We start from the raw sequence: 123,656 nt of genomic DNA on the forward strand, positions 1-123,656 counted from the left end.
TGTGTCGATAGGAAATGAGCTATGGCTGCGGGGGGGGGCCAAGCGTGCTCGCAGCCAGGTGCCAACAAAACTGGCTCAAGCCCTGAGCCAGAGCCACTGGTTTAAATTAGAACTGTTTTGGCAGCCTCCCTCGTCCGAGATTTTTAAGCTCCTTGTTGGTAAAAACATCATTGTGGTGGAGGTTTGGAGATGGGGAAACTGAGGCACAGGGCACAAGCAGAGCTGGCCGGTGAAGGGATCTCTGCGGCTGCGGTGGGAGCGGATTGCCGGGCTGTGTTTGTTAAAAATCAGGGCATGTGCTAATATATACATTGCCTAATGTACACATAGCCTGGCTCAGGGCTAGCTTTCTCCCGGGGGTGATGTTGATACGGGATCCCAGTCTGGAGGACTGCCTATTTGATTTTATGAATTATATGTGTCTGTGTATATACATACACATATATGTGTGTGTATATACTGTGATCTGATGTGCGCTCTTCAGAGTTTAATGCTTTATTTAGATGGAATTAACTTGCTTCACAGGGCTTTGTTTATCCATTTTAATAAATCAGCTCTTTCAGCTAAATCTTGCTGTAAGAGTTGATCATATCCAGAGCCTCTAAGAGAGCAGCAGATATAAATATTTGCTTTTACAACGGGAAAACTCTCCTGAGAATGCTTTCGCAAATGACTGGGTTTGCCGAAAACAGGGAAGCTGGTAATTTGCGAAGTTATTAATAAGAAGTGAAGAAGCAGAAAGGTGGAGCAGTAGATAAGGGGTCTTTGGTCGTGGAGCTAAGGGACAGTGTGCCATCGGGTGGGTTACGCCTGCGAGCCGGCTTCCTCCGCTCCGCCCAGGTGAGGATGAGGTCTGGAGACAGATGAAGCTGATGCGTTACATGGAGGGAGGCACATAGCACAACGCTGGAGTCCGGTGTCAATGGACAGAGGCAGCAGAATCAAATAATTTAAACTTTCTCATTTTTTTTTCCTACTCAGAGGTCCAGACAGGCATTCTTGGCACTGGAAGTGACTATAACAGTGTCTTGCTGTCTAACAAATGAAATGTCAGCATCTAGCAGTACCTGCCTGGTAATAAAAGCTTTTTATTTATTTATTTTCTTTCTTTCAATATTGTAAAATATTGAAATAGCTGTGGAAAATGGGAAGGTCTTTCGTAAATGAGACTCAGGCAGGTGCCAGTGGGGCTCTCCAAAGCAAAACCGCCTGTATGGAGAGCCGGAGGCTGCAGAGCTGACACCCTTCAGCTCGTCGGTGTTTGTCTGCAGCCGATTTAAAAAGGAATGGGAAGGTGCGATCTCACACTCAGAAAAGCAAAGGGAGCTGATCAAACCACGCTATCCAACTCAGAAAACGGATACGGCAAGTGTCTGGGTTGGTGAACTCATGTGTGGCGATGACAGGGTGGGAAACAGGGTCGGCTCTCGGCTGCGGTTGCTCTGGGTCTCCTGGCAGGGCGGTGGGCTTGGCAGCACCTCATCGGGGATGGAGAGGTGAAACCTGGCTAACAAGACTCCCGCTCCAGAGGATGAATTAAGGTCCAGTCCTTACAAGAAAACAATGTTATTATTGGGTACACTTTGCAAATGCACTGATATGTCACGATTTGTGGATGCTTTTGGAAACAGGACCCAGCTCTCCAGTGACTTCTTCACGGCCCTTAGCATCCTTGGCCACCAACTCCCCTTTGTACTCAAACAGGAGCTGAATTCCTAAATAGTTTTAAGGATCTAGGTTGAAAATGTGTTGCATTTAAAAAAAAAAAAAATCTTTAAAACAAAATGTCCTCTGAAATTAGCTAATAGCTCCTGGCCGTGGAGGATGGTCATCAGGTGGCAGATAATCTCTGGGAGAATGAGGACAGCCTAGATTTCAAGAATAGCATAATTGTATGTAAATGCAAGGAACAGGGGTCTTTTTTTTCAGCCTGAAAGAGCAAAGTTCATCAGATAACATGGCAGCTCCCAGCCCAGGAGCCCAGATTAGCTGGAAGCTGAGGAGGGGGCCGGGGAGCGGGGACAGCAGCGGCAGAGCAGCGCCAGGTTTGGTGCTGCCAGCCCCGTGCTGCACGGGCAGCTCTTTTGGGGGTATTAAATTGTGACGCTAAATGCACGCCCGTTTCTGAGCGGCCCTCAGCCTTCCTCTAACTGCTCTCATTAATTAAACCGCCACCCAGCGCTGCTGTCTTTACGCTGCACGCAGGCACCTCTTCTTGAGCAGCCGGGTTTCCAAAGCCACCGAGCACTCTGGGCTCGCGCGCACGCCGGCAGCACGGGCTGCTCCCACCCTCGCTCGCTCCCGCGAGCTTGGCAGGGGTTGTGTAGCCAGAGCCGCTCGGGCCGGTTGCAAATACGGGATTATCTGCGTGTAACAATTTCCAGATCAGGGTGCTTCTGATTATTTCTAACCTCATACTTCCTATCTCTGCATCTTTCCGCAGAGGCTCCGCTCATCTGATTATAATTTTTCTACATGAGGTTCGAGGCTGTGTGGCTTTTGGCTTCCCAAAAAACCAAGCCTCAATGTGCTGGAAGCTTCCCTGCACAGCTCCAGTGGCTTTTGGGCCAACAGGCTGCCCACGCTGGGATGTTTTGGGTATCGCAGGGGCCTTACCAAGTCCCCGCAGCGTGCTGGGGAACGTGGACATGAAGGATGCCGCGCTCCTGCTGCGGCCAAACGCGCGATGCAGACGTTGGCTTTGCGATGGAGGTAACAGCTGCTGAAGGGTCGTGTGTCTGCGACTCAGGACCAGCTCGCTGGAGGCGATGCACGCTCCAAGCCCGATTGCTAAAGGCAGCCTAATCCCCCGCGCCTCGCAAAGCCACGGTCAGCATCGCGTGGCTACGCTGGGATGGCCAGGGTACCGCTGAAGCCAGCCCAGCCCCTGGGGTCACACTGGGTGCATCTTGCCAAGGACTTTTTGGGGAAAAAAGGGAAAAAAAATATTTTTTTAATGGAAGAAAACTGTGGCAGCAATAAACCTGATCAGATTTTTTTTTTTTTTTTTTTTTTTTTTGAAGCACCATTGACAGTGTGCCAGGCTGACGCTGGCAACACAGCTGTGCAGGGCACCAGCAAAAACTTCCCACTCCCGCTGCCAAACCCAGCAAGCCGAGCACTGCGCCCGGTTCCCCTCCCCATCCTGGGAAACTGGACCCGCTGACACTCATCCCGAGCTTCAGGTGGTGGCACCTTTACTCGGTTCTCGGGGATGCGAAAGAAAATGGCTATACATGCCCCCTGCTCCCACGGGGCGCTGGCACCCGCGCGCGCGGCATGCACAGAGAGGTAAAGCAGCGGGGCCAGATGGCGACGGAGCAAAATTTTACAGACTTATAGCTCCATCCCTCAAGCTCAGTGGGTTTGTCAGAAATGGTTAATCATACTCCAAACGGGCTAAGAAAAAGAAAAAAAGCGGTGATTTTTTTTTTTTTTTAACCATGTGTCTCAAAGTGTATGGGACTTCTGGAGCCCATATGAAAAATAAAAAAGGTTTGGAAGCTGCATTTGCACTCCTATTGCTGAAATTTGTACCAACTCAGTATTTGCCAGCAGCGTCTTTCTTACAAAATATGATCTGAGACCTTTCTGTCGTGCTGGTGAAGGGCCTGGCAGAGGGGAGCATTACCCGAGATAGCCTTATCACCTTAATTTGTTGCCCATTTGTTCTGATTCCAGCATTGCATTAAAGCTGGGCTGCACATCAGTGGTCTGCAGAAACGCTCTCCCGCAAGAACCGGATTTTGAAGAGCCGCTTCCAGCAGCGAGACTGTCCCACGCATGGGGGCACCGGGCCCTGCATTTTGGTACAAAATTGCACAGCAAAAGGTGCTGCAGTTCTGCTGCAAGGTGTCTTTAAAGCTTGTTACGTTACCCCCGGGGAGAGGCAGCGAGTAGTTAAAAGGGAAAGGCTGGGGATTAGTTTTTTGCCATTCGCCGAGTGATTCAGGCTCCCGCTGTACAAAGAGCTGCTCAGCTGTACCAGAGCTGATGGACAACATTCATTGTGCTTTTAATCACCGACAATGAATTAAATTGTACATATTAAACGCCAATTATATAATAACCTGTAGTTATAGTGTCATACTTGTCACTGGAAGCAATACCCCTACCTGACTTTTACCAGGTCTGTTTTGGAAAACATGGAAAGATCGGTGATCTTTCTAAGAAAAAGGCTGTTATTTATAAATTACAGGTTGAAGTCTCCCCCATCGTAAGCCGGAGGCCCACGAGGGATTTCGACAGAGCCGTGCTGACTTACACCAGGCGAAGACTTGGCTTTTTTAACACCAAAAAAATGGGTCTGGGTGACCAACCCTGGGGAAGACGCATGGTGTGCAGGAGATGCTCCTCCGTCGGTTTTCCCTGCCCACTGAGACCACATCAGGGATGGGGCTGAGCTGGTTCTTGTGCTTTTACTGCAAGACCAGCTAAATGAAAATCAAGTTTTCTACTCACGATTAACCAACACTCCTTAAGAGCAAAAAACATACACGAGACTCTTCCCTTTGGATGAATACTTCCATTTATTCCAACTGGAAAAAAACATTATTTTTTTTTAAATATACTTAAGTGTCATTTCTTTTTTTTTTTTTTTCTTTGTTTTTCTTTTTAGAGGAATAATAATTATCACATTGTCCTTTACAAACAACGAAAAAAATTCCTAGCAATAGCCTGTGGTATGGAGACATCCATCTTCAAGATTTTTCTGCATCTGCTGCTTCGAGTAGGCAACGGGGGGGTCCCCGCGGGCGCCCAGGGGTGCCGGCACCAGCCCCGCAGCGGGACCCTCCTTCCCGGGGCGCAGGGCAGGGGCCGGCTCGGCGGCAGCACCCCGAGATGCCGGCGGGGCGATGCCGTGAGAGGCCGAGGGCGACGCGGGCGGTTAAGCCTCGCGGCTCAACGCCCGGCTTTATCTTAACACCCTCAGGCGTCTTTGGGTGCCGGGAGCCCCTTTTGCCAACCCGCTCCTCCCCGGGAAGCAGCGGGACGACCGGCGTCGGCTTGCAATCCTCCGGGACGCGCCGCGACGGCAGCACCCCGGCGGTTTAAAGCATACAGAGAACAAACTCACATCCACCATAACACAATACAGCTGAGCCCTATTTATAGAACGCTCCGCCGCGGCGAGGCTGCTCCGCCGGCGGGGGCTGAGCCCACCCGGGGGACGAGCCCCCCGGCCGCGAGCGGGCTCGGAGGGGTGAGGGCGTCTCGCCAGGGCAGGATCAGGCCCGCGGGGAGCGGTTTGCGGTCGTTCTCTTACGTGTTAGGCAGTAGGCAATATTGAGACTTCCACTTGGTAATGAACAGCAGTTAACATAACCCAGGAGACTAGAGCACCATAAGACAAGTCTATATTCAAAACAACGTCATGCTGACATCACACAATTGCACCATTTACACTTTTATTTACTCCAAATAATAGTTCAACGTTTAGTAACTTCAGCGTTCTCTACAGAGGTGTAAAATTCCTTCTCCGGCTTTGGTCATTTACAACGTTGCAGACATTTGGTAGTTCTGTTCTTTCCTATTTAATGATAAAAAAGAAAAGTCCCTTTTGCAGCTGTCAGGATTCCTGTATCTGACTGATGGAGCGTACCTGCAAATCACAGGCGTGAGCAGACTTCAAAATGCCACCGAGGCCTCTTCGAGATTTAATGAATCAGAAAATGTTCTCTTTATTTACCAGGATCAAAACAAACAAACAGAAAAAAGGGTTAAAAAAACCCGAAACCGCAAAAACAACTGACAACTCAAACTCTCACTGGTATGCTTAAGAAATTTGATGATGAAACGGAAAGGGGGCGTCCAAAGTACTGTTTGGTTAGCTCTGGCTGAAAACAATTCTGAATGTGCATGCATTTTCCCAGTGACTCCTAAGATATAGAAATTCCTCTGATATTACAAAATACAAAAATATTTTCTCCAAACTCTCATTTACATTGCATTTACAACAATCATGGAAATAACTTAGGCTCCCACACTGTCCAAGAGACAAAATTACCTACCAACATGGCTAATGGAAAACAAAAACGTGGTGGCAAGCAAAAGCTACCGGCAAACTGATGCGCAGAGTCAACAGTGGTAACCAAAACGTACGGACAAACAGAACTCAAAAGGGTGGCAGTATTCGGGAGAAAGAGGAAAAACTACTGGGTAAATATTACAGGCTAAAGTGAACTTTTTTGTGTGGTTTTTTTTTCTCCAAAGTAAGATGTGCAAAATATATTCGCCGTGCCCAGGATTATGACTATTTATAGAAGCCAGTCTACAACCTCCTTACAAATCCCTACTCCTCAGGTCTTTTTCGTTACAATAAAAGCGCTTACATGATCTAAAACAGTGCAAGTTTGTGAGTTAATTTACATTCTCCCAAGGTGCCTGGCAAGGATGCCATTAGGATATGATACAGTTTTTGCTCTTCTGTCTTTTCCGGCTGTGCAACTGTCCCCTGCCACCCAGCGTGGAAGACTTGGGCATGCTGTACGAGCCGTACTTGTGCAGGAGCTCCTCGCTGGTCACGTACCGGAGGCGGGCGGGCTGGGGAATCGGCTCCCCGAGGAAATAGCCCTCGTTGTCGGACTCCGAAGAGGAGGAGCAGGTCGAGCACCAGTCGTACTCGGCGAAGTAGGGCCCCCACCTCTCGCCCAAGTGGTTCTGCAAGGCGAGATCCGACACCGTCCGGGGACAGTGGCCGTAGACGTCCCTGCGGGGACCCTGCTCCACCGCCTCTCTGCAGCTCCTCTGGTGCACGAACTGGTCGTAGTCTTCCCTGGCTCGGAGCGAGGGTCTCTCCTTCAGCCGGCAGCACTGCTCGCTGGCCAGGTGCAGGGCGTTATCCGACCGGGAACGTCGAGACCGCCGGGGCCGGTGCGGGCGGTAATGCCGGTCATCATCCCGGAGGTTAGTTCGCCGGCGCGTACGCTCGCTCATGGGGGCATGCCTCGAGCCCTCCTGTGCCCCCAGCTTGCCCCCGGGCACCCCGCTACCGTAGTCGAAGCTCTGGTGCATCCGCCCGTGCGACGGCCGCTCTCGGTACCCGAGGGGGCTGGCGAGGTTGTGCAGGTTCGGCTCCATGTCCTGGTACTGCTGCACCGACAGCAGGCTGCGGACGGACTCGGCGCTTCGGAATTGCATGGAGCTGTTCAGGGTCCCCATGTTGCTCATCTTCTCCGAGACGTTCATGCCCGAGTCTTTGCTCAGGTCAGGCATCGAGAACCTGGAGAGATGCTCCTGGCGCTTGGCTCCACCGTCTGCAGAGAGGCCTTTGCGGGGGATGGGGAAAGGAAGGAAAAAAAGAGAGTTAAGGAGGAGAATTCTCTATCAGCAGAGATGCAGGGAGAAGGCTGGGTTTGGCCCGAGACTTTTGCTTTAAAAAATAACACGGTGGTTTAGATGCTGTCCTGAAGAGCCCTTCAAGAGGATGATTTTTTTGGTTTTTTTTGTTTTTTTTTTTTTTTAAAAGAGCAGGCAGTTCCTCCTTTGGGGAAATCACACCAATTTAAGGTGTTTTGAGTTGGACTCCAAGTTGCTTTTCACGACTTCCTTCCCCATATGTCTACGCTGCCTGCGACTTGATAGGAATAACTAGTGATGCCAGTGAGAAATTATGCGTCAGAGGTAACCTGAGGCCTCCTGCACGTTGAGATAACTAGGGTGCCGTGATCTGGCACCCACACCTTGTGCAACGACGACACGTTTTGAAGGACCGCACAATGTCAGGGGCAGCTGAAAACGGGGCCACTGGCTAATTCAGGCCCGTCACCACGCCGCAGCGCGCAGGTCCCCGGAATGACACCCGCGGGGGGACCGAAGGGGCAGCCTTGGCCACGGGCGTGCAGTCAGGGTTTCCCAAGAGGCGAGGAAACACCCGAGCCCCAGAAGGTCTTCTGGAGCTCCCCGTAAGCAGCGGGACAGCAGGAGGGTCAGGCTGTCCCTGCAGCTATCCAGGGATATCTGCACACGGGCAGGAGCCAGGAACGTCAGGTCAAGCTTGATGGGCTGCTTGATGGGTCAAGCTCTCACGGGCCAGCCAGCCCTGAGCTCCTGCGAGGTGCTTTCCTCCAGCCCCGAAAGCCTTCACCTGGCAGCAGAGAAGTGGGGTGTCTGCCCAGCACCTGCCCATCAACGAGAAACTCAACGCACCCCACGTCACCCTAGTCCTTGGCCCGTTTTCTGGGCGTTTTCTGTCTATTTTCTGACTATCTCCACGTTGGCTTGACAACTGGCAGCAGTCAGCGCTTGCGTTGCAAGCTCAGGACAACATGTTTCGCAAGCTCTTTCAAAGGAAATCCATTTCATCCCAAATCAAACGCAGAGTGTTTGCTTTGGCGCTCTTCTCCCCGTCCCTCTCCGACAACCTCCCCGTGCAGACCAAATGGAGAGCTGTGCACCATCAGCAGGATTTTCATCATGACGCACAGCCCTTATGCAATCACCGAGAATTTACGACTTTGTAAATTAATTAAGAAAACCAACAACCCAGCCCACAATTCAAGAATAAACTTCTTTTTCCCTTAACAAAAGCTGCTTACATTTCATCGAGAGCTCAGCTCCTTCGGCATTAGCTGCTGCCTGCCAAACCTGAACAAGAACAAGGGCTGCTGTCACTAACCCCGCTCATGAGCTGCTTCAGGGTTTCTTTGCACTCAGCCTTAAAAAGATCAACAGCTCCTGCAAAGATGGGCAAGGTTTTCCAAATCCTCCCCTCGGTGGCACCAGGGAGAGCTTTAGCACTTGAGCACAAGCCGCCGCTGGGTCTCGCATGATTTGGCTTTGCTCCCCGAGTCCCAGCCGCCGCAGCCATTTGCTCCTTTGCTTTTCTGCTGTTAATGGGGATGTTTCTGGAGTTTATGATTACAGAGGACGGTAAAGCGAAGGCGATCCCTGAACGCCGCAGGAAAAGGGAGAGGCTGGGTTAAAAAAAAAAAAGGAAAAGACATGTTGCGTTTCAAAAAGGACACGCTTCTCGAGCCAGCTTCATGCCTTTTTTTTTTTTTCCTAAGCCACACTGATCTCCAGCGAGCTAACCCAACCCTGCCCACTGCCCTTTGGAAACAGCCCTGCGTGGGCTCCCCATCCCCTCCGAGGACCTGCCTGCCCGTGCTCCCTGCTCCCGTCACGGGACAGAGCGATTCCCAGCACGCACCAGCTCCTCGCTGGAGACGTGATCTTCTGCCTTTGCTCGCAGTGATGCCGTTTGTCACGTCAGGCACTGTTGCCCATGACCCTCCTGTGCCACCGTGGAGGAGCCCAGCAGCCGCCCGGGAGGGAAAAGCGACTCGGTAACATGCGCGCAGACCTCCCGAAAAGCCACAATAACAGTGGGATGGCCCGCGGAGCTGATCCGAATGTGAATCATGGCTGCTGACAGCCGAATGTGGCCTTAATCAGATCTGTCAGACAATAGCTGACGCCAAAGAAAATGAGCCCTCGGTGACATTTATGCAACCCTTCATTAAGAGAACCGGCGCAGCTCCGCAATAAGAACGAGCAACGGCAGTGCTGTGCAGGCAGCTCCAAACACCGCGGGATGCTTCTGCGGCATCAGCAGATTGATTTTGGCAGCATCGTTTGAAAGGGGCCGACCTCGTCCCGCCTCGCAGGGGCATGGGGGGAGCCGGTGCTTCGCCCCCAGCGCACAGCCCGCCGCATCGGGTGGTACCCACGGGTCTCGGCTCCCTCGCCGCAGCCATCTCTCTCCTCCGGTCCTGCATCCAGCAAGAATAAAAACAAGCATCTGGGGAGAGGCTCCGGAGACATGGAAAGAGCAAAACAGTATTTTCAAATTAAGCGAGACGTATCTGCGTCCTCCACATCACCGGCAGGAGCACTGCGTGCAGCCGTGGTGGCCGAGCGGTGAAACCTGTTTCTTTTTGCCGGGAGTAAAGCGAGCCGTGATAAGTGGGGGGCTCCAGCTCCGGGAAAGGCAGAGCCAGCACTTCACAGGTTTATTTTATGCAGAATGGGGGTCTCCAGCCCCTTGCACACACCTCCAGCAGGCACCATGAGTGCTTTTGTCTTTTCCCCTTCAAAGTGCTGGTCAGCACAGGGGGCAGCAATTTCAGACGAGGAGCCCGTGATACACGTACGGCTCATGCCTGGAGTGCAAGGTTTAATCAGAGATTATTAGGTCTAGGGGATGTTCCTGGCTGTTCATCCAGACGGCCTGATTATAATTAAGCACACACATTTTAAGATCTTGAATCACTGGGAAAATGTTGATTGTAAGAGGAATCCAGCACAGAGCACGTACACCACCGTCGCCAGTACATGGAGCTCAGGGCGCGACGGAGCCTGTGCTCGGGAGGCTGCAGCAAAGCCACCCCGAGACCCAACGGCTTCATTTCTCCATACGACGGAGTGGGAAATGCTCCTTTGCTGAGGGACAAATGCATCCTTCCAGGCAGATTTGGCAGGCTGCATGTGCACAAGGCTTTTTTTGGGGAGCCACACTAGCAAGTGACCCGGCAAGCAGCGCGGCCAGGGGTCAGGGAAACTTTGATTTATCTGCTCATGGTGGCAGCGAAGGATTTCTTCTGCTCACTCAGGAGCAAAGCTGTGCTTTTGCAGCATCACTGAAGGCACCGAGAGCTCTGCATGGCTCTTATGGTGCGCAGAGCAGGTACCAGGTCAAAGATGCAACTTCTAACCCACGTGAAACCCAAAGGTGGCTCCAGGCTTAACTTTACATCTACACCAAGGCAAGGTGTAAAGCATCGTGAGCAGGGGTTAGGCCCAGATTAGTCTTTCAAAGCTCCTTAAATGATCCTGTCCCTCTCTGTGGAGCCATAAAGCCTCAGCAAGGCATAGTGGGAGCAAGCCAGGGGAGCTCCAGTCTGACCGCAGCGAGTTCAGAGTACAGCAATAACCATTTGTCTGAAAAATTTCATCTAGAAAATATAACCTAGGAATAAAGTTTGAAAGAGCAGGGGTTGTTTAGTCTAGAGAAGAGAAGGCTGAAGGGGATATAATAACAGCCTTCAAACACAGAAAAAAATGCTTGCAAAGAGGAGGGGAATACATTATTCCCCAGTTCTGCTGAACTCCTGCAAGGAAAATTTCAGCTTGAAGAAGAAGAAAACTCTTCCCGTGCAATCACAGCAGAAGAGGGCCGGGGCAGGCTCCCACAGCGGAGGGTTTCCCAGGCACCCGAAGGCAGCGGATGCCCAGGCACACGCAGGGCGGCTCCGGGTCTCTGGTCCTGGACAGGGCGAAGGCGGCACCGACCCTCCTCTCCTGCGGTCATTTCAGAGCCACACCAGTGCACTGAGGCCCAATCTTCTTGAATTACCAGTATTTATTTACAGCCGCTGCAGCTCCTTCTTAATGAAGTGTTTCATCTGGGAACACAGCTAATAACCCGCGCGAGCCCTAATCTGGAAGACAGAGCACGCGAGGGGAGACCCCACCCCGCAGCGGTGATTTTTTTTCTAACAAGGAAACCCGAGAATCTGTTTCCCGAGGCCGTCCAGGGCAGCAGGAGCCCTGCTCCGGCCCGTGGCACGGGATGGTTGTTACCACATCACCGAGCCCTTTCCGAGGGTGCAAACCCAGGGGTGACGCACCGATGCCACCAGACTTTCCTTCTGCAAAATGACGCTCTGAGACGCTGAGCACAGCCGTCGGCGGCTGCCCCAGAGGCTCTTGCATTGGAAAAGGAGAGACGGCACCCGCTGCCGCCAGCGCGGTGCGTCGGCCGGTGGCCATCCCACGGCCAGATTGGAGCCAGCACCGCGGCGCACGTGGACGCAGCAGGTTATTTTGCTGCCGTTCTCCGCTGTGTGGGGCTGCCAGGCTCAATATTTCACCCCGGAGCCATGGAAACACACGCCTTTCGAATGAGCGCAAGTGAAAGCTGTAGCTCGGCTGCGGGCGTTCGATATAAAACTTGAGCTGGCTACAGTGCTGGGAATACAAAGCAGGTTTCTGGTTAACATTATGGTTTGCTAAGAACATGCTGTACCATCCCCTCTGAAGTCCTTCCCCACCCCTATTAAGAACCGTGTTTATCCCACAAAACATTGCCGAGGGAAATAACAACCGAGTAAGCAAAGCGACGGCACAAAGATATTCCTCGTGAGCATCACCTCTACAACCTTGCCACAACAAAGCACTCGGAGGCGCTTAAATCTCGCTGTGTGCTTTGCTGAACCGGGGCTGCGAGTTGCATTAATTATGAATTATTAAACCGCTCGGCAAATGACAGCAGAGGGGCCACAGACAGCATGTACGCTGGCTGTGAGGCTGGGAATGAAGCCTCCCGTGAGGGGAAGCAGCTCCCAGCCCCCATTAAATTAAATTCCCCACGAAGCTGGGCTAACACGGGGTGAGGCCTCGCCGCAGCCAGCATCCCACTGCAGAGATAGCATCGTCTGCTTCACCCCGGCGGGGAATGCAGAATGCCGTGACTTAGGATATTGCAAACAAACAGGGCCATGCTGACGTTTGCTTCTTGCCTTTACATTTATTATAGCGTTCACATATACCTGTGCATCGCGGTCCTCGCCACCTGATACCCACATAGGTGCCTGCCTGCACCAAAACCCTGCACCCCGGCCAGAGAGCCAGTGTTTAAGTGCAGCTATAGAGGCACAGGAGGGGACGGTACGGCATCTCTCATGTCCAGCCCCCCCGTGTCAGAGCCTTCTCTCTCCCATAGCACCAGGCAGGCACATCCTCACCATCCCTGAAACAGGGTTTATTTCAAGTTCAACCCCGAGAACCGAAAAAGAACTCAAGGAGAAACAGCCTGCCCAGGGCTTTGTTTATAGCTCAGCCTCATCTCACTTCTGAACGACCTCAGAGTGTGCAGAAATAAAGCAGAACCCTTATGTAAGTGGAAATCGTGGAAAGTAAACAATTCGGGGGAAAGCAGAGTGCTCGGCCAAGGGGGTCGCGGTGCCGACAGCCTCCCACGGTGTGCCACCGCGTGCCACCCCATGGGTGTCAGGGCATATTCCCCACCCGATCAGTCCCTCTGGCTCGCTGAAAGAAGTCCCTACACGGGTGCTGCCTGGGAAAAGGGCTGGATTTTAACCCAGAAGCGCCCGTGTAACCTCCCTTGTTGGCACCACCAGCTCCTACGCCCTCCCCAGACAAGGCAGGATGGCCGACAGGCTGGGATGAGGATGATGTGCTATTGCTTCCCCTGACTACATCTCCTTCCACAAGTCCATTTCGGCTCTCCCTCTGGTTTGGTCATTACCCCACGTGCTTCAGCACGTCCACGTGTGACACCGAAGGGGTGAAGGCATGCACGTGGCTGGCCCCGGCGTAAGCAAGCCCAGACTCCCACTGCTGAGCAGCAAAAAGCGAGCAAGGCAGGTAAAGAAACGTTCCTGGCAGTTTTATAATGTTTTGGCATTGGCCCTTTGGGATGGAAAACCTCTATCTTCACATTTGGTTTTGAAACGACCCAGCTTGGATTGGGGAATGTTATACCCGGGTCTCAAAATTGCAAGAAATTCCCCCAGGGATCCTGTTTTCTGACTCGGAAGCGGTTTTACGCTGCCCGTGTCTGGGGGAAAGGTGGTGGTAGGAGCGTGCTGGAGAGCCGGGAGCCTCCTTTTTCTTAGAAAAAGTCAGAAACAGCCAATGTATCATTTTCTGGCTTGCGTAACTCAGCTGAAGCGCCCGGGGCAGCCCCTCTCTCCAGCCCAGGGGGGAGAGGAGCACCTGCGGGATGCAGTGCCAGCGGGGACATGGGGATGGTCCCTGGACCCCTCGCCCCAAGCCCCTCACTGCCATCCCCGAAGGTGTTCAGGAGCTGCTCCCAAGCTGCCGGTGCAGGAGAGGCTGGGCTATTGAATGCTTCTCCAGAAAATATAACCCTGGCCCTGAGAAACGGGGCTTTTTCTTCCCCCACTCCTGCTTTTCGGCTCCTCCTCAGGCAGAGGAAGAAGAGGGCACTGGGGACAGACGATGCCGTCAGGTCACTCTGCAACTCAGACACATAGGGATCAGCGCGGACCCATGTGCATATTCATATGTTTTTTCTCTCCACTTTCTGGGTATATCATCACAGTTGTTGTTTAGTCCTGGAAAAACAAGCTATTTGGGGCCTTTGGACATCTCACAACACAGATGACAAGAGAAACGTGTGCCGTACATGTGAAATCACATTCCACCCTGTAACGGCACCAGTTTAACATCTTTTTTTCCTGGATTTATGCCTGTGACAGATGAGGCTGTTACCCTCACCCAAACTCATCTTCTCAAGGAATACTTAAAATCTGTTTCTCCTTTTGCATACGACACTGTCACCGTTCAACACGACTTCTACCTCCAAAGCACTCCTGCTCTCTGCAAGCTGCACACAAAGAGCCTGTTCCCAGAGAATAACATTTAGCCTGCAGGTACTTTCTTAAGTAAGTGGGCTATTTGACCAGCTGGCATTTTGTGGAAATGACTGCTTGGAATCAGCAGAGATCAGCTCTTGATTTCTAATTCAGCTGCTAGGCACATACAGCGCCTGCAAAACCTTTTTAGAGGGCAACACAAGCACAAGTAGAGCAGGGCAGAGCACAAGCACTGAGAGCAGGGCTGTGCTGGACCCAGTATCTTCTGGGAAGTGATTAACCTCTGGTAGGATCAGGCTCCTCCTCATGAGAAAAGCTCCCTGGACAAACTCCATCTTAGCATTGTCCTGATTGCTTAATGAGGGGAGTTGTAGGATAAACATTGCTACAGCATCCACTGTTTTGTATTGTCGCTAATGTCATTTAAAAAAAAAAAAAAAGGCAAAAGCAGCCAAAGGAAACAAAATACAAAAGATAACATAAAATCAGCAAAAATGAGCTCGCTCTTGGAAAATGTGCTGGGAAGTATTTTTTGCTCTTTGCCTCTCCATCTAACGGCCACGTTGGGCAGGAGGAGGACCCAGTCTCCAGGAAGCCGTAGCGGATCGGAGTCTGTCGTAGCCTTCAGTTGATGGCAGAAAAGGGATTTTCAAACAGAAACGTGGAAGGAAAGGAGAGATGCCCTCCACCAGCAGGAAGCTCTGCCCTTTGCCAGTGGACGCGTTTAAATCACATCAGCATTTGTGGCAATTACACAAGCACAAACCAGAGGACAGCAGAGACACTCCCATCTAATTCAAACTCTGAAACAGAGCACAAGGAGGGTCACAGCTACCTCTGCAACTCAACGGTCTGCTGGCGCGCTACTACCCACGGCGAGACAGCACAGCACAATCGAGCACTTTAAGAGCAAGTGCCCAGGATTAACAAAGCATCACACCTCTTTACTAACCCACGAGGAACTGGCTTTAAAGCGATTAAGTAGAGCCTGGTTGGTAAGGTGAAAACCTGGAGGCTTGGGGTCACATAGAACTCGGCCCACCCAATGGGTGACCCCCGGTCCGGCACTGAATGCGTTACAAATATTATATTTGTGGACGACATCTGTTCACAGGAGGCAGCCTTCTGACCAGAGGACAGGGACTACCGCTGCACACCCCGTGAGCTATCCGCTTTTACTGATGTCTCCAGCTAACTAGTAGTTAAGTCGTAATAGAAACATCACAGCAAAATCTGCTGCCAGGGAGGGACCAGCTTTTAACATGTGCTCTGCAGGTCAGGGACTGTTTGCCCTTCAGCTCCCTATAAAAAAAAAAGAATGTTTTCAGCGATGCCATAAAATGTTAGATGGATGCGGTGTTAATTATTTCACTTTATAAGGTGGAGCAACTGCGCAGCATTAGTAGCTCAAAGGGACCTCGTATGTGGATGCCCAGGAGTTTCTTGCAAAGCAGAGCTGGGGCACGCGGGGTGGAGGGGATGGGGTGAGCCGGACCCACGGGCTGCGCTGGGGGGAGCTCCGTGGCAGTGCTTGCTGGGCAGCTTGCTCCGCCGTGGTGGGGAGGGCAGGGATGGGAAAAGCCAGGCAGCGGGGCGCTGCGCCCTGACACCCCTCCCCTCCAAAAAAAACCTGTTCTCCCACAGCTCTCAGCCGGGTCACCGAACCTCCCTGTCCTCAAAACGCTGCCAATTAAATGGGATGATAATTGTGTCCTCCCTAATTGCACACATGGCCCTGGGGGAGCTGCCACAGTGTCCCCCAGCTCGAGCTGAGCCAGGTCCCAGCGCAAGGAAAATTATTAGAATCTTACACATTAATAAAAATGTTATCACCTTACTCTGCAGAGGAACTGCTTAAATGCACTGCAAGCCCCATCATGCTGAGCATCTGCTCCCAGAAAGCAGGAAAGAAGAGAGTCGTTAAGGCAGGAACTGCCAGTAAGGAAATTCATACTTTGGCTGCATATGGAGGATGGATGCCTTTGGAAGGTCTCCCTCCCAGCATTTTAAAAAAGGGTTTCTAAAATGAAAGACAGAATGATTTTTCACTCTAATACGAAGGCCTCGCCACGTTTCCTGTCTCTTGACCCGTATCCCCGATAACCTGTTACACTTCAACTCCAAAGCATGCAGCAACCACTCCAGTACTCGGGGATTGCTCATCCAAACTTGGTGTTGCTCAAGACTCTTTGTACTGACGGGGTTTACACAACACAAGTTTTTAGGAACATGAGTGGCTTTGGAAACATGGAGCTTTGCCTAGGGAAACCTTGTTTTGGAGAGCAATTCCCAACTCCCTCGCCGTTTCACATCTATTTTTCCTCTGTGTACATCTGAGGCTGTTTGAGCAAACCCCTCTCCAGCTCATTAGCTTCTCTTCTCCCCCCTGCTTTACCACTTGCCGCTTAGGGAGATCCTGGCTGAACACAGATCATCTCACATCTCAGCACGGGGCTGGCAACTTCCCTAAACAAACACACCGAAACCCAGGAGCGGGGCGAGGAGGCACAGGCGTAGCAAAACAAACCTGTCCGTCCAGGTGGGGCAGAGCAGAGAGCTCGGGTTCAGCGGTGCTCAGCTCTCCGGGGACCCGGCGATGCTCACTGGCACATCCCCACCAGCCGGTGCCAGCATCCCATGGGGGGTCCTTGGGATTGGGTACCGAACACCCTGCAGGCTGCTCACTGCCAGTGACAGCAAGACAGACGGACTCCCATTTTGCAGGGGGCAGGCACGGGACTTGCCTTGAATCCAAGCAATGCTTGGCTGGAACAGGGAAAAGCCAGGGGAGCGGCAAAGAAAAACCAAGGCAGTATCTCTGGCGAGCGAACCAGGCTCGGTATTTTCTTTTCCGAGAAGTCTTCTGCTGAGGGACTCGAAAGCAAGCGGTAGCTGTGCCAGACAAGCGCAGCCGTCCGATAACGCAAACTACGGCAGGCTGCAGAAGGACGGCGGGCAGGGGGGGCTGAGCCTCCCCAGCGCCGAGCTGCGGACCAGAGCCCCGCCGCAGACACGTCCGTGCACGCACACCCATCCCCGCAGCCGCAAAATGAAACCCAAACACGTCTGGGGTGAGAGGACTGAGAAATATTACCCTGGGATGTGCTCACGAGAAACGGGCTCAGCCTGATGGGACAAGCATCTCGCCCGGGTTTTCCCTGCAGTTTCTCCCAGGGGACTGGGGAAGAGGAGAAAAAGAGCCGTGCATAGAGGAGGAGGCATTTCTTTTAAGCAGTCACATGCTCGAGGACTGCGTAACATGCAAAAGGGGTTAACCGGGCCTATCGCAAAGCAATTAAAAATATTTTTAGCCCGCAAGGGCAGCTGACAGCTGTCCTTCAAGTGCTGAAGGCTGGAATCTGCCTCTGTGTTAGCAGCTGGACTCGATTTTTCCCCCCTCTTCGCAAAAGGGAGGGTTAAAGAGCTTGAAAACATTTCCTCTGAGCTACACGGAAAGGCCAGCCGTCTGCAAAGCCCCGCATTTTGGTAAACAAGCGAGCAGAGCGAGAGGGGGCTGCCAGGCACACCGGGGCCGGGCAGGCGAGCCGGTGGCACCGAGCGGCCGTCCCCAAGCTGCCGGTCACCCCTGTAACGGGGAGACAAGGGACCCCATCGCACGGAGGAGGTCCCGGGGTGGCCGCAGGGTGGGCGGCAGGAGCGGGGGTGACGTACCTGTCGCGTTGGAGAGCGCGAGGGACTCCATGGAGCCGCGGGGAGTCCGCTCGGTGGGCGTCAGGTCCTCCGTGAACTTGAGGGCGTTGATGGGGTGCCGGCTGCGGCACTGCGGCGTCGGCATCCCGCCTTCCTCCTCCTCTTCGTACTTGGGGACTTTGAGGCTTCCTCTGGTCTCGGGGAAGCTCTGGTTGGACATGTCGCTGTAGCTCTCCTGCGAGCGAAGCCGCCCCGAGTAGTAGTCCTCTCTGCAGTCCTGGATGAAGCTGCCGCCGTGGCTCTTCATCGCCAGCGAGGAGCTCCTCTTTGGGTTGCTGAAATGTTTCGCCCATAAATCCGGCTGCGAGCCTGGGACCTGGCTGGGGTTGTAGGAGGTCCTTATGTTGCACTGGCTGAGAAGCTGCAAAGGGCTTTGGGACTGACTTTGCTCCATTTTGCTCCCGTAGTGATAGAGCTCGTCCCGGCTCCTCCACAAGTGCTCCCTGTTGAGGCTTGGCGTCTGGCTGGCCAGGCTCAGCAAATCCATCTGCAGGGACAGCGGGTCCACGTCGGCGGAGAGGCGGTTGGAGGCGACCTGCAGCTGGCTGCAGGGGCTGCGCGCTCCCTCCTCGCCTTTCCCCTTGTTCTTGCCGATCTTGGCGCTGCGGCGGGACTCCTTGGCTCGCGCGCTCTGGAAAGCCGAGTCGGAGGAGTCGGAGCCGTTGGGGTCGTCGCCGACGCTGCAGGCCCTGGAGCAGAAGATCTGGCCCTGCTTGGGCAGGAAGGGCCGTCCCAGCAGGGACTTCTTGCACTGCGCGCAGCAGAAGCAGGTCTCGGTGGCGTGCCAGTGCTGGCCGTCGTACGTCATCTGGCCCTGGTCGATACCTTGAGGGGGAAGACGCGGAGCGTCAGGGTTAGCCCGCGTACGTCGCTTCGCCCCGCGCGCAGCGCGCGCGTCCCCCGCGAGAAACGCGCGCCCGGGCTCGCTCTGGAAAGCGCTTCAGCGGGGTTTCTCCGACATGTGAAGTTAAGCCCGTTTCTAATTCCTTGCAGGCTGCAGGCCTTTGCTTGGGAGTTACTCAACGTTGGGAAAGGCAGCAGAACTGAGCCTCAAGCTATTTCGTATTAAATGGGGATATTTCCGATCATAAAGCAAAGGAATGCAAGAAGTTCTCCATAAAGTCCTTGAAGTCAAAGCAATAATATGCTGCCTATTTAAAAAAAAACAAAAAGCCTCCGACTCAACCGTAATGAGGAATTTGTGCTGCCTTGGTTAAGTACGTAACGGAGCAGCTGACATCCCTGTCCCTTGCTGCTACCGCGGCCCCATCCTAACTGTAGTTTGGCTACTGGGGCCCCTTCTCCAAAAGGGAGAGGAAAGAGCCGGCCCCAGGGATCTGAGTGCACACCCTTGCCTCGCACCCAGCCCAATTTCCCGGGTTGCCCCCACCAGCCCCCCTTGGCTTAAGTAAAGGAGTTGATGGAGCGAGTCTGTCCCCTGCCAGCAAAACCCCGGGGAGCACGTGCCTGCTGCAGGCACGTCGCTCTTGGTCAGAGCCGTGAGAAGAGCTCCCGAGGTTTCAATTAGAACGTTTAATTCACTTGTTTAAACTGCCGTTCGTGGCGAAAGCCCCCGTTACCTGAGAAACCGCCGTGCACGGCGGGGTGCTGCACCGCACGTGTGCACAGCACGTTGCTTGCACACCCGCTGCAGCCGCGTCGCTGGGGGGGGGCCGAATCCTGCCAGGTAATTTACAAATGAGCGGTACGCAAACGGTCCATTTTATTCCGAGCTAAATTTGGGGTCGTGTAATTGTTTTTTTTTTTTTCTTCCCTTATAATGAACGAAATGCTTTTATATAGACTGGAGCGCTACACTTTTGTGGACAAAAGAGAGACAAGACGGTGGGTGGGATTTTATCAGCTCCTTTTCCAATGCCCTGAAGCCATCTCGCAGAGGAAGGAGCACAGTCTCCCTACTCTGTCCTCTACCCAACCCAAGCCTTACAAGTCTTAAGCACACACCTCCGATTTATGCGGCTCTTACTCACAACGCTCAGTGACTACTACGAGCAACTTGCAGCAAAATGGCTGCAGTCCCTCCTTGGCTAGAAATGTGCAGATATGCACCAGAACAGGCATTTTTCCCCCCAAAATCTGACAGTCAGCAGGCTCCGGATGGATGGACAGAGGGGAGGACGGCAGATGGGGGAAGCAGGAGAGAAGGGAGCGTGCAAGAAGCGTTAACAGCTGCTTCTTCACCGCTCCGCAGCTGAGCTTTCAGGAAGGATGTGCTGCAGGTCACAGCAAACACGTCCTCCAAGTGCTTCGCTGAAGCCCTGAGTCTTCCTCCCCGTGCCATCTGGCCGCTGTACAAGACCAAAATGGTTGGGATTTTTTTTCCTTTCCCTGCAGCCTACGAATTATGTGAACATGTGAGCTCACCTCCACGGACAAAGAAAGAGCTGCCCGCCCACCCGCGAGCAAATGCTCAGCCAAGTGGCAAACGGGATTGGGTAGAGCAGCGAGGTGGCTTCCCAGCCCCCCCGAGTGCTGGGGGGACAGCTAACCCTCAGAATAAAGTACATTTTCAATCACTGTTCTAGAAACGTAGATTGATTCCGATGTGTTATTTCTTTCTGTCTGAGAAGATCTATCTGCCGGCTGATTAAAAAAGGCGAACAGAAAAAATAATGATGCCTAATGAACAAGCATCTTTCCTGTCAGTAGCTCATTAACTCATGCGATCCTTTGGCAAGCTCAGCTGGGAAGAATCTGAGAGTCGAAGAGCCAGGCTGTTTACAGGAAAATGAGAATTAAAGGAAAAAAAAGCGTGCATTACATTAGGCCAGGAAAAGCTTTCACTAGTTCCGACAGCTCCTGAGGTTGCTTGCTGACAGACCGCCCCTCTCCGACCGCAAAAAGGGATAAGCAGTGCTTTAACCAAACAAATTACCGCGCTAGCTCCTTGGCGGGACGCGAGAGGGGCACGAGCCTCTTCGGACGCTGCAGGGCTGGGGCGGACCCCAGCCAAAGGCAGTCTTGCCCCCAGCCCCAAGTCGCTGTCAAAGACCTAACGCAACAGCTCTCTGTTGCCAGAAACAACCTTCGGAGCCGAGGTTTGCCCTGCTCCCCTCCCGCCCCGCGCTCGCCCCGGGGCCGAGGGCAGGGGCACGTACCGATGTGCTGGGCGCAGGTGTCGCAGTACTCGGCGTAGAGGGACTCGAAGCAGCTGCAGCAGTAGGGCCTGCCGTCCTTCATGATGTACCTCTGCCCCCCCAGCACCGTCTCGCATTCAAAGCAGCAGAAGTGCTTCATGTGCCAGTGCCGCCCTTCGGCCTCGGTGCATTCGTCGGCAAAAATGATCTGGGGGCAGGAAACACAAGCGCGGAGCGGAGTTGGTCAGGAAGGGGACCCTGAGGCACGGGCATCAACCTCTGTGCCTCCTGCCTCTGCGCGGAGGCTGTGCCCCTTTGCTCGCACAACATCCAAATTTTACAGCTAACCCCGCCGTCCTGCACGGGAAACTCCCGTGGTTTGGCTTGCGGCAGGGGCACCCATCACTTCTTAAGGAAATCCATTAAAACGCAAATACCTCAGGACCGTGGTAGTGCACGGACTACAGAGTGTTAAGGCAGAGCTCGCAGTAACGTGCTCCTAAGCACATCCATCAGCCGGAGGGGTCGATCAGGGTAATAAACATGCTTATATACAACCTATCGATCTGGTGGACTTTTGAAGAACAGAGCAGCCGCTTACTAAAACACATTGACCCATCTCTGAAACAGGGACACGCGTACAAAGGATGACTGAACACACAAGAGGTGGCAGCTCTCTGGAGGGGAGAGAAGACGGAGCTACCGGCCTCCTCACCATCGCCTCTACCCCAGCCCACGTGCTTATAAAGATGATAGCAGCCATTATACCAGTGGGGAAACTGAGGCACAGAGTGCTGTTAAGAGTGGGCTGGCGAAACAGCCACCTGAAACGGTTCCAGCGGATGTTTTCTTGCTGTCTCTACTTCCCAACCCCACGCCATCTCCACTCCCAAAGCCAAGCTGCGGGAGCAAGCAGTGGCCCAGCTCTGCTCCCTGGCTCTCCGCCCCGGCACAGGCCACACCAAAAGCTTTTCCCCTGCAATTCCTCTTACACCTGAGTTACTCTTTCTCGCAATTAGTGCTGGATGTTTCAGGGGAAGAAGCGCGTGTTAAAGAAGCAGCTGAATGAAAGAGTTATACGAGAATTTGCAAGGATAAAAAGTACATGAAAAAAAATTACCCAGCCTAAGCCACAAGGAAACAGGGCCAGTCGAATGGTTAGGAGTTGTTTTTTTACTGGTAATGTTACAAATTTAATTGGATACATACGTCGATGTTCTTTATATTTGAAGTGCATATAGCCTTGGATATTTACTATTACACGCTTGCATAGATGGGACGTGGTATTTTATAGTACATATGGTTTTCCACACTATGCTTTTCACAACTTTAAAAGCCAGAACAATTTCCTTCACCAGCCTTTTAAACAGAGATTGACACTTGAGAAACGCTCAGAGGCAACTCTGTATGGTTTTCTATATTCGTTTTGTATTCCATTTGTTCAGCTTCCTATAGCCCGTTAATCGCCTCTCTTAAAGCCTGTTCCAGCTCGGCGTGTACTCAAACACTACCGTCTTGTAGGAAACACAGCACTCATCCCACCAGAGGCTTCTTCTGGGGAGACAGAGGGGAAGGGGGGATCACCACACACCGCTGGGCTAAAATCACACAGCACGGGGGGGTGTGCTGCTACTGGGAACGCTCACGGAAAACCTCCCCGGCTCCCCGCACGTAGACGAGGACCTCTCTCAGCACAGCCCTAGGCAGGCTGCAACGAAAAATCCCCGAGACGCTCACCTGAAACCCCGGGAGAAGCTTGCACGAACGCTTGGCAAAGCCAGCCCCGTCGTATTTCGTGTGCGTGGCTCCGTGCGCGGGCCAGGGCGGGTGGAGGGGAAACGCCACCCAGCCGGCACCAGGAACCCCCTCGTGCCATCCCCACGGGCAGCACCCGGGGCGAGCTGGCTCTTACCTCGTCACACGCCGCACAGCGGGGCTTGAGGCACTCGGCGTGGTGCCTGCCGCAGTAGATCTTCCCGTCTTGGTAGAAGTAGATCAGGTCGACCAGGAGCTCGTTGCAGACGCTGCAGATGAAGCAGGGAGGGTGCCAGCAAACGCCGTGCCCCGCTCGCGAGGCGAAGACGGCCATGTCCCCGCCGTTGATCTGGCCGCCGCACTGTCAGAGAAGCCGGTGTTTAACGGGGAGCGGGCGAGCCCGCCGCCGCCCGTCGCCAACGAGCTGCTTTCGCAACCGCGGCAGAAAAAGGCGCTAATTCGCAGCTCCTTTCGGGCACGTCTTAATCCCTTTTCATCCCCGTTTTGTGGCTAAGATATCACCAGCTTCCCCGCTGCGCGAGGCCAGGAGCTGGCGTGACTGGTCCACGTCAAATACTGCGGGGTGCTCTCGGCACCCGCCCCGACGGACCCCCGCGCTCACAGCCGCTGGGGGCACGGGGTGGGTGCTGCTCCCGCGAGCTTTGCTTAACTTTGGCGATCCAAAAGCCGCCCCGCCTGGGCCGGTTCATCAGCCGCTACCCACCTGCTCGCAGATGGCCCCCGTCATGGTTACGGGGAATGGCCGGACATTGCCTCTTCCTAAATTTTCCCTCTTCCTTTGATTGCTGAAGAGTTTGAGCTCCCTCTTCTCCTCCTCATCCAACGAATTGCAATAGCGGACCTAAAAAACAAAAGCGATGCTCAGTGGCAGGGTTGTCCCTGGCTCCCCGGCCAGCGAGCCGCAGTCCCACGGGCTCTGCAAAACTCTGCAAGGGGGTTACGCAAATAAACTCCGTCCTGGGCTTAGGGGAGCCTGGAGAAAAACAGCTGTCTGGGCTTCAGTCATCCTGGGGTTCAGCTAAAATTTCAAGAGGTAGAAATGAGAAGAAAGGGCAGGAGGAAGGTTGCTCTTTGGGTGTTAGGTCTGTAGGAAAGTCTTAAAAGTTGGGTCCTCTGAGTCCCACCCAGACCCAGCAACCAGACTGAGGGTTTTCCTGCGTTCTCCTTACGGCAGAGGTCTTACAGCAGCTTCAAAACATTTTATTGGCATTTCAAGAGCGCAGCCCGTTTTCCCTGTGTACATGATGGAGTTCCAGCTATTTGGGAACTCCAACTATTCTTCCAGCGTAGGGTCAAGTTTGCACATATGCAAAACCTCTGCGTTGGAAGGTAATAAGGAAATAAGTAAAATAAAAGGATACAAACAATGAACGATGCAATTTCCCCAAAGCTTATAAAACTCTGAGGTTTTCCTGGCTATTTTCAGCCTGCAGGCTTAGCTCTTGGCTGATTGCATCTCAACGGAGAATATGACTGAAGAGCCAAGGTGGCCACGTGTAGCAATAGTGCCCAATCCAGCCTCCGTTACTTTAGAGAGCAGGCTCACGGAGCCGAGCAGGATTATTCAGGTGAGCAACCAACACACCTTGAATTTTCAAAGAGGCAAAACCGAGCACAAGGGGAAACTGCATGCGGAATCTGCCAATTTGCAGAAAATACTTGCAGGCTCGTGCCTCCAGCTTGCAGCAGCGCAGGCTGCAGTAGCAGCGTTCATGCGTATTTACTCTTACGTTTTTCGGCTGTCGGAGGCTGTGGGTTTTCAGCAGCTGCCAGGGAAGGCAGGCAGGCAGGTTGGGGCCCGAGGGTGTGCATGAAGAAGCCCCTGCCTGGTGCCTGGAGCTCCCCCGGCACTGGCAGCACCGTGCTATGCCCGTGGCACCCAGCCACGCGCAGGCAAACTCGTTAAAATCTGACCTAGATCAAACAAGTTACCTGCACGTATTTTCCAGAGCGGCTTCTTCAGAAAGCAGCACGAAAATAATTTTTTTTGTTTACAAAGGGAAATTTTGCGGGCTACCAGAAGCCAGTGTTCTCACTGGCGAGAACAGGACGTCAAAGACCGGACCCTTTTTGCTGCCTCGCATCTTTCTTGTGAGATGTGAGAAGGTTTATTTTCTCTGACTGGTCTTGACTCAACCTCCAGCTTGCCAGGCTCTCCCAGCTCCCAGCTCGCGAGGCTCAGTCCGAGGGAAACCCCTCCTCGGCACACACGCTCCCCCTCGCAAGGTGAGTCGGAAGCAGCACTTGGGAAAAGGCTTTTGCAAGTTCGGATCTGGCTCCAGATGATCTCAACAGCACGTCAAGCCACTTTTAACGTGGCTTTGGCCTCTGAGGGCTGAGAAAATGCTTTGATTTCAGAGAACTGAAGAAGGATGACGTTAAAAATTTCACCTTCAGAAACAAACACCCCCCCCCCGCACCTCCAACACAACGCAGGCAGGTAGCAAATACAGCACTTAAAGAGCAACATGACCAAACCCCAAGTAAATCCCCCCGCAAAAGCAGAAAGGGCTGAGAAAGGACCAGCCATGCTTCCGACAGGAGCAACCCCAGGAGGTGCGTCCCCTCCCCACCCGCAGCCCCGGCAGATAGATGACCGAGGACACTTTTTTTCGGTTACTAACCTCATTGTCGTGCGGCGGCAGCTGGTGCAAAAGCTGCTTTATGCGAGATTTTTCTCCCGGGCTGTTGACGTAGGGGACCTTGTCCTCAGGCAGGCAGCTGTAGTACTGGTGCACCTACGGAGCAAGAGAGGGGACTGCACTGGGGCTCCCTGACCGAGCCCGTGCCCCCATGCCCGGCCAAGCAGCCACCCCCCGAGCCAGCAGGCACCGGGTCCTCCCGATGATTTCCAGCGGGGAATAACGCAGCCAGGCGCTGCTTCGGTTTCATTGCCTTTTCTCCACCGAGAAAGAGGGGTGGCAGCCCCGGCGAGGCAGCGGAGCTCGTTACCGTTTGCTCGGTCAGCCTCCATAGCGTTAGCATGTTTCGCCGGCTGCGGGGATGTGTCGGCACCTGCCTCGGCAGGGGAGGTTAAAAAGGCTGCGCCCCGGCAGCCTCCGTGTTGCCGGCTATCTCAGCCTCCACCTCCATCAAAACCCTCCGGGCTTTTTTCCGCAGCAATTTGTGGAAATAAACAGCAGATAAAATCTGTTGGAAGGCTTGGTTTTTCTCTTTCGTCTCAGAGCGTGTAATTAAAATCGGCTATTAAAAAGGCAGCGCGGTGGGGCACGGCGTGCCCCGGCACCGGAGGAGCCCGATGGCAGCCCGGAGAGGAAGCACACCCTGAACCCCAGCGTCTCTCCTCCGACTGCCACACCTGGGACGTGTACTCAAGGGCCGGGCCAGGCACCGGGATGGGGCTCGCTGGCCGAGGATCAGCTCCGAAATGGCCACGGTGATGTTGAACGGCTTGGGAAGAACCAGGAGAAGGGAAAGGTAAGGGAAAGCTCGGCTGGGATCAGGAGTCTCTGCAGCCCCGCATGCCTCTGGATGCTTGGGCAGGAGCGGAGGGCTGGACGGCTTCCTTAAATCCACACTTGGCTAGAGAGATGCAAACTGTTTTCCCGGTGCGTACAGCTTTCCGCCTTTGCCGCGGTGGGATTAACCCCCTGAGATGCTCCCTTGGCTCTCAGACGCTGCAGCAATTCATGTCAGAGCGGCTGCGCTGCCTGCAGCTTTCGCAGCGCTTTTCCCGAACGACGCTTGCTTTGCAGTGGCTTCTGATCAGGTTTTTCCCTCGCTGTACGTTTTGGGCTTTGGCCTAGAAAGCACCGCCTGGGCTGGCTTTCCCCAGAGAAGCCCCCTCTGCCTGCACAACCCCACGGCGTCTGCGGGATGACAAGCTACCGTGGGTGACGGCGAGGGATGGGGACGCAGAGGCAGGCCGCGCAGGGCTGGCTGGCAGGGGAGCTGGCCCACGGGCTGCTGGCGGAGGCTCATACAGCCTTCAACAGGAAGGAATCACTTTTTGTTCCGGAATAAATATCCAAACCTGGCGTTATTCAGGAAGAATTACTCTGCATTCAGCTCACTCCCTGGTCTCAGTCAGAGCTACCTGCGAGCAGAGCTGCTCCGGTGCTTGCAAACACTTTTCCTCTCATTTTATGGTTCCCCTCCAAACCAGCCCTAACATCCACCTTTCCCCGTCATCAGGTTTTGCAGAAAGGGAGATTTTTAGCAGATTTCCGCCCGTAACTCTGCAGTGCTGATGACAAGGGAACTGCTTGTGTCACGAAGCTGAGGAACATGCTGAGCATATGCCACTGCAAAACCCTGAATTTGTTTAACTAAGGCACAGCAGAAACAGACCCACCAGCTATGGAAACTGTCAAAGAAAGAAAGGCTGCTAAGTATTTTGTTATGTTAAAAAGAAAACAAACTACGTACATTAGAATACTTACTTTGCATTTATAGAGCATCCTTCATCCAGGGACATCAAAGCACATTAAAAACACTTAAATTCTTATGACATGCTACACAAGGTAGCAAATACGCGCACTGGAAAGGACTATTTGCAGTATAATGACGTTAAATGAGCTCCCTGAGTTCATGCAGCTAGTCCGTAGCAGAGCTTGCAGCTGAAAATCTCCCAGCAATGCCCCGGCTGCCATACCTTTTACGGGGCTGCCAGGCTACTGTGCTACCACACTGTGCCTTCCCGGCCGGTACAGACGCCTGCTGACTTCTCTCCACCGAATTCCCCACGTGCGGACTCTCCCCTGCGCTCAGGTTGGTTAGTTTGTGTTTTTATTTCTTGCAATGACGGTTTTTTTGCCCACTGAGTCCTTGAAGTTGGCGAAGACCAGAAATGACTTTTTTTTTTTGAAGAGCTGCCAAATTCCATCAGGCTGCTCTGGTCCCTACAGCAATGAGCTGTGAGACGCTTACCCTGAGCGAAAAAACAGGGATGCGAGTTCTTCCTTCGGCAGCCTGGGCACTGCCTTCCCGGAGCCTGGCGCGGCGGGACGTACGTGCCCAGCTCCGCTCCTGCTTCCGCTAGGAAGTTTTCCATTTAGTCTCAGCAGGTCCGCGGGAACTGGCTCCCATCACACCAGCAACATAGCTCGGCAGGGATGGGCAATTTGGTTTGAAAAGCAAAACAAAATAAATATAACAGGCTCCAACTTGCGTTCTGTTGCCTGAAATAACCCGAAAGGGTTTGCTTTGGATCTGCATCAGCCAAGGGGACCTTCTGCAGGGATGCTCATGGAAGGGATGGAGCAGAGGCAGCTGCCAGTCCTTGCCCAGCACCCACAGGACATCTTGTGGGGAGAAAACTCTTTCCGTGTACCTGTCGATGGCTTCCTCCGCTCGTGCCTTTACACCCACCATCCCTCCTGGGGTCAAACCTGAACCAGGGACACACACAGATCCTTTCACCTGGGGCATCACTCCTATCCCGACAGGCCCAGCTGGGGCGCAGACGAAGAGCAGAAGGACACCCCTTACCCGGGCTGACGTTAACCCAGGCTTGTGCAAATATGCTCTCTCGTCCATCACCCATTCCCCACGGGATGCACCCAGCTCCTGGATGGGAGAGCCAAGCCTGGGAGGGGACGGAGTCACGGGCCGCCAGCATCCCCTCCCTCTGTGCTCAGCCGGCTGCCGACAGCGTTTCTGACCCCGCGAGTGAGCGGCTGGCAGTTGGGCTGGCACAGCCCAGTCCTGATGCTCAAGAATAAGGAAAAATAAAGAAGGAAAGGGGGGATTCCCAGATCGATCTGGCTTTTCAGGGAAAAGGCCTGCAGAAAATGTTAACTTGCTGGAAAACTAAAACTGCCTAGTCTGCACTTTGCTTTTGTACAAAAGGTCACTGTTTTCCATTAAAATTAACTCCTCCTCCGTCCAGCTCCGGTTCGGAGCACGCACAAGCCTTTGTAGCTGGTGAGCCTTGCAGGGCCGCTGTGGCCAAAGGGCCTGATGCAGACCCCCCAGGCGCTGGCGGACGGCTCCTCACTGACCCTACAGGCTCTGCAACATCAGCTGCACCCAGATAAGGAAAAGAGCGTGGGGCAATGACCCAGGATGGATAACATATCCCTTTTAAATCATGCCGTATCTTTAACTGTTTTATTATTAAATACTTCTGCCATACGATACAGCAGCTCCACATCCTGCTATTTCCCCTCGCAACAGATCTGCTCTGGCCATGATTATCCGAACAAGCATCATTAACCCACGGGAGCCACGTGTGGGGCCGGGCTAGGTTTCACCCTCAGTTTCCCCACTTGCCCCTCTTCACTGTGACCTCTGCTCACATCCGAATGGGAGAAACCCCGGAGGAATCTGGAAAACATCAGGCTGAGTTAAAGTAAGGCTTCGGTCAATGTCACGAGGGCCTGATGCCACGGGGACGGGCTGGCCAGTGTGCTGGAAGCCGGGCCGGCTGCGGGTACTGGGCGCCGTGGCACGCCGGCCGGCCGGGCAAGCCCTGTCCTGCCCCGGGGAGGTCTCCCAGGTGCTTGGACAGGCTCTGTGCCGCAAGAAACCAGAGCAGCAGATATCCATCTTCCCAGGGTGTTATTCTCACCTTCAAAAGGACAATGTCCAAACGCCAAGGTTTGCTAAGAAAAACTGATACACATTTTGGAAGTTAACAGCTGCTTGGAGCTAAAAGGGGAGGGCACGGTGGGGGGAAGATAGAAATTTAAAAAGAAAGAAACCAGGAGAAAGGAAAGAACGCAATGTAAAACGAGGGTAGGAAAAAGCCTTTAAAGTGGAGCCAACTTTATTCAAAGGCACCGAGGAAAGTAATTACATTAGTTTACAAATGCCTTTGTGTTCTGCAGTCTTCCTAGGTTTGGGGTGTGTTTCCAGTTTAACTCTGACAGTTTACAAACCTACCCCGGCCCTGCTAAATAAAGGCAGGACTGCAGCTTCTCCTGGCGGTCCCAGGGGTGACCGAAGACAAAACCCATGTGAGCATATTTGTAAGCGAAGTCTTACACCTTCTCCTAGCAGGAAAAGTTTGCAAACAACCTGTGAATTTAAGCCATTGATGAAGGATCTCTTTGATCAATGAGTTAAAGGAAGCGGAGGGGAAATGCCATGTTTCTTATGCCATGAATTGCTGTTGGGAAGTAGCATTCGGTTGTACTCACCCCTACCGAAAGCACCCACCAAACCGGGCTGTTTGGGATGACTGTACCACTGGGATGGACTACAAAGGAGCACGCGGTGTCCTGGCGCGGCTCAGCTGATGGGTGCCGACTTGCTCAGCCGTAACAGCTCCAGCACATCCAGCTGGGCAATCCCACCTGGCTTTCATGAAACCAAACGAACTGCAAAACCACCTGCAAGGCTTTTGCAAAATGCTCTGCGAGGCCAGTACATGCTGGCCCGTGTGCAGCAGAGTGCCTGAAGACGGATGTCCCCAAAAAGGGGACCTTGGTGGGTCAGCCACTGCTCAGGCACAGCCCAACAAATCATCACACGCAGTGGAGTCTGTTCAAAATCCAGGCACGCCGACATTCTCCGACATCCCCCCCCGCCGTGCCCAGGACAGCATCGTTGCCCCTGGGACCGCGCCAGGGGTCCCACAGTCCCGGCAGCCCACCCCACGCCACCCGGGGATGTACCGCAGGGGCGCAGGGAGCCGCCGGCGCAGCGATGCGCGGAGCAGCGTCTGCCGGTGCGTACGTGAGCGCGCTCACTCGTGGCCCCGTCCACCCGGCTCGCTGCGCGCGAGCTCCCACGAGCTTCGGCTGCAGCGGGAGGAAGGCGGCCGGTGGCTCCGACAAGCCCGTGCTGGCCCAGGCGAGCGGGGCTGCTCCTGCGGCTCGCCTGCTCCTCCCCAGCGCTGGCTTTTAACCGCATGTCAGGCATTAAATGGTCTTTTACACGGAATACTTAAAATTGATGGAGAAATGAATCTGGTGCCTTCAGTATTTCTCTCGTCCCTGCTGGCCTCCCTTGGAAAAACAAAGGGGAAAAAAACCCCAAACAAGCCACACACGAATAACCCTCTCAACGTGTCTGCAAAACGCTGCAAGTATTTGTAGACGCAGGCTCACACACGAGCTCCACAGATGATAGCACGTGTGAAACTGGAAAACGGGTTCAGTGTGCTTTGGCCTGAGCCCGGCACGTCCTCCTTTTCCACGGCCGTTAGGATACAAAGCACTTTTTTATTTCTTGAAGCAAAACAATCCTGGCGGCGAGGCCAGATGCTCCGAAGTGGAGAGGAGAGTGGGAACCGCTGGCTGGGTCTGCCGTGTGCGGGGATGCGGCCAGGCACGCACCCCGGGAGGGAGCCAGGGTCCCCCCGAGACCCCGCAGCCCCGGCTGGGAGAAGACCGTTATCACCCCCAGATCCGTGAACCCGCCTGCGTGCCGGCGCGTGGCGGCGGGAGACGGATGCGATCCCCGGTGCCGGGCGGTCCGGCACCCCGCAACGCCGGGTTTGCTCTCGGAAACCCTCTCCCGAGTCGCAGGGACAAAGGCAGGGAACAAAGGAAAAATCATTTTCCTAAGTGCTATTTGTTCTGGCACGCTCTGCGGCTCTCCGCGCGCTTCTCTCCCACGGCTAACGGCAGCGGCGTCGTTTGAGCGTTGCTGCTCACCAGTTGAGAACGACATCCGCTCCTGCCAAGCCTTTGGAGCAGCTCTTGGTCTGTAAGAGATCCCGCGGAAACATTGCTTCCCGCTGGCATCAAAGAAGAACATTTGAATGAAGGCCGTACATCCACAAGTTTTAGACTCGTGAAAGCACATGCCATGATTCTTCTTTTTTTAAGCAGAAATCGAATTTGGATAAAAAGGAGCCAGAAACGGCGGTTTCAAAAGCATCTGAGAGTGGTCTTTGTGCTGCGAGGTACTGACCGGCAGAGCCGCTCTCACACTGCTGAGTCCCCTGCAGCACCAGCAATTATAATGATCATCTGCTGCATTGATCATAGCTGATAATTCCCCTGGGTAGGCCACTTAAAATGCTCTTGTATTTATAAGTCACAGGGTAGCATACTACAATAACGCTGCAACAAGGAAAAGCTGTAATTGTACGCTGGACTAAAGCTCCAGGACAAGTTTATATTGTGTAGTCCAGGATTTTTCTGTTTTCTTTTCCACTCCGTGCTCTTCCCCTGCCTCTCACCTCTGCTGACTGCCACACATCTATTTCAAATTTAAGAACCAAGCAAACCCCACCAGGTGAGTAGTTTTGTTTCCATGGCCTACCAAAAGAAGCCGATTCCCTCCCCGATAAGAAGACTGTTCAAGGATTAAATAATTTTAACAGCTTCTATCAGCTCACCTCAATCAGGCAAACACCCCAGGATACAGAAATGGAGCACGAGCCCGGACGCAGGGTTTTGCCATGGTTTCTTTTCTGCAGCACGGGATGCGCTCACACCTCCTCCATCCGCTCCGCTCCAGGGCAGAGGGAATAGCTCCAGAATCTCCTAACCCGCCCCAGCTGCCCCCAAGTCACGCAGCGCTGGCATCGCGCACAGAAAAAGCATTTCGTGTGCAGGATTGCCGCTCCGTCCAGCTGGGAAGCGTTCGGCACGGTCCGATGCCTGGAGGCTGGATTTAGACAGCTCCAGCCTTGAAATAAGAGCCGCTAACTGCCAGGCTATTTAGATACCGAAAGAGTTCAGCTGGGAGGTGATGGACTTACCGCTACCTCCGAGTGAAATTGGAGAGCTTTTAAAAATGTGCTGAAATGCAGCTTTTGGGTAAAACACTACAGCGTGCATGTGTGCAAGGGGGCAGAGCGAGAGGCGGCTGCAGCTTCTGGCACGAGCGTACGTGAGTTACAGCCCCTGTCTTCAGCACCCTCGCTTCCCATCCGCTGTGCTCTGCTCTCAGGGTCAGGATCCGTCAAGGAAGGTAAAGCTCTTCACGGGGCTTTCGTCTTTCCTCTGCCTGGCCATAAATTCGCTTCTCTGCTCTCCATTACTGTGCAGGCTTGGGGCACAGGGTTGCTTTGGTCCGCCTCGTTCCTTCCTTGCCGCGTGCGAGACTTCAGTCTCCTGAGGAGTGAAACAGTTTGCTGAACTTACAGGGCTCAAGAAAGGACGAGAAGGTAAAACGCACTTGACCGTAACACAGAGGCACAAGTGAGGCACACGTCCCCCAGAGATGACTGGCCCAGATAATGTACTTTCTACCACACTGAGGTGGTGAAAGTGGGTATCTTTAGGTAAGGTGTAAATGCATGTTCAGTGTAGGTTCAGCTCCGCTCTCCTTTCCTCACTTCGTGACCTGAAGAGCAACTGATAAAGCTTGGAGGTTTTATAACTCAAGCCCTTGCTATAGGTCTTGCAAAAGATCCGGAACGGGAACCAACACATGCGTTATCCCCTGAATAAAGCCCCTGTGACAGCTAGGAGGCTCACACCACGCTGCAAAGCTCTCCAGGTCCCAGCTCTAATGGCTGTCTTAGAGGAAAATGATCCCCTGAACCTTCATGCTACTAATTTTACCTCAGATGAGGTTTTCATAACTTTTTAAGGGACTCGATCGGAGCAACTGTGCTGACAGCAAGAGGGAATTAAGTTCTTATGGCACATACAAGGGTCTTGAACGTTGGCATGCCAGAGCCATACCGAAAGCCGCACCGCATTTGAAGTAGAGCCCCATCTTTTGTTTAATTGGAAATCTGTGCCCATAACCAGCTGCTCCTATTATTGAGACACAATAAAGACAGAAATCCTCAAAAATCCCTTGTATTCAGAAATTCAAGCCGGCATGTTATAACCTCTTTGGATTTCTCCAAACCACAGGCCCAAGGAATTCAAGGCTGCGCATTCACATGTATTTACGCATGCCTTGCCTAAAAATGTGAAAAACACATCATAAAAGCACTTATTTTTAAGCATCTGCCCTCAAACTTATGTCAGTGCAAGGAGGATCAGCTGTCGGACTGCCAGCCCCAGCAGACAAACTGGCTCCCGAAATTGCCTTCCCCCATCTTTGCAGCCAGCCCCGCTCTGGGATTTTGCGTTACTGAGGACACGTTTCTATTGGTGTCTGCCCATTTCAAGACTTTCACACTTACCTCTCCATCTGACCATCGAAGGGCAGGCAGGAAGAAGAGTATTTCTCAAAGCCCACAGCCCGAGCTTCTGCCTCGCCTCCTGTACAGCCACCTCTCCCGTTCCCATCTGCATCCGTATCTTCCAGAAGAGAAGTCCCTCTTCTGCAATAAGACAACTTCTCACTGAGGTCCAATCCAAGCGGGACTAGAGCCCAGAGGAGCCTCTTGGGTATCCTCTGTAGCTGACGGCTATTACAAGAAACCACATTTTCTAATCACGTTATAATTTATGGAGCTCAGTCTTGGGTTTTTACCCATCGCTCTCCCTGCTGGCAGGTTGCCGCTGAGCCTTACACCTCTGATGGTTTGAAATCTCTTCCAATTTCCTGCCTGAATGCATTTGGAGCCAGTTTATATCTATGTTCTTGTGCCAAAGTTGGAGCTTGAATGACTGCTCTTCCTCCTCTAATGCATAGGGAGTGATCATAAGCCTTCGATTTGCTAGGCTGAACAAACGAAGCTCTTCTAGGCTCCTCAAGGAAATAACATTTCCAGTCTCCTTCCAGTTTATACCCCTCTTTCTTGATCAGCGATGTCATAAATTTTAGCCAGTTTTCCAGATGAATTTTTACCATACCTTGTGCAGTGGTATTATAACATTTTTTTATATTACTATCTTCATCCCTCTGTTATAAACATATTTAGAAATATATAATATTTATGGCTGTTGCATAAAGCACTTTGTAGTCCTGCGTTCTGATGAGCCATAATATAAGGGATAACTTTCAGCTCCGCTCTTCAATGCAAAGTCTGGATCATTACCTGTGAACACTGGACCAATGCTTTTTTTTCTTTTCAGTAGTGGGCATTAAGTAACCAACATGATTTTCACATAGCTGACATGTACCACAGACCAGCTGATGCCCGAATTAGCGTCTAGGAATCCAGTGAGACCTTGTAGGTTTGGGTCAATTCCCCTTTAGATTATACCTAATAATTTAAGCTATGGATTGAAAGGGCTCTCCAAATTCTGAAATGACCTGTGGAAACTGCCAAAAACCAATGTCACGTTTGTTGGCCAACTTCCCCCCGTGAAATCCTGTAAATTGCGGCGTTGAGTGAGACGTGAACACTGTCTCCCAAGAATAGCGAGGTAGGAAGGCTGTCGTCCAAGTATAATAAGAAAATTGCATTAGTCTTTCAGGGGACCACTTACCTCCCCAGCTCATATGCTGCGTAGAGATTTTAATAAAGTAGAATATTGCAGAAAAAGTTGTTTCATTTCATCTGTTTCGTGTCAAAGAAATACGACAGTGAAACAGCGGAAGGCAGAGAAAAATTCACTGCCTGCAAATCTGCGTTTTCAGCCCAGCCTGACAGCAGTGTCCTCAGCCAGAGCAGAGCCCACCAGCTGCTCCGCAGCAGACATCAGCCTTCCAGAGGCTCCTCATCGCTTGCGCACACCCGACTCGCGGACCAGAAAGCCACAGGTCTGTCTGCAGCCTTGCACGGCTCCAGCACGCTGCTGCAGAGGTACCTCGTACCCCCACGGGAGGCGAACGGCACCCTCCTGCACCCCGGGGCAGCTCCCAGCCCTGCGACACCCCAGGCAGATGGTAACTCCCGGAGAAATTCAGGGTGCTGCTCTTCACTCGGGGACAACCTCCAGCCCTGCGCCGTGGCTCTTTCACAGCCCAGAGAAGTCACACCTTGCTTTTGTCTCCTTAGCGGCTCGCCTGATGCGTGAAAGGTCCCGAAGGGCTGGCGGATGAGCTACGCTGGAAGGATTTCAGTGCCTGTCTTTGGCTCCGCTTACGGCTGCTCTTCATCTCCATGGTGATTAGAGACAGGTCTGAAGTGGCAAATCTGCTAAAAGGCCCAGCAACGCAGACAGCGGAGTGTAATTAGAAAGCAGGTGTTCGTCTCAAGGAGCACTGTTACCTCTGCAAGAAACAGATGCTGGAAGAACCTAAAAATACATTAACGTGGGTAATGCAGGAGATGCCAGTACCTACTGCTAGAGCTAATGGACTTCTATTTTCTCCGAGCATCCCAAACTCCCTGACGGCACGCTATTTCTTAAAAAGCACCTGAGGGATCACAGAAGCATCCAGGTCTTCTGGAGTATGTCACCACCACGCTGGAATTTGGTTTCAATTGCTGTTCATGCCATGCTGTACTCATCAGAGACCATGTCTACCCGGTCAGGTACCACCTGTCACTAAATATCTGTATTTCCACCCAAAGCTACAGGGACATGGGCCAGCTTGGGCCCCAGAAACCACGGACACGCCTGGACAGAAGGCCGTGCTGAGAGCAGGCTGCACCAGCTTGGGTATGGTCCTCCAACGGGACTCCCGAAACCCAACTGGTTCGTATCCCCGCAGCACGAAGGACCAGCAGAGCTACTTCAGGACCATCTGCATCTCTCCATGCGCCGTGTCTTGTACCTCCTGGAAGGCACAAAAGGGAGCCTCTGACATAAGGAAGGTGACAGAAAACAAGGCTACTGCTGGATTTGCATGGTTGGATGGCACCAAATGAAACATACGGTGCTGCGGAGTTTCAAGCAAGCACCGAGCAAGGCTTGTAAAGACAAGAAAAAGAAAAAACCACCACCACCACCGAACTACTGGATTTTCTCTAATCAGAGAGATAATATTTACAGCCTACAGGCAGTGCCAAAATATTTCAGGAAATGCCTAAGCCCTTCTGAATAAAAGCTCGGGAAAACACAGTATTTAAGGACAGCAACTACAACAGTAAGAATGAAAGCTTTCCACCCTCTCCCAGCCTCCTTACACAGTTTAAAATGATTGCCATAGCAATTATCAAGGCTAAGCTCATTTTGCAGTCTCCTCTGCAAATTAAGTTCTGAGTTGAACACGCAAAAGATCAGCATAAAAACCAAGCGAATCATGTAAACTGCAAGGAGCAGAAATCAACGCGCACTCTGCACAGACAGCGTGCTGAGGTCTAATCCATCCCGCGCAATTCCTGTACCGAGGGACTTGAACTTCATTTGAGCAATTCCTTCCAGTAAGGCACAAACGTCATACTTGGAAAAACCCAACCCCAAAGACTTTGGCTCGTTTTTCAGAGTCATCTACCGGCTTTAACTGTCTGCCCTGGACTTACCGCACAGCAGAATGGTCCAGGAGGGCACAGCAGGAGCACCGAGTCCCTGGGCAATACTGGAGTCCCACCGCTCTTTTTTCCCATGCAACAGTAGTAGGTACATCTGTATCTGTTCCCTTGCGCAACCACAACAAGCCCCATCCTGGAAGTATTGTGTTTCCCACCTCTCAATTACCAATTAGATATATCTACAGACGCAGAAAACCACAAGTCCTGCAAGGATCGCATCTCTATTTTGTTTCATTAGTGCATTCAGACCAGACCCGTCTCTGCAAGTCTCTCTAGCGCACCCAGAAACAGCCATATGCAACAAGTGCTCGCACTCCTAGAAGAAAAATCAGGGCAAACTATTTCCAAAGAGCATATTAAAACAATTTACTTCTGGTAACCGAGTGGTGTCATTGTTACCTGCTCGGGCTTCAGGCCGGGGGGGACCCACGCGTACTCTTCCAAGGCACAGCCCGAGTCGTCGTCAGAAGTCGAATTCCTCTGGAAGTCAAACATGAGCTTCGTGACGGTCTTTTCCATCTCCAGAGGCATAACTGTTACGATGTGCTCTTCCTGGGAGCACTTACAGTGAAGGCAAATCTTCCTGCAAAGTGAGGAGAGAGGAAAAAGAGGAGGTGCCCCGGTGAGTTGCACTTTAAATAAGAAAGCAAAGCAATTCCTGCCAGTCGCTGGCCTGCGGATACTAAACTCAACCCTTTTTTATGCTCAGGCATTTTCTAACGTAGGGTTTGTCTCTTTCACAAGGAGGAAATAAAAGTCCGTATTTGCTGTAACAACACTTGGCAATCAAGCTGAGTCAGAGTGCCCAATGTTTGGGGATATGTAATTGCTTGTCCCTTACTGCACCGCGAGGAGCATTTCCAGGGGCCAGCACAGGCAAGGGCCGTGTGCCTGCCTGGTGCGGATCGGCGTGCCAGCTGGTAATTGCAGAGCAGTTACCGAATTTAGGACAGCTGAGCACTTGGCTAATACAGAAAATGGTGGATTGACTGGGAAGCTGTGAATGACAAGTCCCTTTAGCACGCTGATAGCATAAATTTGCTTATTAAAGTAGCATAAAAATTGATTATAGTCTGAACATATAAAGCTAAATTAAATTAAGGGAGGCTACAAAAATCACAGTCACACTACAACGGCATCTTAACCGCCCGGCTCGACGGCACGTGCCACGGCTCAGCGGCACACCGGCTCACACGCTGCCCGAGAGCCAGACGGGGAAGGGGGGGGGGAGCACAAGAAGAACTGAAAGAACAGCCCACAGGTTGCCATTAGCTTAATTCACTGCAAATATCGCTTCTTAGCATTTCTTTTAAGGGTCTGTTCCTGCAGCTGGTGGTCCATGGGAGATTTTCTTCATGGGCTTGAGCGTGAGCATTTATCTGCAGGGCTGCTAGGACATCACACCCTTTTGCCAGGGGTAACAGCGAAGGATTAACCCGGCTGAAAACGTCCCCCATTCCCACAGAAAGAGGTTAAAGGGAATGCTGATAAATTGGCTTCTATTTCTGAAAATGCAATGCTCTTCCACAATATGGGTCAATGGTATGTATTTTGAAGTAACCACACAGGATTCTGAATTAATTTGCACTAATGAAATGCCACCGACTTCTGAGGAATGAGATACGGTTTTACTTGGGTTGCAGAAGGGAGACATCTCGGAAAAAATAAGGTACCACACAAAAAGCAAGGGAAAAGTTACCGTTGCCATTGGAGGTTTCTCTGCTATAAGGTAAGGCAAAGAAATTCAGAGGGCAGCAACAGTTAAACACAGGGGTTTTTAATTTTCAGGCACCTTTCCTTCTTGTTCACCATGGTGTACAAGCCAGCTAAACATACCAGCGCTCAGATCCAGATTCGAGTCTAAATTTCCACTTGGCCCTTACAGCACAAAAAATGCACTCTAGCAAAAGTCAAGAGGCTCCGTTAAGTCAAGCCAGGGAGATTTGCCAGATTTTCCCATTTCCTGCCTTTCATCAGATCTAAACCACACAGCGACCCCCACGCACCCCCGGCATCTGGTTTGTGTCCAGTCGGAGAGTCTCAGCATCGCCTCTGGCTGTTACCTTAAAAAATAATCAAGGCATCATTTCATGTGAATACTTTAATTAATCAGCTACCGTGGAAGGGCGCTCTGCCCCAGCAAAGCCGCTGGTTTCTTTGCCGTTTCCATCTCATTTCAACAACATGATTAGACGCACCTCAATATGCAACAAGATGCTAGCAATAATTAATAGCTCCAGAGCCCCAGGTTCGGCACTGGAGATAGTTATTCTAATGGAGTTTAGGAGTTCTTAGCCAAATTTGAATTTTCAGGATATCAATCACAAGCTTCAAAGGGAGACAAACTCAACGGTCCATGCTTGGGCAGCAGCAACGCCAGGAGCGCGGGCGCTGTGACGGGGAGGAAGCCAGCCTGCACGTTTTTGCCCTCCTCCCCGCTCCAGACACATCCCCTCCAGGAGACGGAGGATGGCAGGAGAGCGCCAGAGGTTTTGGCTTTTAATAAATGAGATAAATCAGGCCACCGCGAGGACTTTAAATAACGGTGTCAAAGAGTTAATAAGCGAGATGTACGATCGTTTAGATCCCAGAGGTCACTCCATGCGACCGCCATCCTGCAGCTCGCACCACGTACAGCCAGGAGCGCAAGGACCGGGTCGGGAAGCTGATTTACACCCACCCTCGCTCCTGCCCCATCCCAGGCAAGCGGGTATCACCAGCGGTTGGCTTCTCCTGGTCAGAAAAGTAAAGAATGAAACGGACACAGGTAGCCTGTCTACTCACCAGTGATGTCCCCAGGCCAGGGCAACGGGCTCTGTAAAAACTTTGCACCATTAAAAGCTGAGCGTCTCCACGCATGGGGTTTCTGCCACTTCTCTGGGCAAACTGTACAAACTTCAAGATCTTGCCCCTGAGATACTCAGTTCTCTTCCTTTCCCCTCATTAAAAGCAGAAGATTAACAGCTTTAATTACAATTATTTTCTTTACATTAGGACATGTTGTTTCATGGGAACAATACTCAGTGTCCTAGGAGTGTCTTTCCAGTCCTATGATATGGTTTCCATGACTTCTTCGCATAGGTCTCACTTACTCAACTTTATTTTATCGTCTTGCAGCTCGCTATAATTAAAAATAATTCCCCGTAGTAAAAATTTAATATAAAAATGTACATTTCAAACGTGAGATGAAATTGAAAAAGCAGCATCCCCCCCACCGCCCTCAAAGCAGGGCGGCACGAAGTGAGACGACGCACGTGCCAGCGTTCCACCGCACGCGCGATGACCCGAGCAACGACGTGCCGCGGGTGCCGATGCTACGGCGGAGAGCTGGTGGGTGTCGGAGAGGAGCGGGGCCACGGCTGGCAGCCCGCTTGGCTGCTCCTGCCAGCAACGGCTTTGTTAGTCTTTAACGCGGGAAGAGCGGCGGAGCCTGGAGATGCTCAGCGCATCGGCGTGCCGCGTACCTTACCGTGCAAAGGGTGCCGCAGCCCGGGTGGAGTGGCACGTCCCGCAAAGGGAAACCCGTTTGCTTGGCTCTGGCCAGACGCAAGCCTCACCTAACCACCACCAAAGCTCCATCGACAACCACCTCCGCTGCCCGTGCAGCCAAGGAGCCCCACACAACTTGAGAAGAGCGCGGGGAGGTGGGGTTTTTTTTAAGCAAGAAGAAACTAACGCCAATCACTCTCTAGAAATCCCGTCTTCGTTCCTGAGCCTTTCCGTCTTGCTCTCATCCCAGAGAAGGGTCTGCAAGCTCATCTCAGGCAAGTACCTGCCCTGGTGATTAAGAGAGGTCTCCGGCATCGGGGAGGACAGAGGGTTGGAGATATTTTGGTGCTGTTGCTAAAAGCTGGGGACATCCTGGAGCATCACTTGACTCCAGGAGCTGAGGGCTGGCGAGGAGAAACCCAGTGATGTTGTGTTTCCCAACGGAGAAAGGAGAGCTGACAGCACAACCAGCTTCAGGCACGGAGGGTAAATAAAGGAGCTGTTAAGCAGCTGTAGCTTGGGGACAGGGAGGAAAGAAGAGAGGGAGCCAGCCAGCTGCCATGCTGCTGCGGGAGGCACGGGCTGGGGAGCAATCCGGCGGGGCTGCTCGGCACGGAGCTACACGGAGCTGCCCTGCCGCGGGGCCAGGATGGCGGGAAGCAAATGGGGAGAAAAAGAACATTTCCTGGTGTCGGATTTAGCTGGAAAGGAGCCTGCCTTGAATTGACTTCACATGGTACAAAGCAGCAATGGCTCGAAAACAGATTGAAAAATTTGTTCTACTCGAGGCCAGCGCTTCATGTGATGAAGTTACAAGACGGATGTATATTATTTTGCGACGGCTGCTTTTACGTGGTGCTCTTGGCACGGCGTCCACTCCTCTTCTCAGGGGAGGCTCTAACCCCCCTCCCCAGTTACATCCCCCCCCCATCCACTGGTGCAGGGGGACGGTGCAAACTGGATCCACCACCCCACGCCAGCCCTCTTCTCTCTACCGACAAAAACAGGCACACAAGGGGAATCTGAAGCAAACAGGGCCCAACGCACCAAGCGGGAGAACCTGGCTCCCGAGGGCTTCTCGCTTGGGATGCAGGAGCACGCTTCCAGCCCAGGTCCACCTACGTACGGCTCGACGTGAGCCCAATTGACCCGCGAGGTCTCTGGGACGAGGCAGTCTCTTGTTGTGTGCCGCGGTTTGCAAAGCACAGCCTCTGCCATTGCTGGAGCCTCCCAAATCCCTTTCATCATAGCAACGGCACCAACAATAAGTTAAACCACGCCGAAAGCACTAGTGCCGTGCAAGAGGCTCTGGAGAGAGACGCTAGCATGCCCCCAGCCTTCTGAAGAGAGCCGAGGTCTCCCTGCTGTGAAAAACCAGCAACGACTCCAAACTGGGAAAGCACAAGCGGAGCTAAAAAGCCAGGGAAGAGGGGACTGGGGGCAGCCTGAAGCCAGGGCAAACTGGGTCCTTGCAAATGGTGTGCAGTTCCAGTAAAGGAGCCGGCCAAACTGGCCTCTCCCAGCAAACAGCCCGCGTGTGTTGGGGTCTGGGGCAGTGCAGGCAGGACCCGACTCCTCTGGGGTTGTGAGGGCAGCAGACCCCTGCCTGCAGGAAAAACTCCTGGCCACGAGGCTCTTCTCTTCCAGCCACGGCTGCCGGCTCGGCTGGGTGGGCACACAGGACCTACTGCAGCGAACACCACCAAAGCGAAGCCTGCTCTGGCAGGGCACCGCAGGTATTTTGAGAAAGGGCAGCGCAAGAGCCCAAGCCCTCCTGGCAAGGGCAAGAATGAAGGCAGAGTTTAAAAGCATCGCAGAAATGTTAAAATTCCTCTCGGACAAAGGAGGAACTCGGCAAACAGCCCTTATCACACCACCCCCCACCCTCCCGCCCAGCGCTGCTTATCTCTGCTTCTCACTTGTTTCTTCTGGGATGGAAATAAATGGGCTGTATCAGGGAGCAGCTCCGTCTCCAGACAATGCGAGGAGCAGGAATGCCACGGCCCGCGCCGGGCCACGCGATGCCTCTGCTGTGCTCCGTAATAAAGGATTTGCATGCATTTGTGCACACATTAACATGCAAGATTTGAAATCCCTCAAAAAGCAATTGTCTGCTCAGCTCGGATGGGGTGTGTAAACACAAAGGGGCAATTCCCTTCCTGCTTGGCTTAAGACGTATATGGCAGCCTGATTTTTTTTTTCTAGCGTCGTGCCATCATTCTGATCGCAATGAGGCTTTGGGGTCAGTCACCAGCCAGTAAATCACAAAACTTCTCGGAAGCAGGAGAGGCTGAGGATTTGGGGCAGCTCATGTGACCTCTGAGTCTCTTAACAAGGGCGTCTTAATATCCCTGCCTGTTATCTCCTCCCCTCATTTGAGAGCTAATGAGGCATCTTCCCACCCTGCTACACAGACCCTTTTCTCCAGACCCCACAGGAAGGGCAAACATTTATCTAAACTGAAAAATTAACATACTCCTTCACTGCCACAGGGAGAGCCCAGCAGCTCTTCTCCAGTACAGGCATCGCTCTCCCTTTTCACGGATGGGGAAGCTGAGGCACGGGAGCACCCGCAGGCAGCACCCAGCCGTGGCTTCCCCATCGACTGCCTGAACAGCAGCTTCATCACAGGAGCCCCAAGCTTTTGTGCTCCAAACAGACAGTTGGAGCTGAAGTTCTGCCTCCTTCTCCAACTTCTCTAACACCGTATTTTGAACCAAATGCTCCCAGTAGCCCCAGCCAACTGCTGCCCATGGCCCCGGGTCCCGTGGACCTCAGTGACAAAGCGGCATCTCTCTGGACAAAACATTTCTGTGACTTCACAGCTCTTCCAGTCACTTGAGCTGGAAAAAAACCCTATCAATCAGTGGGAATGAATTGCAAAGACTTCGTGCTACCTGGGTCGAAAAGGAAGCTTAGTGAAAGCTTTTATCTGCCCAACTGGAGTGCAAGAGGCTCAAGGAGGTGAATTAGACACAGCATTTACAATAGCAGCAATTCAAAGTCTGAGGACAAGGTGCCTTTGGTGGCCTGCAAGGACAGCCGAGAGAGGGCAATGCTCACTTGACCCAAGATGCTCTAGGAACAGTTGGCTTAAAAGATCAACATCAAGTGGAAGCGACAGAGCACGCAGCACAGCAATGCCAGGAAACCAAGGAAGAGAGAAATAATCCAGCAACCAAACTACTCCTATGGATGCAGCTCCCCAGATCTCAGTGGCCATAGGGGAGCACGTGTAGCCGCACATCTCCGGAAAGGTCTGCAGTAGGTAGGGAAACACTGAGAGGATGGAAGAGTTGCAAGTCAGACTCTTCTCCATCTTCCCCATTCAACTTCTCTTCTCTACCTGCTTGGATTTACCCGAGGCAAGCCAGATTTTCAGTGGTGCTTTATTTTTAATCCCCTCTGACCTCTGCAGTGCCAACAGCAGCAATTGCGAAGGTATCCAGGGTGGCGTTGAAGCTTTTATTACAAACCCCATTTCCACTCCTGGAAAAATCCTCCTCTCTGGCTGAAGTTGTCCATGCACAGTCTCAGGCTGGAGGCTAATTTTATTTTTAAGACTCTGTAAAAATCCTTTACTATTGCAAAAGTTATTCTTGCTTAATTAAGACAAAGAAGAAAAAAAAGAACTATGCCTAGTGTTGCCAGCTGCAGCCAAATACGAGCAAAAGCAGTCTCCAAGGATTTTCCAGTTGGTCTGCCTTCACGGTGAATCAGGACCACCAACTCAAGAAGCGGGTGGAACATCTGCCCGTGGGTCCCCACCGCCCTGTCCCCAGACCGCTGCTTCCCTGCGGCACGGCCCGGGGCAGCCTCCAGGCTGCTTCCAATTTTGCTGTCTGTGGCCTTGGGCACCACGTGGGAGACAACAACTGTCAGCACACAAGGCTGTGCTCCTCCCAGATGAGACCAAGAAATCAGGGCAAAACACGACACAATGTACAAACCCCCAAATCCCTCACCTGGGCTGTCTGGGTGCCCTTAGGCAAACAAGGAACCAGGACCACAGCCCAGAACTGTGGCCAGACCTCTCAGCACCACTGCAGGATGAATTAAAACACGACCAACCTTTCCAACCTGTGGCTAAATCCCACCAGGGGAGCTGGGGTGCATCGCAGGTCATTTTGGGGAGCCCAGATGCACCCCAGGGCTCTGCGGTGAACACAGGTCCCCGCTTGAGCTCCAGTTTCTCCTCGTGAGCTGGGTAAGAGCCCCAGGGTGCTTAAACATCGACCTGACCTGAACCACATTGCCAGGCTGCTCCCGTGAGCTTGCAACCCCTGACACAAACCATGAAAATTCTGATGCATAAAGATGAGATGTTTAAATTAAGGGATATTAATAACTCGGCAGATCTCAGAACTCCTCTCTATTTGGAGCTCTCAAGATGTTTTGCAGAAGACGCAATATTTTTTTTTCATAATAGAGGGTAGACAGAGGTGCGCAAAGTGCTGTACCCGTGCGAGCTTCAGATCAAGCAAGGGGGAGAGAGAGAAGAGGAAAAACAAGGTGTCATGAGCCCCAGCCTGTTGCCCAGCCATGCTACCAGGAGGGATGGTGTCCAACAGGCTGCTCTATCACATCCAAGACGATGGAGGCAGCCTGCCAGCTCACAGGCTTACCACTCATCTCAACATGTTTATGTTAGGGCTTTTTTTCCCTCCCCTTAAAGGTCCAGCTCTTCGCATACAGAAACAATAACAACCACGTATTTTTCCCCGGTCACGAAGAAGAAATGCAAACCACTAGTTTCCAAGTTGCAGAGAAGAACAGGCTCAGTAACAGCGAAAACAACCTCCAAGCTGGTGGGCAAACAATGCTGAAGCCAATCTCAGGATTTTGGAAGGCGGAGGGAGCCACGGGACGGGCAGACCCAGCAGCTGCGGACACCCGAGAGGGGTTTGGTGTCCCCCGTGGCAGGACGAGCCCAAGCCCAAGGCCCCCGAGAGCCCAGCGGGGCCGCTGGCCGGCAGGGATGGAGCCGGGGAGGCAGCGGAGGGAGCAGGCAGCAGCAGGACCCTCGCCAAACTCTCCCCCTGGGCTGAGCTCAGCAGCAGTGCCCACCCGAGAGCCAACGCACGGCTCTGCTGCAAAGCTCCCGTCCTACCCCGTGGGTTATCTTGTCAGATTTTTAATTATACCGTTCAGCGGCTTTTCAGCCTAACAAGATGCCGAGCTGTATTGCAGGGGGTTTCTTGCTGCTGCTTAACCGAAGGAAGAAAATTGCCTCCAAGCCTGGGGTCCTAGCAAGATTTAGGCTCTCCCTCTGGATCCAAAGCCAGCTCTCCACAAAGAAGCCTGGCTCTGTTCAGCATGTGGGTCCTCACTGTCTTCTCAAGTTTGCATAATCCTGGTCTCTTCACAGGCAGCGTTTCTCTTCCTGCCCATCTTTTTCGCTCACCTTGTTCCAAGCTTGCAGCCCATCTCTCCAGCACCGGTCTCGGACAGACGGGCTAAGCGGAGTGGGTTCCCGGCGATCTGTCCCGGGGCTCTAAGTGCTATTTTAAGGGACTTCACCAGTTTGCATTTGCAGCATGACAAGCAGAAACCACGGGAAGCAGTAAACATGCTGCAATTTGAGCATCTCCCAGGCCGTACGTCCTAAAGGAAAAAACCTGGCTGATAGGCAAAATGCTCAGAAGCAGGATGAGCTAGGCTGAAAATTGTAATTATTTCTAAAGTTAAGGCTTAGACGGCGTCCCCTGACACAGGCAATACTGACCCGCTTGTGAAAGCAATCACTACCAGCCTGATCTCTGTATGTGCCGGCTAAGCCCGAGCAAGTCTGCCAACAGCAAGTGCACAAGGCTGGGTCATTTTGTTAAGCTGAATCTGGCTGGTAGAAAACACGCAACGGGAGAAGATTAAAATACGAAGCAAAATATAATCTTGTTAGCTGCATATAGTTTTACTTCACAAATCTTTATCGCAGGCTCAAGCCGGCAGCCTTGTAAATACAACGCAGTGATGTGAGACATGTAAGTGCTCCCACAGTAGGTGAAATAATCGCAGAATAAAAATAAGTCAGATAAGTTACACGATAAGAGAGCTAAAACTGAAAGGATGACACTGCATCTGGTGCGCATAATTATTTTGGCATTATTCTGTCCAGCGCTAATCCTCAACGGCTCAAAAAGATTCAATCAGTGTTTAGCACCGCCAAGGAATCATGACTACAAAACAAAAAGTAACTGGATTAAAATCTTTCTATGGTCACAGGTCACGTCCGTGTCACATCTGCTTAAAATGTTCCTTCAAGGAACAAGAGAAAAAGGAAATTTGACTTGAAAACATTGCACTGAAAAACATAACCCCCAGGTTGCAGTTCTAGGTTGGTTTATAGTTAGGTATTCTGGCATGAAAAAGAAGGACGTAGAAAGATTATTACTTTAAAACTCTCCGTCCTCAGGAAGGCAAAACGACCACAATAAACAGCTGAACAGTAATGTCCTCATCCACAACACCAGCCTGCACGCAGTCTGCTCAGAAAATGCCCAGAGAGCCCAGGCTTCCAGAAGCTGCATTTAGCAGAGCAATAAAATTAACACTGAGAGATGAGGATTTTTTAATAGTTATCCCTATTAGAGCCAGCTGAGCTTTTCTGATTATTTTTAAAATGAAAAATCCATTACGGTGGCATCAGTGTTTCTGCCCGACTGCCTGCAGCTGCAGAAATGCAATTTAACAATTAACCTTTTACATCCATAAACACGGAGAACAGCAAAGGCTGGGAAAAAAGCGCAGCCCCCTCGCAGATCACCGCCAACAGCACACTGAGCAAAGTTAGCACGCAGCTACGTGCAGCCACAGAACGCTGCTTATTCCTCCTCCTCCTCCCCCTCTCTTCTACATCCTACCCCTCCTAAAAATCCGCGACAACTTCGAAGTTGCTGGCAAAAGGCAGCTTCTTACCTGTTCCCACCGCCGGCGACAGCGCAGGAGGAAGAAATCCAGCGGGTTGCTCCGCCGTCCTAGTCGTCCCAGTTGCCTTTCGGCTGGTGGGCTGCTCCCGGGACCAGCCCAAGCACCGCAGTGCCATAAAGCATCCCGCGCTCCCCCGGCGCAGCCCACCGCCCCGACCCTTTCAGACGAGGCACGCACCGACCGCGGCGCGTCTCCGAAGGCAACCCGCCGGGGAAAAACGTGCCATCCCTGCCCCGCGCCTTAAGCTTTCGCTTAAATTGCCTCGCTCTGAAATCCAGCTCCGGATGGTGCCCCCCTCTCTGCTCCCGATCCAAATGAATCCAGCAGTTCCCCCCCTCCAGCCTGCCTTTCGCTAAATGACCCTTCGAGGCGGCAAGAGGATGTCCAATTTGCTCTCCGAGCGCAAGGCTTTAACGAGGAGAGATGCAGCCCGTGGAGAATAATTGCCGGCGCGGGAGCGACGCGGGGCTCTGCTGTTGCATTGCTCTCCTCTCCTGCATGCTAATGAGCAATGATGTCAGCAAGCCAAAGTCACCGCATCCGGACCGCGCGCCACGGCCCGGCCACCCTCTCCATTTATTTACATGGAAATCAGCCCGCTCTTAGAATCAATAAATCCTGCAGGCTGCTTAGGGAAAGGGAGAGGAATAAAAAAATCCTTCTCGCCGGCTCGCATGTGCGCGTTTCAAAGAGTTGGCTCCGCACCAGCAGCCCAAATCGAATGGCGTGAAGACACTAATTACCCTTCCCCAACCATCACCTTATTTGATGCTGACCGGATCTCAACTTGCTGTCAAACTTAAGGCACCGCTTCTTAGGTACACAGGCTATTAAAGCAATGATCCGCTGGCTCGGAGCAACATATCGTTTTTCTCCTGGCTTTCAATGCCCTCTTAATTATTTTCTGCAGTCATTTGCTATGATTCCCCACTGGTTTTTAGACGCAGCATGTTTGTGCACCAGCAGGGCTAAATATTCTAGGAAATACAAGTTATTAGAGTGGTGTTTTGGTTACCGCATATTTTAATACAATTTCTTTCATACGGCCCCGAGAGAGGCACAATTGGCACCTTTTATGTGTATCTCAGGTAAGTACCGCAAGCCCCAGGAATACGCAACCCCAACAGGGATGCCGAAGACTCCTTCCCCTGTGTTCCCCTCCCCTCAGAAAAGAAAAGAAAATGCAGAGAAGAAGCTACGCTGCCAAATCTCTTCTGTTGCTCTTAAGTCCCGTTGCTTGGGAATTAGGTGGTCACAAATGAATCTCTGCTTCAAGTCAACTGGAGGAGAGCGTTTTGCATTTGCAAAAAGTGAGTGAAATTCAAAAACCTAGTTTCTGTGGGCTCAGAAAAATACAGAAAGCAAATAAAACTCGCCCAACACGTCACGTTTTTTAGCACGCTCCTGACTTTTGGAGCCTGGCTCCAGATTTCAGAGCCCTTGATTTCGGCAATATTAGCTATATTTACAGAACACAGAAGGATGCAGAAACTACAGCTGCGAATTTTTCTGCAGTCTCAAATGACTTAAATTATTATTATTAAGGCTCATAAATTAGGTTTCATTATATGGAATTACACTCAAAATCTCAAGGGCGAGATCTTCAGCCGGGACAAAGCAGCCCAGCTCCCCCTCGGAGCCGCCCCAACTTACCCCGGCCAAGCGGGATGGACTGAGAACGTGCAGAGACCTCAGCTGGCTCAGACAACTTCAGACAAAAGGAAGCAATTCAGGGCCGTTGATGAAATATTTGAGCATCTACAATTTTGAGGGGAGTTTTAATTATTTTTTTCCCCTCTTTTTTTTTTTTTAATTAAGTCTGCAGCTGCAAGTCCAAGAGTTGAGCACTGACCCTGTTACTGCATCCAGCCAGGTCAGACCTTCCTTTCATGGCAGAAGGAACGGCATCACCTCCACTTCTGCTGGGGATGGCCGCAGCACCGAGGAGGGTCCCCTCCAACTCCTCCAACTCCACAGAGCGACAGAACTCGTAGGAAAAAACTCTCCTGACCCTTCAGCTTCCTAAACTGGCACATTTTGCCCCTTCCAGCTTGCATCGGCGTTGCGGTCAGGCCGTCAGCTCGCCTCTCTATGGTTAATGTGCCACGGCCCCAAGATGATGTATTTTTCCTCTGAAATTCAGAACATGTTAATTACAATACAAAGGAAATGAGACAAAACTGAATTTTTGCAAAAGCAAATAAAGAAGCCTGCTTATAAAATTACAATGTTGGGCAGAAACGCTGTAGAGCAGAAATTACCCTGTTTACTGTAACAATCTTCCCTGGAAATGTATTGGTAAAAGCACGCAGCAGTGACCAGGGGCTACTACCGGCACAAAGAATATGTACTGCTCCGTACGGCAGGTCCTGTAGGCGCTAATTTTCAACAAACACATGAGTAAAACGCCTGACTTTATCTGCATTAACTTTCAAGGAGCAAAGGCCCTTTAGCTATAAACACTTGGGAGCAAAGTGTCTATTAGTGCTCCAAGTGCCACTTGAGCAGGACCGCCAGCCAGCCCCGTGCTCGGGGGAAAGGTTGGCAGGGCACGAGCCCGATTGTCCAACCCCGCTTCTTGTACGATGTGTTCTGTCGTACAACTCCATCCACAGCACCTTCAGTCACCCAGCACCAGCCAGGGCGGACGGTGCTCTCGTCCCCACGCAACCAAGCACCCTACAGCACAGGTGAGTTCTGCTTGGCTGTCTTGGCCAACTGGATCATCCCCAAGGAAGGGATCACACCAGAGATTGCGAACTTTTAAGTTGATCCACAAAGATAAAATGGGAGTGAGAAGCATGAGCTGATGTAAAAGAGCAGTAGGACCAACACTTGTAACGTCTCAGCTGAACGGCTAACTATGAGCAGATGAGCTTTGTGTCTCCAAACAGCATGTATAAATCGTCATTGCTCCTGGCAGACTTCTTGTTCCAATACTTGCAAACCTAAATATCCACAAAATCCAATCACCAGGCTCTTCTTAGACAAGAAATCAGATTAGAAGCTGCCACATTTGGACACACAACTGTCTCAGGAAAGTGGAAATGAGCCTTCCTGCTCTGAGAGCCGCCGGTTCACTGGCAATTGCTCCATATTACCATTACCTGCTGCAAGGCTTGTGAAAAGGTCATGTGTTGGAGTAACTCCAGAAGGCACACAAGATTTCTTGACAGATTCTGCACATTGCACAGGTGTAATGGGTGTTTCATTAAGCAGCAAGGAGAACACCGAGCTGGTGGAGCACATTATCAAAGGTCACGTGAAGGACTTGCAACATTACGAGGATGGATGCTGACAACTGCCAGCAATGAAGAAAACAACCAGAAGTGAAACCTTAGCTACTGAAATAAAGAAAGATCAAGAGCAGGAAGCCCCCGCTTAGGTGCAGAGGTGTGAGATGGACAGCTATGCCTGTAAATGTAGCCACATCTTTCTGCCCTTTGCTGCTAGTTTTGAAGACAAAGACCCAAATTCAGTCAACTTTAAACTTTCTGCCATCTGTACAAACTCATCCCTGTGGCTAATTTAACAAATCACTGTAAGAGCCCACGTTTCATAAATGCTGTATTTTATCACCTTGGTGTATCGATCGGCCGTCAATCAATAGGGTTCCACGTGACGCTGTTGACTCTCCTGATGACGACGAGCTACACGGCACGGCCACGCGCAGCGACAGCAGACCGGCGTCCTCAAGGTCGCCGGGCTACTAACCTGATGAATGTCAGATCAAGTTGCCTTTCTGAATTATTAAGAGAGCATCCTCTGCTGCAGCGCGCCAGGGCGGCGCACAGCACTGCCACCTTGGGATGTGACAGAGGCTCCGGCCTCTGCCACCCCGAAATGCTGCCCACGGGGACGAAGGCTGTCCCCTGCACCGCACGCACCGCCAGCCGGGCCAGGATCGGTGGGATGGCAGGAACCCCCACCACCGAGCCCGTCCTGGCTCTCAGCAACAGACACAATAACAGATTACTTTCCCATCGCTCCTCCTACCCACAGAAATGCAGAACTGGATACTCACAGTGGTTCCCCCCCTCGCCCCTCGCCGTTCCCATGCTGGCCCCTGTAATTTGCAGAGAAATCTCCGCTCGCCGAGCCAGCGCTCCCACCCGGGTGCCAGGACGAGCTGTGCTCAGCGGAGTCCCCAGGCTGGGGGACAGCCGGAGCCCAAGCGGGGCAGGGACACTGCCGCGGCCGTTCTCCCACGGCCACGGGGCAGCGATAAGCAGCAGACCGAGAGGCTGGAGAGGGCACGGCTTTACAGACACCCGAGGGGAAGGCAAGGCGATTGCAAAAAGCCGTTAGCAATGAACAGGGAAGGGAGAAGAAGACCCTACGTGGCAGGGTCCGGCCCCACTCCTCCCAGCCGAACGCCTGCCTTTCTGGGAGGCACACAGGGATGTGCCCAGGGTAGAGGGAAAGCTCCTTGGAGAACCCGAGCCACGAAATACAGGTCAAGACTTTAAATTAGGTTAAGCTCTCTTTTTCCTTCTTTTTTTCTTTATTCTTTCTAAGCAAAGCAGCGGAGCCACCCCTCCCCATACCTCTCAATGCCAGAAGCAGGGGTGTCTTATCTCAAAGAAAAACGGGATGGAGGGAGGTGCAGAGAGACCAACGTCAGATGCAGATCATTAATCCCAAAAACTTGGCCTCCTCCACTTTTCCTCAGGGCTGCCATTTGTACCTCCACGCGGCTGCTGCCCAAGACCGCGCGAGACAGACCCGCTCCTCCTGCCGTCACCGCCGCTGCGTTCCGCTCATTTTCGGCAGAGCCACGGGTGAGGATCCGCGCTGTCTGTCTGCAAGGAGGAATTCAGTTTTTCAAACACCATCGAGCCCAGCAGCAGCTGACACAGAAGGGGAGGTACAGCCCATAGGCACTGCGGCTGATCTGAGAGACAATTTTCTGTATTTCCTACCAATTCACCCAGCGAGACAGGCCTGACCCTCACCGGGAGGACCCCGCATCACTGCCCTGCACCCCGTCCCCCCCGTGACAAGGTGCTCCAGAAGGACCCTCACCCACCGACCGTCCCCACCACGCACCCCCAGCTCATGGACCGGCACCGGTGCGACACGCGGAGCATGCCGCAGACGGCATTTCAATCGATCGCTGTATCTCTTTCTCTCTCTCTTTTTTTTTTTAATCACCTTAATGCAAGAAGCTTTAGGGAGCTTAACAACAATAAGGCTTTTCATAGCCTCTGGCTTTAACTCGGCACTACTACGTTTCCTATTTTTGTACGTTGAAAACAAATTTGTAACTGAATGTGAACAACAATCTGGATGCTCGCATCGTTTTTTCCCCTTTGCTAGCCTGATAGTATTCTCATCCGAAGACTTTTTAATAGTGTCCCTTAATGTTATCTACAAAAGCCTCATTAAAGCACTGTATTGTAATTTAAGCTAAATAAACTCAACGCAGTTATTTTTTTAATGACATATTTTTCCTGGGGCCTTTCCACGAACAATAAAGCGTTCACTGAAACTATGTTACGAAGGAAACGCATAAATCTTCAGCTTATCTGGTGGTATGTTTTCCAAAGATCTAAACCTTTGATCAGCAACAAATTAATTTTCCATTTACACAAAATAGAAGATGTATTTCCAGGATAACCAACTAACCCTGCAAGTCTGCATTAACATGTGCCTTGGCAGCAGCTCAGGACTCCCTCGCTGCCGCTCTTCTCGCTGCCTGACGCTGTCAGGGTCGCTGTCACATTAGATTATTTTTATTTTATTTTTTGGCTTCAAACCTGTCTAATAGGGTGTTTCGGGTCAGTGGTTATGCCCTGAGGATTTCTTGCTTTTGCTCACCGAGCTCTCCTCTGCACTAGCCACGCACCACCTGGTGGCCCCCCCCCCCAAAAAAAAAAGCTGTGCATCCTCCAGGATCGGGGCATGGTGCTTGACCGTCTCCGTGCTCTGAGGCAAGTCTCGAGCCAGCCCGGAGTCCTGGCCAAGCGACACAAGTCTGGTTTTTAACCTCCCTAAACCAGACCGCGCACACCTTCTCTGGCTGCCAGCAGGATTTCGGCGCTTCCCTCGCCCCGGCCGGGCTCCGCGCGAGCCCCTGCTCCACGCCAGGCGCCGCAGGCAGCTCCCGGGGCTGCGCAAACGTCCGAACTCCTCAGAAACCACCGGCGGTTTAAGACGGCCACGCTTCTGCTCCCACCCAGGAGAGACACGGCTGCCTGCTCGTCGCCAGCTAAGAGGAACGAGATTTGCTGCTGGCTCCCAAACCGTGTTAAATGCACAGGGAGGTGGTAAATCTAGCGCGTTTTCGGATCCACCCGATGCTCCCGTAATATGTCTGGGAGGAAAGCACGCATGTTGGGTCATGAACAGAAACGGGCTTTTGTGATGTCTTCAAGTCTTAAATTTCCCAGTGTATCTGCAAACCTAGGGAGATCGGCCGTGGTCAGGAACGCACCTGGCTCCTCACCTCCTGACTGCTCAGTGGGAAAAAAGGTGCCAAACCAGGTTATTATTTCATACCTGAGAGCATGAAGTAGACCTGGATGATATAAAACCAGCTAGTGCGAGCAGATGGACTGGCACGTGTTGTTTCAGTCCACCCCAAACTCCACCCACTACAAGACTTCCACAGTCCAGCTAAGCTTGATTTTCAATTAAAAAAAAAAAAAAAAAAAAAAAAAAACAAAACACCACACCAATAAAATTATAAAAAGTGGCATCTCGATTTAAGCCTGGGTGGTTTCCCGGCCCCAGCCCTCTTAGGACCACGGCCCCATGCCTTGCCTGGAGTGCACAGAGCGGGTCAACATGTCTTAGGGTACGGTGAGGTTTGCAGCCTGGCTGTCCCACTGGCTGAAGCTGGATGGAGCTCCAACGTCCCCGAGACAGCCTGGCACTGCACACAAATGACAGGAGATGTTTGCTATTCTTCCCTTTGTTTTAATTAGTAATAACAATTTGTTATCGTGGCTTGACATTTGTTCATACTTAGGAATAAATTGCTTCCTTGAATGATATGCTGAGATTACAATGGGCTTTCTGTGTTTGTGTTGGTTTTAGTAGCTCATAACAAACCATGAAATTCATTACTCTTGCCACAAGCACCCATGAGATGTGCCAACCAGGGTGTGATTTATACACAGCTCAACTCATGGAAATTAAAAGGTTTTAATGTTGCCTGCAAGAAGTCAAGGGTTTGAAATTTTATACAGCTGAATTACAAAAAAAAAATCCCGGACGCCAGCTACTGCATTGCTTTATCTGCCTAAGGAGGCTGAACATTAAAGTCAGGGTAAAAATAATTCACTAAATATTAATTAATTTACGTGTATAATTTGAACAGCCTTTTTAGCTATAAGCCTTCTGGCCTGCAAGTTACTTCATTCTCATCTTGAACTGCTTGGAAGCTACATAAAGGAAGATATTTAACAGCAAAACTTCTCTGCTCCAATATAATTCAGCAAAACAGTCCCACTGAAAGAAATCACTGGAAATCAGCCTGTGCCTCACCATCCTTAATGGGAAAGGGCTGTCAGTCATACCCCAGTCCCATTTCTCCATGCCGCGTCAAGCCTCGTACATCAAACCCAATATACAAATCGCCAGCCCCATCAAGATCATTAGAGCCGCTCAGCCCGTCAGGGAAAGGTCAGCGCGTCGCCGGCTGTCGGCTGCCTGCTCCAAACGCAGCATCAATCACAGCCCTCATCAAAGGCGGCCGCGGTGGTGCGAGCGTGCAGCTGGAAACCCGCATCCCTCCCTCGGATAACCTGCCACCCTCTAAACCCGCTTCCCTTATCGTAAAACATGGCCACGCTTTTATCTTACCGTGATCTATAGGGAAACGCAACTAAATCGTCTGCCGGAGGAACAGGGGGGATCAGGACCCGCGGAGAGGGATTAAGACCGTATCGGGAGAGGGTCGCGCAGAAGCGGGGGTCCCAGCCTGTCCCCGCTCTCCTGGATGGGTCCCGTGCAGGCGGCATCACGGGAGCATCCCTCCTTGCTGCACGAGCCCCAGCCCCCCCCAAACCTGGGAACAGCCTCTAGCAAAGGGCCAAAGCCACCCTACAACGAGAGGCTGGTCGGTGCCGTCAGCCACAGCGAGGCACGGCTCGCAGATAGCCCCAGCCGGCGGATTTCGGGGGTGCCCCGCACTCGCGGACACACCAGCGTCACCGTGCCGGGCTGCTGCTGCCCTCCACCAGCCTCAGGCTCCGGCGCGGCGCTCCCAGCGCGTACGAGCCCACGAGGGCATCCTGCCCGCAGCTCGAGGACCGGGACGGGTGGAGAAACCCCATCGCTCGCGATTAACCGGGGGACGCCAGCATTATTGAATGCTATTGCTCCCGTCAGCCATTGCTTGTTAAACACGCTGAAAACCACAGGCCATTTCTTCCTCTTTTTTCCCTACCGAGCCGTGCTGCACGCAGCAGTATCTTCAAAGGGCGAAGCAAACGTGTTTGCTAAACGTGAGCGGACTAAATACATCAGCCTTTTAGAAGCAGTTATTGCTGCTAGAGATTTAGTGAGTCCCATTGTTTCGTGGTTCAGAAAGCGTTTTGCTGGCTGCTTTGGAGCGGGCTGTTCTTCAAAGCGAGCGCCCTATGACAACGAGTAACTCCTCACCAGTGAAATAAAAACCAGGTGGGCATCCAAAAGAGCGGATGACTCTTTTTTGCTCTTTCTTTTTGCTGAGCGTTTAACTTACGGTGTCTCCTTGCCACAAAAGCACAGCAATTTGGGGGTCAGCTCAGCCGCTGCCAGCGGTGGTACCGAAGGCAGGGTTGGCCAGGCTCCCCTGGCAGAGGGGTGAGGACATTTCTGGAAAACAGTGGATGTTCTTTGGGTTAGAGCTGGGAACCTTCCTGCAGCGTGCCCAGACTGGAGGGGATTGCTCTGACCAGTATTTAGACTGGTTGTACTGCTACAGGGCAAAAACCCAAATATAGAGGAAAAAGGCAATGAAGCAAGCACCGGACATCGTCCTCTTCCCTCCATCCCAAACAGGTTGGGATGCTCCAGACCAGGGTGGCTCACCTGGCTGCGATCCTTGGAAATGTGGAGTTGCAGAGCCAAGGCAACACCTCACCTTGCCGTGGTCAGGGCAAACAGCTCAATCCTAAAAATTCCTTCTCTGTGCAAACCGCAATCATTCCCTCGTACCAGCGTGGGGAAGCGCAGTCACGCTCCCTGCAGTACTAAGCACTTCAAACACATATCTCAAAAAGATGAGCAACCATGGATGGCCTAACAGACAGATGGGGGAAGGAGAAGAGAAGCTCACGGTACCGGCGAGACTATTATAATTAGTGTAATAAGCAGCAATCACAGCTCAACAGCTGCTTTCCCCTCCCTGAGCGTCTGCTACACACACCAGCACAAACCCATGGCCAAGAAGGATTTTGACATTTGCTGTACTCTGAACAGCGCTGCTTTGAAAAAAGTTTTGACTTTGGTAAAGTTTTTAGTCCATGTAAGATGCAGAGGAGAGCCCTTTCCTGCTTTCCCAGCCTCTCCACCTTCACCTGAGGAAGCAGTACCTTGTGCTTACAGAAGGGTCACGAAACCGGGTTTAGTTTTGATATCAACTATGATTTTGCACATGGCTTCGAACAAAACCCCGTCACCTGTAAGTTGAGACAAACCTGCCGTACTCAACCTTCTAAAGCTGCTGGAGCCTCAGAGATGAACCATCCTACAGAAAATGACAAAATACAGACAAAGATCATTTACGGTAGGCATATATCCATCCTCCTCTGATGGGCACATGTCCAACATCCTTCTCTGAAGCATCTCTGAGATAAACTCCTTTGAAACACACTTGCCCCCATCCATGCCAGGTTTGCAGTGCGCATATAGCACAGAAAAATTGTTCTACAGCTCACCAAAATCCAAAGCAGCCCTGGTTTACAAGAGAGGACTTCCTGATAGGAGAATATTTCAAAGGATTGGAAAGCAGATACAGTGACCCAGCTGGAGTGCAGCGATTTTTTTTACACCAACAGTTAATTGGTTTGGAAACGTATTTAAAATGGTGGAGAAACTGCAGGGTAGATGCTCATTTCAAATCAGCTGGGGATTTAGGTGAAAACACCGCTTGCCGGCGGCTCACCAGCAGGACCCGTGCCACCGGCACGGGAGCCGGGCACCAGGCACGCCGCCGTGCCGCCCCGCGCTGCTCCTGGCTGTGGCCGCGGCTCGGAAGAGCCGACATCAGATGCGCTTGCTGCTCCCCTTCGGATCTCTGCTACGAAATTCAAGTAGGCCTTCCCTACGTTTTGGGGAGCTGAGGACTAAGCTCTTCAAAACACACCCTCTGGTACCTCAAACAGCCGCTTGCTGCTGCTTTTCTCGTTTTGGGGAGCCCACTGCAAGGGAAAAGAGTGACCTGCTTTACCCGCGTTGCTCCACCGCTCCCACCCCTAACCACCAGTTTTAGGGGTTGGACCATCATCCGCAGCCAGCGCAGCGGTTGCAAAGTCGCTTACGTGACATGCTCTGGGTCCCAAATTGCAAACTACACTGCGGCTTAGACCCAGACTAATTCTGAATCATTCCTGGTGCTCACGCTCCAGGAGGGATTGCTCCTCTCCCTTCCTTTCTGCCAGCCCTTACTCTAACAGAGGTGATCAAGGGAAGCAGGCAGATGCTCAGGATATCTGGATATTTGGCAGCAGTTAAGGATTCAGCTCTCGCCGATTTTTGTGGGCGTTAGACACTGAAAAAGCGTCTAATGTGAAGATGTTTGGAGGTGTGAGCTCTAAGCTCTTCATGCAAGAGACAGTTTCCTACAGCGCTTAAGAAAATGAGAGCATGGAGATAGCAAATAAGGACAAGCTTGGAAAGCAGAAAACGCTTACATCGAGGAAATTTAACCCCTCCGTGAAAGAAGCCCCAGCCAGGCTGGGCAGGAGAGCTCAGGAGTAACTGCAAACACGCGGCGAGCTGCTGGAACCAGCATGTCAACAAACACCGCACCAAAGGGTGAAAAACTGTGACGTGTGATGCCAGACCAAAGATTTCTTTAATTTCCCAGTGCGAAGGAACACATTTGTACTTCCCTGACAAGCGTCACGTCAAAGCACCAAGAGGAGCAAGAGCCGTTTGCTGCGACTCTGATCCTCCCCGGCTCCCCGGCCGGGACCCAGTTCTCCCGTGCAGTCCCCTTCCCAGTCAGCACACCTTAACCACCAGTTACGCAGCCAAAAAGATAAGCGGCAAGTTAATCAAAGCTGTCTACGCGGGGTGCTACAAGGCATCGCTTTATGTGAAGCGACAAAACACGACACACGAGAGGCTGAGGCGCAGCGAGAAGTGCTCCGTGCCGCACGCCTGGCACGAGCCACGCGACTCTCGTGACTGCCACCGGGAGCGGCAGGGCTCCTTTCTCATGCATGGGGGGGGAAAAAAAGGTATCGGAAAGCAAAGAGCATGAGCATGGTCGAGCCTTTCACTTGCCGCTCTGCTGTAAGGCAGCAGTGGAAATTAATGGGACTTTCAAGTACATAAATGGATTGCAGAGACATCCGCAGTGAGTCTATTAGCTAATTAGTCAAGATTAGCGTTTATTTTATCCAACAGGCATTCAGGTAAAGGAGGTAGCTCTCCTACCTGCATATGTCCCTTTTACGCTTGTTAAAAGGCAGGACAAAGCTGTCTCCCAGCGACAGTAATACCAAGACGAACCTTCTCTCCCCCGAGGGAGGTGGCCGCGGGCGCAGCCTGAGCTGGGCACATCACTTCTTTTGGCTAACGGCATGGGACGGGGCCAGCATCACGGACACAAACCCTTGGCTCCAAAGCCCAAATCTGGCAGAGCTGTGCAACCGGTACAGCCTTTGGCACGAGTCTGGGGCCATTCTCGGGCTCGCCCTACTGACGGAGAGCAAGGTATCCTAAAATCTGACACAAGACCCTGTCTCATCCCAAAGGAGTATTTAATCCACCAGGCTGCTACTGCTTCAGACCTTCCACTTATGCTGTGGGAAGTCTGATGTCCTTTGCCGTGATCCTGTATCTGAGGATGCAAAGGTCGGCAAAGAAACATATTTCAACCATTAAGGTAGCTTCACTTAACAAACGTAAGAAACGCTTTAGATTTATAGCACCAGAGTAATTTGATACCTTCTATGCCGTTAATGAATCAAGCATTAATACCATTTTATCATCAGTTCTAATCTTTCTGGCATCATTTCACGCCCACAGCTAACTCACTCCGTAATTCGGTACCTACAGCTGCTGTTGGACACAGGCCCCCAGCCGCAGCCGACTTCCAGCGCCCTGAGGACTCAATCTCTGCTAATCCCAGCCCTTTACAGCAACTCAGACTTGAGCAATCTAAAAAGAAGACACATGAAGTCACTTAGGCTTATCTCTCTAATTGCCTGCCCGCCAATCAGGGGTTCGGTGTCAGCCACTTGTGCTCACATAAGACTCGGCAGTCAGAAAAATCAGACCTAAAATATTTACCGTGAGCATTTTCAGAACTGTAAGTGAAACTATTGAAAACCTGATTACTACTGCAACTCCAAATGCAATGCTAGCTACGAGGAATACATCGGGGTAACAAAGCAAGCGTTCATGCCTTTCCTCTGCTGCGGCTCTTTCCAGGTCTATGGCTGCGTAACACAGACTCCGATTCTCTTGACAGCTTTCCGGCACTGCCCAGTGCCAACACAGTGAAGATGTTAATGAATACCATTCCATAAATATTTAATGTACATTTTCCTGTGAGTCCTGCTGTGATTAAATAGCCACCTCATTACGCAGGCCCATCTATCTTTCACTTTTATCTTTGCACGGAATACCAAGAGTTGGAACTATACCCATGCGATCGAACTGCTGGAAACATCACTGCATAAACCAACACCAACAGGGCAAAATCCAAACACAAACTTCCAAGGAATGTAAAGAGAAATCTAACCCTGTCAGAGCAAATATTTCATCTCAGCTACCTCCTCCCAGGATTTGCAGAGAAAGAAAAGCCGAGGGGACAAGCCAGCAATATACTTTCTGTTTGAGTGCAGTTATTTGTCTGGTTTTATTGTCTTTTTCCATTGCATTTGGAGGTCCTGGCCACAACGGGGGCCCACTGCGCATGCCGTCCAGCTACAGGCGTCCCTGGGTACCACCCCGGGGCTGGCTCTGCTCCGACACCAACCCCGGCACAGCTGCAGCAGGAGCTCGGCTGCTCTCCCCCCTCTGAAACTTGGAGGATGTCCACGATTTGTCCGAGGTTACGCAAGCGATCCAGGACAGACGTGGAAGGCAACGTGGATCGCCCAGAGGTGTCACCATCGCTGCTCTGGCACTGCAACTTCTGTGACGCTCGTCTGTGGTTCCAAAGCACAGCTGACCACAAGATCCACCGCGTTTGCTTTTGTGACGTCGTGACAACCATTTAAGAATCGGGATATAAAAATACTAGGATATTGTTTTCTGGGCCATTAGAATTGATAGACTCCAGTCCTTCCCACCAACCCTCAGCTCAGAAACTATTTTGCAAACCCAACCAAAAGCTGCAATTCTCCTGGGATCACCCGAAACCACAAGAGCAACGCCGAGTGCCCAGCGTCAGCCAACGCAGGCAGCAGGGCTGGCAGCACCGGGTGCGGGGTCTGCGCGCGCTGCCAAACACGACACGTGGGATTTCGAGCGCTGCCATCCAAGCACGTCCCGGCCGGAGCGAGCGCCGGCACCGGAGCCACGTTCGTGCCGCTCCCCGCGGCTCTGCATCGCGGGGCGATGCTCTGGCTTTCACGTGGGCCATGGGAAAGGTTTCTTCTGAGAGAGGAAAGTTGCACGGTCCAAATTCACACCAAATTGCTAAAAATATAAAAGGCTCAAAGGAATAAAGCTTGGGTATGTCAGAACTCTTAGTAATTCCTCCCAAATCCATAATTTTTTGGCACAGATGCTAAAATGTAACTGGAGGGCAAGCATTTAGTTCTGTTTTAGCTGGGAGAGTCCCAACTTCTGTCTCTCCAATTTATATATGGAAGCAGGCTCATTTCGCAATACGTGTTTCAGCGAGTTCTGCATCAGGGAGGGTGTGAAGCTAAGGCTAACGAGGGGAATATCATTAAGAGTAACAAACAGTACAAAAGCATGAACAAATAGACTCGTCTGAAGCACAGGCTGCGGCTGCCATGTATCACAAGGAGTCTCCAAAGCGAAAAATTTGGGTCTCTCTCTATTCTGAGGTCTGGGAGAGCACGCAACAAATGGTGGTGCGTGGGCAATACTGGTGAAGAACTGGTGCCAACTGGTGAGGCTGCTTTTGTAGTGCTGTGCAGGGACACTGGGTGGTCAATGCAGTGCCCTATGCTAATGCAGGGGAAATTTAAAGGCCACTGGAGATTAAAAGATGCGTTTTCTCCTCCAGAACTGGCCCTGAGACACCACCCCAGCCCAAGCCCTGTTAATACACGCAAGCAGAGCATTCGGAAGACCACTTCAACGTGTTTTGTTTGTCTGCGTAACACTGATGCCAGGAATAAACGTACATCTACACTGTCTCGTTTAAAATTCGCTGCCGCCAGGAGAGGCAGCCCCTGGGAAGCACCACCGCCCGTCTCTCGGCGTCACATCTGCAAACGCCAGCACATTTCCACAGCCAGCCTGAAACGGCTGGTTGGATTTATAGGTCAGCACCTTCACGAATAAAGCGACGGTGCTGTTTTGCTCAGCCTCTGGAAAGCAGCTCACTTCCAGCCCCCCCAAGGCATCTCTGCTGGGGAAGGATGCTCCAGCACCGCCGGCGTGGTCCCCTCGTCACCACGCTAACACCATGACCGTCCCATAGACCCCTGATGTGGCAGCACTGGGGAAGCCAGCTCGCCGAAGCTCCCTTATCGACCTAAGATGACAGCTGCCTTTTGGAAAAGAAAAAACCTTTTAAAAGCGAAAAAACAGCAGCTTTTTTTTTTTTTTTCCCCTCCTCTGGGTGAACAAATAGACTCATTTAAGGTGTAAGTAGATCAAGTAGCTAATTAAGGAAATAACCGATAACTTAATCAAGATCGTTAGAGGAATCAGCATGTTGCTGCCATTATTTAAATGGTAGCAGAGCAAAAATACGCTCATGCAACTGGAGCCTTCTAAACCTCCAGGTGGGCCGACCTACACGCAGGGAGGCTCCCATGTCACCCCGTTGCTGGTGCCACCAGCCACTGCGGAAAATACTCAAATCTCCTGGTAATTTCCCGCAGACGGAATATTTAATCATCCCCCAGCCGCCACTGCAAAAATCCCGAGTGAACGATTCGCACGTTGAGAGAAATTCGCCCTAAGAAGCAGCACAGTCTTCCGCCCCAGGACGCAGTCCCCGCCTGTTTTCGGCAGCGGGGAGGGGGAACAATCCCTTTGCAGAAATAAAGTCAAATACATTGGGCCATAAGCGTTTTGCTTTTAGCATCTTGTGCTGACTTTGCTCCTCAGCCAGCTGCTCCTGGGACAGACTCTGCGATTTCTCTCCCCACCCCCCCAAGGGGCTGTTTGCACACCAGCACATCTCTTTCTCTCTAATTACTCCACCAGTTGCACTGATAAAACATCTGCTGGAAGACCGAAGGAATCCTAAAGCACACAAATAATTTGCGCTGCCTAAACAAAGGCAAACAGAGGATGCTGTTAAACACCCCCACCCAGCAAACAGCTCCAGGACCTCTGCCCAGAGCAGGCGTCCGGCAGGCTGAGTGCTCCTCTGCCTTCTCCGGCAGGAATGAACCCCCTTTTTCCAAGCAAACATATTGTTTGTCACTAACACAGCCTCTTATCTGCTTAAGTCCTAAAGTATCCAAAAGCAATTGAATTCAGCAAGTTTGATTAAGTACTTAGAAGCCTTTGTTTTGCCTCAAAGGAACTGGACATTTTCTCCTGAATTCATGTGAACAAAGACAAAAAAAATCCAACGTCCCAAAGTTAAAAATAACCCTTTATCCTGTACTAAACACAGCTGCCAAAGGTTCCAAATTCGCATTTTGTCATTCCACACAAATCCTCGCAACAGCTGAGAAGACACACAGCAAGTTTGGAAACCCAGAGCTGAAGATAAGCTCCAGCCTCCCGCAGGGTTTTACTCTTCGGGGGTTTTTTCAACAGAGTAAAAAAAAGCAGGAGCAGCTCAGGGGCTGGCGAGAGAAGTCACGTTTGCATCAAGGAAAAGTTTTACCATGTCCTCTGTGTCAGATATCAGCAAGGGATACGGCACATCCCTGCTCCGGAGGGGGGGCGGCGGGGCCATGCCTGGCCCCCGGCAGCCCCTGCCTGCAGCGAGAACCAGCGCTTACAAAGGCAGGCAGGAATCAGGGCTGAAAAAAGAAAATCATTTCCCAATGCAAACATTTGTACAGCATTAAAGCGGCTTATACTTTCATAGGCTATAAATCGGGTGCGACTACTTACCCGGGCTAAACAGGCGTTCACTTCACGCGCTGGCAAACCCCCGCGTAACGGGTAAGGGCAGAGGGAAGGACGGGAAGGAAGGATGGGAAGGATGGGCAGTGGCGAGGCGAGCGTCTTCGGTGCCGTGGACCACGGCGCATCCTCCGGCGGCGGTGCCCGGGCTGGGAGGCTGCCTGCGAGCCGGGGAACGGCTGCGGTCATTTGGGGAGGGAAGGCTCCCCGGCTGCTGCCCCAGCTGGCGGCGTGACGCCCGCCGCAGTTTTAGCTTATTGGTGAAAAATCGTAAGCCCTAATCCAATCCTGTCTCTTTACCCAAATTTAGCTCTCCACGGAGCCAACATCCCTTGCAGTTTTGACTAGCGGTATAAAAGCAAAGTTACCTTGCCAATATGTAAATCACGTGAAGAGAAGCAATAAAAAAGCCCCACGCTCAATTTGCTTCACCTCTTTCTCCCAAAAGAGTTTCTTATCTGCCTGCTTCGAGGGGACCACAGCCTTGTGAGTGCACTGACGAAAGCCAGCAACTCCCGGCGTGTATCCCCGGATCAAAAGTCAATAAGGTAAATATCAGGATACCAACAAACCCAGTATTTATCAGAATGCCCAACCGTACCGCTGACACATCTGGGTCAGGACTGTAGCACGTAAGGAGGGGGTTTATAGAAACGGTTAGCACGTGGTTCCTGAAGTTATACCGAGTTTCACAAAGGTAACTACTGAATCATAAAGTGCTGCTGGCAAACAGCCTGGCTGGCCGACACATATGTTTTTCCTTTTTTTTGCAGCCTGGCGCAGACGTTAGCTGTAGAGACATGTTTTTCTCCACTGCACACAAATCTAGATGCTTGACCACGGCGTTCGCTTCTGACGCTCGGGCTAAGGCGGGGGCTATTGGCAGCAGCTCGGAAACTGCAGAGCTACACCGCGGGCAGCTTCCCACCGCAGGCGGCAACCTAGAAACCCTGCCTTCGTTTGCGAACAACGGACGGCTGGGGATAAAAGCCTCTCGCGCAACTGCACATTTCTGCACTCCGTCACAGATGTGCAACCCTGGAGCAGCTCCAGAACGTGGGCCGGTGTTTGGGTGAGCTTCGAATGCGCACATACAGCTACCTCCGAGCGAGGGGGCTGGAGCGAGCGGTATGCGCTCCGGGTGTCCCGGCGGACAGGCAGCAGGATCCAGATGCAGGCAAGCTGCTCTGGCCTTTACAGAGGCTAACGATTCAATGAGGTCTATTCATGGAGGAGCGAGCAGGGCTTCCAGGAACGCAGAGGAAGCGTTTCCGAAGGGTATTCCCATTGTAAGTCCAATAAGCCCCCTTGCATTTTACCCCCCCCGCCCCCCTCACCCTGCTGTAGCAAGCTTTAAATAAGGAAATAATCGAAACATACATTCAAAGAAGAATTTATTTTGAACTTGGCAGTGTTGTTCTAAGAACCATCCCACTCGGGAGCGGGGCTGGAAGAGCGCAGGCAGCCTCGGGGAGGGCTGAGCCTGGCTCTCCAGGAACAGAAGCAGCTTATAACCCAGGTTCACCATGTGAGAGCCTAATTAGAGACCGAAGCCCACACAGCAAACAGACAGACTACAGAGGAAATTGGAGTCTAATTTACATGGAGAACGATTACTTACTGCAACCAATTAGTGTCAAGCTGACTGACAGACTACCCAAAATATGTTCTCCTCGCCCTCCCCCTGCAAGTCTGGGCTTTCCTTGCTGCTTTATTCTCCCCAGGCTGTTCGGTAGGTGAGCAGCAGCACCTCACCACTAGACATTGGATGGCAAACGGAGACCTTTTGAGCTTCCCCATAACAAACGCAGAGTTAGAGCCACCCACGTGCCACCCAGCGCGAGCCTCAGCTGAGCCAGAGATAGCAACAACGGAGAGCAGCGCAGTGTACTTTCTTTCCTGGTCTTAAGTCCTTAAATGACATCCTGAGGGTCCCAACGAGAAATTATTCGTTTACAAGAGGTGCTCCCCCTTTCCCGGACATGTATTCTGCATGGGGGCTTTCACCCCCTGGTTTGCCATCACGTGGCAGACCGGTGGGTAAGGGTTCTGTCCACGCAGCCACAGCCGTTGCAACGTGCTCAGGCTGCAGGTTTCGGGTCCCGACCCACGCTGCTGGCCTCTGCCAGGGAAGGAAAGCACCATCCCACAGCATCGCTGCGGCCGCAGGGCAGCGCTGCCAGCCGGGATGCCCAGCTCCGGGTACCTGCTCGGCTGCTCCCAAAACAGCCCTTTCTTTGCAGACAGGTCCTCCTCCTCCTCCTCCTCCGGCCACGCTGTTCCCCGTGCGCTTGCGGGACCATCGCTGCTCAGCGGCGAAACGGGGAATCCCCACCGCTGCCGGAGGGAGCCGACGTGGACAGAAAAACTGCCACGGTCCCACCAGCGCCTGCGCTGGGGAAGGACGTTGCCTTCGCCCAGGGCTTTCCAGCTGCCCTGGAAGAGGATGACTTCATCACATTTCCCAAAGGACAAAGCAGTTGTTAATTCTGCAGAAAACCTGCCCCTCCTCCATATCGGATTAGTCCCAAAACTGGTAAACAGACTTTAAAAACTCCTGAAGTGCACACATGGCACTGACCAAATGCCATTTATCTTCCTTTTATTAGGAAAAGAATAAATGACTCATTCTATCATCGTTGTCCCCTTCCCAGCAACATGCTCCTTATTAACAGGGCTGCCTAATTGCTGTCATTTCCTCCAAACCCCGGACTGCACGTGCATTTTAAATGCACAAATGACAACAGCATTTCAATTCAACTTGCTGTGTTATTCTTCATAAACCTCTAAGGACAGTCTCTCTGAGCAGCCTCTCTGACTGCTCTTCAGAGAGCTCTTGTGTGTGCGTGTTCAGACACACAGGGACCGCATTTGGGATATTTAAGACCAGGCAATCAACTCTTCCTTTGAGAGGCACCAATATAAAGCATATTTAAGGACTTTATGGGTCTTCTGTACAGAAGACATAAGCTATTCTTTTAATCTTTGCAGACTACATGAATATATGGCATTTTAAAAGGAAACTTACCCTAAAAAGAAAACTTGAAGGAAACACTTTGTGAAGTATCTAGTAGCTGTTTGGTAACATCTGGAGACAGCCAGGACCTCAGGTGGTGTAAAGCATCAGCAGGGATCCTTTGACTTCAGTTCACTTCAAGTCAATGGTGCTAAACCAGTTTACACCACAGCAGCACCATCAAGAGGGGTAACACAGGACCATCTCACCTGGGTCTCCTTTGGGTACAGCCACCACAAAGGCTGCAAATCCTGGTGGCCCTGATCTCCCTCTGCTCCCTCCTGGTTAAATTAAAAGTCTCCATTAGTTACCAAGTGGATGCAATGAAAATGCACATGTGCTCGTGCTCCTCAGAATTAGGCTGTTCATTTGGTGTTTATACTCCTGGAGTTTCTCTCCTCCACACCCCCCCTTCTTCCCCGGGAACCGACTTGCTGACACTTTCTCTGCAGCTCTAAGGGACGACACACACTGCTTCGTTTTTTAAATTCCCCTCGGGTGCTACGCCCTGAACCAGCTCTTCAGAGAGGGGCCGCCGCCAGCTGTAATTCCCATTAATTTCTCGTATGATTAACAGGTCAGCTCACGCCACCCTGGTGACAGTGGGCTTCGGAAGTGCAACTCTATCAAAATTATCTATGCATAAAAGACAGTCATTATAGGAGCAAATGCCTTGCTGAGACTTTTATCAGCTGCGCGCTTGCTGCTCGTTTTTGTGCCGCTAACGACTTTATAGAGAGTAGGGAAGGGTTCAGCCTCATTGCTCTGCGCTGCGGTGTCTCCAGGCAGAGGAACCTCTCCTCTGCGGTGGGTGAGCCGTTGATTATAAACCCGTGAAGGCAATCACTCCTGGAGGGGGGCAGGGGCAGACAGGAGCACGGGGAAATTAGAGAAACCTTCTTCTGAGTGCATCCCATTAGGGCTGGTGGCAATTACGCGTGCTCATCAAGTATGTGGGCTTCCTGGAGCCCCCTCTGAAATTGCTGGATGGGGAGGGAAGGCGAGAAAAGTGAGGAAAAAGGAGAAAACCAGAGAAAAAGCAAAATAACCCTCAACAACGGCAGCAGACATCGCCCCAGCTGCCTGGGATCAGGGCACAGAAGAGCAGCCTCCTCCCCACGGGCATCCCAGTGCTGGTGGTCACTCAGGGGAGACCCACAGAGATAAAAGGCAGGAAGATCAATTGTAAAATACTTGTAAAAATGCTAACGGTCTCAGGTCCTTTTAAGCTATCTTGAGCACTGCTAAATCACTTCTTCTATTTGCTTTCTGGTGGGATTTGCTTAGGTTTGAGCTCACCATGTTTACGCTGATAGGCTGCGCATCCTGATGCGCAGGTCAAAGCTGGCGCGGACCTGTGAGCCGACCCACGCCACGGCCGTCACTGCCGAGCTCTGCAGACCGTCCTTCCCCTCGTCCTTCCAGTTTCTTCACTAGTTCCATGGGAAGAAAAGAAGAAACCAACTTAACGACATCTTCCTTTCCATATGCACTAATGGGAGCTATTGTAATAATAAAAAACAGAAGGAAAGGCAAGAACTTTAGTTGCAAGCACCGTGCAGCCTTGCAGTCCTGACCCTGAAACTCCTGACAAGGTGACACATTATTAAGAAATATCCATATTAATCCCAACTGTAAAGCGCTATGTTCAGCCAATTAAACTGCCTGAGCGGCTGAGCGCTCCCGGAGACCTTTGTACTCTTTTTTTTTTTTTTTTTAAAATGCCCTCTTAGGGAAAGGAATGGCTTCTGCAGAGATGAACCGCCCAGCTCCTTCCAGCCTTGCCGTGTGTGTGTATAAAACGTTCTTGGCTGCTTTCAAACACTGCACATTAATCTGCGCAATGGAGCCTGTCTCCTTCAGCATTCGGATGATTTCTCTTCAAGGCGGGTAAGACAGAGCTGTTCCACTTGGCATCACATCCCCTCCCTGCCCCCTCCCAAGCCTTTTATTTCTTTTTTTTTTTTTTTTTTGGTATTGCCAGAATAGCATGTGTGAACCTGGAGAAGAATATATTGCTGTAGGAGCCCACAGATATACGAGACAGCCAGGATGCCCAGAAACAGAACTGGAAGATTACGGTTTTAATGCATCAAATTATGAAAAATACCACCGCTTCCTTCCCGCAGCTTAGGACATACCACTTACTTCTCCCTCATCCATTTCTTTGCCTGTGGCTGAACCCAGAGTGACAGAAACTGTTTCTTGAATTAAGGGCTGCTGGAAATGAAACCCCAGAGAGGTCTATGGGTAGTGATTACCGGAATTTGTTCCCGAGCAATGCGAGCCCCACCGTCCCACCTCGACAAGCCCCACGCGCCAATAAATCAGAGCATCCCCACCACGCAAAGGGCTGTCCGGTACAAAGCCAGGCATTTTTATGAACACCACGCTCGGGGCTTGGATTTTCCTGTCTGTCTGCCCAAAATTTACAGAAGCGAGGAGCCCTGTTGCTCAGGCTGCTGCCAGCCAGGCACCGCGCCGGCTGCTTTGCACATGCGATCGCTGCAGCGGCTGAAGCACGCTCCAAACTACCCGTGTGCCACTGAAGCCCAGATGGGTGAATCATGACGTTTCTTCAAGTCTTCATTAAATATTAAAACGTTCTGTAGTTGCAGTCAACAGGCTTCCCCAGAGCGGAAACTTCAGCTGCGGCTTTGTCCGCTGGGAAGCGTCACCTCGGCTATGCCCTGCGCAGACGAGAGATGCTCGTCGCTGGACCGAGTGGTCCCTTGCCACGAGTCACGGTGGACATTTCCCTTCTTCACCCCGCTCTCATCACCTCGGGCACTGAGCTCCACAGAAACGCCCAGAGCCTGAGGAACGGAGCAGGAGCAGAGCGGAGAGGGACCGCAGACCTCCTCCACGCCTGGTACCAGCAACTGCTTCATCACACCCGGGTTCACCGGGAAAGGGATGGGCACCTCTCGCCTCCACCACGGACGGAGCTTCTCAGGAGGGTGGATGGATGGGAAGGACGAAGGCTGTCTAAGGACGTACGAGCACCCTAAACCCTGCCAGTCGCTGGAAACCCAGCGGTCTCAGGCTTCTGCAGCACATCTCGTGTTTTGGAAGCTGCAACGGGAACGCCGTGCACTTTCCCTTATTTCCAAGCATCCCCAAATCCCTGGCTCCTGGCATTTCTACAATCATTAAACACACAGTTCTCAACACTGAAACCCCATAAAACAAAAATCCGTATGGGGACTGCTCCCACAAACCAGCCGATACCTGCCAGCAGCCATAATCTTGGTGCCATCAGATCCGCACAATAAATGCGTCCATTTTACCAGGGCAGGGTTTTTCTACAACTAAAATGGAAACAAAAATTGGCTTGCGAAGATGAACGATGCCTGTGATAGTTTTTTGCTGCACTTGATTAAATACAGCACACAACAAACCCATTTTTTCCTCCTTGAACGATAAACTTGATAGTCTAAAATTAAGCCCAGCAGGGTAAGTAAGATCCTGTACAGATGTCAAAAGATACCGCGATTTTTTTGGAAAGCCTGACTGCAATGTATACACACTTTGCAAAATCGCTCAAGTACCTCTGGCACCAAATATAAACACGGGGAAAGCTAAAAATCATGTAGTGTTTTTATCTCGATGTAGCCTATACCACAGAGTGCAGCCATGGTTTGCCATTTCACGATAAACCAACTCTTTGCTTTTGATCATTTTAGTGTGTAACTGTGGATGTGAATGTACAATAGTATCATAAAAAGAAAACGGGAAGAAAAAGCCCAATCAAAGCACCAACCTGAACCACATGCTTTCCAACCAAAGGGTATTTGTAGATACCAGAATTACCATTTCTCTTCAAGACAACTGATCCTTTTCATGAAAATATAAGAAGCCCTAGAGAAATTCTGGTTGATCGTTATTAAATGAACAGGCCTCATGCATTTTTTTTTCCAGGAAAATGACTGAAGCTTGGCTTTAGCATAATCCCAAAGATTATTTACATCTTCTGCAGTTTTTTCCACTGCTGCTGAATAATCAGGGCTCCTTAGAAAACCACTGCCAGAGAAACATAAGTCCTTTTTTTTTTTTTTTTTTCTTTTTCCTCCTTTCCTCTCTCTTTTACCTGTTTTTATACATTCTTCCTTGCACAGGAGCGGTAAGGAGGCTAAAACTACTCAAGGCAAGCAGGCACAAGAGAAGACCCCGGGGAGCGGCTGGGAAGGGTCAGCGTTCCCACGCCGCAGCACTGCCCGCTTGGCAGCGAGGCTGACGGGGCAGTTCTCGTACCTCTCCTTCATCCCCAGCTCCCAGCACCATCTGATGAAAATGGGAGCTTGGGTTGCCTTTCAAACACTTCCCCCCCCCACCAGGAGAAAGGCCTAAAAGAGGAAAAAATTGTGGCTCCTCAGAAGGCAATGGGAGAAGAAGCCGCCTCTCCTCTGTGGAGGAAAGGGCTCCAAAACACTTCGGGTTCCTTGAGTACCTTGAGTATTGGGATGCTTTGGGGAAGGAATCTTACAGCGATGCTTCAAGACAAGCACTTTGCTTTCTGCTTCAGCATCCTTATTGTTTCCAGTCACACAAACTCCCTTCTTCTCCTGCTTTTGCCCTATCCACCAAAACGGCTGTGCACAGGGAGTGAAAACAATTAAATACTCTTAAACAGGCAGGGCTGCAATTGGCATGGTAATGAGGTCGTTATGCTCCTTAACGTGCTTTCTAAAAATAAAATTACATCCAGGTATACAGATCTCCTGGCTGCACTGTGCCCAGGGAATCATCTTAATGCAAATTCTCTAACAGCCTGCTTTGGTGTTGTTATTTCAAAGCATCAGGACAACAACAAGGGTTTGGCGGACGTGCAAGGTCCCAAATTTCAGCTCCTCTCAGGTCAAGGGGAGGCCAAGAGACCCGCTGCTCTGCACAGCCGGACCCTGTGTTAGAGCCCAGGGTCACCTCCCAAAGTCACCGGGGCACGGCCGGGCTGAGGGCTCTCTGCTCACAACCGGGTGCCGTCAGAGGTCGGGACCAACGTCTCGTCCCGCTCGTGTGACGTGCTCCCTGTCACCGCCGCGGGGACGGACACGGCCGAGGTCTGGCCTGGGAGGGATCCCATCTGGCGAGCAGCGTTGGTTTGAATTACACAGCAGCCTGTGCTGCAGAAGGCTCATTTGCAGTAATTAGAAGCATCATGTGGGCACACGGGAGGACTTCAAAGGACGCCGGTAGCCTCGGCTGCACAAGTCTCCTTTTAGTGGTCAAGAGGCAAAAACTGCCCTGTGCCTGTGAGCATCTCTTAATAAACCAAAATTATACAGAATTCTTTTTTTTGGGGGGAACCAGACCGGTCACTGCAAAGCCCACTCCAGGGAAAGTTAAAGGTCATATTTTTTACGTGTCTTTTAACATGCGCAGTTCACATATGTGCACACATCCCCCGCCCAGACGCACAGCCGTACGCGCCGCTTTGCTTCCGCCGGTCTCCCAAACCGAATACAAACAAGGGTTCATGTATATTGAAATCTGTAGGAAGCTTAACATTTACTCGGCTTTTGTGTAAACACTTACGTGAATTACACAAGTTTCAGCCAAGAGGCTCGGCACCCCGCCGTGCTGAGCCATATAATTCATTACAATTAAAAGCAGAGAGCAAGGCAATCGGGCTCGCCCGACATTGTGCTCGTATGGATCTGCTCTTCCAAATGGTTTCCAAGTTGTCTTTGCAGCAGCTCAGCCTCTCCGGGAGAAAGCCCACCGGCGTTTGCCCCGCGCTGCACGGGGATGCTGCTCCCGTGCCCGCGGGCTTTGCCGGCTAAACTTGCACCCACACCGCTGAGAAACCCACGGCAAGAAATCGGCTTTGCCGAACCCACGGCACGGCGCTGGCACCCGACCGCAGCCAAGCGGCGGGCAGCACGGACCCAGGACACGTACGTACATTTTGGGCCGTGCATTTGCTTGTACCATCAAGGTGAGGGCAGTGCTCGCTGCAACTCACCTTGCAGGCAGGTGAGCGCTGCCCTAGGTGCAAGTTTTATACACACAGAGCATCACAACCTGCCAAAGTACTATGATGATAATAATCATCATCATCATCATCATCATCATCATCAACAAAAGAACCCCCCACATAAGCACGGGCATCACCCCAAACTGCAAGGCAGCATCTATTCCCCAAGTCTCTGCCTTTCTACTCAGTATTCATAATATGCTAAGCTATTAAACTATCCTACGGAAAGCGCTGCGGCTTACAGTGCTGCAGACAAGTGGTGTTATCATTTGGTATTTCTTCTTTTGTTATTACAGTGAATCTTCCTACATCTCTGAAAATAATCCAATTATTGCTTACCACTGGTAAGGTCACTGTTGCTTTGAACAGAGATTTCAGTAATACTCTGATTACTCTTAAGCAAATATTGCTGAGACTTGGGCTGAAATTTCAGAGAGACTGAAAATCCATTTTACTGGAGACCACGGATGGAAAAATATTCACACTCTAGAGGATATAAGTAACAAAAAAAGGTATCATTTCTCCGCCTTATTAGAAAAATATTGGTTTATCTGAAATCAACAGCATAGATATATTCAGCTAGTAAAACAATATATAATTTCTCATATCATATAACCTTCAAAATATGGCAATCATCGCGTCTTTATTAAATGTTGCCATACAGGCTCCAAAAGGTATTGAACTACTTAAGTGCAATATATGGAAAACAGCAGAAGGTTTCTATCACTTGTGGGAATAAAAGACCTCCCAGAGAAAAGCAGATATCAAAGATCAATCTGTAATAAGGAAAAGGAAGTTAACATCCCTTACAGCGGCCTCAGAGATAATTTTTCTGCACTGAGCCAACGAGATAATAGCAAAATCACACAAAATACAGATGATGCCAAGAAAAGGTGTCTATTATATTTCTTTCGGTGCAATTAATCATGGGTTCTTTACTGTCAGACCATCTTTAGGCAACGGCAAAAAAAGGGAAAAAATACCCAATCCTTTTTTTTTTTCCTTTCCTTAAGAATGAATTAATCACATTGTCACTGAAAGATGATTTTTTCTGACATCACTTTTCTTGTACTGGCCAACTGATGTTAAAAACAAAACACTGCTAGGGCTTGCTGTCCTTCTACTGAAAGAGTGGAAGGATGCTCAGGATTAACCCCTGAGTGTCCTGCCAGCTGGGAATGGCCCATCTCAGCGATACCACCAGAAAACCCAAACTGGTGTCTCTGGACTGGGGGAAGGATGACACACGCCAGCAGCTCTGGGGGTGGCCAGGGCTGCCCGATCCATGGATGGCTTCTTCTCCTTCTCTCTTCCCTGCGACGGCATCGCTTGCCGGAGAGTTTCCTCCCAACACGTCTTTATTCCGCGGCTGGGATCTGTACCAGGGTCCCGGCTGAACCCCCGCTCAGCCTCGGTGGGTTTGGCACAACGACACCCCTGCGCCCTTCTCACAGCTGCGTCTTTTTTTCCTCCCCAACTCTTTCAGGCTCACGAGGTCTCCAGCGCTGCGGGCGGATAACGCCAGGGCGGGATGTCACGGTGCCGCGATAGCCGCTGACGTGCCACCGGGGATGGGGACGGGTGAGCGGGCGCAGCGCTGCACCGTCTCTCTCCTGGGAAACCTGCTCCGCCTGCCTCAGACACGCCGACATCCCGAGGGGATGGGAAGAGTGGAAATCGCATCGCGAAACCCTATTTAAAGCGACACCCCGCTATCACGCAGCAAAGGCAAAACGTGAGCGTGCCTCAGCCCTCCCGATGACTCTATTCACTCCAGCCACCCTCCAGGGCAGCCTCTGCCTAGAAAGGGTGCCCAGGGGATGAGGGTGCCCAGGGGATGAGGGTGCCCAGGGGATGAGGGTGCCCAGGGGATGAGCGTGCCCAGGGGATGAGGGTGCCCAGGGGATGAGGGTGCCCAGGGGACGAGGGTGCCCAGGGGATGAGGGTGCCCAGGGGATGAGGGTGCCCAGGGGACGAGGGTGCCCAGGGGACGAGGGTGCCCAGGGGATGAGGGTGCCCAGGGGATGAGGGTGCCCAGGGGACGAGGGTGCCCAGGGGACGAGGGTGCCCAGGGGACAAGCGAGACCCCAGATGAGGCTCGTTCCCCGCCGACAGCTAACGAGCACCGTGGGGTACCCACACACCTCCCACCGCTGGCCTGCTCGGGAGGCAGCGAGCGGCCGCACGGGGCTTCAGGCACGTTTGGCAGCGGGAGGCGATGCTCTCATCCGTACGCTTCAGATGTTTTCCATTTTGAACCTCAGTCCTGGCGCCTTTCTCCCGTTTGCTTTGTAACGCTTTAGTCATTAATGCCCGCAACCCGCTCTGCGGCACGGACACCTGAACGCTTTTAATTGCTCCTGGATTGCCTTGACTAGATGGCTTTCAGGGACCTTTGACTTTTCTCTCAAGAGGTACCCAGGAGACAGGCCGTAAGCTAACAGTGCCAATCCAGACTGCGGGGCTTTACTTCTTCTTGTATATACACAACAGCCAGGGCTCGGGCTCTGCTTAGACCTTCCCCGGGCATCTACAGTGCTATGAAATCAGAGTGCAAAGGGTACAAAATACTGCGTAACAGCAACTGCACTTCCACTGGGCTAAAGACTCGTGCCCTGTGTACTTATTCCTACAAAAACATACGTAAGTTGCCAACTAATCCTCTCTTTCCTAAGTAATGACTACATTTGCATTTTTTTTTTTCAGCACGAGACCTGTTTTTTAGAGAAAAAGCAGCAGCCTGAAAAACTGAAAACTGAATGTTTAACAAATTAATTGTATTTGTGCCTTAGGAAGAGCATTGGCTATTTTAAGCACATTAGATTGTTAGGTTAAATATCAGGAAACACAGAAAGAAAAATACACGCAGTTTTGTGCTCCCCGCTAATGGTACTAAAAAACCCAGCACACAGGGAAAGCCTGTAGGACAGGATTTTTAAAACCATTCTGCAAGCTGCGGAATAACCTCCAGGTTTAAAGTGCATTAAGATAATTATAATCAAAACATCCCTCTCACCTGGCAGTGTCTTGTAGAGCGAGCTAACTCCTGAAGCCGTGCTGGCACGAAAGGCATCTGCCTTCCCAAATCCACGTCCAGGGATGGGTTTAGCTTCCCAGCAAGCGAACAAAATCAAGCCACGCCATCGTTTTGCTGCCAGCTGCAGGAACAAGTTACCCCAGCCACCTCGCTGGGGCCAGCACTGGCACTGGGACCCAGGACCCGCTGCTGCGGGATGCGGGATGCAGGGGAGCCCGGCACGCTGGAATGCCCGAGTGGCTCCTCACAGCATCCCCCTTCCAAAAAACTAGCCTGGGTGAGACAGGCTGAGACCTAAGAAGTGATGGACGGGTGTGAGAGAACTGAGCAGACGCACCATCCGAGGAGAGGCAGGGAAAAATGCAGAGCCGGGTAGCAAGCAGCGCCCGTGATTATGCTGGCGCAGCGTGGCCTTGATGCTGGCAAGGTTTTCAAGGTAAAAAATAAAAAGTAATAATAATAAAAAACCGCAAACTCAGCTGGCAGCCCCCTTTCTAAAGAGGTTTGCACACATTCCAGAGGAATATCAAAAGTATAGTTGTGTTTAACATTTTCAGTTTACAAACTGATAGTGCTGACTGGGTACACCACCTCCCACATAAACTTTAGCATCAGGAGGACCAGGAGAAGATCGTTACACTCTCATCTGCACTGCTGCTTTTAAACAGGGCTACTTAAATGAGAGGAGCCTGGGGAGGCTGGTAGCACGAAGAGAAAACAGTACGGGTGGATTGAATGCAGAAAGCCAAGACAGCTCATTAGCGCGGAAGCGAGCGTTGTCAAAGAGTTCACATCTGCACCAAAGCGCCAACCTGGCGTAATTGAGCCCAGCTATTTAACCGAGAGTGAATGGGACTTTACCGCTCGGCGGTGGGACGAGAGCCTGATGCAAACCCCGTTCTGCAGGTACCGCAGGCAGGGGACGGTGGTCCCGGCCCCACCTGCAGCCCGGGGTGGTACCGTGCCACCGTGCAGACCCTGCACGCCCTGAAATAGCCAGAAAACACCACGTACAGTGGTTTTTCATAAATCTAGTCAAACAACCAGTTGCATAGAGCAAACGCACGTTGAAGTAATGCCACTCGCGCTATCGAGGTTCTCATCAGGGATGAGTATGTCATGAATCACTGCTGAAGCCAACATTAAAATGATATTGATGTTAAGAATCCCAGGCGTCCCATTTGGTGCTCATACAACATATGGCACATGTGAATTTTATAGCTTTTGTATTAATCTGCCCAGAATGCCATTGCTTTGCAAGATTTCATGAAATATTAAAATTACTGAGGGTAATTTATTTTACAACTCCAGGCAAAGGCCCTGGGAATGATGAGATCCTCCCCATTAAATTCACGCAGGTCTGCGACTCGCAGCCCTAATATCTCGCATTTGTATGCCGAGTGAGAGAAAGACATGATGTCTTTCAACTCGGTTATTTGATGGATCGGCCTGAATTTGCTTATTAAGGTTTCTACAATCCATTATCACTGCAGGAAACAGAGAGGGAGGGATGATAGACTAAGCATGTTTATCAAACCATGTGAAATCCAGAGAGACACTCAAAACAAATCTCTACAGCCACTGCAGGAAAGTGCCGGGCATCTTTATTGACAGCCCAACTGTGAATTGCACAGTTGGCTTTTAAAAACCCAACAGAAGGCTATGACATATAAGGACAGTATAGAAAAAGACTGAATTTTCATGTCTTATGATTAATATAGCACTGCTAGAAGCATTTCCAAAGGACTCTGCTCAACTGTGTGCAAAACAGTATTTCAGATATCAGCAGGTGGCCGAAACGCTCGTGCACCAACGCACAAACCCAAGCAGTAACGGATGGCCTTAGAAAGCAGCTGGGGCCAAGATACTCCCTGCTATAATGATTACTGTAGAAAAGAGTGATTTCTACAATATGTATCAGGAAGATTCAAAGCCAACAGCTGCTGGGAACTTTGAACAACCACAGAATTCAATAGTAAATCTCTGATGAATGGTTAACACCTTGCAAATCTCTTTTCAAGAGCAGGGAATGGTATAAAACTAGTAGCCTGGTGCAAAACTACATGCGCACAAGATATAAAGTCAATATTTCAACCAGTTAATCACAAGAAGAGAAGGGTTCATGAGAGGTCCCTTAGTCCACCCTCAAGCCCCAAGGGGTAGGTGCGTTGACTGTGTGGGTAGTCGCGCACGTCTCGGACCTTGGCTACGTCCGTGCACGCAGGAAGAGGCAGCGGAAGAAATCAACTGCAGCATCACATTATCACGCACCGGTGCGTGACAGCCAGGGTTGTGCTGATGTCTGAAAAGAAGTTACTAATTCCTGTACCTTAAACACAGCACACACAAACTTCTGCAAAATTTATTATTCCCTTTATTTCTTACTGCAAATTGGGCTTATTGAAATCCTCCAAGCCTCATGACCAAACAAATCATCCTATTAAACACGAACCGAAGGCAATGGCTGGAGGTGCATCTGCTTAAATGAGCATACAATTGGTAGTTACTGAGCATGCAATTATGAAAACTTGAGTCTGTATCTACAGAGATGTTTCCCATTAGAAAACATCTTGGTAATACCAAATGCTCTTGGACCACTTCTCCACAATGTAAAAAATCATGTGCAAAATTACGTTCTACTTCCAAGGCGCCATAAATATGAACAGCAGAAAAATAATATTATGAAAAAGGAATTTCAAAGTTCATGTTATTGCCTCAAACAGCTGCACTGCAACCAAATGCACAAACAGCACCATCCACAAAATGGCCATCATCTGCCCAGCAGCAGCCCTCAGTCAAAATCGCAAATGGTAAGGACAATGATGATGATAAATGAAGTTGGACCGACAACGGCTGTGCTCTGAATTACACTTTGATTCTATTATTTCCAGCTCCTGCGGCACATATGCTAAGTATATTGAGAACATATCATGGTGACATGTGGATTTGCACATCGATTTCAAAGGTATGTGGATTCACATAAACAGAGTGCTAGCGTGTGCTTGCTCCAGCCAAGACACTCGTTTATTCTTCATATGCATTTACGGGTGGGAACGGGCTCATCAGCCTCGCTGCTCGGCTCATCCGTAATTAACATCTGGATGCCAAAAGAGAACGAAAGCTGACACAAGGCCTGAGTCTTCCAAAACTTCGCGAGCTCTCTGGATCCTTAAAAACTGAACACTGAATTAAATAAGGCATCTCTTGACCTGAAAAGGAGAATCTTCATTTCCAGTTTAAACATGTGCTAAATTGCACGGATGTGTTGGTCCAGGGTGTTGACCCAACATCTCAGCTAATGAGGGATGACCTAGCAGATGGAGCGATCACACAGCACTGCAGAAACAAAGAGAGATTTTGCTTTAACAACTCTTTTGTGGAAAATGATCAAGTGGAAACAGTCCCATTAAATTTAAAGGGGGGCTGAAGAATAACAAAACGGCGGCGGGGGGGAGAAAAAAAAAAAGAAAGCTTTCATGCACCACCAAAACGTGACAAGGATGCAGATGATGGCCATTGCCACTCAGGCTGACTTGGTCCCACTGGTGCTCCCGTGTGGGTTGCTCGTTGGAGAAACACCCCCCCCCGAGGGATAAATGAAGCCTTTGTTTGTCACAGCCCAACCTGGGGCCCTGCTCTCTCCCCAGGGCAATCACAGTGCTCAACTGGCTGGGATACAAAATTTTAACTGCAACCAAAGAGTCATGAATTGGCTTCACAGTTTTGTTTCTGGAAATCTCAGAACAGCTCTGTCCTCCCTCGTTAGACAGCCCCGTGCTGCTCATGTATGGTTTCATTGAGACGCCTTGCTTTTACAGGTCCATCAGACGTAACTAAAAGCAGGAAATGGATAAACGCACCTGGGAAAAGTCATTAAAATACTTGTAACCTTCCCTTAAACGTTCATTGTTGTGCTTTATTGGAGGACACCACATGCTCTCCGCATGCTAAGCTCTCTGGCAAAGGAAATAATCCTGGTCCTTCCATGCTTTAACCCACAGCAAATCAACCCGGATCACCACGTTATACCTGTCCTGAGAAATAAGGAGGCGTTTCTCCAGAGCACTACCCTCTGCTCAGCTCAGCTCCTCTGGGAAGCCCCTCGGCAGGGCTGGCTGTCCCCAAGCACAAGCAAAACCCCATTGCCCATCGTTTCTGGAGGCTTTCTTCAAGGCTTTGGCACCAGAGGTCTGGCCGCTGTGATTTACTCCAGATAGGGCTCCCTCTTCACAGCGCTGCCTGTTCACCGCACCTCCACCAGCCGCGTATCGTGCCACCATGACTACGCTTATGACGCTCCAAAATTTGGAGGTTTTTTTTCAGAGTTCCTGGCTAGGGTTTAAAGGTTTATCGACCCAACGTCAAAGCCTCAGCCATCACCTTAGCGGTATAAGGGCTCTCAAACCCTGCAATGCACCAGGGAGGTGTGATTATCCGCTGGTATAACCGACGCGCGAGCAGACCTGATCCCTGCTAACGCCTTGGGGAAAAGTGAGGTTGAAGGTGGCGGACAGTTTGCTTTCGAGTAGCTGTTGGAGATGGAGGTGAAATTGTCATGAAGCGGTGGCAGGTGTAACCGGCAGCGCTGCAGTAACTGCAAGGTGAGAAGGAAGGCATCCGTCTCCCCTGCGAGCTCACAGCCACGCTTTTATGCCAAGCAATTAGGGATAGACTCCATCCACCATAAACATGCTTTTTGTTGGCAAACTAAAATAATGCCACGGCAGAACCTGTTTTCACTGATGCTTCTTAAAACCAAGGCTGGAAGAGCATTTCAGCTTATCCCGAGCAGATTTGCCTTTTCTGCGCTAGACAGAATGTCAACACAGGTCTTTGAAACACATTTTCTCCCCCTCCTCCAAAAAGAAGATTAACCATAGCACTTTTGGCAACTTACACTTCAATTAATAAGACTACTACCCTACGAATAAACCCAATTATCACCTACCAAAATCCAAAGTTTCCTACAAGGGGGATTGGAGCAAATGAGGAAAACAAAGCCTCACCTGCTGTTAGCAGAAGGATGCTCCTTGTTTACCCTCCCAGATGCTCTGGACATTTGACATCACAACCACAATGCAATAAGTCAATATACATATTACACATATTACATATTTTATATATGTATACATATTTTATATATAGATCAATGCTCCTGGTCTCTAAAGGCATAGGACTATAGACAACTCATCGACAGCAAAGCTTATGCATGCTATTTTCCACACAGTTCATGCTTTCAATCTGCCTAGCATAACTGTCTCAGGTGATTTAAATAAGAACTGAAAATCTTCCCACAAGACTGAAGCAGCACCATCGAATTTGTAAATACCTCAGGCTCCACGGAAGGCTGTTAATGTTAATACAGGGAATCTGTTTGATGCAAATGAAAAAAGAAAAAAATACTCATTACAGAGTTTCTTCTGTAATGACAGTGCTCAAATATAACCACAACAGTCTGCTTTTGATTAGAGCAAGCCATTTAGTGCCGCCGTTATTATTTGTTGTTTCTATGGTTCCTTGGATGCGCATCACTCTTCCCAGACAAACACGGAGAAAGGCTCAAATGCTTTTTCGCTGAAGTAACAAACCCTGCTGGATTTCAGCAAGGTTGAGCCCATGTGCCCCTTCACCCTCCTCCCAGCTCCAATATGGTTTTCTGTATGGGTTTGGTTTCTTTTTTCTTGTCTTTTCAGAGCAGGAGTGGGGTTCCCTTACACATTCATCTGCACTGGGAACTTCCCACGTTCTCCTGTCCATTTCCAGTGGAAAAAGTTCCCATTTTTACTATGTCGGGAAACAAGCCATTCCCATCTTAAGGAGAATTGTTTGGGGTTCATTTAAATCAGTGCAGTGCCACGGATGCCAAAAAAGGACCCAGATGAGCACCTCAAATTAAGCGCACAGTCCCCATCCAGCTGCCTCCAAAGCACATCATCTACACGGACGGCACGCAGCGACCCTGCAGGCTGGCAAAGCCATCTTCAGCCATCACAGAAGGACACTTCTCTTCAGACTTCTCAACATCAGACTTAGTTTGATTTTTTTTTTGAAGAAAAAAAAAAAAACAACAAAACCAACAAAACAAAAACCCTCCAGCAATCTGTCAGGTCAGAGGGCTAGAAAATGGGAGTCCAACTTTAATTAGCCGATGGTGGTTAACGGCCCCATAAGCATGTTGCATGCCCAGATTTGCAACCTCAGTTCCTTGGCACGCGCTTTTGTTCGGCTGCAAGAGATGACACCAACAACACAAAAGCGGCTGAACAGCTACAGGGTCAGTTTGTGCAGTATTAACGAAGCAATATAGATGATAAGAAATACATCCAGTGCCTGGATATACTGTATGCTCAGGGGAACCGGACTCAAATTAAACAGCAAAATAGTGATCTATTGTGTAGGATGCACGTCTGAAAGAATGGTTTCCAGATGGGACCACACCACTCGTAAACAGAGATTGCAAAAAGCTCTCTTTTTAAATAAAATAGAATAAAAAGAGTAGTATACATACATACAGCATATCTATAGTACACATATATATTGCTTACATTTTTCCAAGGAGACTTTATCACAGCTCCCCTTCGGTTTGTGCCTCTTTTGTAACTAGATTCCTTTTTTGAGCATAAGGTGTTTTATTGACACAGAATGGGGCTTCCTACCTTAGAGAGAAGAGTTTAAATGAAAATTGCCACACCTTGCTTTTGCCCCACCAGATTCTTCTCCCAGCTCTGGATGGCTGGGACGGATTGTGAGGCTGGAGGTCAGACAGCAAGGAAGACAAATGTAAAGTTGTTTTAATTTTTATAGTACTTCCATGTGCAGTACATAAACCCCTATTCAGAGTAAACAAACCCATTGCGGAGCTGGAGGGGGTGATAATCAGAGTACACAGATCTCAATAAATACGTCAAACCATCAAACTGTCAGACTTGGCTCTTTCCTTTGCTATTTGAAAGGGACCAAACAAATGCTTGGAATTAATAAAAAAACATTTTAAAAGGCCATATAATAACGAGGCCAGTAATAAATCACGTTAGCGAAGCATCCCAGTACAAACCAGCTTGTGTGTTGGAGGAACTGATCTTGGGAGAAAAATGCTATTCTCCACCCCTCTGTAAACATTATTAAAAACTTGCTTAGTTGCCATTGACATATTGTTCCCAAAGCTGTTGAAAAATTCCCTGCTCGTCAGTGATTTAAAGAAACGTTCACCATGGGCTGAAATTCCCACCAGGAGCCCCCCTGGGTTCCCGTGGGGCAGGTCACCGAGGCAGAGAGGAACCAGGACACCGAACAGCCTGAAAACTATTTTACTTATTATTACAACTCCAGGATTTGACTTCTACTCCACTTCTCACATCTGTTTGCCAAATCCAGCTATTCGCTTATCCCTTTCATTTAAACATTATTTTCCTTTTCGATATAAACAGTTTATCGCTGGAGAGCTACTCTACACGAAATGAGGGCTGTAAGCAATATTGCACCCTCTTACTTATGTAAATACCATTTATGAATGGCACGTACAAAGTGCAATGCCTGAACCGAGGCCTGCGAAGCTTTGCACCCACATTTTGGCAGAAAATCTGAGAAATGTGGAAAGGTTTGAAGGGGTATAAATCAGAGGGAACCCCAGCCTGCTACCAGGGAGCTGCCAGAGGTTTAAGCACCTTGCTGCACCAGCCAAGGCTCGCTGTGCACCACGAGCCGCCCAAAAATGCAAAGCCATTTTCTGCAAGTCCCAGCCGGTTCTAAAAAGGCACATTTTTCTGAGTGGAAATGTCAGATTGCGGAGAAGTCGGGACAGCTTTTTGCTTTATGTCACCATTCTACCCCAGAGTCAGATGGAGCCTTGCAAGAGGAGCCGAGTGAAATGACAGCTAAAATATTATGGCAACCGATTTGTACTGTGGATCAGCCGCTGAGGTGATGAAAAAGAGTATTCCCCGGTAAAATGGTATTCCCTGAATGACTGACCGGGCAACTGAAACAAGTTTGGTACACACACACAAAAAAAAAAAATATCCCATAGGAAAAATTAATTCAAATCCTGTCTAATCCCTGTTTACTTCACTAATGACTCCAAACTCTTTTCACTATTCATCTGTGTTACTACTTCTGTTTATTGAGTATTTCAATAAAGAGCTTTTTTTCTTTTTGTTTTTCCTGTTTATTTCCTATTTAGATATTTCAGACTTCATCTTTGAACATCGGCTTGCCTCTGCCACTTTTCATCTTCCACACAAGCAGACTTGCAGCCGATGGAAATAAGGTAACCTCTCCTCTAGCTGCCCCTGGGCAGAGCCCAAAGTAAGGTGCAACCAGCTGGATAAATGCCCTGTGTGTCACTTCGTTACTGAGGCTGGGTGCAAGGTAATTAATTGACTGTATCTGTTCCTCCGTACTGTATTTATGCAATGCAGTCTCCCCAGAAAGGCTGGCTGCCTCGCAGTTACAACATTCAGCTGTTATAAGTTTATGAGCCAGAATCAGTAAACATGATGCAATTATAAAAATAAGTTGATGTGGAAAATCAACTTAAAGGGTCCTCGAGAGAAAAAGCACTTCTAGATAAAATGCCTCATAAAAACGCACGTAATAGCATCCTGGCTGCAGCACAACCAACAACGCGGGATCACATTTTATTTCATACTGGGTGAATTACACCCCGAGACCTCTCATTCTGCCTTTCCCATCACAACCACGTATCAGAGGTTCACAGCCCTGGAACCCACTCCCACCTCCCAAACCGCTTTGACTAGACCAGATTGAGCACACAGCCGTTCGGAAGATGGACAGGATGGGTCTTCTCCTGTTGTGCTTCTTACTGTTTCCCAGGGTTTCTTTTTGATTCGACTGCCATGTTAATTCTCCTAAAATCCCATAGTAATCACCCTTAATCCAGCTGCCAGGATCCCAGCATTTGCTACCTTGCCGTTTACTCTAAGGAAGGTGTGAAGCTGCTTTATCCCACCGGAGTCACAGACAGATGAGTTTCTAATTGCAGAACCATTCCCAGGTTCCTTGTTTCTACTTGCAAACCAATTTCCACACGGGAGACGAGAAAGCCTTAGCACAAACCCTGCACTTTCACACGGTCAGCACATTTTATTGGCTCTCCTGGCAGCTCACAAAACCACTGACCACCGGGTTTACTGCCCGCCTGCAGAACCGGACAAGAGAGGACAGGTCTCTTCGCCAGCGGCTTCTTCCTTTTTCGGAGGTCTCAAGAAATTCGAGTGGGTAAATCTCTCATCTCATCAGAGGGCTCCTGTGAATCACGGCCTCTCACTCACAGCCCGAGGTCACCAAGACGTGTTTTTGGTTGCAAGACCATCACTTCAGGATGCTCTGCCCTCCATCTCCCAACAGCTGGTGCACAGGCCGAAGGGACGGAGGGCACCCACACCTCAGGAGAAGGCCCAGCGGCCAAGCAGGCACCATACAAACATGCACCCAGGGTGACAGCTCTACCCTTAAGACCTCATAATCCTCTTTAGGAGAGAACAAGTTCATCAAAGAATCACTTAGGTTGGAAAAGACCTTGAAGATCATTGACTCCAACCGCTAACCAAACACTGCCAAGTCCACCACTAAACCATTTAAAACCAGGTTTTAAATACCTCCAGGGATGGTGACTCAACCACTTCCCTGGGCAGCCCGTTCCAGTGCTTGACAACCCTTTCGGTGAAGAAATTTTTCCTAATATCCAATCTAAACCTCCCCCGGCGCAACTTGAGGCCATCTCCTCTTGTCTTATTGCTTGTTACTTGGGAGAAGAGACCGACCCCCACCTCGCTATAACCTCCTTTCAGGCAGTTGTAGAGAGCGATAAGGTCTCCCCTCAGCCTCCTTTTCTCCAGACTGAACAACCCCAGTTCCCTCAGCCGCTCCTCATAAGACTGGTGCTCTAGACCCTTCACCAGCACAAACCCAAAAAACAAAAGCGGTTAGGAGCACTCCTCCCTTCTTCACGTCTACCAGCATCTTCTAAAAGTCCTGCGAGCACCGCGAGGAGCCCTACCTCGCCAGAGCCAGGATTGCACCCTCCTCGCCCACAACTGGAATGGCTGGCGGGGTGCCTGCGGGGAGACGGGCTGATACGACGATTATCCGAGCACCGGTACGGCCACGCAGGTCGGGTTGAAGCGTGACCGCGGCGGGGGGTCCTGGGGCAGGTGCTGCAGCAGAGCACGAGGTTTGGGGTCTCCTGGTGGCGAATCACCCCTGTGCCCCCTCCCCAGGCTCCTCACCCACCTCGGCTCCCAGCGCTCTTCCTCCTCCTCCTCACGTCGAGGAGCCACAAGCTCTTCAGGGATCGGGACTGGGGACATCTCCTTTCTCCTGGCTCCAAGCGATGAAACAAACCGGCTGAGCATTTGGGCAGAGAGCTAACCCAGCGCTCATGCCAACGTGTGCCAGACGCCGCGGCAACTGGTGCGCTGAGCTAATTACGTCCAGCCACGATGCTTAATAACGAGGCATTATATCGCCTCATTAGAAAGCCTTTGCCTGGCTCCATCCCCGCTCCCCGTGCTGCCTGCAAAGGGAAGGGACCGCTCCAGCCATCGCTCTGCAGGGCCCTTCCCACCGCCTCCTTCCATCAAAAAGGGCTTTTTTTGGTGACAGGTGCCCCATCGGAGCGATGGAGCCGGGCCTGGCAAACTCTCCACTGCTCTTCTAGGAAAAACACCGTGCCACAAGAAAAATAGAGATGGGCGAGCTGGAGGGACGATGCTTCCCCTTGCATCCAGCATGGCCCCTTTGCCTCTTCCCACCTTGTGCTTTGGGCAGCCCGGGAAAGCATCCCGGACTCGGCACCGGCTCCCATCCGCCGGCATCCTGCTCGGCCGGCCGGGCCAGCACCGCTGCTGCGGGTCCGTGCGTGTGGTCCCTGCGTAAGCCCCATCTGTCTCAAGTTTAGCACGACAACGCTGCAGCCCCACCAATTAAAACAGGCTGCCGGAGTTAAATCCTGAATAAATGCAACGTCAAGTCAATGATCAGCAGCGAAGATCAATAGCATGGGGATGGGTCTGACGGGAGGTGGGAGCTGCAGGGGCTGGGGCACGCACCCTAAACTGACCCCAGGTAGAGCCAGGCCCCTTCCCGGTCCTTAGGCTGGTGACAGTGACATTAGGAAATCGCTTGCTGTCTGTCTTTAATGCAGACTTAGCTGTTCGTTAACTGCTGCGTTGCACCTCGCTACACCAGCGTCACAACAGGGAGAAAGCAGCAGAACGTCGCAGGTTAAAATGCAATTTACTGCAGATCCCCGAGTTAGGGGAAAAGCACTGTCAAAATGCAAATCCCTGTTAATTCAGGGGTAGAACAAGTTGAAAGGCTGAAATGTCAGATCCAAGGGGTATCCACTGCACGTTCTCCTCTCTTCACCGCTCCCCAACAAGAAAGCCAGCTGCAACGCAAGGCAATTTAAAAACAACTTAACCACGCGTGGGCACACCATGAAAGTGCAACCCTGGCCTTCACCGTGTTAGCAGAAGTGACCAGAGTGATACAACATGAAACGATGCCCTCAAAATGTAAAGAGGGAGTGGACCATCTGCATCGGGTTGGGAGATGAACTACCCAGCATTCAGCATCACACTTGTGTTACCATTTGATGTGGTTTCCAGGGGCCCTTAATAAAATCCAATGTGCAGCTGACCTTGATTATTTTCTCCTGCTTAAGAAAAAAAAAAAATAATCCAGAAACAAGAGTTTCATCCACAGCTCTGAGAAGTCTTGAGCAGAAAAGTAAGAGGTTATTAAAACGAGCAGAGGGTGGCTCGGGCTTACAGAGCCAAACGGAGCGCATAAAGCAGTGATCACAAAGCGCTGGGCACCAGGCTGACCTGCCGGCACCCCACTGTCACCCAGCCCCTCCAAATTATGTCTCATCTGAAAAATATCAGCTGCTACATGCTAAAAAGTCTGCAGAAGAGCACACTGCAGCCCATGCACAGGAGAGTCCTAAGGCTGCTGGCTCCCTGGCTAACTCTCCGTGCTCTCAACCCACCACGTGCAAGTGTCAAGAAAACTTCGGTACGCTGCAGGGTGCTTAGGCATGCAAGGACGCACGTACAGAGGCACACGATGGTAAATATTGCACAAACGTGCTAAAGCGCGGACTTCCCATGTACGTCGAGACCCTGAGCCACTCAGCGCTTGGAAACTCGTTTGCCGTAACAGAAACGAGCAATGGTAAAACAGTGTTGGGAAGCAACACATTTGCCCAAGTACCACGCGACTTATTCCCTGCTGGTGTAATTGAAGCAAGCAAGAGACGAACCCGATGAGTCTTTACTTGAGCAAGGCTCCTCCAGCAGCCAGCAAGACGTCCCCGTGCTGCAGAGCGGGGACAGTGGGGAACGCTGAGCCAGCCCCTCGTGTGCCCACAGGCGTTACGGCACACTGGGGCCGTTGGACTGGTCAGAGGAGGAGCTGGATCTGGTTGGGGGTTTGTTGGGAGCGTGTGGAAAGTGAATTAGCCCTCGTCTTTCTTGTCCTGTCATTATCCCTCTACCACCCACTGCCACGTCCTGGCACACGAAGCTCCCGTGGTCCCCGCCACCCATGCCAAAAGGCTGCGTACGCGTGGATGGGAACACTTTCCTTGGCTGTCTCCACCAGTACAAGCTCTGGATGCCGTGCCAGCGGGTGGAAAAAAGCCTAAAGCACCCGGCCTGCCTGGCATCCTCCCCATTCCAGCATCGAATCCCGAACAGGGTCAGATGCTCCCAGTGCCTGCATCCAGCCGCGGCTGCATGCGACAGCCTGTTTCACGCACCGAGCCCTGCAGATCCTGCCTGCTCTCCCAGTACCACATCTACCGAGGATTTTAGGAGATGCCGGAGATGCCCTCAGAGGAGCAGCACCACACCATGCTCCCGGTGCACTGGGTGCGTGTCCTGTCCTGCCCGTGGGTTGGATGGACCACGGGGAGGGTTGAGCAGCCCTCCGACCCCACTGGAGATGTCCTGCTGGCTCCGGTGGGAATGGGACCACATCCTAACCCAGGAGATGCAGGTGGAAGCTCCTCAGTGGGGCTGGTTTAGATAAACATCATCATATAAAATAGCTGAATCCCAATTCCTGTGCAGAAATATATCTGCTTGTATTTACCACCCACATACTATTTTACGAAGACATAATCTCAAACAAGAATTGTTGCCATTGCTGAAGTTTATTTTAACATATGGCTAACTGAGCCTAAGAAAAACATGTAAAATACATTTTAACGTGCTATTCTTGCCTAATGGTTTTTATAATTTTTTTACTGCCCAATATATATTTATACATTCCAAACATTAGGGGTGTGTGGGGCGTGTATGTTAAAAAAATTATATCAGTCACATGGTGACTGCTAAATGAAAAAAGTACTGTGGTTCCTTTGTATTAGTCCAAAACCACTAGCACTGTTTTAATTTTCAATAGGCAAAAGGTAATTTGTGATTTCATAAATTCTGTTCAAGACATCGTAATTCGTACCTGGTCACAGCTGTCAGACGTTGATACGCTACACCATGGTGATGGGTTTTTAGAACCAGAGATGGATGTCTTGTAAAAAATCTCGAGGCATTTAAAAGGCAGAAAAATTCTTTCAGTCCAGAAGCAGCCCAGTCCTGGCTGGGGTTTGCTGCTTTTGCTACAGTTCAACAAGGTACTTAAACACACGCCTAATATTAAGCACAGGAGTAGGCTCTGCTGCCTTTGATAAACCACCCGCGTATGCAACTTTTCAAGCACACGATTTGCCACATAATCACGGATATCAAGACACCATTAACTGCAAACCGTTTGCACAATAAGCGTCCCCGGGGTCTCCAGCTCCCTCATTCCATTTGCATGCACACAAGGTGCGGGCGCCCGTCCCGCTCCTGCAAACGGCAATGCCGTTTGCCTCCCCGCTCCCAAATTATTCCGCCAGGCTTTAGAAGAGCGTCCAACGGTGCTGATCATCACATCGGGCTGACCGCCCTTGGGCTGGTGCAGAGAGAAAGGCATTTCCACACCGAAGCAGGTCCTCCGCCCGCGTTGCTCGGAGCCGCTCGCCCCGCCGGAGGAGCATCCCGGCGAGGGACCGGCGTGTCCCACGCAGCCGGAGGGATGCCTGTGCCTCCGCGGGATGCAGCCCGTGGAGAGAGACCGCAGAGCAGCCCGGGCTTCCCCTGCCAAAGCGGCTGGGCTGCTGTGGCCCTCCGGCCCTTCGCAGCTTGGTTTCTCATCCGTACGATGCAGATACTGACCCAGCCAAGGGTGGCAATCATCACAGAATCATTTAGGTCGGAAAAGACCCTTAAGATCACCGAGTCCAACCGTAAACCTAACACAATGAGTCTTGTTCCTTCCGTGAAGCCGTACAACAAGAACATGCCAGCCATTCCCAGGTGGAAGACGAGCTCCCAACTCATGAGCAACCACATCCAGGGCTGGAAAAAGCCCTTGTCAAAAGCGTGGATGAAGTTACACCAAAACACCCCTTCAATAGTCCCTGCTTTTCGTGCTCAGAGTGACATGGCCCTAAATGTATTTATCCTCATGTAAAAGCCCACTCTGCAGAATTTAACTGGATATATTCTAAAATATCAGCTTTGTTTCTTCACCAATAAACCAGAAAGCCCCTCTCTCACATGTTTATTTGAAATAGGGATTTAGCAAGTATTAAACGCTCTCCTCTTAGCTACGGTTCCAGGCTAGGATTTAAGTATCTGTGTTACAAGACGAATTTGAGTTTTAACTGCAGTAAGCACATTCTAAAAATGGAATAAAATAATCAATTCCATGTGCAAATCTCTGTCCCTCCCAGTAACCCTCCTGACCCAAAGACAGCCGATGCTCTGACCTGCGCGGCACGATCCCCTCACCGTCTGCTTAAAGAAAAAGAAGCCAGAAAGCCAAGACAGAAAACACTCCCCAATTTTTGCAGTTTTCAGCCGATTTCCCTCAAAGGACGGATCGATGGGGAGGATGAACTCTGAGACCACTCGCAAAGGCCGTTTTGCACACACGCAGCATTCTTTATACAGTATTTACGTATTGACTCGCATCCTGTTTTGATGTAAACCGTAATGCTACTTCACCGCCGTCTGCAAAATGAGCGAATTCCAGCAGATCTGGCAAAACACTTAAGCCACTGCTTAACTTCCAGCCCAGCAGCTGCTCAATGGGGCTATTCATGGGCCCTGCACAGACTTTAGTCCTTCCTGCACCGAGTGGTGCTGAGCTCTTTTCCTGGCTGCAATCCCGAGTTCCCGGCAGGAGATATTTTCACCTCTGCCCTCTGGCTTTATCTCCTCTCTTTGTGCTGCGCATGATACAACGGCAAAAAAAAAAAAAAAAAAAAAAAAAGGAAAATCATACAGAATGCAATGACTTTGATTTGTTTTCAGTGTTGGCCTGAAGGCAGCCATGGTTCAGCACAAGTAATAGGCAGCAAAGGATGGCACTGCTGATCCCAGCTTGGCTCACCATTAGAGATGTAGTAGTACTAGTATTTTATATATTCCTGGGACACCATTCATACAGAAAACACTCAAGATTAACCTTACGTCAGGTATGGGGTTATCATTTTATGATATGTCTTTTTTATTGCTTTTTTTTTTTAAGAGAAAAAGAAGAATCATAGCTTTTTACATCCAGTGAATCAAACTCCTTATAGTTAGGGGCTGCTGGTTTCCACGGTAACGAGGATCCAACTCCGTTTTATGTGAAATAAAAAAAAAAAAAAGAACAGCTCCACTCCAGCTGTCGGTGTGGTCTGGGCACCGTAAGCCAGCAAAGGGATGGTGCTGCAGACACGGTGCAGCTCCGCAGCGCTCGGGGCAGATCCGCTCTGCTCCCGGTGCCACCGCGCCGGAGGAGGGATGCGCATCGAAACGCTCCATCTCCGTCTGGCCAAAATCATGGACGTGGGCAAGAGGTAGACGGGGAATTCTCCAGCCTTCCTGCTGGCGCCCGCGTCCCCTTGCCCCGGGACACCACCACCACCACCACCCCTGCTCTTTCTGCAAGAGCAGCATTGCCCACACCCTTCCCCAAGGGCTACAGCCTTCTCTGTGATGACTTCACCTCTAATAATAACTTCCAGGGCCCTGTGGACTCCAGAGGAAAATAAACTCAAGTTAATTTTTCCTTTTACAGTGCTCTTATTTTAAGAATTTGATGTGGGTGTAAAAGAAAAAAGACACACCTATCGTAGCTGGGATAAAGTGCTGTGGGTATGATGTGACTCTGGCAAGCATGAAAGTGAATCACAGGAGTATCTGTGCCGACTTTCGAAAGCAGTAATTTGCCTGGGCCAGGCTTCCGTAACAGATGTTGCCGTTTATATATGTAATTTTGTGTTGCTTTTTCAAATATATGAGGGAAAAAACCCCAGCAATATAATAATCCTCATCGGCACGCCAGCACTGCTCTGCACATACACGTCTGTAGCGCTGAAGATGAACACATGCAAAAAACAAAATGCACAACGAATGCCTGCTGGTGCGGAGAGGCAGGCGCTCAGCAGCATCGCTGCCTGCAGGCAGCTGCCCATCTGCCGGGGACGCAGGTCCCCACAGCCCCAGCATCGCTGCAGACCTCAGTTTGGGGAAAATGAGGAGGATTTTACCAAAAGTGGGTGATTACCAACCATGCAGATACGGTCTCGGTGTCACACGGCTTGCAGTCTGCCATGAACTCCACGAAAGCCACGTGCAATGGGAAATCGATGTCGGCATCGACTTTCTCCATCAGCTTGTGGCAGATAACGACGACGTCGCCCGAGCCCGATTTGATTTCACAAATCAATACTGAGTGCTTAAGAAGGGAGCTGGCTGGAAAAGGCTTTGTGCACAGATTTCCACGGGGAAAAAAGGGAATTTTCTGTTATAATTTCAACACTGACATTTCGAACAAACGAGCCCTTCTCTTTTGTCCTCCCTTCTTGGACACGTGGTGGCACGCACGTGGGACGGCGGGGTTCGAGGCTTCCACGGGGCGGGCACAGGGGAGGCAGCATCTCCCGCAGTCCAGCTGTGCGTCCCCAGGGACTGAGCCCCTTGCAGAAGAACGGGGTAGAAGAAAAAGAATAAAAATAGAAGCTCATTACAAAAAGCCACCACTTTTGAACCAAGACCTGGGCACCTGGAAAGCCGAGATGACCAAAAGCCCACAAGTCACTTCTATAAAATGTGGACCTGGTTATTTTCTGGGTGGCTTCTCCTCTGCTTCTGGCAACCCAGGGCCAAAGCCTGTCTAGATAGCAGCTCAAGGGACACCGGCCTCCTCTCGCCCACAGCTAGACTTCGTGCACCCCACGTAATCTGGAGGAAGCTCCTGGCCTCCATCTGTCACCAAAGTTTGGGAGATCATTTCCAATCAAAGCACCATGGACTCATGCAGCCCTCGTTATGTTGTGCTCCAGTGCCAGATGTCAGGCCAGCGTTGTTCATGCAGTCAAAAAGCCTGGTTACATCCACAAACCATCTGTGCTAACAGGACGTCTCTTGAAAAAAACAAAAACAATTATTTGCACAACGTTGGACAGGGGGTTGTTCACTTCTGCTGAAGAATGCTTGCGATTTTTAAACACTTCCCAAGAAAAACCTTTTCCTTTTTTCACTTTACCTTCAACCAAAAAGCTTCTTCCTTACCAATTAGGAATCTTAATTACAGATAAACTGATGAGAGAACCAGTTTGGCCGTAGTAAATCTGCTACCGCTACTATACCATAAGCCAGACGGGAAACAGATATGAATTGCTCGAGCTTCCACGCGCTGCTTTGAGAAGAAACGTGGCCATCACTGCGGCCCCGGGGCTGGCACGGACCCGTGAGCAGCCCGGGAAGGTCTTTCCCTCTCACTCCTCTGCCTCCTCACCTGCAGGCTGCGGATGGCACGACCTCGCCGAAGGGAGCTAACCGGCTTCAAAGCAACCCAGGCGAGGTGGTCCCCCACGCGGGGGCACCGAGCCGCGGCCAGTGATGCCGCAGATGCCAAAAATTTGCACGGACTCAGAGGGAGAACGGACAACTCATGGGACAGAAAGGCACCCGGGGCCACCGAATACATAGAAATCACGTGTCTCAGCTAGAAATGCTTTGGGTGTGGGAGCGCATCAGAGAGATGTTCACGCTGCTCTCCTCTTCCCGCAAGCCCTCCCGTTTACCTGACTCACCTCCCTCTCTCCGCTCTCAGGTTGTGCTCAGCTTCGCGTTCCAAGAACCAGAGCACCTCGTAAACCACCCAATTACTGTTTGTTCGCCTGTTTTTTTAGTAGAAAGAATAGAAACGCTACATTTGAGGAGTCATCCCTTTTGCTTCCAGACACTAGTCGGACCTGTTTTTTCCCCCCAAGCTTTAGCAGGTTATGAGCACCACGGAAGTTTTACCAAGGAAGTTTTTCAACCCAAGCCCAACATTAAACAAAGCTCAAATTCATGGGACACTCTACACAAACCCAGCAGGGACATAATGTGGCATGAGTCATTTGCAAAATCCACTTCAGAAACCCACAGAGGTGCTTACAAAGATATCTACCCCGATCAAAGTGATTTATATTTTTCACGAGTGAGCAATTCGCTTACTAGGAAAGAGACAAATTTAATTTTTAATTTGATCTCCATCAAAACAATATTTTCTTGTTGCTATGACAGCTGAAAGGAAAACCTCTTACCTCGGCGACAGCCAGCTAACGGCATTGCCGCACGTCCCCCAGCAGCAGTAGCTCGGGGAGGGAACGCAGCCATGTGCATCATTTTTGGCTCCTGGTGTCTTCGATTTGGGGATTTTTAAAAAGGACACACTGAAGCCAAGGACTAGAAAGGCTCTTCGGAGAGGCTGAGGGGAAATAGCTACAAAACACGGGAGCCTCGTGACGCCCGTGGGACCGGGGACCCACCAAAGCCCCTGGGATCCTTCAGGGAACCCCCCGGGTTTCACACCAGGCTCTGGGGACCAGCTGCCCTGCACCGTAACCCAAGCTGCACCTCTAATCCAAGATGCACAGTGCTGGGAGGGGAAAAAAAGACATCTGCTGACCATCAGTAGATATGGCAAGAGTCCAAACAACAACAACAGAAAGGGCTTAAATACATAACCGTTTCTTTTCCTTACACTCCTCCTCCATGGCTACCAGCATCACAGTACTGAAGAAGTGCCCTGATGAATAAATATCTTCTTTCCCTTAGCAACAGTTAGCAACAGAGTCAAGTTTTTTTTTTTTTCCTTGCTCAAAAGAAACACATCTCAAGCTAACACAGACGATTTAAACAGCAATAAATATAGGACGTGGGTGTAATCAAAAATCGCTGAAACGCAAATCGCACTTTTTAGCCTGGGTTATTTTAAAGCACAAGCAGAGCTGCCAATGATGTGTAGAAAGAGAGTGGAGAGGGCTAAAGGGGAAAGGAAAAATGCAGCAAGATTTTGGGGAGGACAGAAAGATACTGGCCATTCCTCCTGAGCAAAGCCAAAGCCAGGAACGGTGATGATACCCCGAAGTTTGCCTTCAGCCTTTTGTACAATTTGAGTTTCTGCGGCAGATTTCTCTGTCTACAAACTGCAAAGGCCGCATATAGTAAAAAATCTGTTAAATGCATAACCCCGGCACACAGCAAACGTATTCTTTTCACAGCTCTATTCCTTTAACAGTTCATTTAAGACGTCTGCCTTGCATTTTTCCATTTGGTGTTGGGAAAATGTTTTCTTTCACCTGGCGTAGAGCCCGATTCAACAGAAACAGAAAGCCCTCCCCGTTTCCATGGGGCCCTGCAGTATAAGACATGGGACTAATTTTATCCTTAAGTGGGCACCTTTCAGCTCTGTCACCAGGTATTTCGTCCCCTTCCCTTTTGCCCAGGATCTTTTCCTCCCCTTGGCATTTAGAGGATGAGTTAATCTTTTGCTGGTTCACGTCTCCCTTTCCCTGATGCTACCGGCAAGGGCAATCTCCTACCACCACCTCTGCTCCTCCAAGCACCACCACCACCACCACCACCACCATCACCATCACCGCAGCCCTTCCCCGTCCCACCTCTCCAAGCCTCGGTCCCAAAGCAAGCAAACTTCTGCTCCCACCACCCCAGCAAAGCGCCACGAGACGCGGCTCTGGCCGGGGATTTTGGTGACGCCTCGCTGCTCCTTCTCTACCAGGAGAAATATTCCTGATTTCCATACGAATCACAATGCCTTAAACAACAGGAATCACAGCTAGAGCACAGAACGCAGCCTGGTCTCTAGCCAAAACCGAACAAAGCCAAATATCACTAATTGCAAAACAAAACCATGGCGTGGTCCTGCTGATAACGCGCTGCAGGAGGGCCCGGCGGTTCCATGGGGAAAACCGGCTCTTCGGGACACTGGGGATCCGGGTGGGAGAGCGGGGAGATGGTGATGGAGCCAGGCAGCTCCAATGTGCCCAGATTTTATTTCTCTAGAGACCCAGAGAGATAACAGCGTTTGGTTCCCGCTGTCTGAGATTTTCAGGATAAAAGATTGTTTCTGGTTTATTTATTTATTTTTTTTTAGATTGAAGCTGGAGATGGCAGAAGGCAGCTCCGCAGCCGAGGAAGCCCAGCTCCCCGGCTGACACTGCGTAACGCCACATCCCCTTCTTCACCCTGTTCGATTCCAATAATGGAAACCTATCAGGTGCTTTTCTCTAACTGCAGTTAGAGAAACTTCTCGACTTCACAGGAGAAGCCCTCTACTCGGTGATGAACCGAGGGCCGATTCCCACCTCATCCACCGTCAGGAGAAGACGCTGCGCTGCAACGCACGTCGCAAGGCGATGCTGTACGGATTTGTAGCTAAAATGACTCGGTAGAATGATGCCGGCTGTGCCAACTGAGAATTGGGCTCTTTCATATTTATCTATAATATGCAGATATTTAAATCCCTAAGCCTGAAGTAAAATAATTTAGAAGCTCCAGCTATAAAAGATCTGCTCTCAAATCCTCATCGCTCTTCAATCCTAGTCTCCAACACATTATATTCTTTCTGCATTTAATGTGCCCTGAAGGTGGGGATTAGGTAGGCATTTGATTATGTCTTTCATGTTTACAGCAATTCATTTCCAAACCTTTACAAACTCTAATTAAATGCTACATTTTTACCGCCTCGTCCTGAATTGAGAGAGACCAGAAGAGAAAAATCTGTCCTCAAACAAAATTTACATTTCTAAAGCACCTTTTTCTGTGCAAGCACCTCAGGGTTACTGCATAAAATCATCCTGAGCTGCCTTAAGATGTATCAGTGCAGACATCAAAGCAGCTCTAATACCGAGCGTCACACAGACCCGCAGACAGCTGAGATCACTACGTTCACAAGCAAGAAATAAAACAGCTCCTGCCAAAACCAACCATCGATCCCCTCAAAAGGTGGCCATGGGGGAAGCGAGAGCGGCAGCCAAACTCCAGCAGTAAAAAACAATCTTTGCCTTGGAGAAAGCTCGCAGGAAGGGGCCCGGTAGCCAAAAGCGTGGCCGTCGGCACAGCGCTTCATCCAGCCCCACGGCCTATTTTTTTGAGCATCCCTATCCACAAGAGAAGACACCGTCGCGTTCCCATGAAGTCGAAGGGGAGCTGAGCGAGCATCCCCAGCGAGGAGGAGAGCTCAGCACGGCCAGCTCCCCAGAGCTGGGAATGACCAAGCCACCTCCAAAGGTAACCCCCCCTTGGCCGTAAAAGACTTCCAGTGACTGGGAAATGTAATGCCATTTCTTTAAAATCTGGACCCTTCTCTTAAGCGTTGGTTGCAGTCAGAGTCATCCCACCTCTGGCTCGGTGAAAGGCCACGCACCGGCACGCATCGTCTCCGCACCGTCCCCTTCGCAGAGTGGGGACAGTCCAAAATTTGTCTCTGTTCAGTAGTTAAGAGCTGAGAGATTGGATCTGAAGCCAAATTTTAACCGCAGGTTGGAAATTGGGAATTTGCCCCATTTTAAAGCCTGGGCGCAGCAGAAACCATTCTCAGGAACTGTCAGATCAAAAAGACACGGATCTCATAAGATTAGCTGAGCTCTGCAGCTTTGCCCTTTGGGGCCAAGACAGAAGAATGATATCAAATTTTTATCAGCTAAGAAATTCAAGCCTAGCTTGAACACTACCACATCTCTGCAGTCCATCGGAATACATTCAAACTGCACAAGGAGAATACTAAAAAGATTTAGTTAAAAATCTCACAGGTCGGGTAGCATCAAGGTCAAAGCTGCAAACACTCCTGTGCACAGACGGATAAAATGTTGAATCAGTAAGCAAGATCCCCATTTTCTGCTTTCCTGCAACTCCCTGTCTGCCCCTTCAATGATACGAAGGGGTTCAGCGTCCAAGGATGCTGTGCCTCGATTGCTGCCTCCCCATCCTACGGGCTTCAGGGTAGTACAGGGAGATGAGGTCTCCGCAGCTACGGATCCATCGTGGTGCATGAAATCCATCCGAGCTGGCAGGGCACGCCAGCTCCCTGCGCCACAGCCCGCTTCAAGCCCTTTAAACAGCTTGTGGGGGGGGGGGGATTTAAATCATTGATCAGCCTTGCGCTTGCCCTCTGCCCTGGGCTGAAATGTCACTTGTTGGGTTACCGTGGTTAGAAACACCGCGTGTGCACGCACTGTCCCCGCTGCTGCAAACTCCTCCGTCGCTCAAATCCAAACAGCTTAACTTTTCCTGGATCGCACAAAGGCATTTCCCGGCGAGAACCACCGTCAAGCCAAATTTTGGCCTTCTAGCTCCAGTTGCTGCCATCGAAGAGCATTAAGAAGATGTAAAGCTGTATTTTACCTTGCCTAAAACGCCTCGCAAAGGCCAGATAGTTTGTATTCGAAGGCTGTCATCACGGGTCTCGCACTGAAGATCACTTTCCAGGTCCCTGGGAAATTCATGGCACGTCTCCCAGTGACTTCCCCAGGGCCAGGATTTCACCCCAAACTTGGAAGAGCTCAGGCCAAAAAGAAAGTTTAGATAGTTACCGCGTGCGCTCGAAGCGAGCGGCTGGAGCAGAAAGCCAGCGTTTAACAGCACTAGCAGCCCTGCAAAATTTTACAAGACACAACCCTCGCGTTAGAGGATCCATTTCTTTCTTCATAAAATATATTGGGCCTTTCCACAAACTCCTTTTATTGGTCCATTTGGCTACTCACTCCTTTTATGAACTACTCAAGTTCCCGGATCATCTGGAAAAGCCCAGGAAGACGGCCGAGCTGAACCACAACGACGTGCTAGCCATCGGTAACAACCTCCTCCGCTACCACGGCTCGGGCACCGTGCGTGAAAGCACGGAAGAGAAAAGCCAGCAGACGGGGCAGCTGGATTTCATCACCTGAAAGCCAGCACGCAGCATCCTTCTAACCCGTTTCTTCCTACTGCCTACAAGGTTTTGGAGTTGCAAAGTTGATAGAAATACCCGAAACCCAGGTGCCTTTCACATCAGCCCAAAATCCACTTGGCAGCAAACAAGCGGTTAAGACTGGGAATTTTTTTTTACCAGCCTCCTACATCTCTTCCATGGGGGGTCCTTTAATGGATACAGTTAAAGAGCAATCTTGCACGGAGGTCCACATGCTAACATAACAACATATTTTAACTGTGTATTTAAGTAGTTTCATTTCTATTGACATTGGCTAAGGTGAGTCCTAAGGCTCGCCGGTCTCCAGCACAAGGCTGGGCTGCCCACGAGCGCAGCCTTTCGAGCTACGCGTTGCCAAGTCTCCTTTAACAACAACAAGCTCCCGCAAAACATTTCATAACCATCGTTCCCCAAGGAGCCGGGTGCCTGAAGCGCTCGTTGTGCTAAGTCCAGTGCTTTGCAGCACGGTCAGCACCAAAAAAAGACCAGCGAAGCCTCACAAGAGAGAAAAAGCCAAGCAGCGTGAGCAGAAATGTGCCTGGCTCCGCACGTCTGCCCCTGCCCAAAACCCTGGAGCCAGTGGGGCAGAACGGGGGTCCTGCGGTCCAAGCTGCGGTGCTGCAGCTTGCTTTTGCTTTTGGGCCCAATCCCAGAGCTGCAAGAGTTCATCCCCAGTAGCATCCTTCCAGTACCCACCAGCCCGGGCAGGAGCATCTAACTGGTGGTGGCAGCACCAGGCTGTTCTCACAGGGACAAAACGTGCAGCGCAGGAATCGCCGTAACGGGACAAAACAGCCCTCCCCAGAGCCCAGCTCCAGCGAGACCTCCAGAAAAGCAATTATCCGGGCACATCAATGCAACAGCAATTTTATCCTAGCCAGAAGGTGCTTTAGAGCACACAGGCCAGCTTCTACCCTTGAAATTATTCACATGTTTCATGTCTTAGCTGTACCAAGCTCTTGTGAAATAACCAGGCAAGGGTGAAGGCTGCTTGTGACAATCCCGTGGAGAGGCTGTTTTAAGCCCTATAACAAGGAGCGCTGCTGCCCTCCCAAATAGCAGGGGCTATTTTAAAAAGCCTTACTATTGTAATCTTGGATTACTCCCTACCACCCAAATCCATTTCATCTTAATTAGCACCCATTATTATAAGGCTCCTCCAACATTTCCATATTTCTCTGATCGTTACAGTCCACAGACACTCAGTAACAAAATCTACCCAGCTGTGTATTTTGCATAAACTGGTTATCTTGAACCACATGCCCTCTCACTCTTGTTACCGGCCCCATATTTTATACAACAGTGTTGACACTTCCAGCCCCTTGCAGGAGTATTGCTTTGAGAGATTTAGATTAAGCCCGATCCAAGCAGCTTGCTGGGGGAGACAGAGAAAATCTGAATTCCTCTCGAATTAATGACTAAAATCTGAAAATTCAGCATGGCGTCTTACGGTTTCACCAGGAAACACATCGCCCGTAGCACGGCACAAAATCCAGCTACCCTGAATATTTTAACAGTGCCAGAGCAAAGCCAAAAGCTGAGCACGAACTTGGCATTGGGGTTCTTTATTCTCTCTTAAAAGAAACACAAGGTGCATTATGAGTTCAATGAGAAACATGTCTCGGTAGCGTCTGTGCAATTAGCTACAGGGGAGGGGAAAAAAAAAAAAGTCCATTTCTGTTGGAAAAGCCTTACTACACAAGGTGAGGCCCCAATCTCCATGACTGGCTCTGGACAACGAAGCACACATCTCCGCACCTGCAGGATGGGGTCCCTCACTAACGAGCAGGCGCCTCATCTTCCAACTAACGATGCTCCGGCCAGCATCCAGCCCTGCCGCCTCGCCCCGGGCTTGGGGCTGCTCCCTGCTCCATCCACCAAACTCACCATTTCAGGTTTCCTTAAACAGCTGGCAACTTCTAAAGGAGGGGATGCGAATCATCTCAAGGACTTTCCTAAGAGCCCCGCAACTCCACCAGCTCCGGTGCTGCCCGGAGCGAGACCACAGCACTGCAAACTCCAGCACAAAAACCCCCAGCCCCCAGCCGTGCTGCTGCTTTTGTAGAAGGAAGGACTCATAATTCCGCATACCCCGACATTATCCCTCTTTCAAGACCTTTCCTTGACTTGGGATAGCTCCCGACATCGTAAGATGTCTCCAGACTCTGCGTCTTTGCAAAGAAGATGAAGATTGCAACCCTCTGCTAGTCGGGGCCTCTTCGTTCTCCCCTCTCAGCATGCTTCAATCCCCTCTGAAGCTTAGCGTAACACCAGGCTCAGCATTAATCAACACAACATGCGCTTCATCCAACTTCAGCAACCACTACGAATATTTAAGTTTTATATTATGTGCTGGGATTATTTTTATATATATATGCCACCCTGTGTCTTTTTATATACACACTCACACACATATATAAGCAAACACACACACACGGAGTATTTCATTTCTGCAAAATATAATTTAAGGACAGGGATTTTTTTTTTCCCCTTCAGGCAGTCCTGAGCAGCAGCCTCCCCACACAGCGATGCCGAGTGCCCTCTGCTGTACACGGAGACAAATGCTGCTTTGTTTTAAAAAAAAAAAAAAAAGGAAGATGATTTTTTAATTTTCTTTCCCCAATACTTATAACTTTACTTCGGATAAAATATTTATTACAATTACATTTGACCATTTTGCAATACTAATGCCACCAGATTTCTCCTGTCAGACTGAAAGATTCATGTCTCCTATAGGTTGCGTCAGCAGAAAGTAAATAGTCTGGGCTGGAACTGCACAGGATACAGTGTGAAAATGTTTTATTTATACGTTTGATAATAGCAAAGGGAAATCAGAACAAACAATACAGCTTTATTATTCAGGCATTTATCAGATAGCCTTCACACTTCAGCAAACTGCACATCTATTAGAGGTACAAGCTGAAACTATCACATGGCAACACGAAATCATTTTTCTTTTGTAAAGCGGCATTGTTCCTGCTACTGGAAGGAAAGATAATACTAAAACGTATTCAAATATATGTATTTGAAACCTCTACATCTTGTAATAAATTATGCACTTGATATTAAAAATCCAAGCTACACTGCACAAGCCCGACTTAAGAATATTAACTTTTATTGTCTTCTCACGTCCCAGCTCTCCTCAAATCTGACATTTAAAGGGGCTGCATTTCCAGCACACGGCCTTTATGGCACCGAACGCAGATTTAATACGGCACGGGCGCAGCTCCGTGGTGAGCATTCCCATTTGTTTGGCAAGCGAGAAGAGGAATCAGCCTTGTCCCTGCCCCTCTGCCACTTCTTCAAACGCTGCGTAACCTTAAGCAAAAGCCTGACTTCTGTAGAGCCGCGGGTTTTGCAAAAGCAGGGATTCAATCATCCGCAAAGAGCCAGGGGCAGGTTACGAGACACCAAGCCCAGCAGCATCTCTGCGAAGGGGTCCGCCTCCACCCAAGGCAGACGGGTCAAAGACCGACCAGGTCTTCCCCCACGGAGCAAACGCCGCCGCGTGGCACGCAAACATCGAAACCCCACTTACTGGCATCGCGACGTATTTTTCCCCTCCGCTTCACGCTCCCGCAGAAGGAGACGTCTTTTTTTAACCTGTCTCCGCGCAACACCTCGGCTCCCCAAATGGGACCCATCTGCTCCCCAAAGCTACGCGGGCACACCTCCGCGCTGCCCTCGGAGGGTGGGAGGGGGTCGGTGGGGTGGGAGCACCCACGGGTGCCGTCTCCAGTGATGCCCAGGCCCCCGGGTGCTCCCACGCAGCCACCCCGTCCCCGGCGGTCGATGAGCTGGTTGACGAGCCGGTTGCCAGCCATCACGGCCGCACCGGCACAACTGGTTCCCCATCCCTTCCAGTGACTCACTGCGAAACCTTTCCATTTCCAGCATTTGTATTCACTTCACGGCTTGGATTTCCTAGAGGAGGCAGTACCCAGGAAAACAAACCTCCTCTTACACCCGCCTGTAAATGTGTCCGCGCGAAGCCGATCAAAAATATTCCAGTTTATTTTTTGAAATGAAATCTTTTACCAGCATTTTTTCCCCCAAAAAATGTTGGTATTTTTTATAACTTTTTATCTTGTTATTCTCAGGGATTCTTGTCCTAGATTCCCCATCTTGGTTGAAGGCCAAGCATCACTAGCGGAGCCAGGGGGAATATAAAAGCATCTTTCTAAGACGCTATAGAAAGGAAGAAGAATTGGACCCTGGGAGCCAATTCACTTTCATGCCTTGGGTATTTAAGGATCAAACACGCATTTGTGAGCTGACACAAGGTAAAAAGGTGGCTTTGAGACTTTACGGCGTCTGAAGAAGCCTCCGAAAGCATCTTTTTACCAACTAGAGTGCAAGAGAAAACCAGGAGCGGCGATGCATCCCGGAGCGCGGCCGCCGAGCCCCTGAGGACGGCCGGCGGAGGGGACGGCCGGGCGCACCGGCCGCTCCTGGTGGCACCACGGGCACGGAGCCCTTGTAGCCGCTGCTCCGCTCGCAAAGCAAACAGCTGAAGGCAAGGGAACAGGAACCACCCAAGGCACGCTGGGGAGGTTTCCTATGGTTACTGCTGCCATGGGAATATTTTTTTTGTTGTTGGCTTGATCTAAATAATATCTGGTTCCTCGGCTGCAGTACGCTTCCCGCAAGGTTGGGTTGGATCCTTAGACCTGCACCCCGCTACGGCGGTGAGACCGCATCGAGCTGGCCCAGGAGCATCTCAAAGCCGAGCTGCTCAGGGCTTTCCTCCCGGCTCCCCCGGGGCCCAGGGCTTGGTTTCAAGGAGAAGAGGAGGGGGAAAGAAAGTGGAGGGGGGGGGGGAAGGAGGGGGGAAAAAAAGAAAAAGACATCTTTTACTAATTGCTCACAGCTGTGACCAAGCAGCTCCCATTTCGGCTGCCAGGAGCTGGCAGCCGGCGGGGAACGCATTGGGGCGAACGCTCCGGCTCTCCCCGACGGGCTCCGGAGCAAGAGAAACCCCTCGCAGGGAGAGGGACTCTCCTCCATCCATCCGCAGGCTCTACGTAGGGATTTCAATAATTATGTTTATATACTCCCCTTATCAGCGAGAGCAGCCATTATGTCTTTTATCACCGCGGCAGCAGCATCTGCACGAGGGCAACTGATAGGGGATGAAATATTTGCTGCGATGGCTGAGTACAAAGTGCCTCCCTCCGCGGTAAGAATAATAATTGTAATACTTAGCTCTCAAAGTGTTAAGCTCTGGCATCACGGCCCTGCGGAGAGCAAAGAGCCACACACAGGGGAAGAAACAGCCTCTCCAGCAGCAGAGAAGAGCACCCTGAATTTTATATACGCCTCTCAGCCCTAGCATCGGTGAACCTGAGAAAGGCTCTGGCCATCGGCCGCCTCGGGGCTGCACTGATGCGTGCCCAAAGCCCGCGAGGACGCGACAGCCCATGGGAAAAAGGCTCTTTACAGCCACGCTCGTGAGGCTTACCCTGAAATTAGTTTTCCTCACATCAGACAATTCTGCTAACGTTACAAATTCCTCCACCATTAGATAGTGACCGCAGAGATGCTGCATGCGCGGGGAAGAGTCCCCAGCCCGGCTTTCCCTTGCCACGGCTGGGAGATTATTCATGGGAGAAAAAAGCAAATATCCAAATGAGCATCACGAATTGCAAAACCATCTGCCAAAGGTCTCAGCTGATACTATCAGGCGTCCTTAAACTCGCTGATAGACTTACAATCCAGACAATGAAAACGCAATTGATTATTTGAAGAGTGACTCACTGGTGTAACAAGGATGGATTACTGGGCGGAGGGGAAGAATGTCTTTGAAAAAAAAGAAAAGACTGCAGATTGACTTTTTAAAGGCAAACAGAGAGGGAACAAAACCCAAGAAAAACTCTTGAAAGCACTGAACAGCCCTCTGCAGCGGAGGGCAACAAAGAATAGGGCAGCGCTTGGCGGGCACCAGCCGAATAGCTGTGCCCCAGCCCCTTCCAGCTGAGACCTTGGGTACCAGCCTTTATCCACCCAATTCGGCTTCCTTTCCAAATTGCTGGCTGGGAGCTTTTTCTTTCACGCCGCACCACGCTCGTGACACAGGCCTGTTCCAAACCCTCTATTAAAGGAGTAGGAGTTTTCCCTCCCCACCGAACACGTGCCGCATGCCCTGGGCAGGCGATGGCAGCCGCAGGCAGCACCGCTGGGGCTCTGAGCTCTCCGGGGGGGGTCGGTGGGACGCATCCTGCGGGGAGAGCGGACTCTGCGCGCTCCTGCGGAGCCGGCAAGGAGGAGCAAGAGAGGGCTGAGACCGCGGCAGGGCGGCAAAACTCAGTAAGCGGATGGGGCCGCCGACGGCAGGGATGACAGCCCCGCTTTGCGTGCCATGGGACCGATGCGACCCTTCATCTCCCACCTCCTCCTCCTCCTCAGCTCAGCAGAGGCTTCAACGACCGATTTAACCCATTACCGTGGGCTCAGAGGGGATGCACGGCAAGCTCAGGACCGTACGCACCCAGCAGCGCTGAGCTGGTAAATCAGTTCACCGCGTCCCATTAAATCACACCCTACGTAGCACCCAAATCCATTAACTGCAGCCTCCAGCACCGACACCTGTCTGCTTGAAGGAGATCCCCACTGCAAGCCAATCCATCCCACTTCCCATTTTGCAGGTCTGTCTTGGGCAATTCCATCCCGAAAGGCTCCGTGAGGCACCAGGAAAGCACTTGCTGGCCACTGGTCTGCCTTCAGGATGGCAAACCCCACTCGCTCACACCAGGCGGATAACATTTCACTTTTTGCAGATCAAGAAGCAGCTGTAGTCATTTTTCCAAAAAACTTAGTGCAAAAAAAAACCAACCCCACCAACTTTTAAAAAGATTTGTTTAGTCTAGAAGCAAAATATCAGGCAAAGTCAGAATTCGGGGTTTGTCTGCTCTGCCCCCTCTATCATCGGTGTCATTCACAATCACTCCAGAAATAGAATAAACCCCCCAAACCAGCCCCAAACCCGCAACAGCTTATTAGTGGCTTTTCACCCCATTCATAAAACTAGAATTGCACAAGGTTGCTTCAAAACAGACAGAAAACATACCCACGCTGCCCTTTCTCTAGGAGAAATTCTGCTCTTTTGGCTTTTGCCAGCAGCTCAGCTGCGATGGAGAGGGGCAGAGCCTGGCTGCAGAGCAACTCCAGTTACAGCAGCTGCAGACTAGGGCTCTGTGTTCAGCTGAAATTTAATCAAGAAGTGTCTCAAACTCCTTTGAGTTCTTGCAATACAATCCCGAGTGGTTTGTAAAGGACTTCAAACAGGCTCCCCGGGCTTGCCCGGAAACAAGTACATACCTCACCTGCTCTTTTGTACATCACATACAAAAAATTAAAGAATTTATTTTAGGCTTTTCGCCAGGGACAACACTGCCTCCAATATTGTAATGCTCTGTTAAAGTGGATATCGTGTCTCCCAGCCAACACAAACAGGATACCTTATCAGTCTCGGCTGTTTTAAGTGCTGTTTCAGCAGCAGGGCACGAAGACGTGGAAAGGACAGGCCAAAAAATTGGTTGGGAGTTCGTTAAATGCAACTGTGCGCTTGACATTTATGAAAAGATAGATTGTCCGAGGGCAGGATGAAGCTGATCCCTACACTACAAGCACAAGCCACCCAAACTCCCATCCTGATGGCCCAGCTGCCCCTCAGCAGAGATGCTGTGGGAATGGTGGCAGCAGCACGAGTCATTGCTAGTCACCCTGCTCTTTCAGGGGTTTTGCCCATCCCAAATCACCCTGGGCACAGAGGCTGAAGAACACTGACTTTGTCAATGAGTAACCTGGCCGGGAATGACTCCTCTGTGAGTTGCTTATGGCAAAAAAAAAAAAAAAAAAAAAAAAAAAATAAAAACAAGCTAACGATACCAACCCTTTTGTGAAAGGCTTTAAAATCAGCAGACAAAACCCACCTTTTTTTTTTTTTTTTTTTTTTTTTTTTTTTTTTTTTTTTTTTTTTTTTGCATCCCCTCCACCAGGAGGACAGCATCCTTGGGAGACAGACGACTCCTGCCCACCCCTGGGGACAGGCACAGGTCCCCTGGGGACAGCAGCCCGCTTGGCTCCTCTGCAGTCCCTCAGGGACTCACCTCCGGAGCACCGGGACGGACCGCACTGGCTGAGTTTTGCCTATTTCAGCGGGTTCCCCGTGGCAAAATGAAAAACTTGCTAAAACCCACCGGGCCCGGCACAGTTCGCCACGGCAGTGATGCGAGCATAAGCCCATTCAAGATAAGGTAATGCTATTCTCACATCTCCAAAGCCTTTCAAATAAACATGCAAGGAAGTGTGGAATATCTGAATCCTAAAAGAGAGAGAGGCACAAAGCTTGTTATTCATGAAAGGGAAAAGCTGGGAGTGTGTGTGTGAAAGATACATAACCTACGAAAAATGCTGAAAACATATGGAAGCAATAATCTGTACTTTCTTTTTTTTTTTGAAAGTAGAAACAAATGCTTCAGAATTTGGTGTTATTCGTTCACGTGCTGCATTACAAATATTATTGTTTCTGCTCTCTGGATGAGGCAGCAGGCATCAAACTGGAGACCGAAACGCGCCCCGGGATGCGTCCGTGAGCCTGCTGGGATGTCCCTCCTGCGGGCAGGGCCAGTGCCAGGCAAACGCAGATCGAGGCTGCGAACACACGGAGAGTTTCTCATTGCTCGCCACACACGAGCAGATAATGTCCAGGGCACTGGACAAACACACAAAGAAAACAAACATCCACTGCCACTAGCAACTCCCTGCCTACAGTCAACGAGGCAGAGCTGGGAGTTGCGAGGCGACCTATCCACCATCACCCAGCAACTCCAAACATCTCTGGGCTTCTGGTCAACCACCTCATTTACCGGGTCACCATCTCACGACACACGTCTCCTCTTTTTCCTCGTCCATAGCTTTTTGTGATCCAGTGGTCAATCACAACCCTTCGGGCTGATCCTGCATCACCTGGGATCTCCAGGTGGTCTCTCCCGAGAAGCTGAAAAGTTTGTCCTTGCAGATGCTCCCAGATCTGGCAGGGCCAGACGAGATCAGACTTCTGTGGGACTGGCTGCGGTAAATTACAGTGAGATGCTGAGTTACAGAAACAAACGAATGCTCAAAACAATTGTATGCACCAACACTTCACTTGTTTACATGGAATATTACTGAATATTAAGTCAACAGTCACATAAATTTGCCTTGGAAGGTAAGGGCCAGGCACTATGTGCTATACAAACACACACCGCTGACATTAAGACCATGATGTGCGACAGCAACGCATGTACAGAAGCAGATCTCTTCCCCTCCAAACATGATTTCAAGGGACAAAGATTACACGGCATATGCAAGAAAGAAGAGACCCCAAGAAAAGACATAAAACAATTTCACACAAACTAAAACCCCAGTAAGCCTGTCTTTGTCTTATGTCATGTTTATTACTGTTATTTAAATACTTCTGCAACCCAGAGGAATAACTATGGCAACAAAGACTTCTCCAAAGGTTTTCAGACACTATTTTTAAAATTATCTTAACTGTCACAGCATCTGAATGCCTTCCCTCTGAAATCAGCCGCACGCCACTGCCTCTGCAGGCTTTGCAAACCAGGTGGCACATCTCCCTTCCTCAAACCAGAGCTCAAATACCGCCTTGAGATTTAGATGTCCTGCATCTACGGTTGTCGCTGGTGGTTTTGGAGGAGAAGGTAGAGGAGCAGGGAACCGCAAGGTCTGCTGAATTGCAAGCGTATCGTTTTTTGCAAGGCTTTCTCAAGGAGCAAACAAACCATGGTTCTGTGTGCTAAACACATGCCAATCTCCCAACACGAAGGATCCGCTATTTTAAATACAGTACTAAGACTGTAATTTTACTTCGCCCAGAGTAAATCCAAAATTAGTTCTTCACAGTAGGCTTAACAGCAGCAAAAGCCACTCGCTCCCTTCCTGGAGCTGCCAACCATTTGTCACCTTCAAGGTTTGCATATTCACACTAATTGCACCAGGACTAGGTTATAAATTCCCTTCCCTGCTCCCAGACCACCTCCCTCGAAGGCTTTTCTCTGCAAGACATTATGCAAAAGACACTCCTAATGGCTATTCATTCACCAAACTCCTGTGACAGCTTTATTTAATGCCAAAGCTTGTTAACAAGCTGAATGGCACACAGTTTAATGTAATGCAGATCTGATTAGAAAACAGCAACCCAGCTCCTAAGGAGTTGGGAGATTGTTGTTGAATTTGATTTCACTTTTTCCACACAAAGCCACCTTTCAAGTATCGACCTGTATTAATGAGGATTTGGTTATGTGCACTCAATTTCCATCCTCCAGACCGCAGCCCACACAGATGAACTTTTCAGTCCTTACGTACTTTACTGACAACCTCCCATAAAAGAACGCGATGCGATTAGAGGAAGGAGTCATTTTGCTGTTCAACCATGAGAAGTTGGGGGTTATACCGGTTACGGTTTGATAGCTGCATCCTCGCAGACTTCACGCCCAAGGATGATGGAATTCAAACTTCAGTCTTTTCAGACAAACCACTTACTTTCTCCTCTTTAGGACTAACGTGATTTAAAACTGAAAATTGAATTTCTGCCTTAGAACAAGAGGCAGAAGTCTGTGGCACGCAAGAGGTCCGAGAGCTTCGAGGGGGTAAGACGCAGGCAACGGGCTCCAGTTTAAGTGTGTCTGTAACACAGGGTGTTTTCAATTCCTTGCTTCCACCAAAATAGTATTAAACATGCCGACACTTTTACAGGATAATTCACCCACTACCTTGAATTTGACATTACAATTTCAGAGCAAAATTAAGAAGATTCAGAAACAAACTCTAAAACCAGGGACATTTTTTAATTACTTGGCAATTCCCTTTCATCATCTTTTTGCACATCACCTACAGAACAGAGACCGGGTTTATTCTGAAAAGAAAACAGTTCTGCAGAATACAATTTATTCTTGAGTGGTTTCCCTGGCTCAGGAAGTATGCATGTGCTTCCAGGAATGATAAATTCAACCAACACTCAAAGCCATCTCCCTATCTGAGAAAAGTGGCTTTTAAGGGAACGTATGGGCACAGAAATCTTTGGCGTCTACCAATGCAATGTGCCTGCTTGATGGAGTAGCTGCACAGATCACACCTAAAATCACAGGTAACTAGAAAATGCAGAGTCCTGCATAATTATGTATACGACAATGCCTGCATCAGCAACGGTTTCAGTGCCTGCAAGCTTACAAATTCTTTTCCTTCTCCCTGAAGCATATCACCAGTTCCCATCTTTGAAGCAAAAAAGTCCCATTTACATTTATCAGCAAAACTCCGCTATTAAAGGATTATAAAAAAGCTTACGAGTATCTAGTGGTTAATTGATCTGGGCTTGTATCCTTAATCTGCCGATCTCCTTGCAAACCCCTGTTTTATTCAAATCTCGTTCCGCGCGTTAAGGTGTCGGCGAGCATCCCCAGCAGGGCCGGGTACACTGCCTCGTGCGCAGAGGGCACGGGCTCCTGAGCATGTTTTCGACCTACGAAACTACTATTAATAATTTGCCTGCTTACACGTCCCCTGGCATTAATAGACCGCTGGCTAGTAAAAAAATGAATGCGCTTCCTCTCTATTGTGTTCTAGCAAATAGGTTGCCTTTATTTGTTTTAATTGCCTAATTACTCTTATATCAAGGCAATTAAATGGGAATGTGTCCAGGAGGGCTCTCGCTTGTCCAGTCCTCGGTGTAAGGTAACTTGGTGTAAGGTCTAACCTGGCATTGCCTGGCTCAGTGGGACGCAAACCCGGAGCACGCAAGCTGCAATGCCTCTGGGGGCTGACCCCCACCCGTACCCAAAGGGCCCCCCATCCTTCTCCTGCCCCGGGGGGAGGTAACCCCTTCCCTCCCGAGAAAAGGCTGCTGGAACAATCCACGTGGTTTTAGCCAAAATCCTCGCCCATGTCCAGGGTCCCTCAGAAACGGGCAGCCAGGACACAGCTACTGGTGGTCCTGGCCGGCTGGAGCCTCCTGCTCCACCTCCTCCCGCACGTGGGGTTTTGCAGGATTTGGCGCAAGAGGCACAGCGTGCCGGTGCGGAGGGCACAACCTGAACAGAGCCGCGACACCACTCTCATCTGACACCCCCCGAGTAGCTGGGTGCCTTTTCCGCTGGCCCTCTTGGCCTTCGATGGGATGCTATCGAAATTCACTTAATTCTTCAAAAGCCACTGGATAGTTGCACCCTCCGACATAACGAAACGCAAGCCACAGCGCCTCGTAAGTCCTTGGAGCGGAGGAGAAATAGTTTTGGTGACCGTGGCTTTTCTTCTTACCCTACATTTGAAAGTTCTCCTTGACACTTTTAAGCATTATAAAGCGGCTCTGCAACAACAGGAGGAAACCTGGGGCAGCTCGGGAAAGCACTTATAAGCCCTGAAAAGAAGGCAACTCAGGGGTGACCTTATAAATCCATTAACGCACGTGTGGCGGATTCAGATCATTGGGAGGGTGTCAGGAGACCACAGCTCCTGCAGCCCAGGAGGAAGGGACACCTTCACCTTCTAAAGGTCTGAGGTGGGACAGGGAGCACTTGGATATGCCACCGGCACACGTGGAAGGCCAGGCTGGAGAATCGCGGCCAGCCCCGCCTGCCCCTGCGCATCCCTCGGGGCAGACCTCGGCCCACCGACCCCGTCCCGCTGCGCCTTGGAGCAAACGCCACCGGGAACGATGACTTGCAAGGCTGAAGCTTAAGATACAACTCAACGGGAATAAATCAAGCCCCCTCCTCGCTCTGAACCCGTGCTTTAATCTGCTGAGACGCAGCTCTGAGAAGTAGGGCAGGAGCCAGGAGGAGCGCCGAGCGCGGCAGATGCTGGAGAAAAGGGTATACCCTATAAAATAAGGTTAAAAGGTCGCCAAGGGCTCCCTGGCCTCCTAAGTCTGCGCACCAGCTCCCAGAGCCCACAGCCCAGATTTAATATCGCCAAGTCCCAGATCGCCCACGAGCAGGAACTCATTTCCAGGCAGCACAGCGCGGGGAGGGGAGAAGGGGCTGATCCAGCACGGGGCCGGGACTCGCTGCGCCTCGTGGGCACCAGCGCTGTCGCTTTGGTGAAGAGACACAGCACAAACAGCCCCAAATACTGGCTCGTTCCTACACACACCCCATCCATTTCAACAGCTAAATCTCTGCTTGGCATCACCGAGAGGGGATAAATCCCGTCACGGGGTCACAAGGGGGGAGGCAGGAGTTTCACGCAGGGGTTTGGTGCAAACCACCCAGAACCCCTTCAGGCCCGACCCCCCCTTCCCCCCCCAGCCCAGGCTGTCCCCGCCAGGCGAGGGCGGCTTCAGCCCCCGGCACGACCCGGGGCAGCAGCAGGACGAGCTCCTGACCGCGGCGAGGGAGCAGACCGGCGAGGCCGTAATTAGCAAACCAGTTACCCCAGTCCCGGGTCTGGATCCTGCTGCGCCCCGCACCAGCGGCAAGCACCGGCACACCTGGGTGCTGCTCGGCGGGGGCTGCCAAACCCACCCGCGTCTCGAGAACCACCCGCCCAGGGTGGGCAACGCGTTTAAGACTAACGCAAGCGCTCCCCCCCCCCCCAAAAAAAAGCTACGTTTGCACCCGGGATGCGCACAGAGCTGGGAGGGAGCCGCAAAACCCTGCGAAGGGAGAGCCAGAGGGGTCCTGCTACCCTCGGGGGGGGGGGACACACACACCCGGGGGTCTCGCCGGGCCTTACCTCCACTTGTGCAGGGCGAAGCCAGGACACTGGTCCCCGCAGGTGGTGCAGGGCTGGCCCCGCTCCGGCTCCCCCGCCGTCAGCTGCAACAAACCCCAAAAGTCAGCCCCGGCCCCCCAGCTGCGGGACAGGGGGGTGCGGGAGGGGGGGGGGACACACACACCTTGGGATGGGGTGCACGCCCGAGGAAAAGGGGGTACTGGTGGGAAAAGGGACACCCGCACGGCTGGGAGAAGGGGTAAGGGGATGGGGGGGGGGGGGGAAACACGCGAGAAAAGGGAGCTTGGGGGGGGCGGGGCCGGGGGGGGGGGACACGCACCGCACCGGGGGCACAGCCGGGACGGAGCCACAGGTTGGAGCGGAGCGGGGCGGGGGTGCGCACCCCTCGGGACGGGACAGGGCGGGGGGTGTGGGGGTGTGAAGGGAGACGACCCCCCCCCCCCCCCCCAAAATCCTCCCCTGCCCGCCCCGGCACTCACCGACCGGCCGGAGAGCCGCTTGCGGGAGCCGCGGCCGAACATGGCAGCGCCGTGCCGCGCTCCGCGGAGCCCAGCGCAGCCCAGCCCGAGTGCGCGGCAGCGGCCGCCCCGGCCCGCCTCTCCGCCCCCCCCGGCGGCCGCCCCCCCTCCGCCGCGCCGCGCTCCCGCCCCTTCACCCCGCCCCCCGGCCCGCCAGGCACCGCCCCGGGCCAGCCCGGCCCCCAACCCCCCCCCCCCCCCCCCGGGCCCGGGCCGGCGGTTCCTAGCGCAGCGCTTGCTGTCATCACTCCGCTTCAGAGTTAACGAGCCTCCCCGGACCCTTCCCGGCGTTGGCTGTTGTCCCGCCGCCGTCGAGGAGCAGAGAGCTGGGCCAGCTCTGCCCGGCAGTGCGGTGCACTCGTAACGCTCCAGAGCCCGCGTGTTAATAAAAAACCTGAGCTCCAAGAAGGGCAGAGATGGGATTCTGCAGCGCTGAAGGGGCGCGGCTGAAGTTACAGCTCTGAGCGTGTTGCAGCCTGAGCTGCGCAGGGGGGGCTTTTACTGGCATAGGCAAAGGCAGGGAGAAAACAGCCCAGGTTCCTGCTGGGCTTCTGTTCCCCTCCTCGCGCAGGACAGATTTAGTCCACAAACACGAGCAGGGTGCAGGAGAAACACAGTCCCGTGGAGTGTATTTGCAGCCTGGGACGCCGGGCTGGGACGCAAAGCACCTGTTACACCTCCCAGAGCTACACGTGGGCCGGTGGGGCCGGGAGCCGTGGGGCCGGGAGCCGTGGGGCAGCCCACGCATCAGCCTGCTCTTCTCGTGTATACAATACGCTACGAAGGGATCCCCGCAGCCAACAACCAGCCCGTACCCCCGGGGTTTTGCAATCAAACAGCACATCTGGCGCAAGGCAGAGCGAAATGAAACACGGGGAGAAGGGGGAGCAGCAAACACGCTTCGCGGAGCACGGGGGTCCTCAGAAACTTGTCCCCGGTGGGGATGGAGCAGCTTTGCCATTAGCATTTCACAGCTTCACCCCGTGGTTGTGGCTGTTCGCAGATCCTGTCATCTCCTTCCCCTCCTTCCCTGCCTCTTTGTTCCTTTGCCTTGCTGCCTCACAGCTGGTTAAAACCGTAACGCTTTGATAATTTTTTTTTCATTTAATCAGTTCTCATTTTTGTCAATTTTTCACTTGTATCTTCCTCTGTAGGAGCCTGAAATGAGGCTGGGACCTGTGTGGTTGCCTTTTGAAGAGTCTCAGGGAAAAAGTTTCAGGGAGATTTTCACTCTTTCCTCCCATAAATGTTGGGCTTTCTAAAAAAAAAAAAACAACAAACCCTAAACAGGGAATTTTATCATGGAGAAAATGTACTTTTTCATGGGCTTTCTTCCTGTCAGTGGGAAAATATTGCCATCCCACCCTGCTCTGTTTTTCTGTGGTTGCTATTTTTGCCCTTCCAGAACCCTCCAGCTTCCCTCCATTGCTCCCTTCTGCTAAATTTCATCATCATCATTTTCCTTCTCGGTTTCTCTCCCAGTTTCCAGGCCATACAGTGGTACACGAGTATTTTAGAAACTCTCGAGGGAAGAGGCGATCTCTTCAAATACACACACGTTTCATCACATTGTGGGCAACTGGTTGCAGACCGGGGTTTGACCTCATATGAAAACACCCCTACCTATAAGCTGTATCTAATGTCGGATACGGTAATATCAGGGGTGCCGAGTTACTGTTATCTCTACTGAAGGTCAACTGGATTTCAGGGAACGAGCATCATGCAAGAGAGGGCCTGAAAATCTCCAGCACTTTGGGTGTCTTGCGTAAGATTCAGAATATTTAAAACTCCAATTAAAACGCCGAAATAAAAGCATTATTGGATACAGGACTTATAACAAGATTCAACGTGCTGTGGGAAATGCTTTAAAGGTGACCTGCAAATCCTTTTTAATTGCCTTGCTGTTGCAAGAGATGCTGTGTGCCCTCAATAACAGGGCTGGTGAGGACATCTGCTATAAGTTTAAAACAGCAAAAGTAAGTCAAAGTTGGAGGGTAAATTCCTTGGAGGTGTGGTTGTGCTGAATCACGGCTCCAGTCTTCTGATGAAGAGGCAGGTCCTAAATTGCTTCTTAAAACAAGGCAGGTTGGTCCCCTCCCTCCATCCCAACCTGTCCGTGGGGCCACCAAACTTGCCTGCTGCCCTATACGGCTTGTATCCTCCAGCCTCATTTCAGTAGATGCTGCAGACGCTGGTGGGTGACTCCTCGATACACGGGCAAAAGGCAGGGGAGGCTCTGAGCATCGAGACCTGCACCAGCGTGTTCGAAAGGAGAGGGAAGATGAGGGCTCAGCCTGGGAGCGCAGAAGATGCAGATAAGGGGGGGGGGGGGGCCTCGCTGCTTCTGCCCTGGTGGGTCTGGAGGGGCACCCGGGGAAATCACGTACACGCAGAGCCATGAAAATATTCAGGTAGCAAAGACCCCAATGGAGTCAGGTCCTCAGCGACTGCTCGGCATCTAAATATCTCACGGGGACAGCAGTTTCCCTCTGGCCCAAGACATCCAGGACAAATGAAGGGCTAGTCAGGAGGACTCAATCCCCATTTTAGGGTTGCTCAGATGCTGCATCTACATAAGGAAACAGCCAGGCCAGAACATCATCTCTGGGATGTATTGGGAAAGGGAGGGGAGACATTATCTCACTGGTCTGAACGCTCCTCTTCTCTTTCCTCCCCCAGAAAAGCTGCCAAGAGTAAAGATCTCTCAGGAAATAAACTCCCACTCCTTTGTTCTCACCATGTTCAAAGGGGATGATGCACACATCCTGGCATGGCTGGGCGGGCAGGGGACAGCAACACAGCTCCAGCCCTACCTGTGCTACCACGACAGGTACTTTCAAAAGGGGTTTTTGCGGTTTTGTTTTTATAAACATGTAGATCTTCCTCTTGAGAGGAGACAGACTCAGCTTGGAGGTGGGGGGGGGGGTGTCAGATACTGCTGTCAAATAGGCTCAGAAACAGAGATACATGGATAATATATGCCAGACAGTTTGTCTGACAAATTATTGTTTCTGCTGTCACTTAAATTGTTCCGCACGTCATCTTCCCCTCCCATTTCTGTTTCAACCAAACCTGCCTAGAGATGACACTTCTCCCAGCCCTTCTCGTGGCTAAACCGGTTTAAAACCCAGTTCGCTCCATTCGTCCACTGTGAGATGGACCCCCTTTCCCTTTATGAAGTTACAAATGGCTGAGAGGAGGGAAATGACAGGGATGCTCTTCTTTTCCTGCTCCCTGTTGTACCCGATACCACAGAAATAATTACGATTAAATTCAGAGAGCTCAGGGGGAGGTAAAATGCAGCTCCTGCATTGCTTTCGGTCCCAGGGCAGGTGGTGCAGGGGCTGACGTGGGATCCGTGCGGGAAAGCAGCCCCGGACGCAGGGCAGGAGCTGCAGCGGCCGCGGTGTACCCAGGCTGCGTTAGCCCTCGTGGCTCAGCAGGTCTGGCTGCAAAGCCCTGCAGAGCATCTTAGTTCAACACGCACGTTGTGCTGTGCCTCCTGGTCAGAAAAATGCACTTCTTCAAGCAAATTCAGCCTTTGGCAGCAGAAGGTGGAAAGAAGAAACCCATGTTGCTGCAGAGCTGTTCTGCTTACCCGGTCTCAGGGATGTGCCCAACCTCACAGCTCTGCCGAGTCTCACCTTGCAGCACGCCCAACCGGTGCACGTGGGGGAGAGGAGATGCTGTTAGGGCTCTGCTCACCTGGTGACCTCCATCCCCCTTGGGACACCAGCTTGAGCAAATAGCAGGAGCGGTCACTGTGTGCAAGCCCAGCGGGCACCTCTTACCACCCAGGACCAGGAGCTGCAGTTCCACAGCAGTAGCTTAAACCAGGGGATGGGAAATATGGGGATAACTTGTGCGACCAAAGATCACAGAGTATGTGCCTCCACCTCTGGCCCACCACTTCAGGATAGGAGTTAGCTGGCAGACACAACACTTCTGTATACTAAGCCAGGAGAGTTTGCTAGTCTTTCCAGGAAAGTGCCCCCAGCTCATCTATCTATCCTGCAAACTGTGCCTCCTGTTAGGAAATCACCTCCAAAATACCTGCAGAAAGCTCTTAGCATCCCTCCATCAGCTCTGACACCCCTGTGCCTCCTGCGGTCCAGCCCTGACCATCAGCACCGGGGCAGCGGTACCACCAAGAGAAAACACTGGAGTAAGGCAGAAAGCAGCTCTCATTTTGTCTTCTGGACCCATACATTTCTCCCGTCTGCGATGTCAAGGTGAATTTGGTTGTTACGGCCCGAGTCAGTCTCCTCACGGTTCCTCCTGCCAGAAGCCTGCGCAGGTAAATTACAGCTCAACATGAATCCTGTCACCATCTAGTACCCTGAAGGTAATAAACGTTTGACTGTTATTAGGCAGTTATTGTCTGAAGCCTCTCAACAACAAAAGGAGGGCTTAAAAATTGCCTCTAAGTGTCACAGCTGCTGAAGGAGCTTGCTAGGGACCAGGCATCTATTTCACCGCATAGTTCTTCCACCAAGCCTCCTCCTTCCTGGGTAAACGTGCCCCCATGAGGGTCTTTTAGGAGGGAAACAATTCAGTGTTTCCGCTTATTCCGGCTTCAAGATTTGCAGTTACTGCAGGCAGAAAAGGCTGTGCAGAAACCCCAGTTTGAGGTGGGGATATGGAATTTCAATCTGTGCTGTGCATAACAGGAACCCAGGCCGGGATGAATCATGCTATGTTACTTCAGTTTTACATTTTTTTTGCACTGCGTAGGTTTTTCTAGGGCATATTCCATCAGGCACATACCGGTCAAATTCACTTTGAACATTTATTACACTGTTAGTCCACAGTACACACACTTCAGATGTCAGAAACAGTAACGAAGTGGGCTTAGCAACTTAACAAAACGCTTCCATCATTTCTGCAGATTGCCATACATTTTCCAAGTGCTCTTTATCACAGCCATTTGACTACTATTTTTTTGTTAGATTTGTCAGTTCTGAGGTATTTTGATTAAAAGCGCACTGAGTAATTTCACCTTTTTTTCCTTCATCAATACAGTAATTTGTAAATATCCCAGAATTTTTTTTGTCCTCCCACCCAGGAATGCAAATGGCCATTATGTGCTCCCCAAGGTATCTCCAAATAACCCTTCTCCTTTTAACCTTAGGATTTTATTGTGTTAGTTGCTAGGTAACTGAGTAAGATTTATAGCCATCTATTGTTAATTTTGAAGGCAGTCTTCAATTTCCCTGTAAATAGCATTTGGGAGTTGGAGTCCACACCAATAAAAACTTGCAGCCCAGTCCCACTCCGCGGAGAGGAGCACCTGCTATGAAACAGGGAGCCAAGCGAATACATAAAGCTTACTCCCCCCAAAAAGGGCCCTACCCCCCTCAAACCGGGCGGGCTGTGCACCGCTGGGGTGCTGCAGGGACCCACCGGTGCCGGCACGGCAAAGTATCGGCGCTGGGGCACGGGCATCCCGGCTGCTGCCCCGCTCCTCTTCCTCCTGCTCCTCTTCCTCCTGCTCCTCTTCCTCCTGCTCCTCTTCCAGCCCCCTCCTCGTCCTTGCAGGCTGTTACTCGCTCCCCAAAATGACAGCTTTTCCCAGAACTGGATTTCTTTGCTGTCAAGCTCACGACTCCCCAGGCGCAGCTCTACCTCGCCTCTCTTCGAGGAGAGGTGGGTGGTAGATCGCCCTGGTTCATGCGGTTCCTTAATGCTCCTCAATTTGAGGCTAAACAAAGCAATCAAGTGGGGCTCTGCCAATTTGCACAAAACCTCCTTGCGCTATAGCAACAAGTAATTTTCTACTATCCCTCCCTCACTCCCTCGAGCTCTCTTGCAATCCAGTAGAATTATTTGCTTTATGCTGTAAATTCACACTCCTTCCATGCTACTTTCACTTTTCAGGACCATTCCTGAAGATGACAAACAATAAACCTATTTGGGATAACTCCCAGAGAGGCAAGTGTCAGCAGCCAAGGCAAGAGATGAGCTGTCGGGAGTAAAGCCATCCCGCCCTTCGCTTGCAACGACACTGGAAGCATCACAGATGTTGTTCAGTCCCTCACGTTAATCATGCATTTGTCATCCCACAAGTGGAAAGGTCCTTTTACAATTTTTTTAAAGCTGCTTTATTATCTCTTCTCATTGGGGGAAAAGAAAATAGCTTTTTTCTTACTGTTCCACAAGATTGAAACCTGCTGATGAACAGGGGAGTGAGGTACCTGACAAAACCAGGCTGCCAGTGGTTGTGGTGGGGCAGTAGCTCAAATCAGGCAGAAGTTAGGTAGCTGCTCTAAGGGAAAATTCAGAAAAATATGTCTATGGTCCCTGAGATGCCAGAAATGGCTTCCCTTCCTGCCACCAATGTTGTCAGGTTTTACATTTGTGCTATTTTTACCTGCTGGAGATACTGGTTCTTTGGCCAAGGCAAACAGCCCGGGACCTACCTGCTGTCTAAAGCTTCCAATACTCCCAAGTTAAACGCTTCCGTACATTTAGGCTCTTGAAAGGCCCAGGCCATTAGGAATGATCAAATGGGAAAATGCCGCTAACGCAATCTGAACGCAAGGCGTATCTGGAAAGCTCCACATACCACTTGCACGACACAGAGGGAAGCTGATGAAGAGGAGGATATTGTCAGATTATCCCGGGCACCTGAGGAAGGCAGCCTCTCCCGGGGCGGGCGCGCAGCTCTCGGGGGTTATTCCAGGTGAGCTGCGCACCAGCACAAGGCACACCCGCTGCGGGATGAAGCTGTAGATGCCGGCAAGAGCTGCTGGAAGGACTTTAGGACGCTCCACTTTCTGCAATTCAGCCAGCAGAATTTAGGAACGTCTCTCAAAAATGGATCTGAAGGGCATCAGCTCTCCGTTTGCCCCACCTGGATGGGGGCAGCAGCTCAAGCGAGAGTCAGCAGAGCGGTCTGCCGTAATGTCCTTGGCTGAGGTTTCCTTAGGTCGTCTGTGCCACCGGTCTGGGTGGGTTGTCCCCCGAGACACCTGGATTTGAAGAGACCCGGTACGCTCAGGGATGCCCCGGGAAGAGAGCGGTGAAGGAGAGAGGAAGAGAGCGAAGTCTTTCAGCAGCTGAGCCCCAGCGCAGATGGGAAGAAAGGCCACCGGCTCCTGCTCTCACAAGGAAGGCTTCGACTCGCCGTGCCATTCCCTGCCCTGCCAGGAAGCAAACCTCGGTGGCAAGTGCCGAACTACATACACCTCCTTCAGCGGCTCGGCCCGCGCCATACGCGGTTTATTATTTCAGAGCTCAATCACGTTGCCGGCTCAGCTAATACCCACGTTTTACCTGTTTTTTCTGCATTTTCTCAAGCAGGGCTAGATCGCCACCGGTGGGTACGCGCTTTGTTCCGGCTAAGCTCCGGCGAGGCGCCAGCCTCGGGGGCGAGTGCACGGTTGCACGCTCCCAACACCACAAATCTGGCCCTTGCTCCAAAGGCTTCAGGCAAATCCGAGACCCGCAGCTGAGAGAACTTCATCAGGAGAGCCCAAACCACGTATGAGGCCAGAGCTCCAGCCCCTGGCAGCATCTGGTACCTGCTTGCATCCTTTGCTGCAGGCGGCTTCGCTCACGCCTGCTGGGGGGGATTACAGAGGCAGGGGAGCAAAGAAACCCCCGCTTGTATTTGCTAGTCACAGCAGCTAACCTGGACACGTTTGTTCTTGCCAGTCAGTTCGCAGGGAGCCATCCCCGCTTCCCTGCTACCGTGAGCGGGAGCAATTAAAGCATTTCACGGCAAATACTCCTTTCTGCGTGGGGATGGGGGGAGGCAGGCAGTAAGCAGTGAATAGCTTCAAAGAGAAAGGTCAGCAAGCCAGCGAGGATGGATTAGTAAAGGACAATGCAGCAAAGACCTGCTTAATTTAATTGCTCATCTGAAATGTAGTCACAGATTAAAGAAGGATGAAGAAATTATAAGCATATGAATGGAGCCAAGTAATGATTTTAAGGGAGAGAATGCACAGAGCCCTGCCTCCCCCTGCACCCTCTGCCCTGCATACAAAGGGGTTTGTATTCAGGGATTTCTCCAGACTTTGGGCTCTTCTCTTCACGCCACCTTCTCAGGGATGGAGACACTGACGACCAACAAATGTTTAAGTAGCTGCAGCTTGATATCGCTGCTGGCGGCTCGGATTGAGCAAGAGCATTAAAGCTAGGCATGTGCCCAAGCCTGTGGGGAGATGTAACGTGAAAACCATTTGGGCTCTTCTGCTCCCAGCAGAACGGAGGTTTTCCTGGTGGAAATGGATTGATGTGCATGGCCTCAGCCTCTGCACTTCATATCCAGCCGCTGCCTTGAAGGACCTGAATCAGCTTCACCAAGGAGAAATGTATTTCTACGTTTCCTCGGCTTAAAAGGGTACCTACATCAGATCTCCCTGTACTTACAATTAACAGATCATGCCTCCAAACACTTCAGAAGTAATATTTATAACTGGAGAGAGGTAAAAGTAATTTCATGGAAAATTTCACAGGTTTGTTGGTTTTTGTTTTAGTTTTTTTTGGGGTTTTTTTGTTTTTTTTTTTAATTGGAACAAACAAACCAAAAAAACCCCAGGAAATAAAGTATAAAAAGCATATGGGTTAGGTCAAAACACTATTCTCTTCTCGTTTTGATTTTTCAAAAACTGTGCCTTATGTTTGGTAATATAAAATAGCTGAAAAATTAAGCCAACTTTGAAGTGGAAACTCAGACTCTTCTGTGAAGGCCAAAAATAACTTCTCAGCATTCTTCATCTCGCTATTGCAAAGAGAGGTCAGAAACTTGTCAACTAAATCTGCTTCTGGAAGGCTACAATTCCAATTGCCTGGATTACTCCAGCACAGGCAAAATACTTGGAAAATGCTGGAGCGAGACCGACAGGCACCACTTTTGGCCATCATCTCCTTCCTCCTGCACAATGCAAGCTGGAGAGCTGCCTCCAGGAATTTGTACCGCAAAGGGACTCATCCCCTCCCACTAAATGACCAACAGCTACTAAGGTTAGAGACTTCTGGATGAACTCGAATGTATTTCTTAAAAAGACTTGATTTGAGGAGTTCTTGATTTGAAGACTTCAAGCAATGGGAGAACTTACCACGCGGGCTGAGGTGCTTCAACTGTTAATGACTCCTGGGTTGGGTTGAATTTCTGTGCCCTTGTCTTGTAGATGGCAGAACTGCCTCACCTCAATGCTGTTCCCCTGGCAGAAATGCTTTCCCTAAGTCAGCCCTCAATTGTCTGTTTGGGAAGAGGAGTTGCGCTGCAAAGACCCACTAGATCAGGTCTGGAAGTGCCTCAGTGGAAAATTGTCTTGCAAGCCCAGACTTCCCTCCTTGGTCTTTTCTGCCTCTCCCCATTTCTCAATATGATTTTCAAAGCATGGCTAGGCAGGAGAAGGTTTTCTAGCAAATGTCCTGATTTAAGACTAGCTCCCTGAGTTGTGCGTTTCCAACAGCCTTCAACAAAATGCATTTTATTTTTCTATAGAGGAAAAAATGCCCATTTCTGGGGCAGAAGAGAACATTGAAGAGATGAAGCAATCTCCTCTGTCTCTGGAGCAATTAGTCCTGACAGGCTGTACAACAAGGCTGAAGAAGAGCACTGTAATTTTTATAGAATAACTGGACCCAAGCATCAAAAGTGTTAAAATCACCCTGTCGTTATACAGGGCTGGAAGGTTAAATATGCTTCAGGGGCTGTGTACAGCCCCCCTGTTGGCTTAATTCCACAGCAGCCCACGTTTAAAGTCTTTGTAATCATTTATTAAGGATAAACGATAGAAAAGAAAGACACCTTTAAGATATCGGTCATGTAAACTAAGAACCAAGCTTTTGAAATACCGCATGTTCTGTTTTCTGCATCTGACAGTGTTTTAGACAGCATGAGAAAGGTATCCTCTCTCCTTTTGGATTGAAAACATAAAAGCTGAAAAAGGCTGGACCTGCCAGCACTGGGAGATCTGCTGCATTTTCTGAGACAAGGCATGAACAACGTAGAAGGGAGGACAGAAAAATGCAACTTCTTCACTCTTACCTGCAGCCTCCGGGGCAGAGGTGATGTAAGATTCTGGCTACAGTTTGTCACTTGGTTGCCCTCCTGGGAGCCGGTACCCACATTTGCTTCCTTCTAATCCAAATTTCTTCTAGCTGAATTTTCTTGTATATTTGACACTATTTTTTCAAACTTGAAAAAGTTGATTTTTTTTTTGCAGATTTCTTTAAATAGCACTGCTAGCGGTGGGGACCGGGTCCA

General features: G+C 50.9%; 1 protein-coding gene across 5 annotated transcripts; it reads right to left on the bottom strand.

Moving 5' to 3' along the window:
* Positions 1-4,510: 4,510 nt before the first annotated feature.
* Positions 4,511-113,475, bottom strand: PRICKLE2 (prickle planar cell polarity protein 2). 5 transcript variants are annotated; one of them, XM_030043713.2, is made up of 9 exons: positions 113,396-113,475; positions 112,917-112,999; positions 37,416-37,599; positions 25,513-25,626; positions 23,592-23,729; positions 23,025-23,228; positions 21,134-21,320; positions 17,976-18,839; positions 4,511-7,268 (listed from the first exon to the last, which is right to left on the bottom strand). In XM_030043713.2, the coding sequence occupies exons 1-9, from the start codon at positions 113,435-113,437 to the stop codon at positions 6,400-6,402; spliced, it is 2,685 nt and encodes an 894-aa protein (XP_029899573.1). In that variant the 5' UTR covers positions 113,438-113,475; the 3' UTR covers positions 4,511-6,399. The 5 variants fall into 5 exon arrangements, with proteins under 5 accessions (XP_029899573.1, XP_029899577.1, XP_029899576.1 ...); XM_030043717.2 differs by lacking the exons at positions 112,917-112,999; positions 113,396-113,475 and adding an exon at positions 102,724-102,745; XM_030043716.2 differs by lacking the exons at positions 112,917-112,999; positions 113,396-113,475 and adding an exon at positions 63,822-64,040.
* Between the last annotated feature and the right edge of the window lie 10,181 nt (positions 113,476-123,656).

Source organism: Aquila chrysaetos, chromosome 20 (assembly GCF_900496995.4).
Source record: "Aquila chrysaetos chrysaetos chromosome 20, bAquChr1.4, whole genome shotgun sequence".
NCBI lineage: Eukaryota > Metazoa > Chordata > Aves > Accipitriformes > Accipitridae > Aquila > Aquila chrysaetos.

What these genes read in the sequence shown, in the direction of transcription:
- PRICKLE2 (XM_030043713.2), bottom strand. Translation starts at nt 113,437, where the DNA reads ATGTTCGGCCGCGGCTCCCGCAAGCGGCTCTCCGGCCGGTCG. An exon ending in AGCGGCTCTCCGGCCGGTCG is followed by an intron (nt 113,000 to 113,395) that starts GTGAGTGCCGGG and finishes GGTTTGTTGCAG; the next exon opens with CTGACGGCGGGGGAGCCGGA. An exon ending in CCGGCCTGAAGCCCGAGCAG is followed by an intron (nt 25,627 to 37,415) that starts GTAACAATGACA and finishes CTTGCTCCGTAG; the next exon opens with GTGCACCAGTACTACAGCTG.